The sequence below is a fragment of the Pseudophryne corroboree genome, chromosome 4, assembly GCF_028390025.1.
Source record: "Pseudophryne corroboree isolate aPseCor3 chromosome 4, aPseCor3.hap2, whole genome shotgun sequence".
NCBI classification, from domain to species: Eukaryota; Metazoa; Chordata; class Amphibia; order Anura; family Myobatrachidae; genus Pseudophryne; species Pseudophryne corroboree.
The window spans coordinates 497,315,562-497,459,740 of NC_086447.1; the positions used below are offsets into that span (position 1 = coordinate 497,315,562).

A 144,179-nucleotide genomic window follows, 5' to 3' on the forward strand; every position below is an offset into this window, starting at 1 on the left:
AAGGTCTGTGGTCAAGTCAACTGACTTGCCTTCACATCAATATCCTGGAACTAAGGGCCATATACAACGCCCTAAGTCAAGCGGAGATCCTGCTGCGCGACCAACCGGTTCTGATCCAGTCAGACCGCAGGGGTTCATGTAAACCGCCAAGGCGGCACAAGGAGCAGGGTGGCGAGGGTAGAAGCCACCAGAATTCTTTGCTGGGCGGAGAATCAAGTAAGCGCACTGTCAGCAGTGTTCGTTCCGGGAGTGGACATCTGGGAAGCAGACTTCCTCAGCAGGCACGACCTCCACCCGGGAAAGTGGGGACTTCATCAGGAAGTCTTCACGCAGTTTGCAAATTGATGGGAACTGCCTAAGGTGGACTAGATGGCGTCCCACTTCAATAAAAAGCTAAAAAAGGTTTTACGCCGGGTCAAGGGACCCTCAGGTGATAGCTGTGGTCGCACTAGTAACACCGTGGGTGTTCCAGTCGGTCTCTGTATTCCCTCCTCTTCCTCTCATACCCAAGGGCTGAGAATTGTAATAAAAGGAGGAGTGAAAACAATATTCTTTGCTCCGAATTGGCCAAGAAGGACTCGGTACCCGGAGCTGCAGGAAATGCTCTCAGAGGACTCAGGGCTTCTGCCTCTCAGACAGGACATGTTGCAACAGGGGCCCTGTCTGTTCCAAAATTTACCGCGGCTGCATTTGACGGCATGGCGGTTGAACGCCGGATCCTAGCGGAAAAGGGCATTCCAGATGCAGTTATTCCTACACTGATAAAGGCTAGGAAAGACGTGACAGCAAGACTTTTTAACTGTATATGGCGAAAATAGGTTGCTTGGTGTGAGGCCGGGAAGGCCCTACAGAGGAATTCCAGCGGGGTCGATTCCTGCACTTCCTACAGTCAGGAGTGACTATGGGCCTAAAATTAGGATTCATAAAGGTCAAGATTTCGGCCCTATACATTTTCTCTAAAAATGAACTGGCTTCACTGCCTGAAGTTCAGACGTTGTTCCGGGGGTGCTGCATATTCAGCCTCCTTTTGTGCCACCGGTGGCACCTTGGGATCTTAACGTTGTGTTAGATTTCCTGAAATCCCACTGGTTTGAGCCACTTAAGACCATGGAGCTAAAATATCTCACGTGGAAAGTGATCATGCTATTGGCCTTAGCTTCGGCTAGGCGTGTGTCAGTATTGGCGGTTTTGTCATGTAAAAACCCTTATCTGATCTTCCATATGGACAGGGCAGAATTGAGGACTCGTCCCCAATTTCTTCCTAGGGTGGTATCATCGTTTCATTTGAACCAGCCTATTGTGGTGCCTGCGGCTACTAGGGACTTGGAGGATTCCAAGTTGCTGGACGTAGTCCGGGCTTTGAAAATTTATGTTTCCAGAACGGCGGGAGTCAGAAAGTCTGACTCGCTGTTTATTCTGTATGCAGCCAACAAGGTTGGCGCTCCTGCCTCGAAGCAGACTATTGTTCGCTGGATCTATAGCACGATTCAGCTGGTTCACTCTGCGGCTGGATTGCCGCATCCAAAATGGTGAAAGCCCATTCCACAAAGAAGGTGGGCTCTTTTTGGGCGGCTGCCCGAGGGGTCTCGGCTTTATAGCTTTGCCGAGCTGCTACTTGGTCGGGGTCAAACAAGTTTGCTAAGTTCTACAAGTTTGATACCCTGGCTGAGGAGGACCTTGAGTTTGCTCATGCGGTGCTGCAGAGTCATCCGCACTCTCCCGCCCGTTTGGGAGCTTTGGTATAATCCCCATGGTCCTTACGGAGTTCCCAGCATCCACTAGGACGTCAGAGAAAATAAGAATTTACTCACCGGTAATTCTATTTCTCGTAGTCCGTAGTGGATGCTGGGCGCCCGTCCCAAGTGCGGACTCTCTGCAATACATGTATTTAGTTATTGCTTAACTAAAGGGTTATTGTTATGAGCCATCTGTTACTGAGGCTCAGTTGTTGTTCATACTGTTAACTGGGTATGGTTATCACAAGTTGTACGGTGTGATTGGTGTGGCTGGTATGAGTCTTACCCTGGATTCCAAATCCTTTCTTTGTTGTGTCAGCTCTTCCGGGCACAGTTTCCTTAACTGAGGTATGGAGGAGGGTCATAGAGGGAGGAGCCAGTGCACACCAGATAGTACCTAATCTTTCTTTTAGAGTGCCCAGTCTCCTGCGGAGCCCGTCTATTCCCCATGGTCCTTACGGAGTTCCCAGCATCCACTACGGACTACGAGAAATAGAATTACCGGTGAGTAAATTCTTATTTTTTCTATCACCACTTGATGTTAATTTAATGCTCTAGATTTAAGCGCTAGCACACTTTTTTTTTTTTTTTTTACACTGCATGTAAGCATGGGTCACTTTAGTGATTATTGTGACACTTTACTGATTTACTCCCCCCTTTTGTGTATCTGTTACCAGATATCTATACCGCCTGCTGGGCTGTGAGGCATCACGAAGGAGTAACAGAGGAAAAGAAAGGGGTCTCACAGAGTACTGTATATGTGTATATCTATATGAACCACTCACTTAAAAAAAAAAGCCAAAAAGAAACCAGCGCTCACATTTATCAGGTTTATTTAAGATCACAGAGAATCCATGTTGGTAGTGTACAACAATCCATTAGTGGCAGCAGCCTGCCCCTGGGCATTGAGTGGTGCTGTATGCATTATATGAACCGAGTGCTGTCTCGTTTCCTATGCTAGATAGATAGATATTGGATAACAGTATAAGTGACTGGGGGACATGTACTAAGCAGTGATAAAAGTGGAGAAGTGAGCCAGTAGATGGGTTTCCCATGGCAACCAATCAGCATTGCTATAACATTTATAATTTGTATACTATAAAAGTATAGAGAGCAGCTGATTGGTTGCCAAGGGCAACTTCTCCACTTTTATAGACCTAAGGGGTCTATTTACTAAGGCTTGGATGGAGATAAAGTGGACGGAGATAAATTATTTGCCAATCGGCTCCTAACTGTCTTTTTTCTAACCCAGTCTGTGACATGGCAGTTAGGAGTCGATTGGCTGGTACTTTAACTCCGTCCACTTTATCTCCATCCAAGGTTAGTAAATAGACCCCTAAAACAATAGAAATGTTTCTGTCAGAAATGTTTATGTCTGTCAGTGAGGCAGTGATGTGCTGCTTTTCTGTCAGAAGTATCGCAGTGAGAGACACTATTGTTTACACCTGTGGAGTGATAGTGCTGTTGCATTGTGATGAGGTTTGGTGAGCGGTGACAGTTGTGGAAGTAGTTCAGGTGTGCGGTTATGCTGGGAGGTACAGTATGCAGTCATTGGGATATAATGCAGTGCTGGGAGGTGAGGTGTAGACATGTTTAAACTTAAGAGATACTACAGTACTGGGGATAGAAGAATAGTGTGTTCAATGATGTTAATGGCATTTCTGTAATTATAAGACATACCCACACAACACACACACACACACACACATATATATATATATATATATATACTTATAAATATATATATATAAACACACACACGTGCACACATACACACATGCACGCATGCACTCACCCACAAGACGACTGCTGGCCTTCCTGGCTCAGTGATTTTGTTAGCACAATGCAATCAAATTAATCAGGCAGTGTGACATTCTTCAACAGAAGGTTCTCTGGCTGCGCAGAACCTTCCGCATGGGAATGCTGCGGAAATTGGATTATTAAAACCATCAGCTCACAGGTTCTGTCACTGCGTCGGCAGGGCTCTAGGTAAGATGCCTGTTCTATGATCAGTGTTCTATGATGCGTATTCTGTGATGTCACAATCAGCTTGGCCTGGGTTGTATAGACTGCATTTGCTTGCTGACAGCCATTTGAGGGAGACACACATCATGATGCATTGTATCGGAGGTCGTTCCTGCCTTTCCTGCAAACACACACACTTCCTGCAGCTGGTCTGACACAAAACAAGGCACAAGAATGAAGGCACAAAAAACCAAACTAGGAGATTAAAGTAAGTAGGAAATTTAGTTAGTTTGCTCATAATTCAAATTCAGGACTGAGGATTAGGTAGGCCTCACATTCTGTTGGCCCCCCAGTGTTTGATTTTTATATATATTTCTCTTACGTCCTAGAGGATGCTGGGGTCCATTTTAGTACCATGGGGTATAGACGGTTCCGCAGGAGCCTTCAGCACTTTAAGACTTTTTAAGTGTGAACTGGCTCCTCCCTCTATGCCCCTCCTCCAGACCCCAGTTTAGAAAATGTGCCCGGGAGACTGGATGCACACCAGTGGAGCTCTACAGAGTTCTGCTGGAAAAGACTTTGTTAGGTTTTTTATTTTACAGGGAAGCTGCTGGCAACAGCTTCCCTGCTTCGTGGGACTTAGGGAGGGAAGTAGGAACCATCTTCTCAGTTAGTTTAATGGCTCTGCTTCCGCTGACAGGACACCATTAGCTCCTGAAGGGTACTGAACACAGCCCTTGCCTGGCTGCTGCTCACTCCCACAGCATGCCGCCACACCCTAACAGAGCCAGAAGTCAGAAGGCTGGTGAGTATTTACCGGAGACCTGCAGAGAGGGGCCCTCCGGTCATCATGGCGGCATAAAGGTAGCAGCGCAGCGCGGGACGCTGCGCAAAAACATGTCTCTCAGCACAGGGTGCAGAGCGCGCAGGGGGGGTGTGCTCTGAAGGACATGATAAATGCTTACTCTCACTGGCATTAAAGTACACACAAGGGAGCCGCTGGTGTACATACCCCTGCCAGTATAAATATTATATAACTGTGGCTGGACCGCGCCATTACAGGGTGCGGGGCTTCTCCTCAGAATTGCTTGTAACACTCAATCGGCGCCATTTTCTCCTCACAGAGACGCCGGAGCGCTGATCCTGCGCGCTGCTTCTCCTCACACATCGCTGATTCAAGCACCAGGGTGTTATAGAGGGGAGGGGAGCACATAATTTATTGAAGTCTGCGGGCTTCACATTGGATATAAAGCGCTGTGTTGGTATATATGTATATTCATTGTATGCAATACATATAGGGCGCGTGGTGTGGACTGGCAATTCCTCTGGGTCCCTCTGACAGACATTAGTGTAAGTCTGTCCCCATTAGCTCCCGTGTGTGTGTGAGTGGTGTGACTGTACACGCTTGTACCATGTCTAGAGAAAGCTCTTGCCCAGAGGAACCCATTTTGGAGGCACAAGAGTGTTCTGAGCCTGTGTGGGTGAGAAAGCTGCAGAGTAATATGGCTAAACTAGCAAAAAAAATTATCTGAGTCTGAGGAACAGACAAAGCATTGGAGACAGTCTGTGAAAGATGCTCTATTTGCTGATTGTTCCACATCATCCACTTGGGACTCCTCCAGTTCCCAGAAAAGGTCCCTGGCCCAAATTATGCAAAGGGACACTGACACAGATTCTGACACTGATGTCGACACTGGGGATTTGAGGGGGGTAGACCCCAAACTGGCTAAGAGCATTCAATGTATGATAGTCGCTATAAAAGAGGTGTTGGAATTTCCTGACACAACACCTCCACCTGAGGAAAAAGATTATTTTAAATTAAATAAAAAACAGGTGGTGACTTTTCCTCCGTCTAAGGACTTAAATACATTTTTTGAGGAATCCTGGGCTAACCCGGAAAAGAGATTTGCTATCCCTAAAAAGTTGCGGGTAGCGTACCCTTTCCCTGAAGAGGATAGGCGTAAGTGGGAGTCACCCCCAATGATAGACACCTCAGTCTCTAGGTTGTCAAATAAAATCATTTTACCTGCCCCAGGGTCAGCTTCATTAAAAGAACCTGCCTACTGCAAATTAGAGATGACTTTAAAGTCCATCTATCTTGCTACAGGTATGTTGCTCAGGCCCACAATTGCTTCTGCGTGGGTAGGTAACGCAGTCGAAAAGTGGGTAGATAACTTGATTGTTAATATTGACACGGTCAATAAAGATGACATGCTGCAAATTCTAGATCATATCAAAGATTCTGCAGGTTACTTGGTTGAGGCTATGACGGATGTAGGCTTACTGGGCTCATGTGCCTCTGCTATGGCGATGGATATGCCAATGAAATGCTGACGCAGAATCCAAAATAAATATTGAGGCGCTCCCCTACAATGGTGAGGCCCTCTTTGGAGAGAAACTAGATGCCATGATATCAACTACTACATCTGGCAAATCAGCATTTCTACCGTCGGCAGCTACGCCGGCTAAAAAATTATATCATTCTCATACTATGCAGTCCTTTCAGCCCAACAAGTACAAAAAGGCTAAAAGTACCCCATTTTCACAAGAAAAGGGAGAGGAAAAGGTAGAAAACCTACACCACCCTCAGGCTCCCAGGAGCAGAAGTCAGCAACTACTTCTGCAAAAGCCACAGCATGACGCTGGGGCTCCTCTGCGGGAGTACGATCGGGTGGGGGCACGTCTACTATTTTTCAGCCAGGTCTGGTTTCGCTCAGACCTGGATCCTTGGATTTTACAGATAATATCCCAAGGTTACAAGTTGGAATTTCAAGACCTTCCCCCGTGCCGATTTTTCAAATCAGCCTTGCCAGTTTCTGTTCAAAACAGCACAAATGTCCTGAACGCAATACACAAATTATGTCAAGACAAAGTAATTGCCTTGGTTCCTGCCGAACAAAGGAATCAAGGCTTTTATTCAAGCCTGTTTGTAGTACCGAAGCCGGATGGCTCGGTCAGACCGATTTTAAACTTAAAATCTCTGAATCTTTATTTGAAAAGATTCAAATTCAAGATGGAATCCTTGAGAGCGGTGATTTCCAGTTTGGAAGAAAAGGAATTTCTGGTGTCAGTGGACATCAAGGATGCTTACTTGCATGTCCCCATTTACCTGCCACATCAAGCATACCTGAAGTTTGCAGTTCAGGATTGCCACTACCAATTCCAGACATTACCATTCGGGCTCTCCACGGCTCCGAGAATATTCACCAAGGTCATGGCGGAGATGATGGTTCCCCTTCACAAACAAGGAGTCAACATAATTCCATACTTGGATGATCTCCTCATAAAAGCGAGATCCTGGGACAAGCTAATCCAAAACATAGCATTATCCCAGACGGTACTTCAACAGCACGGTTGGATCATCAACTTTCCAAAATCTCAGTTGGAACCGACGATGAGGTTATCATTTTTGGGAATGATACTGGACACCGAGGTACAGAGAGTTTTTCTACCGGTGGAAAAGGCTCAGTAGATTCAGAGCATGGTCAAACAACTTTTGAGACCAAGAAAAGTATCAATTCATCAGTGCATTCGCCTGTTGGGGAAAATGGTAGCGGCTTACGAGGAGCTACAATATGGCCGATTCCATGCGAGGGTCTTCCAGTGGGACCTACTGGACAAGTGGTTTGAGTCGCATCTCCACATGCATCAAAAGATAATCTTGTCAGCAAAAGCCAGAATTTCACTCCTGTGGTGGCTACAAATGTCTCACCTCCTGGAGGGGCGCAGGTTCGGGATTCAATTCAGGCCCGGATCCTGGTGACCACGGATGCAAGTCTCTGAGGATGAGGAGCAGTCATGCAAGGCAAAAGCTTCCAAGGAAGGTGGTCAAGTCAAGAAACTCGACTTCACATAAACATTCTGGAGTTGAGAGCTGTGTACAAAAGTCTTCATCATGCGGCACACCTTCTTCAAGGTCATCCCATATAGATTCAGTCAGACAATGTAACGGCAGTAGCTTACATAAACCGTCAAGGCAGAAAAAAAAGCAGAGCAGCAATGGCAGAGGTGACAAAGATACTTCTCTGGGCAGAAAGACATTCAAAAGCTCTGTCGGCAATTTTCATTCCGGGAGTGGACAACTGGGAAGCAAACTTCCTCAGCAGACACGATCTCCATCCAGGAGAATGAGGCCTCCATCCAGAAGTCTTTGCGGAGGTGGCAAGTCGTTGGGGCGTTCCTCAAGTGGATATGATGGCATCACGCCTGAACAAGAAGCTTCAGAAATATTGTTTAAGGTCGAGAGACCCACAAGCAATAGCAATAGATGCACTGGTGACCCAGTGGGTGTTTCAGTCGGTGTATCTGTTCCCTCCACTTCCACTTATTCCAAAAGTTCTCAAGATCATCAGAAGAACAAGAGTTCGAGCAATACTCATTGCTCCAGACTGACCAAGGAGGGCTTGGTATCCAGATCTTCAAGAGTTATTACTGGAAGATCCTCAGCCTCTTCCTCTTCGCGAGGACCTGCTTCAGCAGGGGCCGTTAGTTTATCAGGACTTATCGCGGCTGCGTTTGACGGCATGGCTGTTGAGCACCAGATCCTAGCCTGTAAGGGTATTCCCAATGAAGTCATTCCCACACTTATTCTGGCCAGGAAAGGGGTAACGTCCAAGCATTACCATCGTATTTGGAGAAAATATGTATCTTGGTGTGAATCCAAGAAGTCTCCTGTGGTGGAGTTTCAAATAGGACGACTTCTCCTATTTCTACAGGCGGGTGTGGATGCTGGATTGAGATTAGGATCTATCAAGGTTCAGATTTCGGCCTTGTCAGTTTTCTTTCAGAAACAATTGGCTTCTCTTCCTGAGGTCCAGACGTTCGTGAAGGGGGATCTGCGCATCCAACCTCCCTTTGTGCCTCCTGCGGCACCATGGGATCTTAATGTGGTGTTGCAGTTCCTTAAATCAGACTGGTTTGAGCCTCTACAAGAGGTAGAGTTGAAGTTTCTCACTTGGAAAGTGGTCATGCTGTTGGCCTTGGCCTCAGGCAGACGAGTGTCTGAGTTAGGAGCTCTGTCACACAAGAGTCCTTACTTAATATTTAATGAAGATAGGGCTGAACTGAGAACACGTCAGCACTTTCTTCCGAAGGTTGTGTCTTCTTTTCATATCAACCAACTAGTGGTGGTGCCAGTGGCTTCTGACACCTCAGCCGTCTCAAAGTCCTTGGATGTCATCAGAGCGTTGAGGACTTATGTTGCAAGAACGGCTAGGATAAGGAAAACAGAATCTTTGTTTGTCCTCTATGACCCCAACAAGATTGGGGGACCTGCTTCTAAGCAGACTATTGCGTGCTGGATCAGGGGTACCATTCAGCACGCTCATTCCACAGCAGGATTGCCATTACCGACTTTGATAAAAGCCCACTCTACTAGGAAAGTGGGTTCGTCCTGGGCGGCTGCCCGAGGTGTCTCGGCTTTGCAAATCTGCGGAGCTGCTACTTGGTCAGGTGCAAACACGTTTGCTAAGTTTTATAAGTTTGACACCTTGGCCACTGACGACCTAAAATTTGGTCAGTCAGTTCTGCAGGAACATTACCACTTTCCCACCCATACTTGGAGCTTTGGTACATCCCCATGGTACTAAAATGGACCCCAGCATCCTCTAGGACGTAGGAGAAAATAGGATTTTAATAACCTACCGGTAAATCATTTTCTTGTAGTCCGTAGAGGATGCTGGGCGCCCGCCCAGTGCTCATTTTTTCCTGCTGATTACGTTTATCTTTTTGCACACATGTGCTTAGATGTTGACAGCTGTTGCTGTTGCGTTATACATGCTGGTTGGCATGAGTTATGTTAAGGGCCATGTTAGCCGACATGTTTTTTGTGTATGGTGTGAGCTGGTGTGACTCTCGCCACAAGTTTATTAGTAATTCCTCTCTCGAAAATGTACGTCTCCTCGGCACAGTTCCTATACTGAGGTCTGGAGGAGGGGCATAGAGGGAGGAGCCAATTCACACTGTTAAAAAGTCTTAAAGTGCCGAAGGCTCCTGCAGAACCATCTATACCCCATGGTACTAAAATGGACCCCAGCATCCTCTACGGACTACGAGAAAAGGATTTACCGGTAGGTTATTAAAATCCTATTATTCTGATGGCAATGTGCCCCGGTGCCTTGATTCATGTATATCTCTGACCCGTCTTGATAAATACCCCGAAACGTTGAAGCTACTTGTTGTTTTCTGCATGGTCATTTGTCCCTGAGTGCCGGATACTATTTGACAGACTTCACACCAACTCCTTAATTCTAAAATAAACAAAGGACAAGGGTTCCTCTGAGTGCAACAAAGTGTAGGCAACAACTATAGAGCAACTTTATTTGAAGTGAATCCATATCATAAATAAATAAATGTTGGGCTTATCTGATTGCTTGAAAAGATTCCACACGATGCCCAATAACAGAAGTGTCTGTATTTTAATTATGACTCCATAATACATTTTTTAAAATATATAAAAACAAAGACATATAGTGTAATCCTTTTTGCATAGTTTTACCACTATAAACATACATAATAAAATTGATCTAATCTGAAAGCAACCAAGCAGTGAATCTACCCAACGTGTTTTGTCACAATGCAGCTATGTCTCATCGCTCACACTTACACAGTGGTAAACCCCTGAGGACGTTTGAGTATTGAGATATACAGTAGCTCCATCGTGATGAAATGCATTGGGTAGATTTGTTAGTTGGCCACCAGTGCATTATTGTGTAGACTTACTTAGAGTAACAAAATTGTAACTCAATTTGTACACAATATAATACTGTAATCAAGTATCATTTACATAAGACTGAATTTAGTCTGTACAGTATTACTAACAAATCTAAACTCACATTTACAATGTAAAATACAACCAAACATTTAGCTAACATTTTAATAGAACTGTATTGGTGATTAATAATTACAAATGAATGATGTAGAATAATATCTATTTAACACAATTTTATTTTTTCTGTAAGATATAGGGCGGCATGAACTTGGGCTGTATTACATCCCGCCCATAGCTTAAAAACATGGTACAGTGCAAAATCCAACATCTCACTATTTTCTTGTCACTTTTCTTTGAGCATTGAACAATATATATTCTTGCTGGATTGTCGTTCATCTCTGTTGGAGGAACAAATTCAGAGACACACTTCTTATTTGGCCGTAAAGGGTTCTTGCTGGTCCCTGGCTAACCCCATTTTAACATCCAAGTCTCTGCAGGATGGGTATTTTAAATGGACAACTCCAGTAACTTCAGTCTTAATTGTAAATGGTTTTTGACACATTTTGGGTTTGATTCCAAAGTCCTTGGTCCAGTAGGTTATTAAAAAATGTTTATGTAGATTTTCTTACCCCTTTCATGACTTATATGATGTTGATCTATTCTACCCATAGTGATATTATTGTCGACTACATGGTTGACTTGGCTTGTTTGAATTTCCACAACCTCAATGTTATTGACTATGGCCAAAATGCAGATGTCCATATAGAGGGAAATCAATTAGACTCATTCATTTAAAGGTTGTGAAAAAGGGTGGTAGCCTTGGTCTTTAACACTTAGGGCTATTCAGTTAGAACCCCATTTTCTAATTTGTTATATTAACTATGTTTGGGGCATTATCACATAGAATCTGGCATAAATTCCCGGTCCTACATGTAAAAAAGTGTCACAATTTAGCAGGACTTTTTGGGGGTGTCTGCTCAGACCCCCAAAGAAATCCCCATTAACTGCAGGCTGTCTACAGGGCTAATTTTATAGTCCTGGGAGATCAGTTAGCGTGTGGTAAATTACAGGGGCAAATTGAATTCCCCCTTAGTGTTGAACTTTTCCACCTTTCTTCTTTGCTATCCTATGATTTCTTCCCTTTGTGGATTCTTTTTCTTTAGAGCATCTGGGATACCTTTCCTGTTCATCCTAGGAGTTCCAATATAAAATGGTTTGATATGGAAATAATAAAACAATCAGTTGAGGTAACATCTAAAAATTGTTGGAGGTGAAACAGTATCCATTATTAATCAAGGGTTTCATGTTCATCATTACAATTTACAAAGACAGCGGCAATTCTCAGTAGTCTTTGTCTATCTTTCTGTATATTTAATACTGGACCATATAAAGCCAGATATGGATTCTCAATACATAAACTGTAGATATTGAATCCAATCTGAGCACATTTGGAAGGTATGTACTGTCTTTGTATAGTAGCAGATTTTCATCAGTAGAGATATATCATTCTGGGGTCAGAGTATTGGTAAAACTAGAATAAATGAGCCAGATTTTGCAGTTTTTGTATTAGAATGGATGTATTCTTCTGCTATATTACTGGAAAAGTGCAACTATTTTTTTAGCTAAATAAATTGTGGGACATCGCTTAACACCCCTCCCCCACTACCCTGACAAAAAAAGGCATTGCCATAGAATTCCTCTTCATCATGTACCACTTCAGCAGGAGTTATAAGAATTTACCGTTGTAGCACTAACAGAAGAATAATTACAAATATTGTCAGGCACTGTTGAGACCCAATCCTTTTATCTTGAAAATCTCCATGGTCTCCATGTATGCTTTGTCCAGTATTTTGATTGTTTTCCTCCGTAATTAGCTGTATCAGCGGTTATCAGAAATAACTGGAAGTAGCCAAAAATTCCACATTTCCAGTGACGCCACATGTGAAAAGAAAATGCGGTGGTTAAACTATTTTCTTGTAACTATTGCAGTCTTTTAGAAAAAAGATATTCTCAATGTAAATAGGGATTAGAGCACGGCATGTGGCACAGTTTTGCTATACTACAAAAAAAAATAACTTTACAATTGCAGACCACTCAACTAAGATATATGCTGGATGGATAGTCACCAATGACCTTGGCAATGTGGCTCAAGTGAACAAAATAATTTCCCTCCACAACATGCAATAAAACTTTGGTGTGCCTCAGTCATATGCATATACATATACAATAATTTGCCACTGGCTCCCCAACCACTCTGCTTACATGTACAGAAAGAGTGTGGCAGCTGGTGTCATTCCAATTACGTCACATAATCATTGAAAAAGCCAGCTGGCTGTGGTGATGTCAATAGGCCAGGGTAGTGGTTAAATACAGAGACAAATACAAAATAAAAGTACAAAGTAAATTCAGAAAATACAATTACAATAAATACAAACATCCATTGTCTTTCCCTTTAAAATAATATATATAGATATTGTATAGCTGTATATATCTAGCAAAATTAAAGAATTGTGCACAAGTTCATATTTGGATCAAAAATATTTAAGCTTGCAACCCAAGTCATTCATCTACAAAATCTACAAGTCCTAATGTGACATCATGCTGAAAATAATGATGATTGCATTTACAGTCAATTGCACTCAAGATAGCAGTCATTTGAAATAAAAAAGAAAGAAATAAGCCCCTGCTCAGCAAATCCCATTATGCACGGCAGCTGGTACCATATACAATAGGGGATATACTTGGTAAATAAATAATAATGCAAATAAATGGCTGCAACGTCAGATAATATAGCAGCCACACTAAGGATTTACACCCTCCACACATAATCAGCTAGTCTTCATAATGATCAGTGCTTACTGCATTTTGCACCAGGGTTTATGTTCGACCCCTGGTGCTGGTATCGGCAACCTGAAGACCACCCCTGGTGCTAACATATGCCTTTGTACACCAGTCTATTTGTATGCCAGTTCATTTATATACAGTAAACACATCATTACAGTACTCAGATTATGCTTGACTTCCCCTTCCTCCGTTGTTCCAGACCTTTATGTGTAAGGAGTCGTGTCAGTTTTCTGCTCACATACGCAATACAGAAATGCATATTTTATACAATACAAAACAAACCTACAATCCAACTATATATGAACTCTAATGAGTTTATTTTCAGTTTATTTGTAAAATACAATTATTATTCCACATACTGTACATTAGCTTATTAGTAACTTGCTTCTCACACAATGTTCTTCGGCTATTTTTTTTGTTAGTTCTTTTAACATTATTTTCTGTTTCAGCTATTATATATTTATTTTTAACAATGCATACTGACGCTTGAATGACTGCTTTCAGAATCATATTAGGTAACAGATTAATAAACATCAATCAAAGGAGGTTTTTTTATTTTTGTTTGGGGGGGGGGGGGGGGGGGGTTAATGTCAGATCTACATGCTGGTATAATTCATGTTTGAAAGATCCCCTGCAGCTCTATAAAAAGGTTTGGTACTATAGTTACCATGGAAACTTGAATACACTGTTATTTTGTGATTTTAGACATTCTTTAAAATAGCACACAAACTGCTCTCGGACTAATTGAGATGACTGTTACTGTGTGCTTTCAGCTACAACATACAATGAAAGAACAGATTGGTTGGATGCTACATTTGTAATGCAGGTCACATAATCTCCTGTTTTCATTGTAGCCTGTCAGCAGAATGAAATGATTAGGAAAACATTACACTGAAATCTGAAAATGAGTGAGGACTGAGAAGGCTACAGTATAGAACAACAATTTCAGTGCTGTACACTTCCGTTCTCCTTTAGAAATGATATAAAAAAAAATGAAAAAACATTTGTAGATGGTTCTTGCAGTGAAAATTAGTTGTAAAATAAATAGGGACTCAAAAGCACACTAGAGGTGGGTATACACTAGGCGATGTGCTCTGTGAGCGACGTTCAGTAGCGGATCTTGCCACGGGCAAGCAGGACTTTAGCCCGGGGCGCCACCTTCCGGAGGGCGCCGGCGCCTTCCGGAGGGTGCCGCACCATGGCAAGATCCGCTGCTGCTGGCCCCCCGTGCCGCTGCCCGCTGTCCGCTGTGAAGGGAAACTAGACGCTATGCGTCTAGTTTCCCTTCGTCGGATGCCCGTTGTGAAGGGAAACTAGACGCTACGCGTCTAGTTTCCCTTCGTGGAGAGGACCTTTACGGTAATGATGTGCGGTGCGCGTTGACGTAATCGCGCACCGCACAGCAAAGTTCCTCTCCACGAAGGGAACTAGATGCTTAGCGTCTAGTTTTCCTTCGTGGAGAGGACCTTTGCTGTGCGGTGCGCGATGACGTCATCGCGCACCGCACATCCTACTACAGTACAGGGGGGCGTAACTGACCACGCCCCCTGTATGAAGCCACGCCTCCTAATGCCACCCGGGGCGTAAGAAGCCCCGGAACCGGCCCTGGCGACGTTGCCTAGTGTTTCCCCTCCCAGGCCAGAACGGTCGGCGGCTGAGCATACACACTGAGCGATATGACGTTCATACTGCTCAGTGACGTCACGCAGCGGCCGGGCCATGCAAGCAGCTCTTGGACGACAGTCCAAATTGAGCTGCCTTCACGCCCAACAGTGAGAGTCATTAACGACCTGTAGGGCCGCGCATCGCTGGTTGGTGGCGGCATACACATTTGTCGAGAAAGTGAGCGACAATCTGAGGAAGGGTGAAAATTAGCAACGTCGGAAATTAATACTTAAACAAGATACATTTTAGTTTATACAGGATGAAATTGGTACACAAATGTAAATTTTAATGTTTTTGTAAGTTAGTAAAACTAGAGAAAAAAGAATGGTAAAAATATTTAAAGTTCTACCTCAGAGAAAGTTCATAGCAGCTACGGTAAGAGAAATTTGACTTGTAAGATAATATAACTGACACCTGCTGTAACATATTAAATCACCCAGAACAGGAAAAGTTCTTGACAGCTGCTGACAGTACCAAGTAACCTGATGGGCTGACAGTCATGTGCTAATAGTACAGTTGATGGAGCTGCTACATCCTTAGAAGTAGTAGATAATGGAGAGATCGATGTCTGCTGTTTCCGAGGGCACATAAGCTAATACAAAGTTGTAAATACAAAAGGCTTTTAAGAAACTTTCTAGCTAATAATATGGAAACAGAATAGTCAGACTTCTTCATGCTCTACTCTATTATTAAGAATAACTAGACATTTCAGCCATCATTGGTCTGAGATGGGTCAGACTCATCTTCAAATTTATTCTATCAATCTACCCTATATAGTTTTATATATACACTTAAGATCTATTGTTTAATAGAATGTACTTTAGATAAATGAGAACTACAGTAGAAGCTGACCGCTTACTTTTCCACTTGTCATCTTTAGAAGGTTTGATACATCTCCCACTGAGACCTTTATAGACTTTACTATGAGACTTTGTCAGTGATAAGTACTAGTGTACATGCCCAGTGGCATCAATCAACTCCATTTTAAGCATCTTATCCACCTTTCTTAAATTATTTTTAGGATGTCATTCTGGCAGGGGCGGATTGGGATGGAAAACCAGTCCAGGAAATTTATGCAGCCCAGAGGGAATGGAGTCTGTCAAAGGGGGTGGGATCCCTCCTCATAGGGCCTGATTCTGAGTTGGATGCAAATGTCGCCTTCCCTGCAGTTTTTGCTGCAGTTGTGTCTGTGACTTTAGGCTAATCACACTACAATGCACTTACCTGGCATACATTCATGCAGCTGAATACGCAAGGCTGAGATGCCCACTTTCAGTGTCTATAGATGCTGCAATAATGCTTTGTGTGCCTTTTGACACCATCATCAGTCGCACCATTGAGACTCTAAGATGGCCTCCAATGTAAGCATGTGAGGAATTCAGTGTATCTACAGCCAACCCACTGTAACCACCTAATAAAGCCCAACACATTCCTAATACACTTCTTGGTGCGTGCGTCTGAATCTTTAATGCAACTCAGGATGAATGCATGGTGCAACTCAGAAGAAAAACATTGCACAGGAAAAAAGTAAAACACATTGGCCCAAACAAGAAAAAACACACACATTGACAATAAAATACACTAACCCGCCACCCCCCTCCCCACACACACTCCCCCACCCCACACACACAAGGGGGAAAAACAAAACACACTGAACACCACAGGAAAAAAAACATATTGGCCAACACGGGAAACGAACAGACATTGGTCTCTACAGAAAACAATAAAACACTTTGGCCCCCACAGGAAGGAAAACACATTTATCCCCAACAGAAAAAAAAGCACATTAGCTACCACAGGAAACAAAAACACATTGACCCCCACAGTAAAAAAAAACACAAACAAGCACTGTGGGGTAAATTTACTAAGATGGGGTTATATTTAACATGGGATGTTGCATATAGCAACCAATCAGATTCTACTCCTTATTTATCTAGCACCTTCTAGAAGATAATTCCTGGAATCTGATTGGTTGCTATGGGCAACATCCTATCTTAAATAGAGCTCCCATATTAGTAAATATACCCCACAGTGTTTGGATGTGTTTTTTTACTGTAGGAGGTCAAGGTGTTTTTTGTTAAATTTACCCCATTGTCTCCCACAGGGGAAAAAAAACCACAGTGATCTCCCCAAGAAATAAAAAAAAGAGTGGATACTGTATGGCCTCAAAACATTGGCCCTCATTCCGAGTTGATCACTCGCTAGCTACTTTTTGCAGCCGTGCAAACGTATAGTCGCCACCCACGGGGGAGTGTATTTTCACTTTGCAAGTGTGCGATCGCATGTGCATCCGAGCTGGACGAAAAAGTTTTTGCAGTTTCTGAGTAGCTCTGAACTTACTCAGCCCTTGCGATCACTTTAACCTGTCCGGTCCCGAATTGATGTCAGACACCCACCCTGCAAACGCCTGGACACGCCTGCGTTTTCCCTACCACTCCCAGAAAACTGTCAGTTGACACCCATAAACGCCCTCTTTCTGTCAATCTCCTTGCGAACGGCTGTGTGAATGGAATCGTCGCTAGAAGCAGTGCACAGCAACAATGCTGTTTGTACCTGTACGTATGCGCAGTAGTAACCTGATCGCTGCGCTGCGAAAATCGACAGCATGCGATCAACTCGGAATGACCGCCATTGTCTCTGTAGCCAGGGGTGGATTGGGAACAAAAAGCGTCCCTGGAAAAATTTGTACTAATGGCCCCGCATGGGCAGCACCAGTGGTGTAAGGTCTACCCATGGGCCATGGCAGCAGCACCCTCCCCCCAAGACTTTCCAGATAGTGGGCATGTCCAGCATCAAGGGGGAAGTTAAAAATAAATAAAATTAAATGTTATGAGCACATTATATGATACACCTTCAGAATTTAGGAAACTATATCATTCTTCAGAAATATATATTTTCTTGCTTATTACACCAACCGTATCCCAATCACTGTTCACTCAATCTAATATGTCAGCCAAGCAGGCAGACAGAGCATACACTAGATCATCTGCAATCACAGGCAAAGTAATTTTCATATATGCAAATTATTTTGCATCTTATTCATTATGTCTATGAAAAGGACCACATGTCCTCAAACAAAACAGGACCCACGGGTGCGTTGGCCCACCGGGAATCTTCCCTGTAAACCCTATGGCCAATCCGCCTCTGTCTATAGCCAACCCCCTGTAACTGCCTGGGAAAGCCCCACATATTTCTAATACACGTCTTGGTGCATGTGTCTGAATCTGTACTAAAACTTTGTATGAACACCTTCAGGATGCATGTGCGGTACAACTCAGATGCATGCACAAATGATAAATATTGCAAAAGAAAATAATAAGACACATTGGCCCCCATAGGAAAAACATACACGGTGGCCACCACAGACAATAAACACATTAGCCCCTACAAAAAAATAAAAAACATTGCTGGTCATTCCGAGTTGTTTGCTCGTTGGTGGAAATGCACATGCGCATGGTACGCAGCGCGCATGCATTCAGTAATTTAACACAAAACTTTGGAGATTTGCACAAGCTCGAACACAATTTTTTCCTCGATCGAGAGATCGTAGTGTGATTGACAGGAAGTGGGTGTTTCTGGGCGGAAACTGGCTGTTTTCAGGGAGTGTGCTAAAAAAACGCAGACGTGCCAGGTAAAAAGGCAGGAGTGGCTGGAAAAACGGGGGAGTGGTTGGCCGAACACAGGGCGTGTTTGTGACGTCAAACCAGGAACTAAACGGACCGAGGTGATCGCAATCTAGGAGTAGGTCTGGAGCTACTCAGAAACTGCAGGGAAATATTTAGTAGCAGTTCTGCTAATCTTTCGTTTGCTATTCTGCTATGCTAAGATACACTACCAGAGGGCGGCGGCCTAGCGTTTGCAATGCTGCTAAAAGCAGCTAGCGAGCGAACAACTCGGAATGAGGGCCATTGAGCAGTACAGAAAACAACAAAACACATTAGCCCATATTAAAAAAAAATCGATTGGATGTTGAATGTCCCTGGGTTGTGGAGTACTGTGTCTAGGGGACTGGGGGGTATGATGGGTAGTGTATGTCCCTGGCCTGGGGGGTAAAATATGTTCTGGAGGCTGGGGATAGGGTGGGTAATGGTAACATATGTTCCAGAGGTGGGCTTGGTAGTTAGTAAAGCTACTGTACTGTGAGGCCAGTGGGAAGGGCAGGTTAGCCTATAGCCCACACCTGAAGCACAAGTTCCATACACTCCGCCACCAGAGGGGGCATGATGGGATTAGTAGTGGTATGCAGGGGGCCTCATGGGTGTAGTACTGGGAAGTGGGGGACAGGATGAGAATAGCAGTAGTGTGGAGCAGGGGGCAGGGTGGGAGTAGCAGTTTTGATTAGAGGGCAGGCTGGGAATAGTAGTAGTGCAGAGCAGGGGCAGGATAGGAGTAGTAGTATTGCAGATCAGGGGGCAGGCTGGAAGTAATAGTAGTGCTGGGGATAGGCTGGGTTATGGGTACTGTATGTTCCGGAGGTGGGCTTGGTAGTTAGGGAGGGTACTGTATTGTAAGGCCAGTATTGTAAGGCCAGGGGATAGGGCTGCTTAGCCTATTGCCCCCACTGGAGTCTGTGCCTGGAGCACAAGCTCCATACACTCCACCACCACAGGTGACAGTATGGGAGTAGTAGTTTTATGCAGGGGCAGGATGGGAGTAGTAGTGGGGATCAGTAGGCAGGCTGGGAGTAATAGTTGTGGAGAGTAGGGGCAGGATTGGAGTAGTAGTATTGTGGATCAGGGGGCAGGCTGGGAGTAGTAGTAGTTCAGAGCACAGGCTGGATGGGTGTAGTAGTGGAAACCAATGGGGTAGAATTGTAGCAGTTAGAGCTGGGGACAGGATGCAAGTAGTAGTAGTGCATAAAAGTGGTCGGATGGGGATAGTAGTGGAAAGCTGGGGGCAGAATAGGAGTAGTACTGGGAAGCAGGGTCCAGGATGGGAGTAGAAAAGACTCACCAGAATAAGTTGAAGAATCACCTTTGTTCCGGGGTCACCTTCTTTCCATAGGTCACAGGTCCTGACTGCCGTCCCTCTTTCTCTGGACAGTGCTTACAGGATACTCACACAGGATGGAGTGAGTGTAACAGGAAAGTCGATGTCCCACTCCTCCGGCTCCTACTATCAGCCTCACAGCAGCATACACCACTCTCCTCCAGCAGCCCCAAATGGTGGAGTGACCCATCCCTCATCTACACATGTGTGTACAGGAGGCTTTGGCTTAGGAAGGGAACCCCGCACAGAGATTAAATGATCCAGGGGTCCACTGTGGGACACACATCCAGGAGGTGCGCCAGATGGCAGGCAGTATTGGGCGTTCTGGCGGGGGTTTGGGGCGAGGCATGGGATCATCTCAGCAGGAATGTTCACACTTTTGCAGTGGGATGATCTGCCCCTGCATCCTAGTTAAATTGGTGTGACTAGAGAATGTTCTCTCTAGGCTCTTATCACTGTCCTAACTTAGTGGACATATTTCATTTGGGTGGTCTTCAGTATGCCGACTGACGGGATCCCGGCGTACATTATACCGGCGCCGGAATCCCGACAGCCGGCATACCAACACTTATTCTCCCTCGTGGGGGTCCACGACCCCCCTGGAGGGAGAATAAAATAGCGTGGTGCGCGTAGCGCCCCACCGTGCCCATAGCGTGGCGAGCACAGCGAGCCCACAAGGGGCTCATTTGCGCTCGCCACACTGTCGGTAAGCTGACGGTCGGGCTCCCGGCGCCGGTATGCTGGTCGCCGGGAGCCCGACCTCCGGCATACCATAGTGAACTCTTTCATTTAGTATCCCAGAAACTAACAAATATTCAGGATGCTAATGAATATGCTGGTGGTATGTAACATTACTTACCCCTTCGGCGAAGTCCAATGACATCCCCCTCCTCAGCAGCACCCTGCCAGCAACAGTATACTGTGTCATTCGCATGCTATAATGTATTACACTTTCACTTGGCAATGCCTGGAAGGCTTTATGGAGCCAAAAAGGCTGTTGCTGGGTCCCCATTGCCAGTAATGGGCACTGTAACACTATAACAATCTGAAGAGGCCTTAAGCTGTATACAGTAATAACAAATAGTAGTAAGGTAAGCTTACTGTTGTTCCTTAAATATTGAAAGGAGAACATAACCCCTATAATGAGTGCTAAGTGGGTTTTATATTGTTGTTAAATGGGGACCTCGATGTTTATTCATCTTTTCATTCTCTCCTGTGGGCTCTCCAGCTTCTCTGCAATGGGAATTTTGTTGGTGCTGAACTTCTATTCCCAACTAGTTAAGATAGATATTCAGCAAAGCAGGGCCAGCACCAGAAATTTTGGGGCCTGGTATATTTTTTGGGTCTCCTAACTCTCCAAGGTAGGTACAGGCTAGTCGATCATTGGCTTAACCTCCCTGTCTCTCTACAGTGTCACCATCTCTCCAGCCTCACCCTCACCTGTGCTTCTCCAGTATCCTTCCCATCTCCCTGTGTCTCTCAGCCTCCCGATTCCCTGTCTCTCAACCTCCCTCTGTATCTCTCAGCCACCATATTCCCCTGTCTCTCTCAGCCTCCCCTATCTCTTTCAGCTCCCCATCCCCATCTCTTTCAGCCTCCCCATTCCTGTCTCTCCGCTTCCCTATTTCCCAGTGTCTCTCAGCCTCCCCATTCCTCCGTGTCTCTCAGCTTCCCACCTGTGTCTCTCAGCCCCACCATCTCCCTGTGTCTCTCAGTCTCCCCTGTCTCTTGGCCTCCCAATACCCCTGTATCTCTAGCCTCCCCATTCCCCTGTGTTTCTCAGTATCCCCACTCTGTCTCTCAGCCTCCCCCTCCCTTGTGGCCTAGCCTTCCTCTGTGTCTCTCAGCCTCCCCCTCCCCTTGTGACTCAGGCTTTCCCTGTGTCTCTCAGCAACACCCTCATCCCCACTGTGTCTTTCAGTCTCCTCCTTTGCCTGTGGCTCAGCCTTCTGTGTCTTTAAACCTACCTGTGTCTCCACCACACGACCCATGTTTCCCGACAGCCAGCACTTACCTCCTGCTGCATGCCTTGCTGAATCTGCTGCTCCATCTTAGCAGGTGGCTTGGCTCTTCTGCTATCCAGTTGTATGCCGTCATGCACGCTGCATTGTCCTATAAAAAAAGAAAACGTTATTGTGCCAGCTATCAAAAGCCAGCCACCTGGGCTCCTGCTCCTTCTCTTTCTGCATGTGGCCTGATGACTACAGTGCAACACAGGCAAGAGGGACACAGGAACTAGACTCCCGAGATTCCTGAGGGTCCAGGGCCCTTTTAAAATCTTGGGGTCCATCACAAGTGTACCCTTTACACTCCCTGTCACAGGCCCTGCAGTAAACGATGGTTTTGTATAGTCCATTTTTCTCTGCGTGACATTGTTTAGTTTGCAAATGCCTCACTCCAAACTGTTCCTACTATTTTTCATATGACATATTTCTGCTTCAAAACAGAGCTGCATGGCTCAGAAACTCTCTGCATTAGCGCTTTAGTTTACACACAGACTTCAGACTTCATTCAATTTGTACTTATTTTGTATTCTCGGTAAGTTCATATTTCTTATCATTACTCCATTCAACTGATTATGAAAGCTCACCACAGTTATGATCTACATTGTGAAAAATGATTTCAAGTGGTGCATACTTTCAAATCCTTGACTCTCCCAAATATGTACAGCTCCAACAGTTCATATGAGTAGCACAACCCTCAAACTCAACAGAGATAACATGTAAAAAATATCAGTTTCTGTCATGAAAGAAACTCGACATATCACTATGAAAACAGTATAAATATATATATATATATATGGGCATGAGTCAATAGGTCGACAAGACTTAGGTTGACAGCAGTGGCGTAACTACTGCCCCCGCAGTCCTCGCGGTGGCTTGGGGGCGAGTGGCTGCGGGGGCGCCACTGATTTAGAACAGATTGACATGCGGACGAGCGTCCGCATGTCAATCTGCGATCTCCTCTCCCTCCCTGCGGTGCCTGCTCCCCCGGCCCCCCCCCTATGTGTTGGAGGGACACGAGCACATCGCGCGTCTCTCCTGTGTCCCTCCTGTGTCCCTCCTGGCTCTCCCCCGGCCGGTCTAAGGAAGCAAGTGCCGTTCGTGAGCTCTGATTGGCTCACGAACGGCACTTCCTTTATTAGACCAGCCGGGGGAGAGCCAGGAGGGACACAGGAGAGACGCGCGATGCGCTCGTGTCCCTCCAACACATGGGGGGGCTGGGGGAGCAGGCACTGGGGCATATACCCGGCACTGGGGACATATACCTGGCACTGGGGGGGCAGATCTGGCACTGGGGACATATACCTGGCACTGGGGGGGCATATACCCGGCACTGAGGGCATGTACCTGGCACTGGGGGCATATACCTGGCACTGGGGGGGCATATACCCGGCACTGGGGGCATGTACCTGGCACTGGGGGCATATACCCGGCACTGGGGGGGCATATACCTGGCACTGGGGGGGCATATACCCGGCACTGGAGGCATATACCTGGCACTGGGGGGGAAGCAGGCACTGGGGGGGAATATCTGGCACTGGGGGCATGTACCTGGCACTGGGGGCATATACCCGGCACTGGGGGGGCATATACCTGGCACTGGGGGCATATACCTGGCACTGGGGGGGCATATACCTGGCACTGGGGGCATATACCTGGCACTGGGGGGGAAGCAGGCACTGGGGGGGGATATCTGGCACTGGGGGCATATACCTGGCACTGGGGGCATATAACTGGCACTGGGGGGGCATGTACCTGGCACTGGGGGCATATACCTGGCACTGGGGGGGAATATCTGGCACTGTGGGGGAATATCTGGCACTGGGGGGGCATATACCTGGCACTGGGGGCATATACCTGGCACTGGGGGGGCATATACCTGGCACTGGGGGAATATACCTGGCACTGGGGGGGGCATATACCCGGCACTGGGGGCATATACCCGGGACTGGGGGGGCATATACCTGGCACTGGGGAGGGAAGCAGGCACTGTGGGGGAATATCTGGCACTGGGTGCATATACCTGGCACTGTGGGGGAATATCTGGCACTGGGTGCATATACCTGGCACTGTGGGGGAATATCTGGCACTGGGAGCATATGTGGCACTGGGAGCACGGCCCTAGCAACAAGCACTACCCCCTAGCAACGAGCATGACACCCAGTGCATGAAACCCCTGGCAACGAGCATGACATCCTGGCACCGTGCATGGAACCAAGAGCATGAAACCCCTGGCAACGAGCAGGTAATTTAAAAGTAATTGGAAGCCTTACTGTAGAACTTAATGTGTAATGGGCTTTACGGTGTGTGGCATAATGTATCACGGACATTGCAGTGTGTGTCATAATGTATCTGGCATTACGGTGTGTTGTATACTATGTCACGGGCATTGTGGTATGTGGTATAATGTCTCAGGATCATTGTGGTGTGTGTCATACTGTGTCACAGACATTGTATGTGCTATAATGTATCAGGGGCATTGCAGTGTGTAGCATAATGTATAACGGGCATTGCGATTCCTGTCATAATGTGTCACAGGCATTACGGTGTGTGGCATAATGTGTCGGGGGCATTACGGTGTGTGGCATAATGTGTCGGGGGCATTACGGTGTGTGGCATAATGTGTAGGGGGCATTACGGTGTGTGCATATTGTGTCATGTGCATTATTGTCAGTGATCGCAAAAACGCGCTATGGCGCATATTTTACCCAGAAACAGCCGCCCGGGACTCACATTTAGAAGATGAGCGGGTCCCACAGGACGCGCTCATCTGAATATGTGTTTGCATGTGTTAAGCCTGTCAGCGGAATGCAGGAGGTGACTGGCTGTTTCCTCGGCCAATCACCTCCTGTAGTCTCCATCCAATCACAGCCTGCAGCATCTTCCGCTTTGAATCCTGCTCCCCGCCAGCACATGAATCTGTGCTGCAGGGCTGACAGACTGGCCCCGCTCATCCGGCTCCACTGCCACTCTGCCGCCAGCACCCTCCTCTGCGACTGGGAGTACAGCTCCGGATCTGCCCGCCGCCACCCCCCTACCCGGGACCCGCTCAACGCCCCACCGAGACCCGACAACTACCTTCCAGCAGGAGCCGGCCGGGCTGCACAGCTCCCGCTGTAGGTAAGCAGTAGACAGTGCTGCATCGCCCCGCTTCACCTGGAGTAGCTGGTGCAGATGCGGGATGTCCGGGGGCTGCAAGCTCCGTGTGTGCAATGTGAGGCCGCTCAGAGTGTCAGGGCCTCACTGACACCATTTTTCTGACAGCACAGTGCAGTGAGTGCACTGGCACAGGTAGCCAGCCGGCGCCGCAGCATGAAGGAGCTATCTGTGAAATCGAAAGCAGAGGCTGGCAAGAAGGAGCTCCTCCGATCGCTTCCCCTGACGGGCTGGCCACTGCTAAATATACCAGTAATCAGTACAACTGTGCAGTGACACTGACTTTCCCATTGCACCTGGGGCTCCACTACTTTGACACAGTTGGAACTGATTATCGGTATATTTAGCAGTGGCCAGCCCGTCAGGGGAAGCGATTGGACGAGCTCCTTCTTGCCAGAGAACAGCCTCTGCTTGCGATTTCACATAGAGCTCCTCCAGGCTGCGGCTACAACAGGCGCAGGCTGGCTACTTGTGCCAGTGCACTCACTGCACTGTGCTGTCAGAAAAAATGGTGAGTGTCAGTGAGTTGCTGCTGGGGGCGGAGCCACTTGTGTCAAACGGCCCCTTCGTGCAACTGGAGGTGATAAGTGAGTGGTTACTGCAATGTGCCTCAGTGCTCTACCAGGCGCATTGTGTATAATAACGTGCTCTACCAGGCGCATTGTGTATAATAACGTGTTCTACCTGGCGCAATGTGTATAATAATGTGTTCTACCTGGCGCAATGTGTATGATAACGTGCTCTACCTGGCGCAATGTGTATGATAACGTGTTCTACCTGGCGCAATGTGTATGATAACGTGTTCTACCTGGCGCAATGTGTATGATAACGTGTTCTACCTGGTGCAATGTGTATGATAACGTGCTCTACCTGGTGCAATGTGTATAATAACGTGCTCTACCAGGCGCAATGTGTATGATAACGTGCTCTACCTAGTGCAATGTGTATTATAACGTGCTCTACCAGGCGCATTGGGTATAATAACGTGTTCTACCAGGCGCATTGTGTATAATAACGTGCTCTACCAGGTGCATTGTGTATAATAATGTGTTCTACCTGACACAATGTGTATGATAACTTGCTCTACCTAGCGGCAATGTGTATGATAACTTGCTCTACCTAGCGGCAATGTGTATGATAACATGCTCTACCTGATGCAATGTGTATGATAACGTGCTCTACCTGGTGCAAAGTGTATGACGTGCTGTACCTGGTGCAAAGTGTATGACGTGCTGTACCTGGTGCAAAGTGTATGACGTGCTGTACCTGGAGCAAAGTGTATGACGTGATCTACCTGGATCAGTGTGCATAGGAGGTTCTACCTGGTGCAATGTGTATAAGCGCCACTACTGTGTGGTGTAATGTGAATTGACACTATTATGTGGTCACGCCCCTTCCCTATGAAGCCACGCCCCTAAAATTTTGCAACGCGCCTACGGCGCGCACTACCTGTTCTTTGTTGTCTAATTGGTCTAACACCAATTCACTTTCTGCCTAAGGGCACCAAAATGTCTAGTTACAGCTCTGGTGCAGGGTGTCCTGCATGCTACACAGCCCAGCAGCATTGTCACCCCATCCCCCCCATCTTGCAACACTTTTGTAGTGTCCAAACAAGATTAAAATTAATAAGAACCTTCATTCCGATGGGACCCAGAAAAAGACCGGTAGGACCCCAATTTTTAAAAGTGAAGGGTCCCTGGGACCCACTTTTTTTTTGGCTCAGCGCGATCACTGATTGTGTGTGGATAATGTCTAAGGGCCATTGCAGTATGTGGAATAATGTATACTGGGCATTACTATAAGGAGGAAAAATGACAAATAATGTAAGGGGCATGAATCAGGATTATTTTTCTTTCCTGTGGTGGCCAACGTCTGGGCGTGCAGGTTGCAAAACTGGGGTATAAGGTAGTCTTTTCCTGCAATGCCACGCCCTCCACGCAAAGCCATGCCCATTTTGACAAAGCCACACCCCTTTTTGCCAGCGCGCGCCTGCGGCGCGCGCATTTTTCTACCTTTGCTAGTGCCAATTACGGGGTGTATGGGGTGGGGGGCGCCAAAGGATTTTTTGGCTTGGGGGAGAAAAATTTCTAGTTACGCCACTTGTTGACAGTCAATAGGTCGACCACTATTGGTCGACATGCATTAGGTCAACATGGTCACTAGGTCGACATGGTCATTAGGTCGACATTTACTAGGTCGACATGGAAAAAATTTCGACATACGTTTTTTTACTTTTTTGGTGTCGTTTTCTTCGTGAAGTGATGGTGATCCCCAATTAGTGAACCATGTGCCCTCTCATGGCTCGCTTCGCTTGCCATGCTTCGGGCAGGTTACTATTCCCAATCATAGTCCACGTGGATCGTAAAGTATGAAAAAGTTCAAAAAAAATGTAAAAAAAATGTGAATATTAAGTGGACCAATAGTGGTCGACTTAATGACTGTCGACCTAAGTCTTGTCAACCTATATCTATAGTCATATATAATTTTAAATACATTTACTAAGGAAATCATTAGTGATCAATATTACTTTTTTTATACTAAAAAAAAACAATTGCGGATGGAAAATTGTGCTTAACAAAAAAAAAAACCAACCCTAAAAGTTTTTTTCTAAGGTGGAATACCTGAAAGTGATAATTGCATATATATATCCAGGCATGTCTATGATTACAAATGTACAAGTCCTTGCCAAATAGCTAAATTTAGAATGGCACAGAAAGGCATTCATGCTTAAAGGGACTACAGCATCAAACATTTTTTTTTCTTAATTGTGCATAGCATAGCACAGGGGAATATACAGTGCAAATAACCACGTCCTTGACAAAATTTCAAGTCTTATTGATATACAGTCAGAAAGCAAAATAAATCATGTCAGGCCTTGTGACCATCCAAAAGAGAGTGAAAAAGAAATAGTTTTTAGGATAGAGAAATTGTAGTAAAAAATAATAATAATAATAATAATAATAATAATAATAATAATACTACTACATGTGTATTCTTATTGTCTGATAACTTGTTTAGCCTTATTTAAAATATGTTAAAGTGCTTAATGGATTTTCATGCAGAGGAACGTAGTGTAAGGTGGAGTTGTTGTGCAGTAAAGCAGTTATGTGCACCACAATGATGGAAAAGTTCTGCAAGTACCAGCCATGGTAGAAGGCGAAACTCACAAAACATTAAATTACCTGTCTGGGTGCCAGCTCACCCTGTGTAGCCACCACCCACCCCTCTGAGCACATACCTTCATAAAATTGCGCCCATCGGGGTGGGTGGGTTTCTGCCATCTTTGGATCACTATTTCACCACTTCAAGCATCCTCAGGACACTCAGAGAGGCATGCAGAGTGCATGGCCAGAATGTTGAAAGGATACACCTGCCGGCATTGCAGTAATGAAACTGGCTGCAGGGTGCAAAACGTCACCATGCTAGCCAGATGCACAGGCAGAAAGGATGCCACCCCCACTCTACTCTGTCCAATTGTATTAGCTGCACTAGCCACCTTGCATCTTACGGTCCCAGCTTTAACATCAGTGGGAACCTGCCATTGCCCTATGTTATGACTATTTCCAGTAGAGTGCTTTGGCGGGTCACTTCATCCCAGAAAACTAATTGTGTCCTTCCCAAAAGTGCATTTTTCTTGTTTGAAACCTAGATGAAGCTGAGGCAGGCGCTACAAAACAATGTGGATCTGTTTCCTGTATATTTGTAATTTTTTTAATAGAACATAGAGTATCATGTGATCTAAACAGACAACCACAAATTGATCCATCAAATCCATAAACAATCATTGATGAAGTGTTAGGTCACTACATCATTACAAACAGGGGGCTGGCTGATGATTACCCAGGTAGGGGTAAGCACACAGTGTTGTCCCATAGTCTATGAGCAATCTCTTAAGGTGGTTTTAAGTACTATGAATATGAATATGAACTGAAGACAGTTACACTTTAAGTTATTATGTGACCGACTGTATACCATTTAAACCTATGGCATGCCAGCTATTTTGGAACTAGAAGGACCGCTTTGCAATTTGGCAGCACATGCTGTGCTTTGCAGTTCCACAACACTGCAGAGCCAGAAGTATTGATAAAAGTAAAGTGTCATATACTATATCTTGTACTCAGACCTCTCTACTTTACCTGCACAGCTTCTGCAGAGAAGTGTAGGAGAACAGAGACTATGGGGTATATTCAGTGCAGGTTTTTAGTAGAGATGAGCGGGTTCGGTTTCTCTGAATCCGAACCCGCCCGAACTTCATGTTTTTTTACACGGGTCCGAGCGACTCGGATCTTCCCGCCTTGCTCGGTTAACCCGAGCGCGCCCGAACGTCATCATCACGCTGTCGGATTCTCGCGAGGCTCGGATTCTATCGCGAGACTCGGATTCTATATAAGGAGCCGCGCGTCGCGGCCATTTTCACACGTGCATTGAGATTGATAGGGAGAGGACGTGGCTGGCGTCCTCTCCGTTTAGAAATTAAAATAGATAGGAGAGTGAGAGTGAGACACTTCATTTACTTACTGGAGCTTAGGAGGAGTTATACTAGTGACCGATGACCAGTGACCTGACCATCAGTGCAGTTTTATAATTTATTATTATTTAATAATCCGTTCTGTTCTTGTTCTCTGCCTGAAAAAAACGATACACAGTGACTCAGTCACACTCACATACCATATCTGTGCTCAGCCCAGTGTGCTGCATCATCTATGTATAATATCTGACTGTGCTCACACAGCTTAATTGTGGGGGAGACTGGGGAGCAGTTATAGGTTATAGCAGGAGCCAGGAGTACATATTAAACAGTGCACACTTTTGCTGCCAGAGTGCCACTGCCAGTGTGACTGACCACTGACCACTGTGACCAGTGACCTGACCACACTGACCACCAGTATAGTATATTGTGATTGAATGTCTGCCTGAAAAAGTACACTCGTCGTGTGACTTGTGTGGTGTTTTTTTATTCTATAAAAATTAAAAAACTCATTCTGCTGACAGACAGTGTCCAGCAGGTCCGTCATTATATAATATATACCTGTCCGGCTGCAGTAGTGATATATATATATTTTTTATATCATTATTTATCATCCAGTCTATACTAGCAGCAGACACAGTACGGTAGTTCACGGCTGTAGCTACCTCTGTGTCGGCACTCGGCAGTCCATCCATAATTGTATACCACCTACCCGTGGTTTTTTTCTTTCTTTCTTCTTTATACATACTACATCTCATTATCATCCAGTCTATATTAGCAGCAGACGGTAGTCCACGGCTGTAGCTACCTCTGTGTCGGCACTCGGCAGTCCATCCATAATTGTATACCACCTACCCGTGGTTTTTTTTTTCTTTCTTCTTTATACATACTACATCTCATTATCATCCAGTCTATATTAGCAGCAGACACAGTACAGTACGGTAGTCCATGGCTGTAGCTACCTCTGTGTCGGCACTCGGCAGTCCATCCATAATTGTATACCACCTACCCGTGGTTTTTTTTTTCTTTCTTCTTTATACATACTACATCTCATTATCAACCAGTCTATATTAGCAGCAGACACAGTACAGTACGGTAGTCCACGGCTGTAGCTACCTCTGTGTCGGCACTCGGCAGTCCATCCATAATTGTATACCACCTACCCGTGGTTTTTTTTTTCTTTCTTCTTTATACATACTACATCTCATTATCATCCAGTCTATATTAGCAGCAGACACAGTACAGTACGGTAGTCCACGGCTGTAGCTACCTCTGTGTCGGCACTCGGCAGTCCATCCATAATTGTATACCACCTACCCGTGGTTTTTTTTTTTCTTTCTTCTTTATACATACTACATCTCATTATCAACCAGTCTATATTAGCAGCAGACACAGTACAGTACGGTAGTCCACGGCTGTAGCTACCTCTGTGTCGGCACTCGGCAGTCCATCCATAATTGTATACCACCTAGTCCTACCCCTGGTTTTTTTTTTCTTTCTTCTTTATACATACTACATCTCATTATCATCCAGTCTATATTAGCAGCAGACACAGTACAGTACGGTAGTCCACGGCTGTAGCTACCTCTGTGTCGGCACTCGGCAGTCCATCCATAATTGTATACCACCTACCCGTGGTTTTTTTTTTCTTTCTTCTTTATACATACTACATCTCATTATCAACCAGTCTATATTAGCAGCAGACACAGTACAGTACGGTAGTCCACGGCTGTAGCTACCTCTGTGTCGGCACTCGGCAGTCCATCCATAATTGTATACTAGTATCCATCCATCTCCATTGTTTACCTGAGGTGCCTTTTAGTTGAGGTTCCAAAATTAGGGAAAGATCAAGATCCACTTCCACCTCGTGCTGAAGCTGCTGCCACTAGTCATGGCCGAGACGATGAAATGCCAGCAACGTCGTCTGCCAAGGCCGATGCCCAATGTCATAGTACAGAGCATGTCAAATCCAAAACACCAAATATCAGTAAAAAAAGGACTCCAAAACCTAAAATAAAATTGTCGGAGGAGAAGCGTAAACTTGCCAATATGCCATTTACCACACGGAGTGGCAAGGAACGGCTGAGGCCCTGGCCTATGTTCATGGCTAGTGGTTCAGCTTCACATGAGGATGGAAGCACTCAGCCTCTCGCTAGAAAACTGAAAAGACTCAAGCTGGCAAAAGCACCGCAAAGAACTGTGCGTTCTTCGAAATCCCAAATCCACAAGGAGAGTCCAATTGTGTCGGTTGCGATGCCTGACCTTCCCAACACTAGACGTGAAGAGCATGCGCCTTCCACCATTTGCACGCCCCCTGCAAGTGCTGGAAGGAGCACCCGCAGTCCAGTTCCTGATAGTCAGATTGAAGATGTCAGTGTTGAAGTACACCAGGATGAGGAGGATATGGGTGTTGCTGGCGCTGGGGAGGAAATTGACCAGGAGGATTCTGATGGTGAGGTGGTTTGTTTAAGTCAGGCACCCGGGGAGACACCTGTTGTCCGTGGGAGGAATATGGCCACTGACATGCCTGGTGAAAATACCAAAAAAATCAGCTCTTCGGTGTGGAAGTATTTCAACAGAAATGCGGACAACAGGTGTCAAGCCGTGTGTTGCCTTTGTCAAGCTGTAATAAGTAGGGGTAAGGACGTTAACCACCTCGGAACATCCTCCCTTATACGTCACCTGCAGCGCATTCATAATAAGTCAGTGACAAGTTCAAAAACTTTGGGCGACAGCGGAAGCAGTCCACTGACCAGTAAATCCCTTCCTCTTGTAACCAAGCTCACGCAAACCACCCCACCAACTCCCTCAGTGTCAATTTCCTCCTTCCCCAGGAATGCCAATAGTCCTGCAGGCCATGTCACTGGCAATTCTGACGAGTCCTCTCCTGCCTGGGATTCCTCCAATGCATCCTTGCGTGTAACGCCTACTGCTGCTGGCGCTGCTGTTGTTGCTGCTGGGAGTCGATGGTCATCCCAGAGGGGAAGTCGTAAGCCCACTTGTACTACTTCCAGTAAGCAATTGACTGTTCAACAGTCCTTTGCGAGGAAGATGAAATATCACAGCAGTCATCCTGCTGCAAAGCGGATAACTGAGGCCTTGACAACTATGTTGGTGTTAGAAGTGCGTCCGGTATCCGCCGTTAGTTCACAGGGAACTAGACAATTTATTGAGGCAGTGTGCCCCCGTTACCAAATACCATCTAGGTTCCACTTCTCTAGGCAGGCGATACCGAGAATGTACACGGACGTCTGAAAAAGACTCACCAGTGTCCTAAAAAATGCAGTTGTACCCAATGTCCACTTAACCACGGACATGTGGACAAGTGGAGCAGGGCAGGGTCAGGACTATATGACTGTGACAGCCCACTGGGTAGATGTATGGACTCCCGCCGCAAGAACAGCAGCGGCGGCACCAGTAGCAGCATCTCGCAAACGCCAACTCTTTCCTAGGCAGGCTACGCTTTGTATCACCGCTTTCCAGAATACGCACACAGCTGAAAACCTCTTACGGCAACTGAGGAAGATCATCGCGGAATGGCTTACCCCAATTGGACTTTCCTGTGGATTTGTGGCATCGGACAACGCCAGCAATATTGTGTGTGCATTAAATATGGGCAAATTCCAGCACGTCCCATGTTTTGCACATACCTTGAATTTGGTGGTGCAGAATTTTTTAAAAAACGACAGGGGCGTGCAAGAGATGCTGTCGGTGGCCAGAAGAATTGCGGGACACTTTCGGCGTACAGGCACCACGTACAGAAGACTGGAGCACCACCAAAAACTACTGAACCTGCCCTGCCATCATCTGAAGCAAGAAGTGGTAACGAGGTGGAATTCAACCCTCTATATGCTTCAGAGGTTGGAGGAGCAGCAAAAGGCCATTCAGGCCTATACAATTGAGCACGATATAGGAGGTGGAATGCACCTGTCTCAAGCGCAGTGGAGAATGATTTCAACGTTGTGCAAGGTTCTGATGCCCTTTGAACTTGCCACACGTGAAGTCAGTTCAGACACTGCCAGCCTGAGTCAGGTCATTCCCCTCATCAGGCTTTTGCAGAAGAAGCTGGAGACATTGAAGGAGGAGCTAACACGGAGCGATTCCGCTAGGCATGTGGGACTTGTGGATGGAGCCCTTAATTCGCTTAACAAGGATTCACGGGTGGTCAATCTGTTGAAATCAGAGCACTACATTTTGGCCACCGTGCTCGATCCTAGATTTAAAGCCTACCTTGGATCTCTCTTTCCGGCAGACACAAGTCTGCTGGGGTTGAAAGACCTGCTGGTGAGAAAATTGTCAAGTCAAGCGGAACGCGACCTGTCAACATCTCCTCCTTCACATTCTCCCGCAACTGGGGGTGCGAGGAAAAGGCTCAGAATTCCGAGCCCACCCGCTGGCGGTGATGCAGGGCAGTCTGGAGCGACTGCTGATGCTGACATCTGGTCCGGACTGAAGGACCTGACAACGATTACGGACATGTCGTCTACTGTCACTGCATATGATTCTCTCAACATTGAAAGAATGGTGGAGGATTATATGAGTGACCGCATCCAAGTAGGCACGTCACACAGTCCGTACTTATACTGGCAGGAAAAAGAGGCAATTTGGAGGCCCTTGCACAAACTGGCTTTATTCTACCTAAGTTGCCCTCCCACAAGTGTGTACTCCGAAAGAGTGTTTAGTGCCGCCGCTCACCTTGTCAGCAATCGGCGTACGAGGTTACATCCAGAAAATGTGGAGAAGATGATGTTCATTAAAATGAATTATAATCAATTCCTCCGCGGAGACATTGACCAGCAGCAATTGCCTCCACAAAGTACACAGGGAGCTGAGATGGTGGATTCCAGTGTGGACGAATTGATAATCTGTGAGGAGGGGGATGTACACGGTGATATATCGGAGGATGATGATGAGGTGGACATCTTGCCTCTGTAGAGCCAGTTTGTGCAAGGAGAGATTAATTGCTTCTTTTTTGGTGGGGGTCCAAACCAACCCGTCATATCAGTCACAGTCGTGTGGCAGACCCTGTCACTGAAATGATGGGTTGGTTAAAGTGTGCATGTCCTGTTTATACAACATAAGGGTGGGTGGGAGGGCCCAAGGACAATTCCATCTTGCACCTCTTTTTTCTTTAATTTTTCTTTGCGTCATGTGCTGTTTGGGGAGGGTTTTTTGGAAGGGACATCCTGCGTGACACTGCAGTGACACTCCTAGATGGGCCCGGTGTTTGTGTCGGCCACTAGGGTCGCTTATCTTACTCACACAGCTACCTCATTGCGCCTCTTTTTTTCTTTGCGTCATGTGCTGTTTGGGGAGGGTTTTTTGGAAGGGACATCCTGCATGACACTGCAGTGCCACTCCTAGATGGGCCCGGTGTTTGTGTCGGCCACTAGGGTCGCTTATCTTACTCACACAGCTACCTCATTGCGCCTCTTTTTTTCTTTGCGTCATGTGCTGTTTGGGGAGGGTTTTTTGGAAGGGACATCCTGCGTGACACTGCAGTGCCACTCCTAGATGGGCCAGGTGTTTGTGTCGGCCACTAGGGTCGCTTAGCTTAGTCATCCAGCGACCTTGGTGCAAATTTTAGGACTAAAAATAATATTGTGAGGTGTGAGGTATTCAGAATAGACTGAAAATAAGTGGAAATGATGGTTTTTGAGGTTAATAATACTTTGGGATCAAAATGACCCCCAAATTCTATGATTTAAGCTGTTTTTTAGGTTTTTTGGAAAAAAACACCCGAATCCAAAACACACCCGAATCCGACAAAAAAAATTCGGTTAGGTTTTGCCAAAACGCGGTCGAACCCAAAACACGGCCGCGGAACCGAACCCAAAACCAAAACACAAAACCCGAAAAATTTCCGGCGCTCATCTCTAGTTTTTAGTAGAGATGAGCGGGTTCGGTTCAGAGAGAACCGAACACCCCCCCCCCCCCAAAAACTTTGCCTTCCGAGTCCGGATCTGAGCCAGGCTTGGATCTTCCCTCTTGACTCGGAAACCCGAACTCGGCAAAACATCATCATCCCGCTGTCAGATTCTCGTGGGATTTGGGGATTCCATATAAGGAGCCGCGCGTCGCGGCCATTTTCACTCCAGTCTCGGAGAGTGAGAGAATGTGTATTCAGTGTGCTCAGTCTCTGTTTATTGGGGCGGGAAAGTGGGGTGACAAGTGTTGTGCTGCTCAGTCCAGTCCATATATTCAGTGTATCTGTAAAGTGGTGCTGTGTTGTGGAGACCAGTCCAGTATAGTCCCTCAGTGTATTGTGCTGCATCAGTCCAGGCAGTCACAGTGTTGGTGTTCTCTACTGCCATATATCCACTGTAGCTGTAAAGTGGGGCTGTGTTGTGCAGACCAGTCCAGTATAGTCACTCAGTGTATTGTGCTGCATCAGTCCAGGCAGTCACAGTGTTGGTGTTCTCAGCTTCCATATATCCAGTGTAGCTGTAAAGTAGGGATGTGCACTTGAAATTTTTCGGGTTTTGTGCTTTGGTTTTGGGTTTGGTTCCGCGGCCGTGTTTTGGGTTCGACCGCGTTTTGGCAAAACCTCACCGAATTTTTTTTGTCGGATTCGGGTGTGTTTTGGATTCGGGTGTTTTTTTCAAAAAACCCTAAAAAACAGCTTAAATCATAGAATTTGGGGGTCATTTTGATCCCAAAGTATTATTAACCTCAAAAACCATAATTTCCACTCATTTTCAGTCTATTCTGAATACCTCACACCTCACAATATTATTTTTAGTCCTAAAATTTGCACCGAGGTCGCTGGATGACTAAGCTAAGCGACCCTAGTGGCCGACACAAACACCTGGCCCATCTAGGAGTGGCACTGCAGTGTCACGCAGGATGGCCCTTCCAAAAAACACTCCCCAAACAGCACATGACGCAAAGAAAAAAAGAGGCGCAATGAGGTAGCTGTGTGAGTAAGCTAAGCGACCCTAGTGGCCGACACAAACACCTGGCCCATCTAGGAGTGGCACTGCAGTGTCACGCAGGATGGCCCTTCCAAAAAACACTCCCCAAACAGCACATGACGCAAAGAAGAAAAAAAGAGGCGCAATGAGGTAGCTGTGTGAGTAAGCTAAGCGACCCTAGTGGCCGACACAAACACCTGGCCCATCTAGGAGTGGCACTGCAGTGTCACGCAGGATGGCCCTTCCAAAAAACACTCCCCAAACAGCACATGACGCAAAGAAGAAAAAAAGAGGCGCAATGAGGTAGCTGTGTGAGTAAGCTAAGCGACCCTAGTGGCCGACACAAACACCTGGCCCATCTAGGAGTGGCACTGCAGTGTCACGCAGGATGGCCCTTCCAAAAAACACTCCCCAAACAGCACATGACGCAAAGAAGAAAAAAAGAGGCGCAATGAGGTAGCTGTGTGAGTAAGATAAGCGACCCTAGTGGCCGACACAAACACCTGGCCCATCTAGGAGTGGCACTGCAGTGTCACGCAGGATGGCCCTTCCAAAAAACACTCCCCAAACAGCACATGACGCAAAGAAGAAAAAAAGAGGCGCAATGAGGTAGCTGTGTGAGTAAGATAAGCGACCCTAGTGGCCGACACAAACACCTGGCCCATCTAGGAGTGGCACTGCAGTGTCACGCAGGATGGCCCTTCCAAAAAACACTCCCCAAACAGCACATGACGCAAAGAAGAAAAAAAGAGGCGCAATGAGGTAGCTGTGTGAGTAAGCTAAGCGACCCTAGTGGCCGACACAAACACCTGGCCCATCTAGGAGTGGCACTGCAGTGTCACGCAGGATGGCCCTTCCAAAAAACACTCCCCAAACAGCACATGATGCAAAGAAGAAAAAAAGAGGCGCAATGAGGTAGCTGTGTGAGTAAGCTAAGCGACCCTAGTGGCCGACACAAACACCTGGCCCATCTAGGAGTGGCACTGCAGTGTCACGCAGGATGGCCCTTCCAAAAAACACTCCCCAAACAGCACATGACGCAAAGAAGAAAAAAAGAGGCGCAATGAGGTAGCTGTGTGAGTAAGATAAGCGACCCTAGTGGCCGACACAAACACCTGGCCCATCTAGGAGTGGCACTGCAGTGTCACGCAGGATGGCCCTTCCAAAAAACACTCCCCAAACAGCACATGACGCAAAGAAGAAAAAAAGAGGCGCAATGAGGTAGCTGTGTGAGTAAGCTAAGCGACCCTAGTGGCCGACACAAACACCTGGCCCATCTAGGAGTGGCACTGCAGTGTCACGCAGGATGGCCCTTCCAAAAAACACTCCCCAAACAGCACATGACGCAAAGAAGAAAAAAAGAGGCGCAATGAGGTAGCTGTGTGAGTAAGATAAGCGACCCTAGTGGCCGACACAAACACCTGGCCCATCTAGGAGTGGCACTGCAGTGTCACACAGGATGGCCCTTCCAAAAAACACTCCCCAAACAGCACATGACGCAAAGAAGAAAAAAAGAGGCGCAATGAGGTAGCTGTGTGAGTAAGATAAGCGACCCTAGTGGCCGACACAAACACCTGGCCCATCTAGGAGTGGCACTGCAGTGTCACGCAGGATGGCCCTTCCAAAAAACACTCCCCAAACAGCACATGACGCAAAGAAAAATGAAAGAAAAAAAGAGGTGCAAGATGGAATTGTCCTTGGGCCCTCCCACCCACCCTTATGTTGTATAAACAGGACATGCACACTTTAACCAACCCATCATTTCAGTGACAGGGTCTGCCACACGACTGTGACTGAAATGACGGGTTGGTTTGGACCCCCACCGAAAAAGAAGCAATTAATCTCTCCTTGCACAAACTGGCTCTACAGAGGCAAGATGTCCACCTCATCATCATCCTCCGATATATCACCGTGTACATCCCGCTCCTCACAGATTATCAATTCGTCCCCACTGGAATCCACCATCTCAGCTCCCTGTGTACTTTGTGGAGGCAATTGCTGCTGGTCAATGTCTCCACGGAGGAATTGATTATAATTCATTTTAATGAACATCATCTTCTCCACATTTTCTGGAAGTAACCTCGTACGCAGATTGCTGACAAGGTGAGCGGCGGCACTAAACACTCTTTCGGAGTACACACTTGTGGGAGGGCAACTTAGGTAGAATAAAGCCAGTTTGTGCAAGGGCCTCCAAATTGCCTCTTTTTCCTGCCAGTATAAGTACGGACTGTCTGACTTGCCTACTTGGATGCGGTCACTCATATAATCCTCCACCATTCTTTCAATGGTGAGAGAATCATATGCAGTGACAGTAGACGACATGTCCGTAATCGTTGTCAGGTCCTTCAGTCCGGACCAGATGTCAGCATCAGCAGTCGCTCCAGACTGCCCTGCATCACCGCCAGCGGGTGGGCTCGGAATTCTGAGCCTTTTCCTCGCACCCCCAGTTGCGGGAGAATGTGAAGGAGTAGATGTTGACAGGTCGCGTTCCGCTTGACTTGACAATTTTGTCACCAGCAGGTCTTTGAACCCCAGCAGACTTGTGTCTGCCGGAAAGAGAGATCCAAGGTAGGTTTTAAATCTAGGATCGAGCACGCTGGCCAAAATGTAGTGCTCTGATTTCAACAGATTGACCACCCGTGAATCCTTATTAAGCGAATTAAGGGCTCCATCCACAAGTCCCACATGCCTAGCGGAATCGCTCCCTTTTAGCTCCTCCTTCAATGCCTCCAGCTTCTTCTGCAAAAGCCTGATGAGGGGAATGACCTGACTCAGGCTGGCAGTGTCTGAACTGACTTCACGTGTGGCAAGTTCAAAAGGTTGCAGAACCTTGCACAACGTTGAAATCATTCTCCACTGCGCTTGAGACAGGTACATTCCACCTCCTATATCGTGCTCAATTGTATAGGCTTGAATGGCCTTTTGCTGCTCCTCCAACCTCTGAAGCATATAGAGGGTTGAATTCCACCTCGTTACCACTTCTTGCTTCAGATGATGGCAGGGCAGGTTCAGGCGTTTTTGGTGGTGCTCCAGTCTTCTGTACGTGGTGCCTGTACGCCGAAAGTGTCCCGCAATTCTTCTGGCTACCGACAGCATCTCTTGCACGCCCCTGTCGTTTTTAAAAAAATTCTGCACCACCAAATTCAAGGTATGTGCAAAACATGGGACGTGCTGGAATTTGCCCATATTTAATGCACACACAATATTGCTGGCGTTGTCCGATGCCACAAATCCACAGGAGAGTCCAATTGGGGTAAGCCATTCCGCGATGATCTTCCTCAGTTGCCGTAAGAGGTTTTCAGCTGTGTGCGTATTCTGGAAACCGGTGATACAAAGCGTAGCCTGCCTAGGAAAGAGTTGGCGTTTGCGAGATGCTGCTACTGGTGCCGCCGCTGCTGTTCTTGCGGCGGGAGTCCATACATCTACCCAGTGGGCTGTCACAGTCATATAGTCCTGACCCTGCCCTGCTCCACTTGTCCACATATCCGTGGTTAAGTGGACATTGGGTACAACTGCATTTTTTAGGACACTGGTGAGTCTTTTTCTGACGTCCGTGTACATTCTCGGTATCGCCTGCCTAGAGAAGTGGAACCTAGATGGTATTTGGTAACGGGGGCACACTACCTCAAGAAATTGTCTAGTTCCCTGTGAACTAACGGCGGATACCGGACGCACTTCTAACACCAACATAGTTGTCAAGGCCTCAGTTATCCGCTTTGCAACAGGATGACTGCTGTGATATTTCATCTTCCTCGCAAAGGACTGTTGGACAGTCAATTGCTTGGTGGAAGTAGTAAAAGTGGGCTTACGTCTTCCCCTCTGGGATGACCATCGACTCCCAGCAGCAACAACAGCAGCGCCAGCAGCAGTAGGCGTTACACGCAAGGATGCATCGGAGGAATCCCAGGCAGGAGAGGACTCGTCAGAATTGCCAGTGACATGGCCTGCAGGACTATTGGCATTCCTGGGGAAGGAGGAAATTGACACTGAGGGAGTTGGTGGGGTGGTTTGCGTGAGCTTGGTTACAAGAGGAAGGGATTTACTGGTCAGTGGACTGCTTCCGCTGTCGCCCAAAGTTTTTGAACTTGTCACTGACTTATTATGAATGCGCTGCAGGTGACGTATAAGGGAGGATGTTCCGAGGTGGTTAACGTCCTTACCCCTACTTATTACAGCTTGACAAAGGCAACACACGGCTTGACAAATGTTGTCCGCATTTCTGGTGAAATACTTCCACACCGAAGAGCTGATTTTTTTGGTATTTTAACCAGGCATGTCAACGGCCCTATTCCTCCCACGGACAACAGGTGTCTCCCCGGGTGCCTGACTTAAACAAACCACCTCACCATCAGAATCCTCCTGGTCAATTTCCTCCCCAGCGCCAGCAACACCCATATCCTCCTCATCCTGGTGTACTTCAACACTGACATCTTCAATCTGACTATCAGGAACTGGACTGCGGGTGCTCCTTCCAGCACTTGTAGGGGGCGTGCAAATGGTGGAAGGCGCATGCTCTTCATGTCCAGTGTTGGGAAGGTCAGGCATCGCAACCGACACAATTGGACTCTCCTTGTGGATTTGGGATTTCGAAGAACGCACAGTTTTTTGCGGTGCTTTTGCCAGCTTGAGTCTTTTCAGTTTTCTAGCGAGAGGCTGAGTGCTTCCATCCTCATGTGAAGCTGAACCACTAGCCATGAACATAGGCCAGGGCCTCAGCCGTTCCTTGCCACTCCGTGTGGTAAATGGCATATTGGCAAGTTTACGCTTCTCCTCCGACAATTTTATTTTAGATTTTGGAGTCCTTTTTTTACTGATATTTGGTGTTTTGGATTTGACATGCTCTGTACTATGACATTGGGCATCGGCCTTGGCAGACGACGTTGCTGGCATTTCATCGTCTCGGCCATGACTAGTGGCAGCAGCTTCAGCACGAGGTGGAAGTGGATCTTGATTTTTCCCTAATTTTGGAACCTCAACATTTTTGTTCTCCATATTTTAATAGGCACAACTAAAAGACACAGAGGTAGCTACAGCCGTGGACTACTGTACTGTGTCTGCTGCTAATATAGACTGGATGATAATGAGATGAAATCAATATATATTATATCACACTAGTACTGCAGCCGGACAGGTAGATATATTTATTATGTAATGACTGATGACGGACCTGCTTGACACTGTCAGCTCAGCAGCACCGCAGACTGCTACAGTAAGCTACTATAGTAGTATGTATAAAGAAGAAAGAAAAAAAAAAAACACGGGTAGGTGGTATACAATTATGGATGGACGAGCGACTGCCGACACAGAGGTAGCTACAGCCGTGGACTACCGTACTGTGTCTGCTGCTAATATAGACTGGATGATAATGAGATGAAATCAATATATATATATATATATATAATATCACTAGTACTGCAGCCGGACAGGTAGATATATTTATTATGTAATGACTGATGACGGACCTGCTGGACACTGTCAGCTCAGCAGCACCGCAGACTGCTACAGTAAGCTACTATAGTAGTATGTATAAAGAAGAAAGAAAAAAAAAAACACGGGTAGGTGGTATACAATTATGGATGGACGAGCGACTGCCGACACAGAGGTAGCTACAGCCGTGGACTACCGTACTGTGTCTGCTGCTAATATAGACTGGATGATAATGAGATGAAATCAATATATATATATATAATATCACTAGTACTGCAGCCGGACAGGTATATATATTTATTATGTAATGACTGATGACGGACCTGCTGGACACTGTCAGCTCAGCAGCACCGCAGACTGCTACAGTAAGCTACTATAGTAGTATGTATAAAGAAGAAAGAAAAAAAAAAAAAACACGGGTAGGTGGTATACAATATTATATATATATTATATACAATTATATATATATATATATATATATATATATATATATTAAACTCACTGGTGGTGATTATTAAACTGGTGGTCAGGTCACTGGTCACACTATCAGCAACTTGCAAGTAGTACTCCTAAGCAGACAATCACAATATATATTATACTGGTGGTCAGTGTGGTCACAATGGCAGTGTGGCACTCTGGCAGCAAAAGTGTGCACTGTACGTTATATGTACTCCTGAGTCCTGCTCTCAGATTCTAACTGCTCCCCACTGTCAGTGTCTCCCCCACAAGTCAGATAATACAGTCACACTATCTATCACTTCAGCAAGTAACTACTAGTACTCCTCCTAATGCTCCCCAAAATTACTACTGTGTCTCTCTCTACTGTCTCACTCTCTTCTCTATAAACGGAGAGGACGCCAGCCACGTCCTCTCTCTATGAATCTCAATGCACGTGTGAAAATGGCGGCGACGCGCGGCTCCTTATATAGAATCCGAGTCTCGCGATAGAATCCGAGCCTCGCGAGAATCCGACAGCGGGATGATGACGTTCGGGCGCGCTCGGGTTAACCGAGCAAGGCGGGAAGATCCGAGTCGCTCGGCCCCGTGTAAAAAAAACTGAAGTTCGGGCAGGTTCGGATTCCGAGGAACCGAACCCGCTCATCCCTACTGTAAAGTGGGGCTGTGTTGTGCAGACCAGTCCAGGTTAGTCAGCATATTGTGCTGTATCAGTCCAGCCATTCACAGTGTTGGTGTTCTCTGCTGCCATATATCCAGTGTCCTGTGTCATCAGTAATTCCAGTGATGATATACGCTGCTGCTATATATATCCACTGCTGCAGTATAACAAATTACAATTATATTATTATTAACAACCTGTTGGGCTGCATCAGACCACTGGTAGTGTCCTGTGTCATCAGTAATTCCAGTGATGATAAACGCTTCTGCTATATATATATCCACTGCTGCAGTATAACAAATTACAATTATATTATTATTAAATATTAACAACCTGTTGAGCTGCATCAGACCAGTGGTAGTGTCCTGTGTCATCAGTAATTCCAGTGACGATATACGCTGCTGCTATATATCCACTGCTGCAGTCTAACAATTATAACAACCTGTTAGGCTGCTTCAGACCATTGGTAGTGTCCTGTGTCATCAGTAATTCCAGTGACGATATACGCTAATGCAATATATATCCACTGCTGCAGTATAACAATTATAACAACCTGTTAGGCTGCTTCAGACCAGTGGTAGTGTCCTGTGTCATCAGTAATTCCAGTGACGATATATGCTGCTGCTATATATATCCACTGCTGCAGTGTAACAATTATAACAACCTGTTAGGCTGCTTCAGACCATTGGTAGTGTCCTGTGTCATCAGTAATTCCAGTGACGATATATGCTTCTGCTATATATATCCACTGCTGCAGTATAACAATTATAACAACCTGTTAGGCTGCATCAGACCATTGGTAGTGTCCTGTGTCATCAGTAATTCCAGTCATTCCTGTGATGCATATTGTCTCTTATAACTCCCAAAAAATAATGAAGAACCAAAATTTTGAGGAGAAAATAGGGAAAGATCAAGAAGAACCACTTCCTTCTAGTGCTGAAGCTTCTGCCACTAGCCATGACATAGACGATGAAATGCCATCAACGTCGTCTGCCAAGGCCGATGCCCAATGTGATAGTAGAGGGCGTGTATAATCCAAAAAGCCAAAGTTCAGTAAAAAGAACCAAAAAAAGAAATTTTAATCATCTGAGCAGAAACGTAAACTTGCCAATATGCCATTTACGACACGGAGTGGCAAGAAATGGCTGAGGCCCTGGCCTATGTTCATGACTAGTGGTTCAGCTTCACATGACGATGGAAGCCCTCATCCTCCCGCTAGAAAAATTTAAAGAGTTAAGCTGGAAAGAGCACAGAAAATAACTGTGCACTCTGAGATGGTATCACAAATCCCCAAGGAGAGTCCAATTGTGTTGGCGGTTGCGATGCCTGACCTTCCCAACACTGGACGAGAAGAGGTGGCTCCTTCCACCATTTGCACGCCCCCTGCAAGTGCTGGAAGGAGCACCCACAGTCCAGTTCCTGATATTCAAATTGAAGATGTCACTGTTGAAGTACACCAGGATGAGGATATGGGCATTGCTGGCACTGACGAGGAAGTTGACGATGAGGATTCTGATGGTGATGTGGTTTGTTTAAGTCAGGCACCGGGGGAGACACCTGTTGTCCTTGGGACGAAGAAGTCCATTGTGATGCCTGGGCAAACTACCAAAAAAAACAACTCTTCGGTGTGGAATTATTTCTCCTCAAATCCGGACAACAGGTGTCAAGCCATCTGTTGCCTCTGTCTATTTGTAATAATTAGGGGTAAGGATGTTAACCACCTAGGAACATCCTCCCTTATACGTCACCTGCTGCACATTCATCAGAAGTCACTGTCAAGTTCAGAAACTTTGGGTAAGAGTGTAAGCAGCCCACTGACACCTAAATCCCTTCTTCCTCCTGTACCCAAGCTCCTGCAAGCCACACCACCAACTCCCTCAACGTCAACTTCCTCCTCAGTCAGAAACGTCCGTAGTCCTGCAGGCCATGTTGCTGTCAAGACTGAGGAGTCCTCTCCTAACTGGGGTTCCTCCGTAGGACCCTTGAAAAAAAAAATACAAATCTGACGGGGAAGCAGAGTCATTTTAGCACTATAAGGAATGTAACAAAATATGCAAAAAGGAAATAAAAGCGGCTAAAGTAGAAATTGAAAAACTAGTAGCAAAGGAAAGCAAAGTGAATCCCAAAAAAATATTTAAATACATTAATAGCAAGAGATTAAAGAAGGAGAGTATAGGCCCTTTAAAAGACAAGTTGGGAGTCATAAGCAAAAATGATAATGACATAGCGGACACACTTTATGAGATTTTTTCAACAGTATTTACTAGAGAGGACCCAATTCAGGGACTAACTAGAGATGAGCGGGTTCGGTTTCTCTGAATCCGAACCCGCCCGAACTTCATGGTTTTTTTCACGGGTCCGAGCAGACTCGGATCCTCCCGCCTTGCTCGGTTAACCCGAGCGCGCCCGAACGTCATCATGACGCTGTCGGATTCTCGCGAGACTCGGATTCTATATAAGGAGCCGCGCGTCGCCGCCATTTTCACACGTGCATTGAGATTGATAGGGAGAGGACGTGGCTGGCGTCCTCTCCATTTAGATTAGAAGAGAGAGAGAGAGAGAGAGATTGACCTGATTTACTGGAGCTTAGGAGTACTGTAGAAGTGTAGAGAGTGCAGAGTTTACTAGTGACTGACCACAGTGACCACCAGACAGTGCAGTTTTGTTTTATTTAATATATCCGTTCTCTGCCTGAAAAAAACGATACACACAGTGACTCAGTCACATACCATATCTGTGTGCACTGCTCAGCCCAGTGTGCTGCATCATCTATGTATATATATATCTGACTGTGCTCAGCTCACACAGCTTATAATTGTGGGGGAGACTGGGGAGCACTGCAGTGCCAGTTATAGGTTATAGCAGGAGCCAGGAGTACATATTATATTAAAATTAAACAGTGCACACTTTTGCTGCAGGAGTGCCACTGCCAGTGTGACTGACCAGTGACCTGACCACACTGACCACCAGTATAGTTAGTAGTATACTATATTGTGATTGCCTGAAAAAGTTAAAAACTCGTCGTGTGACTTCACTTGTGTGGTGTTTTTTTTTTTATTCTATAAAAAACTCATTCTGCTGACAGACAGTGTCCAGCAGGTCCGTCATTATATAATATATACCTGTCCGGCTGCAGTAGTGATATATATATATTTTTTATATCATTATTTATCATCCAGTCGCAGCAGACACAGTACGGTAGTTCACGGCTGTAGCTACCTCTGTGTCGGCACTCGGCAGTCCATCCATAATTGTATACCACCTACCCGTGGTTTTTTTTCTTTCTTCTTTATACATACATACTACTACATCTATTTATCAACCAGTCTATATTAGCAGCAGACACAGTACAGTACGGTAGTTCACGGCTGTAGCTACCTCTGTGTCGGCACTCGGCAGTCCGTCCATAATTGTATACCACCTACCCGAGGTTTTTTTTCTTTCTTCTTTATACATACTACTACATCTCTTTATCAACCAGTCTATATTAGCAGCAGACACAGTACAGTACGGTAGTCCACGGCTGTAGCTACCTCTGTGTCGGCACTCGGCAGTCCGTCCATAATTGTATACCACCTACCCGTGGTTTTTTTTTCTTTCTTCTTTATACATACATACTACTACATCTCTTTATCAACCAGTCTATATTAGCAGCAGACACAGTACAGTACGGTAGTTCACGGCTGTAGCTACCTCTGTGTCGGCACTCGGCAGTCCGTCCATAATTGTATACCACCTACCCGTGGTTTTTTTTTCTTTCTTCTTTATACATACATACTACTACATCTCTTTATCAACCAGTCTATATTAGCAGCAGACACAGTACAGTACGGTAGTCCACGGATGTAGCTACCTCTGTGTCAGCACTCGGCAGTCCGTCCATAATTGTATACCACCTACCCGTGGTTTTTTTTTCTTTCTTCTTTATACATACATACTACTACATCTCTTTATCAACCAGTCTATATTAGCAGCAGACACAGTACAGTACGGTAGTTCACGGCTGTAGCTACATCTGTGTCGGCACTCGGCAGTCCGTCCATAATTGTATACCACCTACCCGTGGTTTTTTTTTCTTTCTTCTTTATACATACATACTACTACATCTCTTTATCAACCAGTCTATATTAGCAGCAGACACAGTACAGTACGGTAGTCCATGGCTGTAGCTACCTCTGTGTCGGCACTCGGCAGTCCGTCCATAATTGTATACCACCTACCCGTGGTTTTTTTTTCTTTCTTCTTTATACATACATACTACTACATCTCTTTATCAACCAGTCTATATTAGCAGCAGACACAGTACAGTACGGTAGTTCACGGCTGTAGCTACCTCTGTGTCGGCACTCGGCAGTCCGTCCATAATTGTATACCACCTACCCGTGGTTTTTTTTTCTTTCTTCTTTATACATACATACTACTACATCTCTTTATCAACCAGTCTATATTAGCAGCAGACACAGTACAGTACGGTAGTCCACGGCTGTAGCTACCTCTGTGTCGGCACTCGGCAGTCCGTCCATAATTGTATACTAGTATCCATCCATCTACATTGTTTACCTGAGGTGCCTTTTAGTTGTGCCTATTAAAATATGGAGAACAAAAATGTTGAGGTTCCAAAATTAGGGAAAGATCAAGATCCACTTCCACCTCGTGCTGAAGCTGCTGCCACTAGTCATGGCCGAGACGATGAAATGCCAGCAACGTAGTCTGCCAAGGCCGATGCCCAATGTCATAGTACAGAGCATGTCAAATCCAAAACACCAAATATCAGTAAAAAAAGGACTCCAAAACCTAAAATAAAATTGTCGGAGGAGAAGCGTAAACTTGCCAATATGCCATTTACCACACGGAGTGGCAAGGAACGGCTGAGGCCCTGGCCTATGTTCATGGCTAGTGGTTCAGCTTCACATGAGGATGGAGGCACTCAGCCTCTCGCTAGAAAAATGAAAAGACTCAAGCTGGCAAAAGCAGTAGCACCGCAAAGAACTGTGCGTTCTTCGAAATCCCAAATCCACAAGGAGAGTCCAATTGTGTCGGTTGCGATGCCTGACCTTCCCAACACTGGACGTGAAGAGCATGCGCCTTCCACCATTTGCACGCCCCCTGCAAGTGCTGGAAGGAGCACCCGCAGTCCAGTTCCTGATAGTCAGATTGAAGATGTCAGTGTTGAAGTACACCAGGATGAGGAGGATATGGGTGTTGCTGGCGCTGGGGAGGAAATTGACCAGGAGGATTCTGATGGTGAGGTGGTTTGTTTAAGTCAGGCACCCGGGGAGACACCTGTTGTCCGTGGGAGGAATATGGCCGTTGACATGCCTGGTGAAAATACCAAAAAAATCAGCTCTTCGGTGTGGAGGTATTTCAACAGAAATGCGGACAACAGGTGTCAAGCCGTGTGTTCCCTTTGTCAAGCTGTAATAAGTAGGGGTAAGGACGTTAACCACCTCGGAACATCCTCCCTTATACGTCACCTGCAGCGCATTCATAATAAGTCAGTGACAAGTTCAAAAACTTTGGGTGACAGCGGAAGCAGTCCACTGACCAGTAAATCCCTTCCTCTTATAACCAAGCTCACGCAAACCACCCCACCAACTCCCTCAGTGTCAATTTCCTCCTTCCCCAGGAATGCCAATAGTCCTGCAGGCCATGTCACTGGCAATTCTGATGATTCCTCTCCTGCCTGGGATTCCTCCGATGCATCCTTGCGTGTAACGCCTACTGCTGCTGGCGCTGCTGTTGTTGCTGCTGGGAGTCGATGGTCATCCCAGAGGGGAAGTCGTAAGACCACTTTTACTACTTCCACCAAGCAATTGACTGTCCAACAGTCCTTTGCGAGGAAGATGAAATATCACAGCAGTCATCCTACTGCAAAGCGGATAACTGAGGCCTTGGCATCCTGGGTGGTGAGAAACGTGGTTCCGGTATCCATCATTACTGCAGAGCCAACTAGAGACTTGTTGGAGGTACTGTGTCCCCGGTACCAAATACCATCTAGGTTCCATTTCTCTAGGCAGGCGATACCGAAAATGTACACAGACCTCAGAAAAAGAGTCACCAGTGTCCTAAAAAATGCAGCTGTACCCAATGTCCACTTAACCACGGACATGTGGACAAGTGGAGCAGGGCAGGGTCAGGACTATATGACTGTGACAGCCCACTGGGTAGATGTATGGACTCCCGCCGCAAGAACAGCAGCGGCGGCACCAGTAGCAGCATCTCGCAAACGCCAACTCTTTCCTAGGCAGGCTACGCTTTGTATCACCGCTTTCCAGAATACGCACACAGCTGAAAACCTCTTACGGCAACTGAGGAAGATCATCGCGGAATGGCTTACCCCAATTGGACTCTCCTGTGGATTTGTGGCATCGGACAACGCCAGCAATATTGTGTGTGCATTAAATATGGGCAAATTCCAGCACGTCCCATGTTTTGCACATACCTTGAATTTGGTGGTGCAGAATTATTTAAAAAACGACAGGGGCGTGCAAGAGATGCTGTCGGTGGCCAGAAGAATTGCGGGACACTTTCGGCGTACAGGCACCACGTACAGAAGACTGGAGCACCACCAAAAACTACTGAACCTGCCCTGCCATCATCTGAAGCAAGAAGTGGTAACGAGGTGGAATTCAACCCTCTATATGCTTCAGAGGTTGGAGGAGCAGCAAAAGGCCATTCAAGCCTATACAATTGAGCACGATATAGGAGGTGGAATGCACCTGTCTCAAGCGCAGTGGAGAATGATTTCAACGTTGTGCAAGGTTCTGCTGCCCTTTGAACTTGCCACACGTGAAGTCAGTTCAGACACTGCCAGCCTGAGTCAGGTCATTCCCCTCATCAGGCTTTTGCAGAAGAAGCTGGAGACATTGAAGGAGGAGCTAACACGGAGCGATTCCGCTAGGCATGTGGGACTTGTGGATGGAGCCCTTAATTCGCTTAACAAGGATTCACGGGTGGTCAATCTGTTGAAATCAGAGCACTACATTTTGGCCACCATGCTCGATCCTAGATTTAAAGCCTACCTTGGATCTCTCTTTCCGGCAGACACAAGTCTGCTGGGGTTGAAAGACCTGCTGGTGAGAAAATTGTCAAGTCAAGCGGAACGCGACCTGTCAACATCTCCTCCTTCACATTCTCCCGCAACTGGGGGTGCGAGGAAAAGGCTCAGAATTCCGAGCCCACCCGCTGGCGGTGATGCAGGGCAGTCTGGAGCGACTGCTGATGCTGACATCTGGTCCGGACTGAAGGACCTGACAACGATTACGGACATGTCGTCTACTGTCACTGCATATGATTCTCTCCCCATTGAAAGAATGGTGGAGGATTATATGAGTGACCGCATCCAAGTAGGCACGTCACACAGTCCATACTTTTACTGGCAGGAAAAAGAGGCAATTTGGAGGCCCTTGCACAAACTGGCTTTATTCTACCTAAGTTGCCCTCCCACAAGTGTGTACTCCGAAAGAGTGTTTAGTGCCGCCGCTCACCTTGTCAGCAATCGGCGTACGAGGTTACATCCAGAAAATGTGGAGAAGATGATGTTCATTAAAATGAATTATAATCAATTCCTCCGCGGAGACATTGACCAGCAGCAATTGCCTCCACAAAGTACACAGGGAGCTGAGATGGTGGATTCCAGTGGGGACGAATTGATAATCTGTGAGGAGCGGGATGTACACGGTGATATATCGGAGGATGATGATGAGGTGGACATCTTGCCTCTGTAGAGCCAGTTTGCGCAAGGAGAGATTAATTGCTTCTTTTTTGGGGGGGGTCCAAACCAACCCGTCATATCAGTCACAGTCGTGTGGCAGACCCTGTCACTGAAATGATGGGTTGGTTAAAGTGTGCATGTCCTGTTTTGTTTATACAACATAAGGGTGGGTGGGAGGGCCCAAGGACAATTCCATCTTGCACCTCTTTTTTCTTTTATTTTTCTTTGCGTCATGTGCTGTTTGGGGAGGGTTTTTTGGAAGGGACATCCTGCGTGACACTGCAGTGCCACTCCTAAATGGGCCCGGTGTTTGTGTCGGCCACTAGGGTCGCTTATCTTACTCACACAGTCAGCTACCTCATTGCGCCTCTTTTTTTCTTTGCGTCATGTGCTGTTTGGGGAGGGTTTTTTGGAAGGGCCATCCTGCGTGACACTGCAGTGCCACTCCTAGATGGGCCCGGTGTTTGTGTCGGCCACTAGGGTCGCTAATCTTACTCACACAGCTACCTCATTGCGCCTCTTTTTTTCTTTGCGTCATGTGCTGTTTGGGGAGGGTTTTTTGGAAGGGCCATCCTGCGTGACACTGCAGTGCCACTCCTAAATGGGCCCGGTGTTTGTGTCGGCCACTAGGGTCGCTAATCTTACTCACACAGCTACCTCATTGCGCCTCTTTTTTTCTTTGCGTCATGTGCTGTTTGGGGAGGGTATTTTGGAAGGGCCATCCTGCGTGACACTGCAGTGCCACTCCTAGATGGGCCCGGTGTTTGTTGTCGGCCACTAGGGTCGCTAATCTTACTCACACAGCTACCTCATTGCGCCTCTTTTTTTCTTCTTTGCGTCATGTGCTGTTTGGGGGAGGGTTTTTTGGAAGGGACATCCTGCGTGACACTGCAGTGCCACTCCTAAATGGGCCCGGTGTTTGTGTCGGCCACTACGGTCGCTAATCTTACTCACACAGCTACCTCATTGCGCCTCTTTTTTCTTTGCGTCATGTGCTGTTTGGGGAGGGTTTTTTGGAAGGGACATCCTGCGTGACACTGCAGTGCCACTCCTAGATGGGCCCGGTGTTTGTGTCGGGCCACTAGGGTCGCTAATCTTACTCACACAGCTACCCTCATTGCGCCTCTTTTTTTCTTTGCGTCATGTGCTGTTTGGGGAGGGTTTTTTGGAAGGGACATCCTGCGTGACACTGCAGTGCCACTCCTAAATGGGCCCGGTGTTTGTGTCGGCCACTACGGTCGCTAATCTTACTCACACAGCTACCTCATTGCGCCTCTTTTTTTCTTTGCGTCATGTGCTGTTTGGGGAGGGTTTTTTGGAAGGGACATCCTACGTGACACTGCAGTGCCACTCCTAGATGGGCCCGGTGTTTGTGTCGGCCACTAGGGTCGCTAATCTTACTCACACAGCTACCTCATTGCGCCTCTTTTTTCTTTGCGTCATGTGCTGTTTGGGGAGGGTTTTTTGGAAGGGACATCCTGCGTGACACTGCAGTGCCACTCCTAAATGGGCCCGGTGTTTGTGTCGGCCACTAGGGTCGCTTATCTTACTCACACAGTCAGCTACCTCATTGCGCCTCTTTTTTTCTTTGCGTCATGTGCTGTTTGGGGAGGGTTTTTTGGAAGGGACATCCTGCGTGACACTGCAGTGCCACTCCTAGATGGGCCAGGTGTTTGTGTCGGCCACTAGGGTCGCTTAGCTTAGTCATCCAGCGACCTCGGTGCAAATTTTAGGACTAAAAATAATATTGTGAGGTGTGAGGTATTCAGAATAGACTGAAAATGAGTGGAAATTATGGTTTTTGAGGTTAATAATAATATGGGATCAAAATGACCCCCAAATTCTATGATTTAAGCTGTTTTTTAGGGTTTTTTGAAAAAAACACCCGAATCCAAAACACACCCGAATCCGACAAAAAAAATTCGGTGAGGTTTTGCCAAAACGCGGTCGAACCCAAAACACGGCCGCGGAACCGAACCCAAAACCAAAACACAAAACCCGAAAAATTTCAGGCGCTCATCACTAGGACTAACATATAATCTCAATAATGAGAATATCCCACTGATAGGTACTTATTTAAGTGAGGAAGTAGTCTGTGACCGATTAAAACATTTAATGATTAATTAGTCACCAGGTCCCGATGGTATTCACCCAAGGGTTCTAATGGAGCTTCATTCTGAACTTGCAAAGCCGCTATTTTTGATCTTTAAGGATTCAGTAATATCAGGTATGGTTCCCAAAGACTGGCGTATAGCGGAAGTAGTGCCTATATTCAAAAAGGTAAGTAAAGCTGAACCAGGTAATTATAGACCAGTTAGTCTTACATCTATAGTGGGGAAAGTATTGGAAAGTATTCTAAGAGATAGTATTCAGAAGTTCCTTGAAGTCAATAAGGTCATTAAAAGGAATCAACATGGGTTTATGAAGGACAGATCCTGTCAAACCAACTTACTTGGCTTTTATGAAACAGTAAGCGCAAACCTAGATCAGGGTAAAGAGGTGGATGTAATCTTTTTAGATTTTGTCAAAGCGTTCGATACTGTACCACACATGAGACTTATCTACAAGCTACAAGAATCAGGGCTAGGAAGCACAATATGCACTTGGGTCAAAAACTGGTTAGATAATAGGGAGCAGCGCGTTGTGGTTAATGGATCTTTTTCAACTTGGACTAAAGTGCTAAGTGGTGTGCCGCAAGGCTCAGTATTAGGACCGCTATTGTTCAATATTTTCATTAACGACCTAACAGAAGGTCTAGAGAGCATGGTGTCAATTTTTGCAGATGATACCAAATTGTGTAAAGTTATAAATGCGGAGGGGGATGCTGAGTCGCTTCAGAATGACTTAGTTAAATTTGAAGCTTGGGCAGCGAAATGGAGAATGCGCTTCAAAACAGACTAGTGTAAGGTAATGCACTGTGGTAACAAGAACAAAAATAACACCTATCTACTAAATGGGGTAAAATTAGGGGATTCTGTACTGGAAAAGGACTTAGGTGTCCTCATAGATAGCAAACTAAGCAGTAGTACCCAAAGTAGGACTGCAGCAAAGAAGGCTAACAAGATATTAGCATGCATAAAACGGGGAATTGATGCTAGGGACGAGAGTATTATACTCCCGTTATATAAATCACTTGTGAGGCCACACCTTGAATACTGTGTACAATTCTGGGCACCTTACTACAAAAAGGATATCCTGGAGCTAGAAAAGGTTCAAAGGCGGGCGACCAAACTAATTAAGGGTATGGAGACGCTGGAATACGAGGAAAGGCTTGCAAGACTAGGCATGTTTACACTGGAAAAGAGGAGATTAAGAGGGGATATGATCAACATTTACAAATATATAAGGGGACAATATACAGATCTTGCGCAGGACCTGTTTTTGGTTAGATCAACACAGAGAACTCGTGGACACTCGCTCAGGTTAGAGGAGAGGAGATTCCACACAATACGGCGTAAAGGCTTTTTTACGGTAAGGATGAGACGTGTTTGGAATTCCCTGCCTGAGGGAGTTGTAATGGCCAACTCAGTCAACACCTTTAAGAATGGGTTAGATAAATTCCTAATGGATAAGGATATCCAGGGTTACGGGGCATAGTCACGCACTATGGTTATTATAAAAAAGAGGGGTTAATCGGAACGGCAGTCAGCAACTTCAGTCAAAATTTTATACAAAATAATCATGCATAGGAGACCACAAATAGGTTGAACCCGATGGACAATTGTCTTTTTTCAACCTTAGATACTATGTTACTATGAGTGGTACGCCTGCTGTTGCTGCCGCTGCTGTTGTTGCTGCTGCTGGGAGTCGATCGTCATCCCAGAGGGGAAGTCGGTATACCACTTGTACTACTTCCAGTAAGCAATTGGCTGTCCAACAGTCCTTTGTGAGGAATATGCAATGGGGTACCAGCGCTATGAGTTGTGTCGCCAATTATTCAATAAATCAATTACCACTGGATCAGTTAGAAATTTTAATAAACATAATTATCACATATATTAAAACTGTGAAAATGAGGTATTTAGGAGTTAACCATACAGTTAAAATATGAATTGCAATGTGATAAAATCAAAAATAAGAATTGGCTCTGAGGTGATATTGATTCAAATTGCTGGAAAGGACCGAACCATTAATGTAGTGATCCCGGACTTAATAAAGTGCAGATTTCCTCCTCCTTAGAATTATTTGTGCAGTCAGCTGGTAATACCCTTAATAGTACCTCTCACACAGTTCCATATAAAGATGGTGATGGTTGCTCGTCTGTGCAGATATTCAAGGGGTTTCCATAATCTTGCTGGTTGTGCTAAAAAGGAGTGGTTTGCAGGTGAAGTCCTTGGAAATCCAAGTGTGCAATAAAGTCCTTATCTGGATCAAACTGGACAAAGGTTGGGATTCCACAGCAGTGCCTTAACGCGTTTCCCTGAGCCAGGTCGCTCAGCTTCTTCAGACCTGGCTCAGGGAAACGCGTTAAGGCACTGCTGTGGAATCCCAACCTTTGTCCAGTTTGGCACCTGCAAACCACTCTTTTTTAGCACAACCAGCAAGATTATGGAAACCCCTTGAATATCTGCACAGACGAGCAACCATCACCATCTTTATATGGAACTGTGTGAGAGGTACTATTAAGGGTATTACCAGCTGACTGCACAAATAATTCTAAGGAGGAGGAAATCTGCACTTTATTAAGTCTGGGATCACTACATTAATGGTTGGGTCCTTTCCAGCAATTTGAATCAATATCACCTCAGAGCCAATTCTTATTTTTGATTTTATCACATTGCAATTCATATTTTAACTGTATGGTTAACTCCTAAATACATAATTTTCATAGTTTTAATATATGTGATAATTATGTTTATTAAAATTTCTAACTGATCCAGTGGTAATTGATTTATTGAATAATTGGCGACACAACTCATAGCGCTGGTACCCCATTGCATATTGTTTACCTTTTAGCGGGGTCTGACAAACCCCTCCCAGCTGCTGTGGTATTTTTAGTGGGTAATATATTTATTTATTTCTTCTGTTCCTTTGTGAGGAAGATGGAATATGACAGCAGTCATCCTTTTGCAAAGCAGATAACTGAGGCCTTGACAGCTATGTTGGTGTTAGAGGTGCGTCCGGTATCCCCCATTAGTTCAGAGTCACTGAAAGATTTGTTTGAGATACTGTGTCCCCGGTATCAATTCCCATCTAGGTTCTACTTCTCTAGGCAGGCGATACCGAGAATGTACACAGACGTCAGAAAAAGAGTCACCATGGTCCTAAAAAATGTGGTTGTATCCAGTGTCCACTTAACCACGGACATGTGGACAAGTGGACAGGGCAGACTAAGGACTATATGACTGTAACAGCCCACTGGGTAGATGTATGGCCTCCCGCAGTGGCACAAGTAGCAGCATCTTGCAAACGCCAACTCATTCCTAGGCAGGCTATGTTATGTATCACTGCTTTCCTTAAGCGGCACACAGCTGACAACCTCTTACGAAAACTAAGGAACATCATCGCAGAATATTTACCCCAGTTGGACTCTCCTGGGGATTTGTGATATCGGACAACGCCACCAATATTGGCCCTCATTCCGAGTTGTTCACTCGCTAGCTGCTTTTAGCAGCCGTGCAAACGCTAAGCCGCCACCCTTTGGGAGTGTATCTTAGCTTAGCAGAAGTACTAACGAAAGGATCGCAGCGCAGCTACAAAAAAAAAATTGTGCAGTTTCTGAGCAGCTCTAGACCTACTCCTACCTTGCGAACACTTCAGACTATTTAGTTCCTGTTTTGACGTCACGAAAACACCCTGCGTTCCGCCAGCCACGCCTGCGTTTCCCCCGGCACACCTGCATTTGTATCTGACATGCCTGCGTTTTTCCACATACTCCCCGAAAACGGTCAGTTACCTCCCAGAAACGCCCACTTCAAGTCAATCACTCTGCGGCGAGCAGTGCGTCTGAAAAGCGTCGCTAGACCTTGTGAGAAACTACTTTGGCAGTGTGAAAGTACGTCATGCGTGCGCATTGCGCCGCATATGCATGCGCAGAAGTGACTTTTTTTGCCTGATCACTGCGCAGCGTCCGAAAACAGCAAGCGAACATCTCGGAATGACTACCATTGTACGTGCATTACAACTGGGCAAATTCCAGCACGTCCCATGTTTTGCACATAAAATTAATTTGGTGGTGCAGAATTTTTAAAAAAATGAGGTGTGCAGGAGATGCTGTTGGTGGCCCGAAAAATTGTGGGCCACCTTCGGCATTCTGTCACTGCGTGCCGAAGACTGGAGCGCCAACAAACACTCCTGAACCTGCCCTGCCATCAACTGAAGCAAGAGGTGGTAACGAGGTGGAATTCAACACTCTATATGCTTTAGAGGATGGAGGAGCAGCAAAAGGCCATTCAAGCCTATACATCCACCTACGATATAGGCAAAGGAGGGGTAATGAACCTGACTCAAGCACAGTGGAGAATTACTTCCGTCTTGTGCAAGGTTCTCCAACCCTTCGAACTTGCCACACGTGAAGTCAGTTCAGACACTGCCAGCTTGGCAGCCTCATCAGGCTTTTGCAGAAGCAGCTGGATAAATTGAAGGAGGAACTAAGACGGAGCGATTCCGCAAAGTATGTGGAACTTGTGGATGGAGGCCTTCATTCGCTTTGCCAGGATTCAAGAGGGATCAATCTGTTGAAATCAGAGCACTACATTTTGGCCACCGTGCTCGATCCTGGGTTTAAAGCCTACGTTGTATCTCTCTTTTCAGCAGACACAAGTGTGCAGAGGTGCAAAGAACTGCTGGTTAGTAAATTGTCAACTCAAGTGGAACGCGACCCATCAACAGCTCCTCCTTCAATTTCTCCCGCCACTGGGGCTGCAAGGAAAAGGATAACATTTCCTAGACCACCCGCTGGCGGTGTTGCAGGGAAGTCAGGAGTGAAAGCTGACATCTGGTCCGGGTTGAAGGACCTACCAACGATTACTGACATGTCGTCTACTGTCACTGCATATGATTCTGTCACCATTGAAAGAATGGTGGAGGATTATATGAGTGACAGCATCCAGGCATGTCAGACAGTCCGTACGTATACTTGCACAAACTGGCTTTATTTTACCTAAGTTGCCCCCCCTCCAGTGTGTACTCTGAAAGAGTGTTTAGTGCAGCCGGTAACCTTGTCAGGGATCGGCGTAGGAGGTTACTTCCACAAAATGTGGAGAAGATGATGTTCATCAAAATGAATTACAAAGTCTTCCAGGAAGACCTTTACCAGCAATTGCCTCCAGAACGTACACAGGAACCTGTGATGGTGCATTCCAGTGGGGACGAATTAATACTCAGCGAGGAGGATGTACATGGTGAAAGGGGTGAGGAATCGGAGGATGATGATGAAGTGGACATCTTGCCTCTGTAGAGCCGGTTTGTGCAAGGAGAGATTGATTGCTTCTTTTTTGGTGGGGGCCCAAACAAACCAGTCATTTCAGCCACAGTCGTGTGACAGACCCTGTCGCTGAAATGATTGGTTTGTTAAAGTGTGCATGTCCTGTTTATACAACATAAGGGTGGGTGGAAGGGCCCAAGGACAATTCCATCTTGCACCTCTTTTTCTTCTTTGCATCATGTGCTGTTTGGGAACTAGACTAGTTTTTGAATAGTGCTATCCTGTCTGTAACTGCAGTGCCACTCCTGATGGACCAGGTGTTTGTGGCGCACACTTCTGTCGCTTAGCTTATTCATACAGCCACCTCAGTGCAACTTTTAGGCCTAAAAACAATATTGGGAGGTGTGAGGTGTTTAGAATAGACTGGAAATGAGTGGAAACGATTGTTACTGAGGTTAATAATACTGTAGGAGCAAAATTACCCCAAATTCTGTGATTTTTGTTGTTTTTATGGGGTTTTTTTCAAAAAATTATCCAGATCTAAAACCAAAACCAAAACACGAAAGGGTGGTTTTGGCAAAACCAAGCCAAAACCAAAACACGAAAGTGGAATTAAACCAAAACCAAAACACAAAACACGAAAAGTGCCAGCCGCACATCTCTAGTTTTTAGAAGTGGAGCTGTTGCACATACATTAGCAACCAATCAGAATTTAATTAAAATTTATCTAGCACCTTTTAGAAGATAATAGCTAAAAGTGGATTGGTTGCTATGGGCAACATCTCCACTTCTAAAAATCCACACTTTAGTAAATATACCCCTAAGACCATAATGTGAGAACTTATATTACTATACAAAGTAAATATGCTATGTACACTAAAGTCTTGCATTTTAAGGGCTCTCACAATAAACCATACCCCTACCCACCACTATATAGTATTAACTGCAAATAAAGAATGTAGTCAATTAAAAAAAATCCCTTCAAACAGCATTCAGGCAGGAAAATTCGTTTTTTCAACAAAGAAGTATGAAGATACTTCTCATTTAGTGGTCTTTTTCCATACATACTGTAAAAGAGCACTAAATTTGTAAAAAAAAATGTATTTTTGCCAGAAAAGAGTTGATACCAATATAACAAGCCATGTACAATAGGTAGTAATAACTAATACAGGGTATTGCATGCTGTGGCAATAGCTTACCTATTTAAGAACGATTGTATTTACATCTGTACCTCTCATTTGAGGATGGAAGAGAGTAGTAGGGGGAAGGAGGGCAGTAAAGGAAAAATAAATGTTGCTACATTGCAAGCTATAACAAATTACTGTTTGTTTCGTCTATTGCTTTAACAATTTTATTAAATATGACATTAGAAGCCCAAGTGGGAAGCAGTTACCGTCTAAATACCAACAGCCGGCATCCTGATCGTCCTGAGAGTGGGACGCACTTCCATCCTGCCACCAGGGAGGGGGGGGGGGGAGGGGAGGTTAGGTTTAGGCTGCAAAAGGGGGTTTAATGTTAGGCTACCGCGCTGGAAAGATTAGGGTTAGGCACCCAGGAGGGTTAGGGTTAGGCACTTAGAGGGGGAGGTTACGATTAGGCAACAAGCGGGGAGGATTAGGTTTAGGCAGCGGGGACGGGAGGGTTAGGGTTAGGCACCAAGCGAGTAAGGGTTTGGGTTAGGCACCACTCGGGAGGGTTAGGGTTAAGCACCCACAAGGGATGGTTAGGGTAGGGAAAAGATGAGGGTTAGGGGGCTTCCTGGGGGGCTGTCAGGATTCTGATGGACGGGATGCCACTGTCGGTATGCTGACCTCCAGCATCCCGTCCATCGGCATATCATACTGATCCCGCCCAAGTCTGGGCTTTCAGTGCAGTGTGCGTGTGTGGCCTAGCAATGCCAGGTTATGCACTGTATAAGCAGAAGTGACCAGAAATGACTGCCATCCAAGTTATGAATCTCTCCTTACCATTGCCATTCAGTACCACAAACCTTTTTTTAATAATAAATTGTGGCAATAACTTTTTTATCACTCTTATAAGAGGTGACAGATGTCTTCTATTGCCACGTAATGATAGTACCTAAAAAAGAACAGACCCTCCCCCCATAGCTAAACCTTACCACCTCTCACCACCACCCCATCCCCCCCCCCCCCCCTCCCAGCTCCTAAGCAGGAGTCACGCAAGAGCTCTTGTTCCCGGAATTTAAATCCATGCTGGGATTCCGACATCAGCATTCCGACTGCAAGGATGCCAAATGGTGGTATGCTGAATGGATTCCCCTATTACATCCCTACAATGATAGAGTAGCCCTTTCTACGGAGAAGAATGGTTTTCTTTAGCAATAACCATTTAGAATTTCCTCCTTTCATTCTCAGTGAAGTAAATAATAACATAAATAAACATACACAAATGATACAGCTTTGGTTTCTTTCCTTATGTAACTATGTTAATGTAGTACGATATAGGGTCGCCAATTTGATGCTAGGGACTCCCTTTCATAATGCAGTAATGGAGCATCATGTATTAGCCAGGCAAAAGGCCTATTGGAAAGTTTTTTTTTATTAAACTTGTGGCTCAACTAGCCATTCACAATGGAGCTCAATATAATCTATCAGTGTTGAGGTGACTCATGGCCCTTTCAGTCCGCCTGCATGTAACCCGGGTTATTGTACATGAGCGTGCAGCATCCTGAAAGACTCCAGTTGAAATAATCTATGCTGAGCGACTCTGTATTTCAACCCTGGTAGTGACCAGGGATGAATTTGCATTCAACCCGGATCACTGTGCGGTGTGAACTGGTAAGCCAGGTCGATGCGACCAGGTACTCGTTCACTGTAAAGGAACAGGCAACGCTTGGAGATTATCTGATCTCCAATCGCCGCCTCCACGTGCGTCACCGCTGATGTAACCAATCCGGCAATATGTCAGGTTGGGTATACCATATAAGAGGAGTCTCATGCAGGTTGCACCCAGGAAGGAGCCGTGTACAGGTCCCAGGTGCCTCTGTCTCTGCCTTAGTACCTCTGTCAATTTGATTTAACCATCTGTGCTGAGCCATGGATATACTTAAAACCTGGACATCTGATCTATAGTATGTAGAGTTTCAGGTAGTGGAGTAGCAATAAGGCAAATCTCCTTTATGCATACTTGCCTACTCTCCCAGAATCTGCGGGAGACACTCAATTTTTCCGGTAGTCCCCCACATTCTAATGAAGTGGGCAGAATGTGGACATTAATATAGAGACTCTCAATGTCCTCGGGGAGGGGTTCTTGTCTCACTTGATATACGTAATTTTGGCCAAACCTCAATGCAAATTTGCACCAATTGTGGAAATTTTGCCACGAGGTATTATGCATTTATCACACATAAAGGTGTATCTTTTGCAATGGTTACATGTGCCTGTAGCAGTTGCTACATTAAAAGTTTTAATTGCAACAGTAGTACATATTGAGGGTAATTCCAAGTTGATCGCAGCAGGAAATTTTTTAGCAGTTGGGCAAAACCATGTGCACTGCAGGGGGGGCAGATATAACATGTGTAGAGAGAGTTAGATTTGGGTGGGTTATTTTGTTTCTGTGCAGGGTAAATACTGACTGCTTTATGTTTACACTGCAATTTAGATTGCAGATTGAACTCACCACACCCAAATCTAACTCTCTCTGCACATGTTATAGGCAGCAACCCTAATATGTCTGCAATAGACTCTGGAGCCCTCCGAGGTCCAAGGTTACCATCAGATGTGACCACGCCAGCAAGTGCCTTATCTGATCTGGTCGCACAGGATATGACCTAGCTGATAGACAGCGTGTGCAGCTGCAGGGAAGAGAAACTTCCCACAGCTGCAGCTCTCAGAGAGACCGGACCTCTGTAGCTCTCAGAGGGACCAGACCTCCCTGCACCCTCCCTCAGTTTTTGCCAGACTGCTGATCACTGCTGATTGGTCAGCACAACAGGACCCTCCACTCGACAGCTGCAGACAATAGCAGCCGCTGAGGAAGTGTAAATTAATCTTCCTCCCCCCAGTCCCCTCCAGTGTGCACCTAGTGGCAGTCCAGCTTTAAAAATGAGAGTCGCGATGGTCACACAAAAAAAAAAATAGTTGAAATGCATATTATTCAACTAATTCACTCATAAAAAAAAACCCCATAAATTTCGGAGTTTTTTTTTTTTTTTTTTTATTTCTCTTAATTGGTTAATATTAAAGCAGTTTCGGAACTGTTGTTAAAAAGTTAGATTTTAAACTGCATTCCAATGTTTCAAAAACTCCCTGAGTTAGTAAAGGAAATATTTCAAACAAAACATGCCTATAGCCTTGTCTGTTATCATATTCATTCCATGTACTGTTTTTTTATTCTAGTGAAAAAAAATAGTATTTTATCACACAAGAAGAGTGATCCCCAGGGGTTCGATTCCTAAAGAGAAATTAAGAGCAGAAGTCATCAGACATTTGTGCTAAGACTTTAAGAAAGATTGGAATGTTTGCTTAAGGTCCCAGGTCATGCACAGAGAGCCTTGCAATACCCAGGGTTCCAGGCAAAACGGAAATATAAAATCAACACACTCTGTAACTTAATTTGACTGATCCTATGGAAACAACTGTAACCACTTAGAAGAAAAACCTCTGAAATTCTTCTCATAGAAAACACTGATGATGTGAGACATAGCAGATATAATGGTATTATGTTAATCTCAGATCTCAGACTCTCTGCTAAACATTCAAGAAAGGAAACAAAACACTTCATTTTCATGAACATACACTAGACTAGAGATATATTAATGCAATATATATATATATATATATATAATTTATATATCTATATATATACACACACACACACGTGTGTGCGTGCGTGTGTGCGTGCGTGCATTCTGTGCATGTTATGTATTTACACCTCAATAAAGACAAAGACACAACTCAGTTTATGCTTATACAATATATGAACTGTTATCTTTCATCATCTATCTGCTCTCTTCTTACGGGTCTGGGACTCAGGGTCGACAACAAAAAGGTTGACACACCTTAGGTCGATGCCAATTGTCGACACACCTTAGGTCGACATGGACAAAAGGTTGACATGGAGAAAAGGTCGACATGAAAAAGGTCGACATGGAAAAAGGTCGACCTGAGTTTTTTATGTTTTTTTGGTGTCGTTCTCTTCGTAGAGTGACCGGGAACCCCAATTAGTGCACCGCGTCCCCTCGCATGGCTCGCTTCGCTCGCCATGCTTCGGGCATGGTACCTTCGCTTCGCTCGGCATAGATTACCGTTCCAATCGTAGTCCACGTGGATCGTTAAGTATGAAAAGGTTCCAAAAAAGAAATAAATCGTGAAAAACTCATGTCGACCTTTTTCCATGTCGACCTTGTTCCTGTCGACCTTTTGTCCATGTCGTCCTTTTGTCCATGCCGACCTAAGGTGTGTCGACCAATTGACGGCGACCTAAGGTGTGTCGACCTTTTTGTTGTCGGCCTGGAGTCCGGATACCCTTCTTACTGTGAAGCTGATGACTTTGGGCTATGTCAAGTCTATAGGTTTTTTCAGGTTGTGGTTGACAGATCTCTGGGCAACTGGTAGTTTGGGACACAGCTCCAAGCTGTATTGCTTCAGTGCATGTCTGCATGAAAATGTGAATGTACAATATATTAACACAGAGGATTTTCTCTAGGATGTTTTTTATGTATTCATTTTTTTATGTACAGTTCTTATTTATTGAGTTTCCTAAACTTAAATTATGGAGAAAGCTGTTTTCGGAGTGTACTGTAATTTGCAGCCTATTCTAAAGGTTTTATTACTGAATACATGTGTATATACAGTACATGTAGATGTGTACAATGGCCCTCATTCCGAGTTGTTCGCTCGTTCTTTTTCATCGCATCGCAGTGAAAATCCGCTTAGTACGCATGCGCAAAGTTCGCACTGCGACTGCGCCAAGTAACTTTACTATGAAGAAAGTATTTTTACTCACGGCTTTTTCTTCGCTCCGGCGATCGTAATGTGATTGACAGGAAATGGGTGTTACTGGGCGGAAACACGGCGTTTCAGGGGCGTGTGGCTGAAAACGCTACCGTTTCCGGAAAAAACGCAGGAGTGGCCGGAGAAACGGTGGGAGTGCCTGGGCGAACGCTGGGTGTGTTTGTGATGTCAACCAGGAACGACAAGCACTGAACTGATCGCACAGGCAGAGTAAGTCTGGAGCTACTCTGAAACTTCTAAGTAGTTAGTAATCGCAATATTGCGAATACATCGGTCGCAATTTTAAGAAGCTAAGATTCACTCCCAGTAGGCGGCGGCTTAGCGTGTGTAACTCTGCTAAATTCGCCTTGCGACCGATCAACTCGGAATGAGGGCCAATATTTGCAGTTTCACTTATAAAGTTAAAATATAAGTTTTCATTTTATAAATGTAATTGTCAAGTTGATGATATATATATAGAGAATTTATAAAGGAAAATACGGTTGTCTACTCCTCTTTGAGTATCTCAGTTGAGCTGGGCTTGTCGTGCCGTATGTTGTATACACACTGGGTGTATGAGTACATATCTGTACACTCTGGCCTCTGTACACAGAACACTCCAACATCACTCAGACATGATACACACTGATCGCCATAAACAGATCACACCAACATCACACATTTGTTACACACATTGGTCATTTTATACAAGTCTCATCAATAGTACTTTTAATTACTATTCTCTTTTCCTGGTGAACTTTCAAAGAACATCTGTCCTGTCATCATTGCGTCACATAATACCAGGATGTGACAAACACATAAGACCTGAGACAGGTATGGGTGGCTCTAAAGTCAGGTCAGCCACAATTGGGACTGTTGCTGCTCCTACTGCTAAGCCACTGACAGTGAGTCAACCACTGGCCTATTTATAATGGGTGCAGTGCTTGCAGTGCACAAGGACCCCCGGTGTCCAGGGGGCCCACACTGCACACCTGCGCCATTTTCAAAATCACTGGGAAAATCACAGCTGCAACATTTTCCCGGAGACCTGCACATGCTCACTAGACTCTGGGATAGCACTAGGGTCCCCTAGTCACCCTACTGCCCAGAGTCTACAGTGCTGCTGGCTAGAAAGAAGGAGGCCCAGACTGAAGGGTCTATTTACTAAGATTTGGATGGAGTTCAAGTGAGTGGAGATAAAGTACAAGCCAATCAGCTCCCTGTCACAGGCTGGGTTTGAAAAATGGCAGTTAGCAACTGATTGGTTGGTACTTTATCTCCGTCCACTTTACTCCATCCAAGGCTAAGTAAATAGATCTTTGAGTCTGCACATGAGCTGCCTCCTCTCTTAAAGCGCCCCTGAAGTCAACAGTCAGAAAAAAATAAGTGGAGAAGGGAGTCGGGATCAATTGCTTTAGTATTTCCTAGCTATTATATACACTTCATTCTACCACTACTACACATTTTTTTTTTTTCATTCTTTCATTATCCACTCTTCAATACAAGAATATACTGTAAATATGGGTGGTAAGGTAGTAGTGTTTTTTTAGATATACTGTAGCACTTTAAGACACTGCAGAAGAGAGAAAGCACATCCCTGTTTCTCATTACTGTAAAGCATCACTTAACCATTATAAAACATCTACTATACTATTAACAATACCTTAATAATGTGAGGATGCGTTGTGGAGATGTACCTAGCTTATTGTAGAAACAATAAATGGAATCAGTGACAGTTGTGTTCAGTGACCTGGTCACTCTCCATGCTGCAGCTCATCTGTATGTGGTACGTGTACAGTATTTAGATTACCACTGCATAATACATACTGTATGTTAGGCTTAGATATGGCCTTCGACCATCAATGGTTTATGGCTGATGGCAAAGGTTACCACACTATCAGTAGTGGTGCCTCAATGTTGAATAAACCAAAAATTGTCAGTGGCGATGCAATGTCTGGAGGTCTACGCATGCACAACACTCAGCCATCAATTGGTAAACCATTTTCTGGGGATCAGGTTCTAGTCTGTGCACTTGAAATATACATTATACATACTGTATGTTACATGATATTGTACAGGGCTATGGTGTATTTTCTATAGTACATTGCTATTATTAACCTGGTACATTACCATGTTTGCGCTTTTTGTAATTATAATATATAGGGTGATGCTCCAGAAAGTGAACATAATGTCCCGTGCATCACACACTTTACATTTGTTTTCTTTTAAACTGGTCTGTTAAGAAATTGTTGTTATATGAAAACGTAATTGCTTAGTAGCAATGCCTTACCCTATAACCTAAGACTCACTAAAATCTTGGTATTTTGGAGAAGTATGTCATCTGAATTTGTATAGCTGTCCCGTGCATTACAGAGAATCGCCCTATATATTTATGAAAGGGTCCAGACCAGGCACTCTCTAATAGTTATTCAAGATTATGAAGGCTGGTCCCACCCCCAAGCATGGGCCCCTATCGGTGCGTTCCCCCGGTGGGCCCTTCATGCACTAGTCCGATACTGTTGATACTGTAAAAGCAGTATACAAGCTATGGTGTGGCTTATCCAGATATGCTGCAATAGTATGTTGTACCAGCTCGTAACAAGGAAATTTCCAAATGAAATAAGGTTTAGCTATCTACTGCAATGTTGCAAATTGTCCTGTGCAATCCTGCAGCTGTCTCTCTCACACAGGGGCTAATTCAGACCTGATCGCTGCTGTGCGATCGGGTCTGAACTGCGCATACGTATGCATATGCACTGCAATGCACAGGCGCAACAGTCCGCAGCACTGGGGAGCGCCGGGAAGCACTGGGATGGTGCGAAAAATCAGATCGCACCAGTGATCGCAAGAAGATTGACAGGAAGAGGGCATTTGTGGGTGCCAACTGACCATTTTCAGGGAGTGTCCAGAAAAACGCAGGAGGGACACGGCGTTTTGTGGGAGGAATCGTGATGTCAGCTCCAGACCCGATCATTGCACTGGAAGAGTAAGTCCTGGGCTGTGCAGAGACTGCACAAACTTCTGTTTGTGCAGCTCTCCTGCACATGCGATCGCACACCTGCACAGCAAATTCCCCCTACCCCTGTAAGCGGCGACTACCTGATCGCAGGGATGCAAAAAACACACCCTAGCGATCAGGTCTGAATTACCCCCCAATCTCTAACAGATTATGCTTTCTTCTGTTACTAATATTGTCATTTTAAAAGTATTGTCATGCAAATTTAAATCACTCACAATATAAGAATATATTTAGAATTGAGCTACAAAGAGCAATGTTTATCGTTGGGGTTTTAGTTAAGTTTATATTATTATTTGCCAAGCATACTGTACTTACAGTAGTAAAATTCCCTAAAAGTGTCTTGCTTGGAATAGTAAGAAATCAGAATAAGCATTCATAACCAGAAACATGATCCGAAGTTCAGGCAGGGATAAATGCAGGAGAGATTAGAATGTAGAAAATACTACAGCGACTGAGCAAAGAAAAAGAATCGATCAAAAAATGACCAAGTGAAAGAATGCTAAGAACTGGACTAATTAGGTAAGTGTTTTTAATATGTGAAAACACTTACTTCAGGTAACTGAAGGCTACATAGGCTTGATGCTACATATGGCACAATGTATGTACAGTAGGTTATAGATTACATAGGAGGGATAGGTTATGTTGACTTTATGTGGTTAGTCTTTGTTAGAATTTGTGACCTACAGTATCACAGGTCTATTTAGAGGAGGGACTTAGGGCTTAATTGATGTTTGTACACACATGTGTCTACGGAATTGTTAATCATCGCAAGTGAAGCTGCCGGCCAGAAAATAATATAGACGCCCACTGGAGTCATCGCGAAGTACTTAGCAACTGACTACACATATCAACAGCGACGCAATAACAAGGAACATTAGCTAGTCAAGTAGACGCTGCCCCGCTTTGCGCCGTAACCCCACGCCCGCCCACCCACTTAAGCTGAGGAGTACTGAGCTTCATGGTAGACTGGTAACTCGGTAAGGTGACTGACAGAGAGTCACTCACACAGGGCTCATCATTCATCCCTGCTGGCAGAAGTCTGACGTTAGGACTAGTTAGGACAGGAATGCACTGCTGCTGCCAGTGCCTCTCCGCCACCCAGTGAGATAGTCACAGACAGTGCCTGGGCCTTGCCCTGTTACCAGGCTTGCATAATGACCACCACACTCTGCTCCTGCTCTACTGTCAAAGGCAAGACGAGCTGAGTGTCAATACCACTGCCAACCAAACTGTGCCGCATTGCTGCTGTGTGCAATTTGCAAAATAGTGGATGGGAAGTGGATTAATTTGCTGTACCTGAAGTTGTGTGCAAATTGCAAAATAGTGGAGAAGTGGACTAAATTCTTGGACTTGAAGTTGCTGCTGCCTGGACCTGAAGTGAACCTGAGCCCCCTGGGACTGTACTGTTCTGTCCTGTGCATGTGCAGTGCACTGCTGTTGCCATTCTTTTGGAGTGGACTCTGGACTGGAGGAGGCAGGCTGCAGGAGGAGGGGGAGTTAGTGAATGTTTTTTTAGTGTGGGCTGGGCTGACGGGGGGAAGGGGGCAGGGGTGCATGAAGTTATTTTATTCTTGTTGAAGTGGTAGGTGGTGTGTGTGTGTGTGTGTGTGCATGAAAGTTTTATTTTAGAAAAAGTACAGAATAAACAATAATTTCATTGACCAACTCAATCCTGAATATCCCGGGAATACTAGTATTTAGATTTTTTTGATCCCGAATCACAGGTATAAAAAAAATGAGGCTGGATTGGCTTCATTTCACTTTATTTCTTTTCTTTCTAATCTTATTCTCCCTTCTACATTATGTATCCTTTGTTGCTTTTGGATATTTCAGCATGTTCGTCTTCTGCATGGACTGGAAGGCATTCTGGTTTTAAAGGGACAGGTGCCTTACAGAATGTGTACTCTTTCTGTGGTCCTTTTTTCCATGGCATTTTCTTTTAATGGCCCCCCTCAGGCTCCTTTGACTTATTAGCCAGTAATCACTTAAGCAGAGTATTCAATTTAGAGCAGATCAAAACCTACTGCCTTTAGTATTTATACATATACCAATGGGGTAGGAACATTCACCCTCACCCTGTTTCACCCAGACCACTTGCGTAGTACTAGTCTATTCAGATCCAAGTGACTAATGTGGGCTTGGCACAGGCACCTGCCACTGTGTCAAATTCCCAACTGGGAAAAGGAATGGTGGGCTCACCTGCTAGCTTGCAGATGATGGGTTTGAACATTTTAGATGCAGATCCAGCTGCTGGGCCACAGGGAGGCAAAGTCTTGATGGTATTGTGTCAGCATTTGCTCTAGTTTTAGATGCTCTAGTTACTGCCCAGGTTCTTCTGGGAGGCATCACAAGCTTTACTACATGCTGGATCGGCACTTTAATGGTAAGAGTTGTGGTGCAGTGGTTAGGCCATCTAGGGTGCAGCCAGTGACAGATAGCTCTGGTGCAGGGTTGATGCATTGTGCCAGCACTGCCAATACGTAGGTGCATTAGGAGACATATTCAGGAAAAAAGCAAGAGGTCACTATTTTCACTTTTTTGCCATTGCAGAAAGAGTATGAAGGGTAGTGTCAATAAGTATTGGCAAGAGTCATACAATAATTGCTGAGTGGCATGCTAGTGTTGGGGGACAAATTGCTATTTTTGCAACTTATGCACTGGCTATGGGGACATCCATTCCATTAAGGAATACACTAAGACTTCTGGTTCTTGGAAGCTTCCTTCATCCAACTGTGGAAAGTTTAGGTACAGTAAGGATTCTACCCTGATTTGTGAGCTGCCATTGGCTGGGGTGGTACACTAGTCGGGTCAATGTTAAGGTTTTGTGTCAAGAATTTTTGCATGTTTTTACAAACTCAGTTGATGGGCCTTTTCTTACTTGTGGCTTTATGATCCACCAGGGAATTTCTAGACTTGGCTACAAATAAACTTACTGCAAAACTGCATGGTTAGCCTGTTAAGGCTTTCAGAGCTTCTGTATTGCCTGGATGAGAATTGACCCAAGGTTTTTCAGCACTGGTTATAAATCCTTTGACGTGTTGGATTTGATCTTTGGGCAAAGGGCTTTGATAACAATAGTAGATATTGAAACAGCCTTTCACCTGTTGCCCTTGCAGCCTGAATCCTCCGGCTTAAAACCTTTAAGTTTGAAGGTTCTTATTTCTTATACCATTGCTTGCCCATGTAATGTGCAGCTTCCTGTCCATTCTTTAAAAGGTTTAGCGAATTTCTTCAAGGAGGATTTAGACCAATGTCAGAAATGCAAGAGTCACCCATGATTTCTTGGTCAAGAGACTGGTGCATGAAGGAAATTGCAAGAAAGTACATATTCTAGTGAATGCATTGTCCCAGATACTAGGGGTACCTATTGCTCATGACAAGGTGGCACAATGGGGGTTTTTCAGAGTTGTTAGCAAACAAAAAAAAATAGCAATTGGGCAAAACCATGTGCACTGCAGGTGGGGCAAATGTAACATGTGCAGAGAGAGTTAGATTTGGGTGGGTTATATTGTTTCTGTGCAGGGTAAATACTGCTTAATTATTACACTGAAATTTGGATTTCAGTTTGAACACACACCACCCAAATCTAACTCTCTCTGCACATGTTACATTTGCCCCACCTGCAGTGCACATGGTTTTGCCCATTAGTGTGCTTTTTTTGTTTGCTAACAACTCTGAATAACCCCCAGTGTCCGGTTTGTCATACCTAGGCATTGAAATAAATAACTTGCTGGGTTGTTGTTGATTTCCAGCTAACAATGATAAGGAGATGTAATAGTAATGGGAGATTTTAACTATCCAGAGATTAATTGGACAAATGATTCATGTGATACTGCTAGGGGTAATAGGTTTTTAAACACACTAAATGAACACTACTACACTACTTACTTCAACTAATTGGGGAACCAGCTATGTACAATGCAATCTTGGATCTGGTATTAACAAACAATGGGGATTTTATATCAAATATTATAGTAGGGGAGCCCACGGGAAACAGCGACCACAATATGGTCACATTCAATATCAGTTTTCACAAGCAGCCCTATATAGGCTCAACTAAGACTCTAAACTTTAGCAAGCCAACTTTGACACAATGAAGGAAACTCTAAGGGTCATTGACTGGGAAATTTTGTTTTAGACAAGAAAACTGCAGAGAAATGGGATGTATTAAAAACGTTGCTCACTAGTAATACTCGTAAATTCCCATGGTCAGCAAGTGAAGGAGTAATAATTCCAAACCAATATGGCTTAACAAAAAGATTAAGGAACTAATGGCCAAATAGCATAAATTGGACAGGAAGGGGGAGTCATTTCAGTACTATAAGGATCGTAACAAATTATGCAAAAAAGAAATCAGAGTGTCTAAAATAGAAACCGAAAAGCTAATAGCAAAGGAAAGTAAATCAAACCCTCAAAAGTTTTTTAAATACATCAACAGCAAGGAAGGAGAGCATAGGCCCCTTAAAAGGCAAGTTGGGCATCCTAATCAAAGACGAAAATGACATAGCGGAAAACTTAAACGAGTATTTACAAGAGAGGATCAGATGGCAGGATTAATGCATAACCTCAGCAATGATACTATCCCACTGCTAAAAGCTTATTTAAGTGAGGAAGTAGCCTGTGACCGATTAAAAAAAATGAAGATTTATAAATCAACTGGTCCTGATGGAATTCACCCAAGGATTCATGTGTAAAAGCTAGGGGCAACAGGTTCTTAAATACATTAAAGGAGCACTACTTGGCTCAATTAGTTGAGAACCCAACTAGGGGTAAAACTATTCTGGACCTAGTTATTACCAATAATGTGAACATTATATCAAACACTAAAGTTGTGGAGACATTGGGAAACAGTGTTCACTGTATGATCACATTCAACATCAGTTTCAAGAAACACAGCTATAAGGGATCAACCAAAACATTAAACTTTAGAAAAGCTAACTTCAATATGCTGAGACGGGAACTAAACGACATTGACTGGAAACTCTTGTTTCATGGTAAAGACACATCAGAAATGTGGGATGCTTTAAAAGGGTTGCTCGATGGCAATATTCACAAATTCATTCCCATGGGCAGTAAATGCAGGCGTACTAAACTTAAACCAATGTGGCTTAATAAGGAGGTCAAAGAAGAAATTGCTACAAAGAAGCGTGCTTTCAAAGCATTTAAATCTAATGGGGGGAGGAGTCATTCTGGTACTACAAGGAATGCAACAAAAGTTGGAAAAAAGTAATGAGTAGCTAAAATTGTAAACGAAAAGAAAATCGCTACAGAGAGTAAAACCAATCCTAAAAAGTTTTATAAATACATTAACAGAAAAAGGTTAAAAAAGGAGAATGTATGCCCATTAAAAGATTAATTTGGAGCCTTGATAAATGATGACAAAATAAAAGTGGAAATACTGTACTGAACAATTTTTTTTTCATCAGTATTCACCAGGGAGGATCAGACGGTGATAGTAGAGTATAATGACAGTGAAAGTAATGACTCTTGGCTAGATGCTTGTTTAAGCGAGGAAGTAGTCCTGGAGAGATTAAGCAACATAAAGATTAATAAATTACCTGGCCAAGATGGTTTTCACCAAAGGGTTATTATGGAGTTAAGGTCACAGCTAGCAAAACCCCTATACTTGATTTTCTATAGTTCAATTTGATCAGGCAGGGTACTGAAGGATTGGCGTATAGCTGAGGTAGTACCAATATTTAAAAAGGGAACTAAAAATCATCCTGGTAACTATAGACCAGTTAGTTTAACCTCTATAGTTGTTAAAATATTGGAAGGAATTTTGAGGGATAGCATAGAGGAGTATCTGCAGACTACTAATATTATTAACAAGAGTCAGCATGGGTTTGTGAGGGACAGATCATGCCAAATTAACTTAATTAGCTTCTATGAGGAAGTGAGCGATAAACTTCACCAGGAAAAAGCAGTGGATGTGTTCTATTTAGATTTTGCAAAAGCCTTCGATACAGTGCCTCACAGTAGACTGATCATCAAATTAAGGGAGCTTGGCCTAGGAAATACTATTTGTACGTGGATAAGTAATTAGCTGGGCACCAGTAATTAGCGGAAAACCACAAGGGTCTGTACTCGGTCCGTTACTGTTCATTATATTTATTAATGATCTAGGTATGGGCCTGGAAAGCACAGTGTCAATTTTTGCAGATGATACTAAACTGTGTAAGGTAATTAATTCGTAAGTCTCTACAAAATGACTTATTTAAACTTGAAACCTGGGCGTCTAAATGGAGAATGAGTTTCAATATAGAAAAACGCAAAGTTATGCATTTTGGGCTAAAAAACAAACTTGCATCCTACACATTAAATGGGGAACAGATAGGAGTAACAGTAGTGGAAAAAGATTTGGTGGTATTCATAGATAATAGGCTTAATAACAGTACACAATGTAAAAATGCAGCAAAGAAGGCAAGTAAGGTGCTTGCGTGCATAAAATGGGGCATTGAGACAAGGGACGAGAGTGTAATCCTGCCGCTGTATAAATCATTGGTACATCCATACCTGGAATATTGTGTTCAATTTTGGGCACCACATTATAAAAAAGATATTGGGGAACTCGAAAGAGTTCAAAGGCGAGCTACTAAATTGATTAACGCGTTAGAGATACTGGAGTATGAGGAAAGGCTTACCAGGTTAAATATGTATACACTGGAAAAGAGGCATCTAAGAGGAGACATTATTAATATCTTCAAATATGTAAAGGGTCATTACAAGGAGTTAGCAGGGGATTTGTTTATTAAAAGAACTCTGTATAGAACACGTGGGCACTCATTGAGGCTAGAGGAGAGGAAATTCTGTACACAGCATAGGAAAGGGTTCTTCACGGTAAGGGCAATAAAGATTTGGAACTCCCTGCCATAGAAGGTAATAACGGCGGACTCTGTAAATGCAGTTAAAAGCGGATTGGACAAATTTCTAACTGAAAAAGGTATCCAAGGCTATAGCATTTAATATATTGACATTAAATATCTGGGATTGATATAAATTATAGTTGTCAATTGGTACTAAAACCATTACTTCAGCAGGTACATTATAATGTGCACAGCTTAGTATAAAATACAGGTTGAACCCGATGGGCATTTTGCCTCTTTTCAACCTCTTTAACTATATTACTATGTTACTATGTTCTCATGGAGGTACACTCCGAACTAGCAAGACCACTATATTTGATTTTCAGTGACTCACGTACATGGTCCCCAAAAACAGGCGTATAGTGGAAGTAGTGCCGATATTTAAAAAGGGAAGTAAATCTGTACCGGGAAATTATAGACTAGTAAGTCTTACATCTATAGTGGGTAAAGTACTGGAAGGTATTTTAAGGGATAGAATACAGGAGTTCCTTGAAACCAATAAGGTTATTAATAGGAACCAACATGGATTTGTGAAGGATAGATCATGCTGAACTTACTTAATAGGCTTTTATGAAACAGTTAGTGTAAACCTAGATCAGGGTAAAGAGGTGGATGTAATCTTTTTAGACTTCTCTAAAGCTTTCAATACAGTACCTTTTTTAAAATGGACTGAAGTACTAAGTGGTGTGCCACAAGGGTCTGTACTTGGACCATTACTGTTCAACATTTTCATAAATGATCTAGAGGTAGGTCTAGAGAGCATGGTGTCAATTTTTGCAGACAATACCAAACTATGCAAGGTTATAAATTCAGAGGGGGATGCTGAGTCTCTTCAGAATGACTTATTTAAACTGGAAGCATGGGCAGCAGAATGGAGAATGAGGTTCAATATAGACAAATGTAAGGTAATGCACTTTGGTATCAAGAACAGGAATACTACCTACACACTAAATAGTAAAAAAAACTAGGGTATTCTGTATTGGAAAAGGATTTAGGTGTTCTCATAAATAACAAACTTAGCAGTAGTACCCAAAGTAGGAATGTAGCAATTAAGGAAAACAAGGTATTAGCATGCATAAAGCGGGGAATTGATGCAAGGGATGAGAGTGTTATACTCCCATTATATAACTCACTAGTGAGGCCACATCTTGAATACTGCGCACAATTATGGGCACCATACTACAAAAGGATATCCTGGCAAAAGAAAAGGATCACAGAAGGGCAACCAAATTGATTAAGGGGTTGGAGACGCTAGAATATGAGGAAAGGCTTGTTATGCTAGTCATATTTACACTGGAAAAAAGGGGATTAAGAGGGGACATGATTAACATTTACAAATATATACGGGGACAATACACAGAGCTAGCGGTGGATTTGTTTTTGGTAAGATCATCACAGAGGACACGTGGACACCCACTTAGGTTAGAGAGGAGACTTCACACCCAGAAACGGAAAGGTTTCTTCACAGTAAGGTCAATACGTATTTGGAATTCCCTGTCTGAGAGAGTAGTAATGGCATACTCAATCATTACTTTTAAGAATGGGCTAGATAAATTCCTAACAGATAAGGATATGCAGGGTTATGGTGGGTAAATCATGCAAAAAAGAGATGAATATACATAACGACTAAACATTCACCACAGTTAAAATTAGTTTTAAAATATTACAGTGTAGGAGATCACTAACAGGTTGAACTCGATGGACAATTGTCTATTTTCAACCTCAGAAACCATGTTACTATGAGTCAGTGATTAGATAGGTCATTGTGCAGCCAGTAAGGTTTCTTTGTTGAAGGTATAGTTATTGATAGGTTTGTTACATTTTTCACGCAGGTTTGTACTCACAGGAAAGGTCTTCCACAGAAAGCTTAAAGAGTGACTGCTGGTAAAGTATATCAGTGATATATCTCAAACTGCATTTTACCATGGGAGATTAAGGATGATTTCAGTTTATGGTTGTCTTTCTTAAGGAATTTTAATTGTGCCATCTTTGCATCTGTTTTCAGATACCTCAGAGGTCATGAGGTCTCAATTCTAAGTGATGTGCCAAGTTTTGGCCAACATCTTGGTACTCATCTGGGCTGTCTGCAAATATGCTTCTGTGGGACCTTTTTATTAAATAGTGATAGCCATGGAGCTTTGGATGCATTGATTAAATAACCAAAACTTAGTGTTCTGGAGCAACAATTTAGGTGTAGTAGCAGCTACAGTATAAATAACCAGAAAGCATTTTCACTACTCATGTTGCTTGGAAGCTATTGATAGATTTAATGCTTGTCATGTCCCAGAGGCAGACAATGGGGTGTCTGGTCCATTGTGTCACTTCCAGTCAGGAAGATTCAGAGTGCTGGTACTGTGTGCTAATTCCATATATCCTCCTTCCGCATAGCAGTTTTTTCTAGCAGGTATACAGCGTTTGGCAACCATGTTTCTGGCACAGTTAACTAGACTGTATTAACTGGTGGTGTGTAGAGACTGGTGGCAGTTCTTTCGGTCAGAGGTTTGTGAAAGCTTGTGAGCAGAAATCTAGTAACTCATTCAGCACAGTGTCTTAATTGTGATCTCTTCAAATTTCATCACCAAACCAAACTTCATCACCAAATTTCATCACCAGACTTAACTTAAAATAAAAAAAGATAAAAACTACACAATATTGTATTAAATTTAGTAGCTCACACACCCAATGTGAAAACATGAAAATGTAGATCTGGATCCCTAAGTTAACAGAAAAGTTTTTAAGACCTTCAGTCCTTGTGTATGCTTACTATGCACTATTACATAAGGCATGCTTAAGGTCTCACTATTGGCTTTTCATGTTTTATTTACAGTAATTTTATGTGTGCATTTAAATATTGTTTTATACAATGTGCCACTAGTCCTTTTATATTTCTCTCAATACTTGGTGACCCGGATCTTAGGTTATACAACTAAACATGAAAGACCAAAGATAACACTGAAGGACAAATATCAACTATTTTTAGTAAGAGTATATAATTTTGCCATTATTGCATGTGGTTTTCCTCTCTTGGGAGCTTCAGAAAAATGTTTCTGGTCTGAAGAACCTTCCTATTGGCTTTAAGAACCAACATCTAAATTTTCATATTTTCACACTGTGCTGTTGTTTTCTTTTCAGTTTGGTTTGGTGAAGAAATTTGAATATTACAATTAAGACACAGAGCTGTAAGGGTTACTACATTTCTTTGAATTTTTGATTATTATTCGTGTTTTCAAGTTCCTCCTATTTTGTCTCTCATATAGTCAGTGTTTTTAGGTGTCCTGATCAACTGTTATTTTGACTCATTAGATTCTGGCCTTCTAGTGCAGAATGTTGTTATTAAACCACAAGTGCTGTTATGCAATCTAGCAACCAAAATGGACCAGCTTGGTTGTGGGGATTGGATTGCGCTAAAGGCACAATTTAAATCAGAAGTGTGCCCTGTTCAATTGTCAGTTAAGTTAGCCGATTTGCTCCCATTGTACTGTTCCCATTGACCCAAATTCCAGGTTGCTACACTTTTGAAATGTTGTTTTCTGGCACTAGGGTTGGATCCCTCCTATTATTTGACATATTCACTTCAGATAGGCACTACCTCCTGTGCTGCTAGAAGGGTCATTCCATTATAGGCTAGGCTGGTAAGAAATCATGGGCATATACTGTACCTGTACATGTAATAAGTATTATATATATGATGCTCAGGGTTGGATTCACCAACAGGGGTACCCCCGATGGTCCCTACTGCCTGAAGGCCTACCCCCTCCTCTAGAGATCAGGTTCCAGACTGTGCAATTGAATTCCTTCACTATATGTATATTACATTATACTGCACAGGATTACTGGAGTATTTTCTACAGTGTATTGCTGTTATTAATTTGGTACATTATTACACATGGACTAGCAGTTTTTACTGTATATATTAATTAAGGGGTCTAGACAGTGCACTTTCTAATGGTTACCCAAGCAGCTATCGTGGCTGGCCACACCCCTAATCATGTGCCTCTACCACTGCATTCTCCCAGTGGGCACTTTGTGCCCCAGTCTAATATGGATCATGCTGATACTGTAAACATTAGGTGTGCACTGGTAGCAGGGTTGACTCACATATGTACTTATCACCATTGTGAGGGTGTGAAGGGATTTGCCTGGGTTACCTGTTCCTTGTCACACTACCCCTTCTGCACCCTTATCCTGCTGTATTGTTATTTCTGCTGTCTGTCAGTGTCTTATGTTATGTTCTTGTTTGTTGTCGTCTCTGCCCTACAGAGTAGACCTTGTCTTCTTCCAAGAGATTTAGCACCATAGTACTAAGATAAAAAAAGTTTGGTGTCTCTCAGATGCATCAGATACATCAGGTAACCTCAATTTACTGTAGTAGTCTCATCATTGGCTACAGCAGCGCAAGCAATGCTTTTTTTATGTGCATCTTATGTAAACAATACATGCATAACATCAGACTAAAAAGAAAAGAACTTATCAACAATAAGAAGCTCTATCAGAGCTACACTTGGACAAGCTTTAAGCTGAAACAAAAGCAGTCTGTAACATACTATACTACATAACTTGCAAGCTTACCTCTTTGTCTATCGGTTATTATCCGGTCTTATTTTATTACTGTTTTGTTTGCAATTATAAAGAGTAACAGAATATTCCGGCACCATATAAGTAATTAATAAAATTACTTAATAAACAACTTGATCTTTTCCAGGACACACATCTACTCGTTTCATCACAAAAACAGTAAGTACATATCACATTCACTTTTAGCCAATCTGATCATAAACAGTCTTCCACTCAAAAGATACTGTTTAATTCAGAATGTTATACCATAATCCAATCGATTACAATTTAAATATATAGAAATAGACCACCCCTCATCTGAATAGTTGATGAGGTCAGAGCTAAATGCCTTTAGCTGAATACCATTGGTCAAACTAGACTACTAGAGGCACTGCAATTGGCAATTGATTTACCCATGGTTTTGCATATGTATTTATAGAAATCTGGGACTCTTGGTTCACTTTATATGTAAAGTATTTAGTGTTATTTAATATTTAATACCACAGATGCTATATACAAGGGGGTAGCTACAATAGATGCAGGGAGTGTGGCTGCTAAGGGGCCCATGCTGCCTCGGGGGCCCGGCCCTCCTGCTGCACCTATTTATGCTGACATTTGCTTTTTTTTCTAAGCAGTGTGCTACAGGCACATCTGCTGTCCTGGCAGATTGGTCTCTTGGTCTCTCCTCACTGTCACTGATGCTGGAAAGAGGCATGGCTGAGCCTGCAGGAACATCCCTGGACCATGTCCTTACCTCCTACCTATTTCTCTCAGTGAGGAGAGATGGCGCAAGCCCGGTAGAGCAGAGATGTGCCTGCAGTGCACATACTGTGAATAAAAAAGCAGCCAATGGGACTCTAAAGGTGAGCGCCGCCCACTGACTCAGTCTGATCTGTCCGCCGGGAGAAGTGGAGGGAGGGAGGGCAGTTGAGTCGCAAGTGGGCTTCTGTGGGAAGGGAAGAGGGTGGAATGGGGTTCGGGGATTGAGCTTAAAGTAGTATGGGAAGGGGGGTGTTGCGCTGGTGGGGGCCCCTGGAGTTTGTGCTATGGGGCCTGCAACGGTATAGCTGCGCCATTGGCTATATAGTTTATACATTGCCAACCAGGAAGTTGGATATATACACTGTACATATATACTGTATATATATATATATATATATATATATATATATAATCCTTACACTTTAACTTTAATCATTAAATAAATACTATTAAATAACAAAATTAGATCTTTGTTTATACAGTCTGCGTCATCATCAGTGCTCTTTAACAAAAATAGATGTCAATAGTTAAATACTGTACATTCTTCAAGCTGTCATGATTCTATATGGTGGAACAATATAATATCTTCTCAGTTCATTAAATTAAGACATAACTGAAAATTCATAATAACTTTTCAAGCAGAAATCATTTGCTCTGCTGTACAGATTTGAAGACAGAGTGTAAGCAGAAAGTCTTTTAATAAAGCAAACATAAAAGCTTGTGACATACACACAAGAAAAGTTAATGGTAATATAAGAAAGAGAATAACGCTATGTACCGTACACAAATAACATTTGTACCCATTTTACATTTCATTACATGATTCAATAACTGAAAATTTTATGAATTTTAAATGGACATGGAAACATCCCAAAAATATCCTTTTTTGGGTCTAACATCTTTAAAAAAAAAAAAAAAGTAATAGCATATAATAAGACTATAAATCATAAATCAGTTTCTAGACAATAAAAATCACTTATCTCTAATTTAAAATGCTATTATGAATTATGGAGTTATGACAAGACAGTCTACAATATGTATAATCTGTACCAGAGATATACACATACACCATTGGAAGTTTGCAAAACTGCAATATGAGTTTTGTTGTGCATTTAATTTGTTTTGCGGTCAGCTTTTATCTTTGAGAAAAAAACAAACTGACCTAGAATTTAATAAAAAATAGTTTAATTTGTCTATTGATCTATAGTGTCTTCAGTTAATCTCAAAATCTTAGATCTTTTCAGTTTTAAGATATTAAAGGCAGGATGTATCAATCAAAAAATTATGGTCAAACCTCCAAAACGTCCAAATTCTTAAGGTATACTGCAATGTATATGATATAATCTACTGGGTGTGCAAGAAATACAACAGTGACTACTTCGGGATTCATGTGGCGAGTCTGGGAAATGGGCTCTGCACTGAATGCCAGCATTGGGGAAGGAACTTTGTAATGCTTATTGCCATAATATAGATACAGTAAGTATCTGCGGGAGATTTTAACTGTTAAGATTAAACAGAATTATTTTACTACACTATGGCTGTTACCAATCTCTATAAGTCTTTGTATATGATAATTTATGTAACTTTGTCGGAATCCTGCAAGATTTTCAAGCAGATAAATGTGATACGGTACATATTAATTAAATTGACAATGATTGTGGTTGATACCAGGGGCCAGACTGCCCACCTGGCACTTTTGGCAAATGCCAGAAGGACTGTTGCGCTGGTGGGCTAGTCCTGTCATTCAGAGAGCCGAGAAGACCACGTGCAGAGCAGTCTCTGGCTCTCTGTTGTAGATGCTGTCCCGCCCCCTTACCCTTCTCCATGGGAATGGAGGAGTGCCACGAGTCCACACCCCCTTAACTCATGGCACGCTCCCATCGCTAGTGCGCACATGCCCCCTTGCCGAATTTGGACCCCAGTCCGTCCCTGGTTGGTGTCTTTTATTGCTTAATATTTAACATTGTTCAATTATTGTAGGCTTTCCTTTTTGTTATTGGTTCTGCTCTTACTGCATACCTATTAGTATTTATTGATGCAAAATAAATCATGCCCTAATAATCCAAGCAACCTATCAATCACCCAACCAACCAACCAACCAACCAACCACAACAACATTCTGGGGAAGTCAGTCCACATTTCCACTTTTTTTTAAAAATCCGTAAAGTACAGTATGCCACTGTCCGATCTGTAATGTTTAACTTAACTTCCTCTTCCTTCCTTAAGGTGGGTACACACTAGTAGATATATCTGCAGATCAATTGATCTGCAGATATATCTATGGACGGATCGAGCAGTGTGCTGTGCATACACACTAGAGATGAGCGGGTTCGGTTTCTCTGAATCCGAACCCGCCCGAACTTCATGGTTTTTTTCACGGGTCCGAGCAGACTCGGATCCTCCCGCCTTGCTCGGTTAACCCGAGCGCGCCCGAACGTCATCATGACGCTGTCGGATTCTCGCGAGACTCGGATTCTATATAAGGAGCCGCGCGTCGCCGCCATTTTCACACGTGCATTGAGATTGATAGTGAGAGGACGTGGCTGGCGTCCTCTCCATTTAGATTATAAGAGAGAGAGATTTACTGGAGCTTAGGACTAGGAGGAGTACTGTAGAAGTGTAGAGAGTGCAGAGAGTTTACTAGTGAGTGACCACCAGACAGTGCAGTTTATTTAATATATCCGTTCTCTGCCTGAAAAAAGCGATACACACAGTGACTCAGTCACATACCATATCTGTGTGCACTGCTCAGGCTCAGCCCAGTGTGCTGCATCATCTATATATATTATATATCTGTCTGACTGCTCAGCTCACACAGCTTATAATTGTGGGGGAGACTGGGGAGCACTGCAGTGCCAGTTATAGGTTATAGCAGGAGCCAGGAGTACATAATATTATATAGTGAGTGACCACCAGACAGTGCAGTTTATTTAATATATCCGTTCTCTGCCTGAAAAAAGCGATACACACAGTGACTCAGTCACATACCATATCTGTGTGCACTGCTCAGGCTCAGCCCAGTGTGCTGCATCATCTATATATATTATATATCTGTCTGACTGCTCAGCTCACACAGCTTATAATTGTGGGGGAGACTGGGGAGCACTGCAGTGCCAGTTATAGGTTATAGCAGGAGCCAGGAGTACATAATATTATATTAAAATTAAACAGTGCACACTTTTGCTGCAGGAGTGCCACTGCCAGTGTGACTGACCAGTGACCTGACCACACTGACCACCAGTATAGTTAGTAGTATACTTATATTGTGATTGCCTGAAAAAGTTAAACACTCGTCGTGTGACTTCACTTGTGTGTTGTTGTTTTTTTTATTCTATAAAAATAAAACTCATTCTGCTGACAGACAGTGTCCAGCAGGTCCGTCATTATATAATATATAATATATACCTGTCCGGCTGCAGTAGTGATATATATATATTTTTTATATCATTTATCATCCAGTCGCAGCAGACACAGTACGGTAGTTCACGGCTGTGGCTACCTCTGTGTCTGCACTCGGCAGGCAGTCCGTCCATAATTGTATACCACCTAACCGTGGTTTTTTTTTCTTCTTTATACATACATACTACTACGACATCTCTTTATCAACCAGTCTATATTAGCAGCAGACACAGTACAGTACGGTAGTTCACGGCTGTGGCTACCTCTGTGTCTGCACTCGGCAGGCAGTCCGTCCATAATTGTATACCACCTAACCGTGGTTTTTTTTTCTTTCTTCTTTATACATACATAGTTACATAGACATCTCTTTATCAACCAGTCTATATTAGCAGCAGACACAGTACAGTACGGTAGTTCACGGCTGTGGCTACCTCTGTGTCTGCACTCGGCAGGCAGTCCGTCCATAATTGTATACCACCTAACCGTGGTTTTTTTTTCTTTCTTCTTTATACATACATAGTTACATAGACATCTCTTTATCAACCAGTCTATATTAGCAGCAGACACAGTACAGTACGGTAGTTCACGGCTGTGGCTACCTCTGTGTCTGCACTCGGCAGGCAGTCCGTCCATAATTGTATACCACCTAACCGTGGTTTTTTTTTCTTTCTTCTTTATACATACATAGTTACATAGACATCTCTTTATCAACCAGTCTATATTAGCAGCAGACACAGTACAGTACAGTAGTTCACGGCTGTGGCTACCTCTGTGTCTGCACTCGGCAGGCAGTCCATAATTGTATACTAGTATCCATCTCCATTGTTTACCTGAGGTGCCTTTTAGTTGTGCCTATTAAAATATGGAGAACAAAAATGTTGAGGTTCCAAAATTAGGGAAAGATCAAGATCCACTTCCACCTCGTGCTGAAGCTGCTGCCACTAGTCATGGCCGAGACGATGAAATGCCAGCAACGTCGTCTGCCAAGGCCGATGCCCAATGTCATAGTACAGAGCATGTCAAATCCAAAACACCAAATATCAGAAAAAAAAGGACTCCAAAACCTAAAATAAAATTGTCGGAGGAGAAGCGTAAACTTGCCAATATGCCATTTACGACACGGAGTGGCAAGGAACGGCTGAGGCCCTGGCCTATGTTCATGGCTAGTGGTTCAGCTTCACATGAGGATGGAAGCACTCAGCCTCTCGCTAGAAAAATGAAAAGACTCAAGCTGGCAAAAGCAGCACAGCAAAGAACTGTGCATTCTTCGAAATCCCAAATCCACAAGGAGAGTCCAATTGTGTCGGTTGCGATGCCTGACCTTCCCAACACTGGACGTGAAGAGCATGCGCCTTCCACCATTTGCATGCCCCCTGCAAGTGCTGGAAGGAGCACCCGCAGTCCAGTTCCTGATAGTCAGATTGAAGATGTCAGTGTTGAAGTACACCAGGATGAGGAGGATATGAGTGTTGCTGGCGCTGGGGAGGAAATTGACCAGGAGGATTCTGATGGTGAGGTGGTTTGTTTAAGTCAGGCACCCGGGGAGACACCTGTTGTCCGTGGGAGGAATATGGCCGTTGACATGCCAGGTGAAAATACCAAAAAAATCAGCTCTTCGGTGTGGAGGTATTTCACCAGAAATGCGGACAACAGGTGTCAAGCCGTGTGTTCCCTTTGTCAAGCTGTAATAAGTAGGGGTAAGGACGTTAACCACCTCGGAACATCCTCCCTTATACGTCACCTGCAGCGCATTCATAATAAGTCAGTGACAAGTTCAAAAACTTTGGGTGACAGCGGAAGCAGTCCACTGACCAGTAAATCCCTTCCTCTTGTAACCAAGCTCACGCAAACCACCCCACCAACTCCCTCAGTGTCAATTTCCTCCTTCCCCAGGAATGCCAATAGTCCTGCAGGCCATGTCACTGGCAATTCTGACGAGTCCTCTCCTGCCTGGGATTCCTCCGATGCATCCTTGCGTGTAACGCCTACTGCTGCTGGCGCTGCTGTTGTTGCTGCTGGGAGTCGATGGTCATCCCAGAGGGGAAGTCGTAAGCCCACTTGTACTACTTCCAGTAAGCAATTGACTGTTCAACAGTCCTTTGCGAGGAAGATGAAATATGACAGCAGTCATCCTGCTGCAAAGCGGATAACTGAGGCCTTGACAACTATGTTGGTGTTAGACGTGCGTCCGGTATCCGCCGTTAGTTCACAGGGAACTAGACAATTTATTGAGGCAGTGTGCCCCCGTTACCAAATACCATCTAGGTTCCACTTCTCTAGGCAGGCGATACCGAGAATGTACACGGACGTCAGAAAAAGACTCACCAGTGTCCTAAAAAATGCAGTTGTACCCAATGTCCACTTAACCACGGACATGTGGACAAGTGGAGCAGGGCAGGGTCAGGACTATATGACTGTGACAGCCCACTGGGTAGATGTATGGACTCCCGCCGCAAGAACAGCAGCGGCGGCACCAGTAGCAGCATCTCGCAAACGCCAACTCTTTCCTAGGCAGGCTACGCTTTGTATCACCGCTTTCCAGAATACGCACACAGCTGAAAACCTCTTACGGCAACTGAGGAAGATCATCGCGGAATGGCTTACCCCAATTGGACTCTCCTGTGGATTTGTGGCATCGGACAACGCCAGCAATATTGTGTGTGCATTAAATATGGGCAAATTCCAGCACGTCCCATGTTTTGCACATACCTTGAATTTGGTGGTGCAGAATTTTTTAAAAAACGACAGGGGCGTGCAAGAGATGCTGTCGGTGGCCAGAAGAATTGCGGGACACTTTCGGCGTACAGGCACCACGTACAGAAGACTGGAGCACCACCAAAAACTACTGAACCTGCCCTGCCATCATCTGAAGCAAGAAGTGGTAACGAGGTGGAATTCAACCCTCTATATGCTTCAGAGGTTGGAGGAGCAGCAAAAGGCCATTCAAGCCTATACAATTGAGCACGATATAGTAGGTGGAATGCACCTGTCTCAAGCGCAGTGGAGAATGATTTCAACGTTGTGCAAGGTTCTGATGCCCTTTGAACTTGCCACACGTGAAGTCAGTTCAGACACTGCCAGCCTGAGTCAGGTCATTCCCCTCATCAGGCTTTTGCAGAAGAAGCTGGAGACATTGAAGGAGGAGCTAACACGGAGCGATTCCGCTAGGCATGTGGGACTTGTGGATGGAGCCCTTAATTCGCTTAACAAGGATTCACGGGTGGTCAATCTGTTGAAATCAGAGCACTACATTTTGGCCACCGTGCTCGATCCTAGATTTAAAGCCTACCTTGGATCTCTCTTTCCAGCAGACACAAGTCTGCTGGGGTTGAAAGACCTGCTGGTGACAAAATTGTCAAGTCAAGCGGAACGCGACCTGTCAACATCTCCTCCTTCACATTCTCCCGCAACTGGGGGTGCGAGGAAAAGGCTCAGAATTCCGAGCCCACCCGCTGGCGGTGATGCAGGGCAGTCTGGAGCGACTGCTGATGCTGACATCTGGTCCGGACTGAAGGACCTGACAACGATTACGGACATGTCGTCTACTGTCACTGCATATGATTCTCTCAACATTGATAGAATGGTGGAGGATTATATGAGTGACTGCATCCAAGTAGGCACGTCACACAGTCCGTACTTATACTGGCAGGAAAAAGAGGCAATTTGGAGGCCCTTGCACAAACTGGCTTTATTCTACCTAAGTTGCCCTCCCACAAGTGTGTACTCCGAAAGAGTGTTTAGTGCCGCCGCTCACCTTGTCAGCAATCGGCGTACGAGGTTACATCCAGAAAATGTGGAGAAGATGATGTTCATTAAAATGAATTATAATCAATTCCTCCGCGGAGACATTGACCAGCAGCAATTGCCTCCACAAAGTACACAGGGAGCTGAGTTGGTGGATTCCAGTGGGGACGAATTGATAATCTGTGAGGAGGGGGATGTACACAGTGATATATCGGAGGGTGATGATGAGGTGGACATCTTGCCTCTGTAGAGCCAGTTTGTGCAAGGAGAGATTAATTGCTTCTTTTTTGGGGGGGGTCCAAACCAACCCGTCATATCAGTCACAGTCGTGTGGCAGACCCTGTCACTGAAATGATGGGTTGGTTAAAGTGTGCATGTCCTGTTTTGTTTATACAACATAAGGGTGGGTGGGAGGGCCCAAGGACAATTCCATCTTGCACCTCTTTTTTCTTTTCTTTTTCTTTGCATCGTGTGCTGATTGGGGAGGGTTTTTTGGAAGGGACATCCTGCGTGACACTGCAGTGCCACTCCTAAATGGGCCCAGTGTTTGTGTCGGCCACTAGGGTCGCTAATCTTACTCACACAGTCAGCTACCTCATTGCGCCTCTTTTTTTCTTTGCGTCATGTGCTGTTTGGGGAGGGTTTTTTGGAAGGGACATCCTGCGTGACACTGCAGTGCCACTCCTAGATGGGCCCGGTGTTTGTGTCGGCCACTAGGGTCGCTAATCTTACTCACACAGCTACCTCATTGCGCCTCTTTTTTTCTTTGCGTCATGTGCTGTTTGGGGAGGGTTTTTTGGAAGGGACATCCTGCGTGACACTGCAGTGCCACTCCTAGATGGGCCCGGTGTTTGTGTCGGCCACTAGGGTCGCTAATCTTACTCACACAGCTACCTCATTGCGCCTCTTTTTTTCTTTGCGTCATGTGCTGTTTGGGGTAGGGTTTTTTGGAAGGGACATCCTGCGTGACACTGCAGTGCCACTCCTAGATGGGCCCGGTGTTTGTGTCGGCCACTAGGGTCGCTTATCTTACTCACACAGCGACCTCGGTGCAAATTTTAGGACTAAAAATAATATTGTGAGGTGTGAGGTATTCAGAATAGACTGAAAATGAGTGTAAATTATGGTTTTTGAGGTTAATAATACTTTGGGATCAAAATGACCCCCAAATTCTATGATTTAAGCTGTTTTTTAGTGTTTTTTGAAAAAAACACCCGAATCCAAAACACACCCGAATCCGACAAAAAAAATTCGGTGAGGTTTTGCCAAAACGCGTTCGAACCCAAAACACGGCCGCGGAACCGAACACAAAACCAAAACACAAAACCCGAAAAATTTCAGGCGCTCATCTCTAATACACACTGCCCGATCCGTTGGGGACTGACGTCATGAACTGGGCGGGCGTGTACACACGCCCGCCCAGTTCAGCTGTCAATCACCGCCGGCCGCCGCAGCATGTGTACAGGCGGTCGGCCGACCGCCCCGTACACACACAGCGACGCGCCAATATATCGGTAGATATATTGGCCATCGGCTGTACTGCGCGGCCGACGCGATACGTCTGTGAACGACGGAGTTCACAGACGTATCGGCCGTACACACTGGCCGACAGTCCCGCGATATATCGGCCGTTCAAGAGAACAGCCGATATATCGACCAGTGTGTACGGGCCTTTACACTTTCTATACAGCAGACAAGACATACTGGGGGAGATTCAAATGTTTGAAAAGTCAGTTGGGAGTCTGTTTTTTCTTATCTAATAGACAGGAAAAAACAGACTCCCAACCGACTTTTCACACATTTGAATCTCCCCCACTGTATATGCAATAACTAATATGAGCTCTTCCCTCCATCTTCTTCATTGGTGCATGACCTTGCAGCTACATTTAAAATCTGCTTTGAATACAGTTGTCCCTTTAATGAAAGGCACCCACATTGCAATCTTGGCACACTAAACACACTCTGGGCTAGATGCTTCGAGACTGATAAAATGGAGACAGAAAAAGTGCCAGCCAATCATGTCCTAACTGCCATGTCACAGGCTGTGTTTGAAAAATGTCAGTTAGGAGCTGATTGGCTGGTACTTTTTTACTCTCCATTTTGTCACTTTTCAAGCGATGATGCATCTGGCCTTGTACCTGATAATGGGACTGAAAGGATATCAGCCTCTTCTTGTACCCCTCGATTTGATGGCCACTGACGTCAGTGAGAGCAATCCTTAAAATTACAGATTATACACGACACCATGTAATTAAGAATCACTCTCCGTTTATTGTTCATAACAATGGTATATAAGGCATCATTGTCTAGGGAGGGATTGGAATGTCCAGGGAGGGGTAGGCAAAAGTAAATACTTTATTGGTTTAACTTTACTGCATAGGAGGGGTAAAACAGGCTACATGGGGGGAAGTAGGATACAGCCTAGTACTTCATCTAGGGGTGGTGATTTCACACAGTTCCCAACAAACTATGGGTGGAGCTATATTCATTTTATGCAATGCAAGCTAAATCCAAGGCAAAAGAAAAAGAAACAATATTTACACAATGCACAATGACAGAGGAGATTTAACCCTTCAATCCCCTCTTAGAATCATGATTGTTATACGACATGATTCTTCTGTAGAGCCCCCTTTTTGTTTCTCCAATTTTTTAGATATTGAACATAATCATCGGGGCCTTTGCTATCAGAGGAGGTGATGGGGCTAGTGGTAACATCATAATACATCAAGACTGTGTCAATACCTTTAGATGTGAGTTTCTTTCCACAGGGAATCACACAATAAACTATGAGACCTATAAAGATTAAAGTTATTATTATGAATATACTTATTTGCACAAGAGCCTGTTTCCAATTTTCAATCCACCCAAAATATTGGCTCCATGGGTTATCAACACCTGAATTTTTCTTAAGTTCTATGGATAAGGTTTCTAACTTGTTTATGGCTAAAGTAACCTTACCGTTGGGACCAGTGTTGTCAGGAATATATGTACAACAGCCTTCCACCTTACTAATGTAAACACATGTACCGCCTTTTTCTGCTAGAATCATGTCAAGAGCCATTCTATTTTGGAAGGTCATTTGGGAAGTGGCTTCTAGCTGTTCAGCTATACCTTTAAGAGCATCTTTGGTATCATTAACAAATCTTTGTTGGTTATAATATATATAATTAATCCAGGCTACGTTTTTATTTACAGTTACTATAGGGAACAATGATTCAAAACCCGCAGCCACTTCATCTCTAGCTTTGAACTCATTTGGAACACCTCTTGGGACCCCTATAGCATCAATGTATACGTGGGGGTCAAAGCTACCTCCTGGGAGTGCTCTTTTCTTTCGATTAGCAGGAGTATTAGAGGGAGGAGTGGGGTCATCGGTGATCATTAGGAGTGGCATTATGACTTTGGCCAGGGCACACTCACCATACCATGGTGTGTCTAATTTACTTCTAAGTTTCATATCCCCACATATGTAATAAATGTCGCCTAATGATCTAGTTTGGTTGACTAAAACAGTTGTTCTTTTATTTGCACAATACCCTGGTGGGAAGGTTTTTAAATTTCTCCCTGTGGTGGTGTTAGATGTATAACAGGTATAGTTTCCAGGATATATGGTTATGGTGCTTCCTGGGTTGGGATTTTTTGACAATATGGGATATTCCCTTTTCCACATTTCGCACTGACTGTCATTTGTTTTGGTGTCATTAAAAAGGCTGAAAAAACAATTTTCCTGTTCTAGGGGTATATTAAGGGGCACTGTACCTAGGTGGGGCCTAGATTTGCCACAGACATAACAGTTACTTTTATTATGTTTGCTAGCACTATACTTCATCCATTCTAACCAGAAATTGATGTCAGAGAAACCAGTTTCAATAGCTAGGGTGTCTTTAAAGGTGGGATTGTTAACGGCCATCATATCCTTGAAGGTGGTTATATGAGGTTTCAAGAGGTTGGGGCGTGGTTTAGGGGGCTTGAGCTGGGCATACTTTTCATTGTTAAACATATCCTGTAACAAGAATGGTGTAAGGGATGGGTTTAAAAAAAAGGATTCACCTAGGACATAGGTGCCTGCATCAGTAGACTGGGGATGTTTTATGCTTAATATGAATTTACTATCACATCTGTTTTGTCTATGAAGGGTAAGACGGGTAAGCAGGGACTCACCATATTTGTCTTTTCTTGAGAGAGCCTCTTTGGGCTGGTATCCATAACTATGGCCAGAATTCCATCCCACTGATCCCCAATACGCACATTTATTTCCCCAATATTTACTAGTAACACAAATATAGGCTTCAGTGGGGGTATTACGTGTACCATACTGATCACACTGCCAGGCATAATGTTTGTTAAGACAGGGAGCAATGGTACAGAAATCTATTTTATAGGCGGCAACCTCAGTATTGGAGGAGTTATACCAAAATGTGTAGGTGCCGGATTTTTGTGTAATGTCTACTTCAGCTGTAGCTTGGCAAGTGAGGACCATTAGGATTATCAACATAGTCCCCAGGATAGAGGTAGGGGACAGGTTCCTCATCCTCCTCTGTTCTTCTGTCTTCGCTAGGTGGGAGGTCAGGGCTGTCTGCCCCCGTTTGTACCTCGCTGGAATCACTTGCTTCCCTCTCTAGGTCTGGTCTAGGAACCTTTTTCACTCGGGATGCATGGATCCAGGTGGGGCTTTCCTCTGTCAGGACTGCTGTTCTGGTTACTGCTACGACCTCTGTCTCTGGACCGTAGGTAAAGTCTCCTGGGCTCTTGTTCCTGGGGAGCACCTTCACCACGACTCTGTCTCCGACTTTAAAGGGGTGTGTAGGTTCCTGTGGATTCAAAGGGTTTTTACAAACAACCTCATGTTCAATTTCATTCAGTTTTATTATCAGGGACCTGACATACTCTTCTCTGATAAGTTCTAGATCTCCCTCCTGTATTACTAATGGTTTCTTAGCCCAAGGTGTAGGGAAGGGCCTACCCATTAATATTTCAAAGGGGGAGTAACCCAAAGTCTTTTGTGGTGTCATTCTGATTTCTGCCAAGATAATGGGAAGGACTTGCTTCCATTTGTGGAAGGTGCCTCCTGTGGCCTTCCTAAGCTTGTCTTTGAGGGTCCTATTCATGCGTTCTACGACCCCTGAACTCTGCGGGTGATACGGGATGTGGAACTTCCATTCCACCTGCAGGGCCTTTACCAAGGCCTGTGTAATTTTTGCTGTAAAGGCGGAGCCTTTATCACTATTGATTTGCAATGGGCACCCCCATCTGGGGATGATTTCCTGAGTTAGGATCCTAGCAACTGTCTTTGCATCCTCAGATTTAGTGGGGAATACCTCTGGCCATCGAGAGAACATGTCTACAATGACCAGGGCATATTCCTGTTTACCAGTACCTGGGATATGGGTGAAGTCAATTTGCAGGTGTGTAAAGGGTGTGGTGGGGTATTCAAGATGCTGATGTTTTGCCTTGTCAGGGTTGTTGGGGTTGTTTCGCAGGCAAGTGATGCATCTACTGACATACTGATCTACTAATGACTTGGCATCCGTGACATAGAAATCATTACGTAAGAGTAAGGTAGTTGTTGCCTTACTGTGGTGTCCTATGCCATGGTAGTGAGCAATAAACAAGGGTGCACTGGACTGGGGTATACAAGGTTTCCCCTCTTTGCAGATTAATCCTGTTTTAGGATTCTTCTGCAAAACTGGGTAAGTCCAGTCAGCTAGGTCGGCAGTGGAGGCTGAGGCCTGTAACTGGGTGATCAGGTAATGGTTGTCGAGAGCTGGGGGGGTCATGATGGTCATGTGGGCCTGAGTGATGGGCTGTGAGGCTGCATGTTTGGCAGCAGAGTCAGCAAGGGCATTTCCAAGGGAGACTGCATCCTTCCCCCCGGTGTGTGCCCTGCAATGGAGGATTGCAATGTCAGAGGGTAAGGTTATGGCATGCAGAAGGTCAGAGATGAGTTGGGCATGTGATATGCCTTTTCCATCAGCTCCAAGGAAACCACGGCGTTGCCAAATGACCCCATGGTCATGCACGACGCCGTACCCGTATTTGGAGTCAGTGTAGATGGTGACTGGTTTATTCCGGTAAAGGTGACAAGCCCTTGTGAGAGCAATGAGCTCTGCAGCCTGTGCTGACTGGTAAGGAATGGGCTGTGCTTCCAGAATAATGTCAGGGAGAGTGACAATAGCATAACCCGCTTGGTACGTGGTGTCATTGGGTCTGCTACAGGAACCATCTACAAAAATGACATCCGCGTCGGGGACAGGGACAGGGGACATGTCCAGTCTGGGGGATGTTTCTGACTCAATGGAAGCTGAGCAGTCATGGGGTTCAGGAGGGTGGTCTTCAGGACCTTTGAGCCCCAGGAGAGCGTTGAGAATGGGTGCAGGACCTGAAGAGTTGGTGGCATACTTAATGGTGAGTGAGGGGTTGTTTAAAAGGAGAACCTCATATCCACTAAGGCGCTGAGCTGACATGTGTTGTGTGTGTAACCCTTTTAAAATGGTTAGAACATCATGAGTGGTGTGAAGTATTGTTGTGTGGCCTAGGGTGAGTGTGGTGGCCATTTCAGTTACCATTGCACAGGCTGCAAGTGCCCTGAGGCAAGCAGGCATACCTTGCACAGTGACAGGCATTACTTTGGAAAAAAATGCCACTGGGCGCAACTTTCCTCCATGAAACTGTGTGAGCACCCCCGCCATGGTTTTACAATTGTCCCTTGCAAACAAATGAAAAGGTAGTACATAGTTGGGGAGGCCAAGTGCCGGACTTTTCATTAACATACACTTTAAGCTTTCATATGCAGTTAACATTTCTTGTGACCATTGTACAATACTAGGTTTGTCTTTCAGTGTGGCTTGTCTCAAAATGTTATCATAATAGGAACAATCAGACATCCACTGTCTGCAGTAATTTACCATACCCAGAAAAGACAGCAGTTCTCTCTGGGTAGTTGGGGTGACCAGGCCCAATACAGACTGAATGCGCTGTGGACTGACTTTCCTTTCCCCCTGAGTGAGCACAAAACCTAAGTAATCCACATGCTTCTTACACCATTGCATTTTTGTTTTGGACACCTTGTGTCCACATTCACAGAGCCAGTTTAACAGTGATATACCATCCTCCCGGCAGGCCTCCTCAGTTTGACTACAGAGCAGCAGATCATCTGCATACTGTAGCAGGACTGAACCATGGTGAGGTTGCCAGGGCCCCAATGTGGCCTGGAGTACAATGCTATAGACAACGGGTGCGTCAATATAGCCCTGGGGTAAACGACACCAGGTGAGTTGCTTGCCCTCAAAAGAAAATGCAAAAAGTAACTGTGTCTGTGCATCCACTGGAATGCTAAAAAATGCATTTTTTAAATCAATCACAGAAAAAATTGCAGCATCTGCAGGGATAGCTGAAATGAGTGAGTTAATGTCAGGTACAATGGGTGCTATGGGCACAATGAGTTGGTTAATTGCCCTGAGGTCTTGTACAAACCTTACACTACCATCTGACTTAGCAACAGGGTTGACTGGTGTGCAGTAAGGTGAGATTATGTGTCTGAGAATGCCTTGTTGGAGAAACTGTTGTATCATTGGTCTAAGACCTTCAACCTTCTCTTGTGACAAGGGGTATTGCTTTTGATAGACAGGTTGTGTGTCAGGTTTCAGGGTTGCTCTATATGGTGTGCAAGGAATGAGGCCAGTGTCATAGGGACCCTCCGACCATAGAGCAGGGTTCACTTTGTCAAAATCAGGTGTAATGTCTGTTGCCTCCCACACCGGTAGGTGTGGGGACTCGACCTCCAGGCCACTGCTAGTGGGTGAAGGGAGAATGGAGATTTCGAGTTTGCTAAGAAGATCCCTTCCCAGAAGATTAATTGGACATTCAGGTATTACAGTGAAATTGTGTTTACCCATATACGTGCCTCCCGTGGTTCTGACACTAAGGGCATCTGTCAGGTAAGCATCTGTGGGTATCCCATTGATTCCCATTGAAGGAGCAGTCTTTTCCAAATGACCATCGTACAGGTCGACACACAAAACACTAGTAGTTGCCCCGCTATCTACCAGGAAAGGGATTGCTCTCTTTCCTATAATCAAGGTTAGTAGCGGTGGGTCCTTCCAGTGTCTGGTGAGTTGGGCAAAGGCTGGGATACCCTCCTCCGGGCCCCGTCAGTGGGAGGGGTCCTGCCAGTCAACTCGGAATCGGACATGATCCTGAAAGGGGTTGTCGTGTGACTGTCGGGGATGATCCCGGGAGGGAGCCGGAGCTTGGGGCTGTCGGTGGTTTTGTGGGGGACAAGGGCAATCCCTTGCCCAGTGATCGTCCCTTCCACAGTTGAAGCAGGAGGTTTGTTTCCTGCTGGCAGAGTCAGGGGGGTGGGGTGGCCTGGCTTGTGGGTTTTGATATCGGGCTGGATTGCGGGGTGGGCCAGTAAAGTGCTGCTGGCGTCTATCTCCCCGGTTTCTGTGATTTTGGTAATTATGAGTTGGGGCATTCTGCAAGGGTTTTTTAACATCAAAGCATCCTGCAGCTTCCTTTTCATATAAGTGCTTTTCAAATTCCTTAATATTATCAGAGGTCCAGGAAGAAACACCTTGCTTAACAGGGACCATAACAGATGGCAACAAGTTATTTACAAAGGTAGAAATTAGTAAATGGTCTGTATCTACAAGAGTAAGACCTGCATCTTCAGACCAACACTTTTTAAACCTCTTCCAAAACTCAGTGACAGTTTCAGTGGGCTTTTGTTTACATGCTACGGCAATAGGAAGAGAAGCCCGGGTTTTAAAAATCCCTTTCATATGGGTCTCAATTTCCGTCCACATCGCCTTTACACCGTCCTCAGTATTGAGAGGGTAGCGAACGGCATCGTTAAGGGTGGTAGGAGTGTTTATGGTGGGAATCTTTTTCCAATCCCACCCGTTGTAATGGTCTATAACCCCATCTATGATCAGCTTCATATCTTCTTGAGTATAGCTGCGTCCTGTGCAAGCCTTTTTCAAGTAAGCTATGCAGCCGTCAGGTGCAACAGTGGGTTTGGGACAGTTCTTAACAATTCTGTCTAAATCCTCTATTTCAATGGGTTTCTTTAACAACTGATCCCCTACTGTCATAAAGGGCAGGTGCTGGGTGGCGACACTGCTGGCATCAGCACTGTTTTCAAGGAAACCAGTGCCGGATCGCGTTATGGAGGGGGTAAGAGGGTGGTGAATGATAACAGTTGAGTCAGCGTTACGGCGGGAGGTGATTTGTTTGTTAGGAGTAGGGGCACTAGGGGCGGGGGTGGTTACGTCTATGTGGAGGGTACTGTCAGGGGGGGCTATTCCTCCTGAGCCTCCTTCTCCTTCCCCTTCCCCTCCTCCCCCTCCCCTTTGCATCGGCATTCGTGACAAAGCAACTGAGCCTCCTTCTCCTTCCCCTTCCCCTCCTCCCCCTCCCCTTTGCATCGGAATTCGTGACAAAGCAACTGCAGCTAACAGATCTGTGTCTTTTAAGGAGGGGTATAGGGGACTGTAGGGCGGAGGAGAAGAGTTTTTCAGAAACTTGTTGCTTCTAAATTCCTCAGCTTTGTGTAGTCGGGAAGTTACAGATTTTATTCTACGCTGTTTCTGCTTGATATTTTTGTCATACCAATGAGGTGCTATCGTGAGCCATTGCTCTCCTCCAGCGCGCATATATGTCATGTCCCATTGTGGGTCATGATCATACCACGGCCAGGCTTCCTTGTCTCCCAGACAAAGCCCTTTGATCATGTCCATATAAAATGGATAATTAATACCATCACGGGGGAATGGGCTGGGGCTGCCAACTTTCTCTGTCCACCCCGCTAAGTTATCTACCCAAGGGTTAACTAAATAATAATCTGTGGTGGAGTTACGGGCAACATATTCCTTACATGTTTCTCCTGGTAAAGGTGGAGGATAAATGACTGTCTTACTCTGACCCCCTCCCATAGTAAAGAATACAATCTACACCAGCTTTCTACGCAATTTCTACAACAACTTATAACAACTGTCTATGCAATATCACAACAAAAATGCAGTTTAAAAAAAAAACCTTCTATACAATTTCACAACAAAAAGACTTTCTATGCATGCATTAGCTAACACCAGTTAATTAGTCATTGACAATATCACAATATTATCTGTATAATGAGAACATGAAATCTTTTGACGGGTACGCTTACCTTCGTACAAGATGTCAGAAAAAATACAGCGTTTTAAACAGGAAGCAAGAAAAGAGTTTTGAGTAAAGATATCTGGCAGACGAAAACTTACCAGCCGTCTGAACCAAATATAAGAACTTATCACACTACAAACATACAAGAATATATAGGCGATCAAATCGGGGTATTTTCTACGTTACGTATAGACCCCAGGTCTATTTTTTAAGTATCCCAGATACTAACGTCTTTGGAGAATTGCGCTTTTCTCAGACGTATCTTTAAGTCCCAGACATTAAAGATTATATGGTATCCCTGATACCTGTTTTATGGCTTTACATAAAACTACGTAATATTAAGTCCCGGACTTAAATATTACCTTGTCACGTGTTCCCGGAACACGGAGCGAGTTCAAATTCAGTGTTTGAACGCAATCCCTTACGGAAAAGACAGACAATGAATTCTCTATCTTACCGATTCGGGGGCGATCAACTGAATCCCGGACGAGCCCCCACTTGAAAGGATATCAGCCTCTTCTTGTACCCCTCGATTTGATGGCCACTGACGTCAGTGAGAGCAATCCTTAAAATTACAGATTATACACGACACCATGTAATTAAGAATCACTCTCCGTTTATTGTTCATAACAATGGTATATAAGGCATCATTGTCTAGGGAGGGATTGGAATGTCCAGGGAGGGGTAGGCAAAAGTAAATACTTTATTGGTTTAACTTTACTGCATAGGAGGGGTAAAACAGGCTACATGGGGGGAAGTAGGATACAGCCTAGTACTTCATCTAGGGGTGGTGATTTCACACAGTTCCCAACAAACTATGGGTGGAGCTATATTCATTTTATGCAATGCAAGCTAAATCCAAGGCAAAAGAAAAAGAAACAATATTTACACAATGCACAATGACAGAGGAGATTTAACCCTTCAGGGACTCAGAATGTCTATGACAAAAAAAATGTTCAGCAAGCTTTAATACTATAAGCAAGCCTCTACAAGACTTTAAAGATGCAAGTTAATCATGAACAGAGCAGGGGTCAGGTATAACAGCACAAATTTATAAATGAAAAACATACCCCTCTTATAAATGCAAGCAAGCTCCTCTTACTTATCTGTTTCTGTCTGTTAACTTCCAGCATTTCTGTGTTCTCAATTTTAAAGTGTAACAGAAAACATTAGCACTATATAAATAAATATTGGTAACAAGCCAAAGGTCAGGGTGGCAAGCATGCAGGCATGATAAGGTCAGGAAGAAGCCAAGTCAGTAATGGGACAGTCAGAACATCAAAACAAACCAGCATAACAAGCTGTTGCTCAGCTACAGAAATACTAACTTAGGAGACATTTAAGTCCAGTATCTGTAAACACCAGCAGGAATGATACAGAATGCAAGTTTACAGTATTGAAAAGGGGAAGCGGGCAACTGAGTATGCCTAATAGAAGACTGAAGGGGTTATTCAGGTTTTTAGCAAACCAAAAAAGCACACTAATGGACAAAAACGATGTTGTACTGCAGGTGGGGCAGATGTAACATGTGCAGAGAGATTTAAATTTGGGTGGGTTATATTGTTTCTGTGCATGGTAAATACTGGCTGCTTTATATTTACACTAATATTTAGATTTCAGTTTAAACACACCCCACCCAGATCTAACTCTTTCTACATGTGTAACATCTGCCCCACCTGCAGTGCAACATGGTTTTGCCCATTAGAGTGCTTTTTTGATTTGCTAATAAACCTGAATAAGGCCCTGAGACAAGTGTATAGGAGCAGTGAGTGGCCCAACTTACACATTCAACCAGGTCAAAGATAATTTGTGTTACTCACCTGATCTATTCAGTCTTTTCCTACCACTATTTTTGTTTTTAAAACACACTTTTGTACCTATAAGTACAGTATTGTCAACTCATATTTCTATCATTTTTCTTTTATATTTTATAAACCTCCTACTGCTGAGGGGTGTACCTTCCTCAAGACCATGAACCATTCCAGACAACTTATACTATAAAATAACGACACGGAGACATGCATTTTGGCAGAAAGTTGTTAGCTATTTATTATATACTCTAATAAACTAGAGAAACCTGAAATATAATGATATTAATATGCAAATTTAATAAAAAGAGTATGGTGGCCAGAAAAAAGAACGGCTGAAAACCAATTGACAAACAACCCCCATCTAATTAAATCTAAACCAATCAAAATCACAAAACATAGGTATCCACTCAGACCTCCATCTTGACTACCCACCTTGAGGGGTGATGACGCTGCCCCCTGAAGGGTGGTCCAGCAGATATAACAGTCAACGAAGGAGAGTGCACCTAAACAGCACCAAACCTACTGAAAACTGTGACTAGCAACTCAAACACGAGAACCTGCCGCTCTTTTCCGCCAACAAATAGCTAACGAGAACAACAATCCGCCAACAACCTTAAATTAAAACACACCCTAACCGTAATGAAAATAAAGAAGGGGTGGGAGGGTGGGAAGGCAAACTGAAAAGAACAAAAACAACAAAAATCCACCCCAATTCCATCACTAACACCACCCATGACTTTTCCTGATTGGCTACAAAAAGTCATGCTATCCTGATCCACCCCCAGCCCAGGAGTTTTAACTCTCTCCATTCCAAAGATTGTCATTCTGTTCTCTATATCTTAAGAGCAGGGTTTTACTGTGATTTCTAGTTGTGTAAATGTCAATTTTATGTAATTGTTGACAGACTGTGTATTCATATTTACTGTGTACAATGATGCATGCAATTTCTTCTTCTTACTAAAGTATTAAGGATATATTATGTAGTTGAGCATATATACATTGGCATTTCTATAATGGATGTAATGTGTGCGGTGCACACAGGCCCCTGAGTTTAGGGGGAGCCCATTGTACCTATATTTTAATACTTACCTTTCCAGAGTCCATCATCCAGCTCTGCAGTCATGTCAAACATCACAGCCAAAATGGCCACCATGCATGCACAGTAGTCAAATTGGTCTCTGGAACATGGTGGGTGCCATGTATCCGGAGACCTGCGCATGTGCAGTACACTCTGGCACAATGCTGGAGGCCACTGCGCCATTCGGGGCCCACCCGGAGGTGCACACGGGCCCCCTCCTCTTTTAAAACACCCCTGCCTATATACAAAAAAATCTATTTCTTAACAGTGTATTGTGCAAATTTTCATAACAGTGTTAGGAAAAAATTTGAAAATGTCACATTGTCATAGCACTATTTGAAATAACAATTATAAGATTGCTCCTCTATTTAACTTTATTCAATCACAATTGCAGAATTTCCTCCTGAAACAGGCATCAGAAACATTTAAGCAGGGGACAAATAAACAGTTTACCATCTACAGAAATGTAATAAAATTCAATGAACTATTTTATTTTGCTCTCAGTAGGCACTGTAAAAATGCTGTAAAATGAACTTACACAGGATGTAGATATGCTAAGTTATAATAAACTGTGGACTTTAGTCTGGTTTAAAAAACAATTTGATTTTTATCAAGTATGTTTTTATATTTATTTTTATTTTAAGAATAATTAGCAGCAGACTCAAAATAATGGGAAACATCATGACAGCTTTCTCTAGAAATACACAATTTTCACCTAATCTACATTTAATCAGTGGATGCTGTTGGCAGCAACCACACAGTCATTAACAACAGCTATATAATTCAGTTAATAATGAGAAGATGAAAATAAACTATTAAATGGCTACTCTGGGAAGATGACTAAATTAAACCATTAAAATAAAATTGATTGCCAGAATTTAGAGCAGGAGCTGTCTTCCTTCTCCAATTCAAATGTTTTTGAGATTTTTTTAACCACTTTACTAATGTAGAGCAAACAATGGCCCTCATTCCGAGTTGTTCGCTCGGTATTTTTCATCGCATCGCAGTGAAAATCCGCTTAGTACGCATGCGCAATGTTCGCACTGCGACTGCGCCAAGTAACTTTACTATGATGAAAGTAATTTTACTCACGGCTTTTTCTTCGCTCCGGCGATCGTAATGTGATTGACAGGAAATGGGTGTTACTGGGCGGAAACACGGCGTTTCAGGGGCGTGTGGCTGAAAACGCTACCGTTTCCGGAAAAAACGCAGGAGTGGCCGGGGAAACGGTGGGAGTGCCTGGGCGAACGCTGGGTGTGTTTGTGACGTCAACCAGGAACGACAAGCACTGAAATGATCGCACAGGCAGAGTAAGTCTGGAGCTACTCTGAAACTGCTAAGTAGTTAGTAATCGCAATATTGCGAATACATCGGTCGCAATTTTAAGAAGCTAAGATTCACTCCCAGTAGGCGGCGGCTTAGCGTGTGTAACTCTGCTAAATTCGCCTTGCGACCGATCAACTCGGAATGAGGGCCAATGTTTTACCAACAATTACAATACAGGTAAATGAGTTTCACTTTCATTTAATTCAATCCAATCAGTGTTTATACAACAGATATAGGGGTCTATTCATGAAGCAGTGAAAAAAACTGTGGAGAAATGAGCCAGTGAGAAGTTGCCCGTGGCAACCAATCACCTTTGAAGTGACATTTATAATTTGCATACTATACAGTTGTACGGAGCATCTGATTGGTTACCAAAGGCAACTTCTCCACAGGCTCACTTCTCCACTCTTTTCACTGCTTCATGAATAGACCCCATAATTTTTCACATGTGTTCTAATTGTGTCAATCCATAACAGAAAGGATTTATATTACAAGGTAATATCTGGCCTAAAAGTCATGAAATTTCACCTTGTAACACACAAAGACAATAATGAATTAATACTAGCCTTCTGTGATAATAAAGACTGACAGCAGATAAGTGTTTTTCTACACTGGGCTTTAATAAGGGTTTAACCATGGAGCCTTCACTGTGAGCAAGCAGCCTGACAACTGCTCCTAAAATCATTGGGCTTCAGAAATGATTGACCCCTGAGACAACCTCCCACCTACCCATTTGCAACTAAATACAGAAAACATAAAACTGTTATATGCATTGTTTACCCTTTTTGGGTAGTTGAATGTGAGTGCTTTGTACACAAGCATGTATTTTCTCTATTTTTTTATCTACTGCTGCTGTAAACCTTCATTAACCAGACAGACACTGAAAAAGTAGGAACACACATTTATGCACACACACATATATGTTATATATAAAATGTATTGGTCTGTTTGTTTGTTTGGTTGTTTGTTTGTCTGTCTGTCTATGACATCCCTGCACTGACTGGAATGAAATCAATGCGACGTGGTCCAGTTGGATGCTGGCCAAGTTTTAGGCGGGTTAGGGTCCTAGTTGGACCTCCCATTTGTGTACGCTGGGCAGAACTTTGACCCGAGAAGCCTGGAGTTGGACGAAAACATCACAGAGTAGTAATATTGGATCTCAGAAGACATACTAGGGGATTGGGGTCCTAGTTGGGCCTGTTCTAGGCCTTTCACTGGATGGCTTTGGATGAAAACTTCAATGAGCTGTAATAACTGACAGAAAAAAACATAAATTAATGAACTGAAATAACTGACTGAATTAACCATAAATCAATTAACTAAAGTAACTGACAGAAATGGAGGTGGAAAGACAAAAAATATAGTGTTCCTAAAAGCCTTAGAATAGCAACATTGATACCAGAAGGAAAACTTTAAACCCATCTCACAATGTAAAGGTGATTATAAAACTGAACATAAAGGAAAGCTGGGGATCAGGGCTAGCTATAACACCCCCAAAAATGTATAAGTATTTCCTCATCCATGTGGACTGGCCTCCAATGTGTTGTATCCCTTATGCTGTTTCCCTTTCACCGATAGCTTTGACATTGTGTTCCATCAGTTCCAGGCCTGGTATTTATTATTGACATTGAGGATGTTGACATGTGTTATGTGTGTTATGTTGCCGCCATGTTGACCAGTTCAAAACAGAACTGGAATAAGTGCCACATGGGCCTGGAACTGACAAGGACCAAGGAATTTTTGTGTGTATGTTGCCAGATAGGTAATTCACATAAAATATAATTTAGGAATATTGTGATTAAAGAGATATTGTCTGAATGAAAATATTGTTAATGATGAAAGGGGATTTTAAAAATAGTGGATGGATAGATATATATTCAATAGTAAAAAATAGATGTAATAATTTTGAATGTATTAGGTAAATGTGTAGATGATTTAGGAAATAATGTTTTGTATAAGTGTGCCCATAGATGTGTATTTGTGTAAGACATTGTGTATGGAACAGGTTTATACTGCTCAAACCATAAATGTATCTAAGCGAGGTTAGAATATAACAAAGAATGTGTTCACAATCAAATGGACACTGGAATCCACAGGTGTACATTTAGATTTGGAATTATAAACTAGCTGGCCTATTGTCCATGTATACTGCAAGCCAGAGACAATGACAACATAAGATCGCCCTGTAAATCTATGCTGTTTGGAATCCTGGAAATTGCTGGATTTGAGATAATCTACAACTCTTTCTTTTAAGAGTGTTTCCATCAATTTCCCTACTACTGATGTAAGACTTACTGGTCTGTAGTTGTTTGCCTCTTCCTTGCTTCCACATTTGTGCAGTGGGACTGCATTCATTCTTTTCCAGTCCTCTGGAATTACTCCTGTATCTAATGACTCGTTGAATAATTCTGCTAATGGTGCTACTAGCACCTCTTTAAGCTATTTTAGTAGCCTTTGCACATCTGATTAACTTCCTAGTCTCCTTCTGTCTAAGAAGATACAGTTGTGCTCATAAGTTTACATACCCTAGCAGAATTTGTGATTTTCTGGTCATTTGTCAGAGAATATGAATGATAACTCACAGACTTTTCTTTCACTCATGGTTAGTGGTTGGGTGAAGACATTTATTGTCAAACAACTGTGTTAACTCTTTTTAAATCCTAATGACAACAGAAACTACCCAAATGACCCTGATCAAAAGTTTACATACCCCAGTTCTTAATACTGTATATTGCCCCCTTTAGCATCAATGACAGCTTGAAGTCTTTTGTGGTAGTTGTGGATGAGGCTCTTTATTTTCTCAGATGGTAAAGTTGCCCATTCTTCTTGGCAAAAAGCCTCCAATTCCTGTAAATTCTTGGGGTGTCTTGCATGAACTGCACGTTTGAGATCTCCCAAGAGTGGCTCAATGATATTGAGGTCAGGAGACGGAGATGGCCACTCCAGAACCTTCACTTTATTCTGCTGTTGCCAATGACAGGTCGACTTGGCCTTGTGTTTTGGATCATTGTCATGTTGGAATGTCCAAGTACGTCCCATGCGCAGCTTCCGGGCTGATGAGTGCAAATTTTCCTCCAATATTTTCTGATAACATGCTGCATTCATCTTGCCATCAATTTTGACCAAGTTTCCAGTGCCTTTGTAGCTCACACATCCCCAAAACATCAGCAATCCACCTCCGTGGTTTCACAGTAGGAATGGTGTACCTTTCATCATAGGCCTTGTTGACTCCTCTCCAAATGTAACGTTTATGGTTGTGGCCAAAACGTTCAATTTTGGTCTCATCACTCCAAATGACTTTGTTCCAGAAGTTTTGAGGCTTGTCTCTGTGCTGTTTGGAGTATTGTAAGCGGGATGCTTTGTGGCATTTGCGTAGTAATTGCTTTCTTCTGGTGACTCGACCATGCAGCCCATTTTTCTTCAAATGACTCCTTATTGTGCATCTTGAAAAAACCACACCACTTTTTTTCAGAGAGTCCTGTATTTAAGCTGAAGTTATTTGTGGATTTTTCTTTGCATCCCAAACAATTTTGCTGGCAGTTGTGGCTGAAATTTTTGTTGGCCTACCTGACCGTGATTTGGTTTCCACAGAATCCCTCATTTTCCACTTCTTAATTAGAGTTTGAACACTGCTGATTGGCATTCTCAATTGCTTGGATATCTTTTTATATCCCTTTCCTGTTTTATACAGTTCAATTACCTTTTCCCACAGATCCTTTGACAATTATTTTGCTTTCCCCATGACTCAGAATTCAGACACGTCAGTGCAGCACTGGATGAAAGATGCAAGGGTCTTTCAGGAGTCCAGAAACTAACTGACCTTTTAAACACACACACTGATTACAAGCAAACAGATCACAGGTGAGGATGGTTACCTTTAGTAGCCATTCAAACCCGTTTGTGTCAACTTGTGTGCATGTTATCAGGCCAACATCTCCAGGGTATGTAAACTTTTGATCAGGGTCATTTGGGTAGTTTCTGTTGTCATTATGATTTAAAAAGAGTAAACACAGTTGTTTGACAATAAATGGCTCCACCCAACCACTAAGCATGAGTGAAAGAAAAGTTTGTGAGTTATCATTCATATTCTCTGACAAATGGCCAGAAAATCACAAATTCTGCTAGGGTATGTAAACTTATGAGCACAACTGTATATCTCTTTGTCTACATTATTTTGTGTCTGCTTATATTTCCTAAAAGCCATCATTTTTCCTTTCACAATACTTGCTACTTCTTTCACAAACCACACTGGCTTCCTTTTCTTTGTGCTTTCCCTAACACTTATGATACAAAGGTCTATTGACTTTAATATTGCACTTTTTAATGTTTCCCACCTCTCCTGCACTGCTTTGAAGTTCCTTTCCAAGCCCTGACTTCTACATATAGATAACACCTGTTCACCTGGATTTTGAGTCACCTTTCATCTGGATCTTTAGTGGTCCCATAACTAGGGTAACAACTAACATGAATTATTATTTTTTAACTATGTTGAATCTTGATGGTGTCTCCAGCTGGGCCTTTATCATCTCTTTTCGAGTAGAGCGGCTCACGAGGAATCTGTTCAGGTAGACCTCTATGGACTATGGTGGTCATTCCGAGTTGATCGCTCGTTATTTTTTTTTCCGCAATGGAGCGATTAGTCGCTAATGCGCATGCGCAATGTCTGCAGTGCGACTGCGCCAAGTAAATTTGCTATTAAGTTTGGTATTTTACTCACGGCATTACGAGGTTTTTTCTTCGTTCTGGTGATCGTAGTGTGATTGACAGGAAGTGGGTGTTTCTGGGCGGAAACTGGCCGTTTTATGGGTGTGTGCGAAAAAACGCTGCCGTTTCTGGGAAAAACGCGGGAGTGTCTGAAGAATCGGGGGAGTGTCTGGGCGAACGCTGGGTGTGTTTGTGACGTCAAACCAGGAACGAAACTGACTGAACTGATCGCAGTGGCAGAGTGAGTCTCGAGCTACTCAGAAACTGCTAAGATCTGTCTATTCGCAAATCTGCTAATCTTTCGTTCGCAAATCTACTATGCTAAGATACACTCCCAGTAGGCGGCGGCTTAGCGTGTGCAAAGCTGCTAAAAGCAGCTTGCGAGCGAACAACTCGGAATGAGGGCCTATGTGTACAGTAAATGTACCTTGATCCATCCCCTTGCCATTGAAACAGCGTATACAGTAGGTCCACAAAATAGAAATAAATAACCCATTTAGGATTGATGGTCATTTTATTATAACAATGGAAAGTACTCTAAACTTAATTTACTTAATTTACTGAGTACAGTACATTAGCAATCATTCAGGTTGAATTACTATTGTCCAAAAAGCACAAAAAGGTGATTTTCAGACTTCTGCACATGCGCATATGCTGCGTTCACACAGCACATGCGTGAACTAGCAAAGTGAGATCATATCTCGGAGGGATGCAATTGCACCTTGATTGACAGTGGCGGCCATGGAGTGGGTGGCGACGGACCATTGCAACTGCTCCAATGGAACAGATGGTGGCGGTATGGCTGCATATGCAGACATGCTATGTAGGCAGGGGGTATCCGTTATTCCCTGGTCAGCGATGCAATTATATTGTGATCACAATGCTGGGCGGAACTTGGCATGCTGGGAGGCCTTGCTCTGTACTGGGCAGCCCCTAGCATGTGATCACAAGCAGTAGCAGATTCTTCTATTTAGCAGAATCTGCTACTGAACCTGAATAGGGTCAATAGTACATTAAGAATGATTTGGTGACTATAGCCTACCCCAAAACACAATACAATCTACATAAGGCTGAGATGAAATATTAATTAGAACAAAATAAAAATTGAACAATGACACCTTAGAGCAGACATTCAAACATGAGGCCCGCGGGTTGCTTGTGGCCCAAGTGCATATTTTTTTGCGGTTCCACAATACTAATAGAAAACAAGTGGAATGCGGCACAAACCTTTCCTGTGCACACACCTTCTCAACTGGGAAGCAGGAGCATATCATCAGTAACATCGCAATGGCTACCGGGGAGAGACACTGGACACCAGTATTGAGACTGGGGCCTTCCTTTCTGCTTACCACCAAAGCCCGTACCGTGGATGTGGCAGCCTTACCGGGGGAATGATGTGGCAACTAGCCCCAACCATCATGGCTTTTAAACAGTGCAGACTTCTGACAGAGGCAATTATCACCAAACCACGGAGCCTATCTTTTTATTTTATTAAAACTTTTTACAATGTAGGTTTTGCAATGACACTGCAGTAGGTTGGTAGGGCTGCAGGTTCACCTTGGTTCAGTTTTAAAAGTTATCACATCCAATAAGATTTCTCCTGAAATTGGAAAATTGGTGACAGCAAAGAGATATCAAGTATCAGGAAGAAAACATTAAAGTTTTATGTTTTCTTCCTGATACTTGACATCTCTTTGATTAAACTTTATTGTTGGTTTTTCTTGATAATAATCCTTTCAAAATGGCATAGAAGACTTTTTCTTTTTCGTGCTGCTCACACAATCTTAGACCTTGGTTATTTGGCCCGGTTGGGATTTTGAGTTTGAAATGCCTGCCTTAGAGTATTCTTAAAACTCAATGTTCCCCTCTATAGTCAACTCTCTTATTCACTCTGGGGAAGATATATCATAGCTTGGAGAGATAAAGTGGAGAGATAAAGTAGCAACCAACCAGCTTCTGTAATTTTTTCAAACAGCTTGTAAAATGACAGTTAGGAGCTGATTGGTACTTTATCTCTCTCCACTTTATCTCTCTCTCAGGTTTTGATACATCTCCCTTAAATATTATGCAGATGTGTCCTCATATACCAAGCTTCAACAGACCGGGCAGACACTTGGCATGACTGAGCTGCTCATAGAGGTGTAGCGTAGCATCTTTCTCAAAATTTTGGGTTTGATTCAAACCCAGTGATTTACATACTAATCCGATATTTGTGGGTCTGAGCATGCACAGTACACATTCTGTACATGGACAGAATGGGTCCTGCTGAGCGATCGCAACTACCTGTTAGCCACAGCATGATTGTCATGCTGCAGCATTTGGGGAGCGGAGCATGAGTGCAGCAGGGACCATTCTACAAAATGGGTGTGTCATCCCTGTTTTGTAGTCGTGCATCGCAGGTGCAGACATCCTGGACACCTCTGCCTGGGTCTGATGGTCGGTCTGAGTAAGCTTTGTAATGGTGATTCAAAGCAGCATTTTTGGACGCAGCCAGAGCTATTTTTCTGCCGGAACGCCGATCCTGATGGTCTTTTGTAAACTGTTATCAGGAATGGCGTTCCAGAACTGCCAGTTCACAGGCCTAACGGCAGGGTTGAAGAGGAGGACATTGACAGTGCAGGAATGAAAAGGAGGACTCCGGTGGTGCAGGAATATAGAGGAGGACCCCAGCGGTTCAGGGATGATGAGCATGACCCTGGTGATGCCGACATGAAAAAGACGACCCCCAGCGGTGCAGGCATGAAGTGGAAGATCCTGGTGGTGCAGGCATGCTGTCACGCCATCACGCCAGTGAAGGACAGCAGACTAGAGGAGCTGCACAGAGAACAGGAGCAGCACTGCAGGCAGAAGACAAAATAAGTAAGTTTGCCTGGTGCTGCAGTGTCACACGTTGGTGCTGGAGTGACATGGGGTGGGTGGGGGGGCACAGCGATATGGTGGGGGACTGGAGTGACATGAGGGGGAAGTAAAGTGCCATGGTGTTGTTGGAGTGACATACAGGTGGCTGGACTGATATGTGGGGAGCTGGAGTAAAACATGGGGGGTAGCTGGAGTGACACACAGGTAGCTGGAGTCACATATGGGGGGAGCTGAAGCTGCACTGACACCAAACAATCAGAGATTCTGAACTCTAATTACATTAGGCACCCAAAACATATTCACAAATGGAGCCGCTCTTATCTATAGTGGCCCCATCGCAAACGTGCACTTCCAGCGTGACTAGGCGATCTGTCTGCGTCTGCCTAGTCGCACCCGAGCGGGCGTGCCTAGTCACAGACGGAGCCATGACTAGCGTGGCTTCATCTGTATTATGTATCCTGCTTTTCTGTGTGGTTCTCTGGCTTTTTCAATGTATTTTAAATGGATCTGTTTATTTCAATATATTTTATTTGGATCACACTTTTTCAATGTATTTTGTAAGGATCTGTTTATTCCAATGCATTTTATTTGAAATAAGAATCAGGCCCTAAATCTCCTTTTTGGATTACTATGTAGTGCAAGTCAATGTGGGATGTGTCAACATACCTCTGTTTTGAAGAGTCTGAGAGTTGAATTTCCTTGGCATCAACTGCACTGAACAGAAGTCTGATCGTACAGTCTGTATGGGTAGGGAACGAAATGCCAGATGTCAGGATGCCAGCAGTCAGGACACCAGCAGTGGCAACCCGACAGTTGGAATCCCATCAAGGGGGAATAAGTAGCCTAACCCTACTCCTACCCTACCATAAGCCGTAACTCTCCCTTTTAGGTTCCTAACCCTAACCCCCCCTGGGTGGTTCATAAAATGAACCCCGCAGGTGGTGCCTACACCTAACCCCCCTCCTCACACCCTAAACCTAACCGTCTCCTCTCCACAGCCTAACCCTAACCACCCCTGGTGGTGCCTAAACTTAACCCCCCTCCCCGCACCCTAAACCCAACCCTCCCACTCCCCCACCCTAACCCTAAGTCCCCCAGGTGTTTCCTAAACCTAAACCCCCTCATCCCCAGTGTACTACTTATCCATCCCACTATCTGTACGATCGGGATCCTGATGGTTGGGATTGCGTAGTCTGTGTCCGGTCCTGTTTTGGGATTCCGGCGTCTGCATTTCATTGTGTGTCGGGGTTCTGGCACCAGTATCTCATGCGCTGTTATACCGACTGTCAGGATTTTAATTGCATCCCGTCTGTAGAAACACTGGTCACCACTTCACTACTGTCAAGGTATCATGCAGTGATCAATAGCTGTCGCTCTAGTAGTTTTCCTTAGGTTTTATGGATACTACAGTACTGACTGTCCTCATTTCAATGGACATTCATCCAGATTTAGGTTTGTGTGTATATTTGGGAGGAGGAGGGGGGGGGGGGATATGGATTAGTCCCCATGCCAATTCTGATACCCCAAAATATTAAGAAGTACTGTAAGTTCTGGTTCTCACAATCTATTATCCTGTCTGTACTGTTGCCATCTATTAGCCTTGAGGTTTGCCTCATATGCTCTCCATCCAGAGGGCATCTGAGTACTGTTAAACATTCAGTATAAGCGAAAGGCATGGAAGCTGCAGACTGCACTTCTAATAATTTCAGCTCCAAATAGCAGCTGAAAACACAACAGAAATGTATTTTATTTTTGTACATTTTTTTATTTCTATTTTTCTTTAAACTAGTATTTCTGTATAATTCATATAGCGCCAAAATATCCCTTGCACTTTCCAACTGAATATTGGAATTAAGAGAATGTGCTTCCATTGCTGTTTACATTTGTGACTTGGCAGCACTGGTCAAATATGAAGAAGGGACCTGACTAGTTGTTCAGCTTTACATACCGTCAGGGCCGGCGACAGGGGGGGGGGGTCAAAGGGGACACCTGTACTGGGCCCCAAGGATTAGATGGGCCACAAGGATACTTTAGTTAGTGCCCGGCAGGGATGAGAGCCATCCAGTCCAAATAGGGTTAGGGCGCAACCTCAGAGTGACAGGAGCCTCCCACACACAGTAACTGTGCGGTGCAATTATGCACCCACTCTTCCTGGTCCGGCTCTGTTGCAGGCAGTTATGGGATATGGTGGCAGCTCTTCTAGTGGGCTGTGAGGGGGTATTGTATCTGCTGTGCGGTGCAAGGGTCTGGATGCTGGGGAATGCAACAAAGGTGAGTCTCTACCCGGGGTAAGAATGGATTGGTGAGGGGATACAGGGCTGGGATGAGGAAGCTGGGAATGCAGCACGGAGTCATTAGGGAGAGACAGACTGTGGGATGGGTGGGAGGAAGGAGAGATATACTTATTTTTGTGTATAGATAAATAAAGATATATATATTTATCCATTAACAGTTTCTTATATACTGTAGCACATCAAATTCCATTGCACGTTAAATTATATTATATATATATATATATATATATATATATATATAAAAAAAAATGTGAGGGGGCCAAGAGATATCACTGTACTGGGCCCCAAGATTTCTGTTGCCAGCCCAGCATACAGTACCCCCAAATGAACTAACCTATTTTGCACACAGCAGAGAAAGAGATGACTACAACAGACTGGGATAGTCGTGAAAGTCAACAAACACATGGAAACAGGGATGTGCTTTTGAAAACTATTGATAAAGAAAAAAATATAATGTGTCCTGCAACAGGATAGATAGGTATTATTTCAATTATGATTTTTACATGCAAAACCAAGATCACAGCATTATGTACATCTGTTATACACACATCAAATAATGCCAGTTCATATGTAAAATTTTCTTATATTTTCATGTATACACTTAATAGATTTTTTTTTGGTTTAAGGTTTAAAAAACATAAAAAAATGAGGAAACTAATGTTCTAAATTGCCAAAACAAACAATAGTTTTAGGTCAAACTAACTTTTTTCTTCTCTTTCCCTTTTCCTATTGACCAGATGATATATACAACACCAAGTGCTTAAACGTCACTCTACTTTCCTGTATCCATACAGTACAAAGGGTCAGCCAACAACTAAGGAATCCACATTTAGTATGGGTGGGGAACAGTCATATTTCAAAACCTATGTACAGTACATGTGAAACTCAGTCTATAAAAATTATACAAACTTTGGCTGAACCACAACTTGGCTGATGTTATTTGTTGATTGTAGTGGAACATTAAGGTTTACCAAAAGTAATATATTCCTTTTTTGAGAATATTCCTAAGTGCACAAAACCACAGTAAGTATTATTAAGTAATGCAAGACAATATGGCAATATTAGAAATAGGGAAAATACAGATTTTTTTAACATTTGATGGACAGTGCATGCAGGGGAAAGAAAGGTCAACTGGATCCCTACACCAGAAAATTCAACGGTGCACAAAAATCTAAAATGTAAACTGCAGTAAGCAAAAACATTAAATAAATAGAGAGACGAAAAAGATAATATTAAAAAAGCTACAATACTTTGGGGAGTATCCAATTACAGCCGATCCGTTTACAGCGGGTGAAAACGGATGTATATCGCGATTAATGACAGATGGCCTTTTTCGCTGTATCCCATTACAGGCCATTTTCATTGACTAAAAATGTACCCACGATGGGGCAAAAACACGTGCCATCGCAGCTCCAGCAGCCGCTTATCGCAGATTATGCTTCGGGTGCCTGAGGCACCAAAAGCATAATCCGTGATCAGGGCCAGCAGCGGGGGCAGAAGCACGCTGCACCAGGGCTAATAGGATAGCACCCGGCGATACAATTACCCGCGTCATTGACCGTGGGAAATTGGATACCCCTTGTTGGACTTAAGCATTAGACTTCTAGTAATCAATAAATGTAACACTCATGCAAAAGTGAACTAGGCATGTGTGTGCGGAATGGTTAGTTAAAACAGAGACACTTGATCTGTCTAAAGAAAACTACCTAAACTCATTATAAAAAAATTAAAATACTGCCACTGTTAAAATGTACTGTAGTTCAAAAGCCAAAATTGTTAGGCAATTTGCTGTAAAGTTACTTTCTTATCAAAGCCCAATGGAGCAAACGCCTGCATACACAATACATAAAAAAACAACAACATTGAAACAAGAATTATTTAAAGCATTATTCTGTTGGGAAAAAAATCAGTTTTAAACATAAATTAATTGTTACATGCTACTGTTAATGAAAATGTTGCTATGTTCCTTAAGGCTGTGTTTTATGCTTTATGCTTCTGAACTACAGTACCATGGCCCTCATTCCGAGTTGTTCGCTCGCAAGCTGCTTTTAGCAGCTTTGCACACACTAAGCCGCTGCCTACTGGGAGTGAATCTTAGCTTATCAAAATAGCGAACGAAAGATTCGCAATATTGCGAAAAAACTTCTCTGTGCAGTTTCTGAGTAGCTCGAGACTTACTCTGCCAGTGCGATCAGTTCAGTGCTTGTCGTTCCTGGTTTGACGTCACAAACACACCCAGCGTTCGCCCAGACACTCCTCCGTTTCTCCAGCCACTCCCGCGTTTTTCCCAGAAACGACAGCGTTTTTACAAACACTCCCTTAAAACGGCCTATTTCTGCCCAGAAACACCCACTTCCTGTCAATCACATTACGATCACCAGAACGAAGAAAAAAACCTCGTAATGCCGTGAGTAAAATACCTAACTGCATAGCAAATTTACTTGACGCAGTCGCACTGCGGACATTGCGCATGCGCATTAGCGACTAATCGCTCCGTTGCGAGAAAAAAATAACGAGCGAACAACTCGGAATGACCCCCCATGTTTTTCACAGTAATGACAGTATAGTTTCTGATTTTTAAGTGTTTCTGTAATTTTATTAGTATTTTATAAATGAATACGTTGAGCATATTTCATTTCTGTAGAGATCTATGCAGGATTTTTAGCCGATAAACTGATTAAAGCGCTCCTGCAAGTGGTGGGATCAGGAGGTTGAATCTTATCATCTGAACATCTGATCTACCCAATCCCATTCCAGAGATGAATGGAAAATTACACACTGACCAAGAAATTGTGCACTGATCCTATAATTGCTCTGTTGTGTGTACCTATCTTTAGTACTTTGATGCAGAATTGGATACATATGTGACTGCGGGAAACCACATGCATGAAAAATAGGAAGTGGCATGCATGTGCTCAGTCAGTTGCATTGCAACAGACAGCAGAATACAGTGCCAATTATAAAGCAACAGTTAAATGTACAATATAATTAAATACAAAATATAAATAAAAATGTATTTTAATTAATTAAATTGAAATTTGATTTAATACAAGCATCTGTTATTTTCCCTTTTAAAAAGTCATTTTATAGACACACTAATAAACTAAGTACTGACAGCAGGAGAGGTCAGTCTGTAGCTAGTAGTGTCAATCGTGATCATCATCAACAGTGCATTTATTAGCATCAGCCCTTCAGCACTCGTAAGGTTAGCTAACACCACTCCATCTGCTAATCACAGTGATGACTGCATGAGATAATTCTGTGATGTTATATATATTCCAAGATCAGCCACTAGAAATGCTTAACAGTTGTCTTATAGTTTTTGTTATTTTTGTCTACAACTATGTACAGTAGGTTTGCCGGTCCCCAAGATTTCTGTTGCTGGTCCTGAATGGGAGCATTGAATTTTGCAATGGAGAATATGGGGTGCATTCATTATTTTGAAGAGAATGTGCTGCAATTGTTAGGATAAAGCTGCAATAGTTTAATTAGTTAATCAAACAATCAATACATAATCTTGTAATATGTACTGACAATTTCTTAATTGTTTACTTTATTGTAAAGATTTTTAGCTATCATACAGTAGATTGTAAAATTTGACAGAAGCTAATTTTCCTAGAGCCAATTGGACATACAGTTCATCACTCTTCGGATATTTATGGAACCATTCAACATGCAATACTGTATATATCTTCAAATCCCTATTTCAGTCTATGTCAATACAGATGCTTTATAAAGTTGCTATCTACCAAACCATCTGTATTACTGTAGTTTAAATATGTATTTTCCTTTTTGACAACTAGCATGTGTTTTGCTATATAGTATAAATGTCGTAAATGGAAAAAAACTTATAGACCCTTATATCTAAAAAATTACAAATGAATATTGGTATCGTTGTACTTATTTTATTGAGAAATACACTTTTATACTACTTCACAAGAGCATTATATAAAAACACTTTGCCATACAATTTATGTATCTCAGATTCAGTATTTCCAAATCTTGTAAATATTATTTACTGGCAACATCTATAAATTTAGTGATGAGGACAGTTTTTTTCTGTAACATATTTAAATGATAAAGTGTCTCTAAAGGTGATAGCATCCAGCATTATCTACAAGCAGAAAAGAATCAGAGGAGGGTAAGAGAAAGTCTTGTGAACTTCTACTGCTGTGTGTTTGTAGGTATCTACTGCTAGCGTACCATATAGGTGAGGAGCAGCGTTAGACTTATATGGAGAAGGGGTGTGCCATGTGTATATAGGGGGCCCTATGTGGAGGGGTATGGGGGTGAAGTGTGTTTATAGGGGCAGTACGGACAGTATAATGGTTAAATTTACTGCCTCACAGCACTGAGGGCATGGGTTCGATTCCCTCCATGGTCCTAACTGTGTGGAGTTTGTATATTCTCCTCATTCTTGCATGGGTTTTCTTTGGATACTCCCGTTTCCTCCCACAATCCAAAAATATATCAGCTTCAAACAAAAATTAAAGCTAGCATGAATGTGTGTACGTGTACATGGGGTAGTGAAGATAGATTGTAAACTCCACTGGGGCAGATACTGATGTGAATGGCCAAATATTCTCTGTAAAGCGCTGAGGAATATGTGTGCATTATATAAATAACTGGTATTAAGTAATAAATTTATGGTGGGGGCTGCTGAATATTGGAGTGTATGGGCAGTATATAAAGGGTCAGCATATAGTGGGGGGGTACAGTGTACATAGGGGTGTGTGTGAATGTCCCCTGAATGGAACGCCATCTGCCACCCTCCAGTGTCCGCCGGGCTGTTCCTAATCCTAATCCCAGCCAACCCTAATAGCAGGCTAAGGTGGGTATCCAATTAGCAGAGAGGAAACATAGTTTTTCCAGATGTTTCACCCATGTTTTTTTTACAGACTATGCAATTTGGTCGCCTGTAAAAAATACATTCTCTCCCAAAACACTCACAGGGTCATTGAAACCTGTGTTTTCGGTAGATTTTGGGGATTTGGTTTTGCCTGCCTGAGGCAGGTGAAACATAATCCCTGATAAGCCGCAGCTCATGCCAGGTTATCGGGGCTTCTAATTGAATATACCCTATAATACAAATATGTTCACGTTGTAGACATACTGTAGATAATGTCAACATTTTAGTCAATGTCAACATGTTGAATGTTGACATGTTGCATTGAACTTGTCAATATTCTGAATAGAGATGAGCGGGTTCGGTTTCTCTGAATCCGAACCCGCCAGAACTTCATGTTTTTTTTCACGGGTCCGAGCAACTCGGATCTTCCCGCCTTGCTCGGTTAACCCGAGCGCGCCCGAACGTCATCATGACGCTGTCGGATTCTCGCGAGGCTCGGATTCTATCGCGAGACTCGGATTCTATATAAGGAGCCGCGCGTCACCGCCATTTTCACACGTGCATTGAGATTGATAGGGAGAGGACGTGGCTGGCGTCCTCTCCATTTAGATTATAAGAGACTGAGAGAGATTTACTGGAGCTGACTAGGAGGAGTACTGTTACTGTAGAAGTGTAGAGACTGAGTGGAGAGAGTTTACTAGTGAGGACAGTGCAGTTTACTTTATAATCCGTTCTCTGCCTGAAAAAAGCGATACACAGCACACAGTGACTCAGTCACATACCATATCTGTGTGCACTGCTCAGGCTCAGGCCAGTGTGCTGCATCATCTATTATCTATATATAATATTATATATATCTGTCTGACTGCTCAGCTCACACAGCTTATAATTGTGGGGGAGACTGGGGAGCACTACTGCAGTGCCAGTTATAGGTTATAGCAGGAGCCAGGAGTACATAATATATTATATAGTGAGTGACCACCAGACACACAGTGCAGTTTATTTAATATATCCGTTCTCTGCCTGAAAAAAGCGATACACACAGTGACTCAGTCAGTCACATACCATATCTGTGTGCACTGCTCAGGCTCAGGCCAGTGTGCTGCATCATCTATATATATTATATATCTGTCTGACTGCTCAGCTCACACAGCTTATAATTGTGGGGGAGACTGGGGAGCACTACTGCAGTGCCAGTTATAGGTTATAGCAGGAGCCAGGAGTACATAATATTATATTAAAATTAAACAGTGCACACTTTTGCTGCAGGAGTGCCACTGCCAGTGTGACTAGTGACCAGTGACCTGACCACCAGTATATATAATATTAGTAGTATACTATCTCTTTATCAACCAGTCTATATTAGCAGCAGACACAGTACAGTGTGGTAGTTCACGGCTGTGGCTACCTCTGTGTCGGCACTCGGCAGCCCGTCCATAATTGTATATACCAACTAACCGTGGTTTTTTTTTCTTTCTTTATACATACATACTAGTTACGAGTATACTATCTCTTTATCAACCAGTCTATATTAGCAGCAGACACAGTACAGTGCGGTAGTTCACGGCTGTGGCTACCTCTGTGTCGGCACTCGGCAGCCCGTCCATAATTGTATATACCACCTAACCGTGGTTTTTTTTTCTTTCTTTATACATACATACTAGTTACGAGTATACTATCTCTTTATCAACCAGTCTATATATTAGCAGCAGACACAGTACAGTGCGGTAGTTCACGGCTGTGGCTACCTCTGTGTCGGCACTCGGCAGCCCGTCCATAATTGTATATACCACCTAACCGTGGTTTTTTTTTCTTTCTTTATACATACATACTAGTTACGAGTATACTATCTCTTTATCAACCAGTCTATATTAGCAGCAGACACAGTACAGTGCGGTAGTTCACGGCTGTGGCTACCTCTGTGTCGGCACTCGGCAGCCCGTCCATAATTGTATATACCACCTAACCGTGGTTTTTTTTTCTTTCTTTATACATACATACTAGTTACGAGTATACTATCTCTTTATCAACCAGTCTATATATTAGCAGCAGACACAGTACAGTGCGGTAGTTCACGGCTGTGGCTACCTCTGTGTCGGCACTCGGCAGCCCGTCCATAATTGTATATACCACCTAACCGTGGTTTTTTTTTCTTTCTTTATACATACATACTAGTTACGAGTATACTATCTCTTTATCAACCAGTCTATATTAGCAGCAGACACAGTACAGTGCGGTAGTTCACGGCTGTGGCTACCTCTGTGTCGGCACTCGGCAGCCCGTCCATAATTGTATATACCACCTAACCGTGGTTTTTTTTTCTTTCTTTATACATACATACTAGTTACGAGTATACTATCTCTTTATCAACCAGTCTATATATTAGCAGCAGACACAGTACAGTGCGGTAGTTCACGGCTGTGGCTACCTCTGTGTCGGCACTCGGCAGCCCGTCCATAATTGTATATACCACCTAACCGTGTTTTTTTTTTTCTTTCTTTATACATACATACTAGTTACGAGTATACTATCTCTTTATCAACCAGTCTATATATTAGCAGCAGACACAGTACAGTGCGGTAGTTCACGGCTGTGGCTACCTCTGTGTCGGCACTCGGCAGCCCGTCCATAATTGTATATACCACCTAACCGTGTTTTTTTTTTTCTTTCTTTATACATACATACTAGTTACGAGTATACTATCTCTTTATCAACCAGTCTATATATTAGCAGCAGACACAGTACAGTGCGGTAGTTCACGGCTGTGGCTACCTCTGTGTCGGCACTCGGCAGCCCGTCCATAATTGTATATACCACCTAACCGTGGTTTTTTTTTCTTTCTTTATACATACATACTAGTTACGAGTATACTATCTCTTTATCAACCAGTCTATATATTAGCAGCAGACACAGTACAGTGCGGTAGTTCACGGCTGTGGCTACCTCTGTGTCGGCACTCGGCAGCCCGTCCATAATTGTATACTAGTATCCAATCCATCCATCTCCATTGTTTACCTGAGGTGCCTTTTAGTTGTGCCTATTAAAATATGGAGAACAAAAATGTTGAGGTTCCAAAATTAGGGAAAGATCAAGATCCACTTCCACCTCGTGCTGAAGCTGCTGCCACTAGTCATGGCCGAGACGATGAAATGCCAGCAACGTCGTCTGCCAAGGCCGATGCCCAATGTCATAGTACAGAGCATGTCAAATCCAAAACACCAAATATCAGTAAAAAAAGGACTCCAAAACCTAAAATAAAATTGTCGGAGGAGAAGCGTAAACTTGCCAATATGCCATTTACCACACGGAGTGGCAAGGAACGGCTGAGGCCCTGGCCTATGTTCATGGCTAGTGGTTCAGCTTCACATGAGGATGGAAGCACTCAGCCTCTCGCTAGAAAAATGAAAAGACTCAAGCTGGCAAAAGCAGCACAGCAAAGAACTGTGCATTCTTCGAAATCCCAAATCCACAAGGAGAGTCCAATTGTGTCGGTTGCGATGCCTGACCTTCCCAACACTGGACGTGAAGAGCATGCGCCTTCCACCATTTGCACGCCCCCTGCAAGTGCTGGAAGGAGCACCCGCAGTCCAGTTCCTGATAGTCAGATTGAAGATGTCAGTGTTGAAGTACACCAGGATGAGGAGGATATGGGTGTTGCTGGCGCTGGGGAGGAAATTGACCAGGAGGATTCTGATGGTGAGGTGGTTTGTTTAAGTCAGGCACCCGGGGAGACACCTGTTGTCCGTGGGAGGAATATGGCCGTTGACATGCCAGGTGAAAATACCAAAAAAATCAGCTCTTCGGTGTGGAGGTATTTCACCAGAAATGCGGACAACAGGTGTCAAGCCGTGTGTTCCCTTTGTCAAGCTGTAATAAGTAGGGGTAAGGACGTTAACCACCTCGGAACATCCTCCCTTATACGTCACCTGCAGCGCATTCATAATAAGTCAGTGACAAGTTCAAAAACTTTGGGTGACAGCGGAAGCAGTCCACTGACCAGTAAATCCCTTCCTCTTGTAACCAAGCTCACGCAAACCACCCCACCAACTCCCTCAGTGTCAATTTCCTCCTTCCCCAGGAATGCCAATAGTCCTGCAGGCCATGTCACTGGCAATTCTGACGAGTCCTCTCCTGCCTGGGATTCCTCCGATGCATCCTTGCGTGTAACGCCTACTGCTGCTGGCGCTGCTGTTGTTGCCGCTGGGAGTCGATGGTCATCCCAGAGGGGAAGTCGTAAGCCCACTTGTACTACTTCCAGTAAGCAATTGACTGTTCAACAGTCCTTTGCGAGGAAGATGAAATATCACAGCAGTCATCCTACTGCAAAGCGGATAACTGAGGCCTTGACAACTATGTTGGTGTTAGACGTGCGTCCGGTATCCGCCGTTAGTTCACAGGGAACTAGACAATTTATTGAGGCAGTGTGCCCCCGTTACCAAATACCATCTAGGTTCCACTTCTCTAGGCAGGCGATACCGAGAATGTACACGGACGTCAGAAAAAGACTCACCAGTGTCCTAAAAAATGCAGTTGTACCCAATGTCCACTTAACCACGGACATGTGGACAAGTGGAGCAGGGCAGGGTCAGGACTATATGACTGTGACAGCCCACTGGGTAGATGTATGGACTCCCGCCGCAAGAACAGCAGCGGCGGCACCAGTAGCAGCATCTCGCAAACGCCAACTCTTTCCTAGGCAGGCTACGCTTTGTATCACCGCTTTCCAGAATACGCACACAGCTGAAAACCTCTTACGGCAACTGAGGAAGATCATCGCGGAATGGCTTACCCCAATTGGACTCTCCTGTGGATTTGTGGCATCGGACAACGCCAGCAATATTGTGTGTGCATTAAATATGGGCAAATTCCAGCACGTCCCATGTTTTGCACATACCTTGAATTTGGTGGTGCAGAATTTTTTAAAAAACGACAGGGGCGTGCAAGAGATGCTGTCGGTGGCCAGAAAAATTGCGGGACACTTTCGGCGTACAGGCACCACGTACAGAAGACTGGAGCACCACCAAAAACTACTGAACCTGCCCTGCCATCATCTGAAGCAAGAAGTGGTAATGAGGTGGAATTCAACCCTCTATATGCTTCAGAGGTTGGAGGAGCAGCAAAAGGCCATTCAAGCCTATACAATTGAGCACGATATAGGAGGTGGAATGCACCTGTCTCAAGTGCAGTGGAGAATGATTTCAACGTTGTGCAAGGTTCTGATGCCCTTTGAACTTGCCACACGTGAAGTCAGTTCAGACACTGCCAGCCTGAGTCAGGTCATTCCCCTCATCAGGCTTTTGCAGAAGAAGCTGGAGGCATTGAAGAAGGAGCTAAAAGGGAGCGATTCCGCTAGGCATGTGGGACTTGTGGATGCAGCCCTTAATTCGCTTAACAAGGATTCACGGGTGGTCAATCTGTTGAAATCAGAGCACTACATTTTGGCCACCGTGCTCGATCCTAGATTTAAAGCCTACCTTGGATCTCTCTTTCCAGCAGACACAGGTCTGCTGGGGTTGAAAGACCTGCTGGTGACAAAATTGTCAAGTCAAGCGGAACGCGACCTGTCAACATCTCCTCCTTCACATTCTCCCGCAACTGGGGGTGCGAGGAAAAGGCTCAGAATTCCGAGCCCACCCGCTGGCGGTGATGCAGGGCAGTCTGGAGCGACTGCTGATGCTGACATCTGGTCCGGACTGAAGGACCTGACAACGATTACGGACATGTCGTCTACTGTCACTGCATATGATTCTCTCAACATTGATAGAATGGTGGAGGATTATATGAGTGACCGCATCCAAGTAGGCACGTCACACAGTCCGTACTTATACTGGCAGGAAAAAGAGGCAATTTGGAGGCCCTTGCACAAACTGGCTTTATTCTACCTAAGTTGCCCTCCCACAAGTGTGTACTCCGAAAGAGTGTTTAGTGCCGCCGCTCACCTTGTCAGCAATCGGCGTACGAGGTTACATCCAGAAAATGTGGAGAAGATGATGTTCATTAAAATGAATTATAATCAATTCCTCCGCGGAGACATTGACCAGCAGCAATTGCCTCCACAAAGTACACAGGGAGCTGAGATGGTGGATTCCAGTGGGGACGAATTGATAATCTGTGAGGAGGGGGATGTACACGGTGATATATCGGAGGGTGAAGATGAGGTGGACATCTTGCCTCTGTAGAGCCAGTTTGTGCAAGGAGAGATTAATTGCTTCTTTTTTGGGGGGGGTCCAAACCAACCCGTCATATCAGTCACAGTCGTGTGGCAGACCCTGTCACTGAAATGATGGGTTGGTTAAAGTGTGCATGTCCTGTTTTGTTTATACAACATAAGGGTGGGTGGGAGGGCCCAAGGACAATTCCATCTTGCACCTCTTTTTTCTTTTCTTTTTCTTTGCATCATGTGCTGATTGGGGAGGGTTTTTTGGAAGGGACATCCTGCGTGACACTGCAGTGCCACTCCTAGATGGGCCCGGTGTTTGTGTCGGCCACTAGGGTCGCTAATCTTACTCACACAGCTACCTCATTGCGCCTCTTTTTTTCTTTGCGTCATGTGCTGTTTGGGGAGGGTTTTTTGGAAGGGACATCCTGCGTGACACTGCAGTGCCACTCCTAGATGGGCCCGGTGTTTGTGTCGGCCACTAGGGTCGCTAATCTTACTCACACAGCTACCTCATTGCGCCTCTTTTTTTCTTTGCGTCATGTGCTGTTTGGGGAGGGTTTTTTGGAAGGGCCATCCTGCGTGACACTGCAGTGCCACTCCTAGATGGGCCCGGTGTTTGTGTCGGCCACTAGGGTCGCTAATCTTACTCACACAGCTACCTCATTGCGCCTCTTTTTTTCTTTGCGTCATGTGCTGTTTGGGGAGGGTTTTTTGGAAGGGACATCCTGCGTGACACTGCAGTGCCACTCCTAGATGGGCCCGGTGTTTGTGTCGGCCACTAGGGTCGCTTATCTTACTCACACAGCGACCTCGGTGCAAATTTTAGGACTAAAAATAATATTGTGAGGTGTGAGGTATTCAGAATAGACTGAAAATGAGTGTAAATTATGGTTTTTGAGGTTAATAATACTTTGGGATCAAAATGACCCCCAAATTCTATGATTTAAGCTGTTTTTTAGTGTTTTTTGAAAAAAACACCCGAATCCAAAACACACCCGAATCCGACAAAAAAAATTTGGTGAGGTTTTGCCAAAACGCGTTCGAACCCAAAACACGGCCGCGGAACCGAACCCAAAACCAAAACACAAAACCCGAAAAATTTCAGGCGCTCATCTCTAATTCTGAACCGTGCAACACTACAGTGTTGACTTTCTGTATGTCAGCATTTTGATTATTGACAATATTGCTGCATACCATTAAAAAGACACTCATGACCATTTGATTTGAAAATCTGTTCAAACAATACATTTTAACACATCAAAAAATACCTACTGTATGTTGTAGGTTGCAAATGTTACTATTGTGACCCTGTCGATAATCATAATATTAGCATTTAGACCAAGGGGGTGATTCAAACCTGATCACTACTGTGCGTTTTTTGCACAGTGGGCAATCAGGTACTAACTGCGCATTTGTATGCACCGCAATGCGCACGCTCGTCGGACAGCAATAAAGGGCATCGCTGGTCAGTGACGGAATGTTGCAAATAATCCAATTGCACGGGTGCTCGCAGGTGATTGACAGGAGGAAGCCGTTTATAGGTGGTAGCTGAGCATTTATTGGGAGTGTCCAGCAAAACGCAGATGTGCCCCAGCATTTTCTGGGAGGGTTTCTGATGTCAGCTCTGGCCCCGATCAGCCTCTTCTCATCGCACTGTAGGAGTAAGCCTTGGGCTGCGCAGAGACTACACAAAGTGGATTTTTGGAGCTCAACGTACAAATGGGAGCGCACACTTGCACAGCGAATTTACACTCCCGCTGGAGACGGCGACTATCTGAACGCAGGACAGCAAAATTAGCAGCCTAGCGATCAAGTCTGAATCACCCCCCCCCCCCCAAGTTAGCATTCTTGTGTCCACATTCTAAATTTTGACAAAGTAATTGTCAAACTCATACACTGCACCCTTTTTTTAGGTGTCTAAAGACCAAATTCAGTAAGCGGTGGATAACTAATTGATCTGCCAGGGCTATTCAATTATAGCCCATGGCAGCCCACAAGCTGCAGTTAACATAGATTTCTGTTCAAGCCTGATAGAGGGTGCCACAAACCAGTTAACCCATACCTCCAGGTGCTTATCCCAGATTCTATGTGTTAATGCACATTAGCAGGTAATTTATTTGTGTGTGGATCTGAGTGCGCAGTTATTGCAGCAGAAACAGAATCTGGTAAGAGGCTTACCGTGATCATAGGACCTGCAATTGTCTGAAGTACTGTATTACATAAACTTCACTTTGTTTGGGGCACACTACAGCTTGTTACATGCTAATTATCCATCCTTCATGGGCTGGTGACAATAGCTCTAAAATCAAACATTTGGAAACCCCTCTCCAGAAATTCTGCATTTACCTGTGCTGCCACTGTCACAGGCACACCCACCCTCAAAACTCCTTTCGAGTCAGGTGGTAATGACTTTGGTGTTTTGCTAATTATCCTAACAATAAAATACATCAGTCTGCCCAAGGTTTAGGGTCTCCTCCCACAACGCCTTTCGGTTACGCATACAGTATATGCTTTCAAAATCAGTAACATGTGCTTCTCAAAGCTGTAGTTTAAGAACACAGAATATCAGAGTGAGAAATTAAGACTTAATTTCAAGAAAAAGAATAACTTCAGAGCTTACAGTTACAAAAAAGATAGTTAAGCAGTATATATGATTATTTAAAAAAATATACACACAGATTATTATTTCAGTGAGAAACAAAAGGAATAAAGTCAGAAACTCCAAAACTGACTGCAATGATCTTAGGAGCTTCTGTTGTGGGGGCTTCACAGAGATAAGAGATATGAGACACCCTCAGTGCATGGTTGTTCCCAAAGAGTGCACACTCGATATACTTAAGCAGGCATATTTATCTGAGCAGCAAGTACTCATTATACACACTTAAAACCAGAATTAATTGTTTGCACTTACGTACTGTATTTGAAGGGCTTCCTGCTCAAGTGAGCAGGGGTTATTTAATTATCTACTGCAGTCTGTTTGAAGCCTAAGGGTCTGGAATGTTATGGCTTTGGTTAGGAAAGGGATTCAACACTTTCTTAGACTGACCGTCTTTGTACTGTAGGCATGACCCCCTTCCATTTATAGTAAATAGACCTCTTTACAAACAGATCTATGCCTATTGGTTCCGAGTAAACACTGGCCAATTAATTACAGGCTGGCCATCCGTCATATCATATGACACAGAGATTCTTCCTACACAGAATATACCTGAGAGGGTGGTATACAGAAAAATGGCATTCTCATAACTGGTTGTACATTATTCTGCCCCATTCAGGAATTGCATGGAAGCATAAAGTTTTACAAATTACATTTCCCATATAGAATATACCTTGATACAACATGCAATTTGAATAATACTATTTTTTTGGAATCAGATCCATGATGGATCATGACATCCACTGCAGTAAATTCCATGGGGAGAAGGTTTTATCATTGTTACTGTAGCTCTTCAGAGCAGGGCCCTCTTTCCTCTTGTTGTCGATGCCCTCTTCTCGACAAATTTCACTCACAGCTTTCTCCTACTCAGCGACCATCTTTACCCGGTTTTTCTCCTGCTGGTAAAGGCCCATCTCTATCTATGGCCGCCAGCCCCAAGTAGTATGATGATTACTCCCTTGCTACTTACATCCTAGCTGTATTATGTTTTGAGAATTGTGGTGCTCTTTGTTGCCTGTACTCTATTTTTGTTATTTATTTATTGTAATGCTAAGTTTTGTCTCCCTGTACTGTTCTTTGTACTGCGCTGCGAAACACTTGTGGTGCCTTATAAATAAAATTTAATAATGATAATAATAATAATAATATTATGGTCACTGGTCTCTGGATGTCACATGCTCTGTTTTACTGTATGACAAGGCTTACTCTAATTATCTGCATAAGGGCATCTTCATACAAAGGACAGTCCTAAACCTACAGAGTAGAGTACCCCAGCATAGTAACAGTAATACTGTGTTATAGTATAGCAGCTACTGAGTGCTGACTGTACTGTGAGAAAAAGGTAAAAGTAACAGGAGATGTTCAGTATATGCAATTCTGGGCTGCATGCACATGTGTCTCAAGTAATCCGAATCTTTCCTCAGACCTTTCAAATTTCCCTTGTGTGTGCAGTTAGGGGATTCATTTGAGATTGGTGAAGAAGAAAGGCAGTAGCTGGAGATTTACAACTACGCACTGCTGGCATTATGATATTGCTACCAATTGATTTACGCACTCGTTTGATAAACCAGTTCCTCACTTCATCAGTGTGTGATGGTGGTCTGCTTTATATCAAGTGCCTCAAAACTACACTGGGACGTATCTGCTGGGTTTTGATCTATGAAGGATTGTAATTGATCTATTAACAGTTAACCCCTACAGAGCCCCCTTGCTGCTCCTGTCATGATCCTAACTTAATTCTCTAGTACTGAAGCTTGTCTTGTGACTTACCTCTGCCACCTATTCTGCAGGTCAATATATCCTACTTTACCAAGTTCTATGCCTGAGAGGCAGGGCCAGCTATAGGTCTACTAACACCCTGAGTGAGAAAATTTTGAAATGCTCCTGGGAAAGTGGCCATGGCCTTGCAACTTTATATTATCAAACTATAAATAAATGTATTTTTACACCCCCCCTCTACACACACACTTAGCAGCCTTACACATAACACCCACAGTAGTGTTCCTTACACATAATGTCCTCAGTATAGTGTCAGATACACATAACATTCCAGTATAGTGCCAGATACACATAATGACTCCAGTAAAGTGCCAGATACACATATGCCCACAGTAGTGCCAGATACAGATATGCCCCCAGCAGAGCCAGATGCACATATGCCCCCAATAGTGCAGTGCCAGATACACATATGCCCCCAGCATTGCCAGATACACATATGCCCCAAGCAGTGCCAGATACACAAATGCCCCCAGCAGTGCCAGATACACAAATGCCCCCAGCAGTGCCAGATACACATTATATTCCTCCAGTAGTGCAGTGCCAGATACACATTGTATGCCCCCAGCACTGCCAGATATACATGTGCCCCCAGCATTGCCAGATACACATATGCCCCAAGCAGTGCCAGTTACACATATGCCCCCAGCAGAGCCAGATACACATATGCCCCAGCACTGCCAGATACACATTATATGCCCCCAGTAGTGCAGTGCCAGTTACACATTATATGCCCCCAGCAGTGCCAGATACACATAATATGACCCCACAGTGCCGGATACACATGTTCCCCCACATTGCCAGATACACATATGCCCCCAGCAGTGCCAGATAAACATATGCCCCCAGCAGTGCCAGATATACATAATATGTCTCCACTGTGCCAGATACACACATGTCCCCACAGTGCCAGATACACATTATATGCCCCCACAGTGCCAGATACACATACACCCCTATAATGGTGTTCACCGTCGCCGGCCTCTCCTGCTGCACCCATTGCTGGTGCCACTGTGTGAGGGTAGGAGAGCACAGAGTGCACCTCTCCTGCCCCTCAGCTTGGTCTCCGTCGGCTTGCCCTGCATCTGAAATCAGGTGCCGGTTCTTGAGCCAGTCAACGCCTGTGTCAGTCCGCGAGCTCTGATTGGCTGATGGACTTATCTGAAATTCCAGCCAGCTGGCAGCCACACGTAGGAGTCAGCGCCTAGCGTGGCCACTCCTAAGGAATGTGCCAGGAGACGGGCCTGGTGAGAGGTGTGCTCAGCATACAAGTTGCAACACCTTTTGTTTGAACATGAGACTACTGAATCTCCTTGCAGGCTGATTATCCACCTGAATGTTCTTCTGTGTGTGTAATCTGCATATTCCTGATTGCAGCAATGTTATCAGATTAATTAGTAGTACTGAATCAATCTGAACTGCAGAGATCAAGGGCCTCATTCAGATCTGTTCACTCGTTAGCGTTTTTAGCTGCGCAGCGATCAGGTATCTACTGCGCATGCGTATGCACCGCAATGCACAGGCGCGTCATACTTGTACAAAGTGGATCGTTGCTGTGCACTGGTTCTAGCGAAGAATCCATTCGCACAGCCGAACGCAAGGTGATTGACAGAAAGAGGGCGTTTGTGGGTGGCAACTGACCGTTTTCTGGGAGTGTTTGGAAAAATGCAGGCGTGTTGAGGCGTTTTCAGGGTGGGTGTCTGACGTCAATTCTGGGCTCGAATAGGCTGAAGTGATCGCAGCTGCTGAGTAAGGTCAGAGCTACTCAGGAACTGCACAAACTGTTTTTGTACTGCTCTGCTGCACATGCGTTTGCACACTTGCAAAGCTAAAATACACTCCCCTATAGGCGGCGTCTATCTGTTCGCGGCGCTGCAAAAAATAGCTAGCGAGCGAACAGATCTGAATTAGGCCCCATGTGAGAACATTTGCTCTAAGTCCCTTATTGCCTGCTGCTGTCGAAACTGCACCCCCATTTTCTCATACGTCCTAAAGGATGCTGGGGTCCACTTCATGACCACGGGGTATAGACGGTTCCGCAGGAGCCATGGGCACTCTTAAGACTTTTCAATGGGTGTGAACTGGCTCCTCCCTCTATGCCCCTCCTCCAGACCTCAGTTTTAGAAATGTGCCCAGGCAGACTGGATGCACTCTGAGGAGCTCTACTGAGTTTCTTTGAAAAGACTTATGTTAGGTTTTTTATTTTCAGGGAGAACTGCTGGCAACAGTCTCCCTGCTTCGTGGGACTGAAGGGGCAGAAGTAGGAACCAACTTCCTGAAGAGCTTCATGGCTCTGCTTCTGGCTGACAGGACACCATTAGCTTCTGAAGGGAACTGAACGCTAGCCGTGTCTAGATGCTCACTCCCACAGCACGCCATCACTCCCCTCACAGAGCCAGAAGTCAAAAGACAGGTGAGTGTATGAAGACAGATCTTCAATCAAGCAAAGTGACGGCTGAGGTACCGCGCAGCTGCCGGGAGCGCAGCTCGCCATTGCTGCCCACACATACACAGGCACTGCAGGGTGCAGTGCGCTGGGGGGGCGCCCTGGGCAGCAAATAACCTCGTAAACTGGATAAAAAGGGGCATAAGATGCCAAGGCACAGCCCTACCCCCGCCAGTATAAATATTGTGTGGAAAATCCCTGAGGAGAAGACGCGCCATTGCGGGGGCGGAGCTTCCTCCTCAGGCAGCAAGCACACTGTTCAGCGCCATTTTCTCTCATTCACAGACTGCAGAGAAGAAGCTAGTCCTCCTCCACTTCTGAACAAGTATCAGGGTGAACAAAGGGGGGGCCTGGGTGCTAATACATATTGTGCACAATATAATAGCGCTTAAAGGTTTCTGTGTATGGAGTACGCGACACGGGGATTTTGTCTCTCTGTACAAAGTACACGGCACAGGGATTTTTGCATTGGCGCTGGGTTGTGAACTGGCTGCTTCTAAACTGTGTCCCTCTGACAGATTTTACTGTGGGTCTGTCCCCTATAAGTCCCAGTGTGTCTACGAGTGTGTGTTGTACATGTGTGTAAGACATGTCTGAGGCAGGGAGTTCCTCCCCGGAGGAAGGCATTTTAGGGACACAGAGTTGTAATGTGGTGGCGCTGCCGGCACACCAAGAGCCTGCATGGGTGAAAGAAATACGTGATAGTATGCATCCTATCAATAGGAGATTAGATAAGTCTGAATCTCATGCTGAGTGCTGGAGAAAATCTGTGGAGGATGTGAAATTTTAGGGCTCTGTTCTTTCATCCGCAGGAGACCCCTCTGGGTCATATAAGAGACCATTTGCGAATATTGTGAATACTGATACCGACACGGACACTGATTCTTGTGTCGACGATAGTGACTCCAGAGAAATAGATCATAAATTGGCAAAAAGTATACAATATATGATTGTAGCTATAAGGGGAGTTCTGGAAGTCACAGAAGCCACTCCTGTACCTCAAGAGAAGGCTTATTTCTATAAAGAAAAGAAATCCAAGGTCACTTTCCCTCCTTCCCACAAGCTTAATACTCTCTTTGAAGGGATGTGGGTGAATCCCGAAAATAAATTTCGTATTCCCAAGAGAATTCAGATAGCTTATCCTTTCCCGGTAGAGGACAGGAAAAAATGGGAGTCACCCCCTGAGATAGACAGTGCTCTGTCCAGGTTGACAAAGAAGGTAATTCTCCCTGCACCTGGTACGGCTTCACTAAAGGAGTCAGCAGACTGCAAAATGGAGACTACATTAAAATCCATTTATGTTGCCAATGGTACGCTGCTCAGGCCCACTGTCACACTCGCGGCGCTGCGTCTGCCGTGCTTACCGCTCCGGGTGCGCTGGGTCTCTCGGCGGTCGCCGCCCCCGGTGGGCACCGGGTTGTTGCGTCTTGCTGGCGCTGCCTCCGGCGGGTTCCCAGGGTGTGGGCGCCGCTATTGCGCCTGGCGTTCACGGGAGCATTGTGGGTGAGTGACGTCATTGTCCCCTTCCACCAATTGGGAGAGAGCGGGAAGTTCAAAGGAAGACGCCGTGCAGAGCTCCGGCGCCTGAGTATCGTCTCTTCTATGATCACCAGTGCTAGCAGCGTTCAGTGAGTTCTCTAACTGAACGTCTCCTGTGTACCAGTGTTTGCAGAGTATCTCTCAGTGGAACATTCCTTGTGCTTCCAGCGTTTGCAGAGTATCACTCAGTGGAACATTCCTTGTGCTTCCAGCGTTTGCAGAGTATCACTCAGTGGAACATTCCTTGTGCTACCAGCGTTTGCAGAGTATCACTCAGTGGAACAATCACTGTGCTACCAGCGTTACAGTGTATCACCTAGTGGAACATTCACTGTGCTACCAGCGTTACAGTGTATCACTCAGTGGAACATTCACTGTGCTACCAGTGTTACAGTATATCACTCAGTGGGACATTCTCTGAGTTACAGTGTTTCTCTTAGGGGGACACCTCCTGTGTTTCCGGTATTACATGATATCTCCAAGTGGGACGCCTTCCATACTTCCAGAGTTACACTGAATCTTAAATCCTCATTCATTTCTTCAACATCGCTCACAAGCTTCTCATTTTTTCAACATCGCTCACAAGCTTCTCATTCTTCAAACATCGCTCACAAACTCTTCATTCTTCAGTGTGCTTCACCATCGTTCTCAAATCCTCATTCATCTCTTCAGCATCGCTCACAAGTTCTTCATTCTTCTGTGTGCTTCACCATCGTTCTCAAATCCTCATTCATCTCTTCAGCATCGCTCACAAGTTCTTCATTCTTCTGTGTGCTTCACCATCATTCTCAAATCATCATTTGATTCTTTAGCATTATACGCCAGTTACTACGGCTAGTTCTGCATGAGGAAAACCTACATCCGGCCATCCCTGCTCCGGCCCAGCTGTGGATCATCGGAAGAACCACCGAGTTCTCAACACTCCGAACCCAGGTCAGTGACAGTATACTCAGGCCACATGGACCCGGGGGATCGGAACCCAGAATCAAGTGCCATCCAAAACTTAGTTTCCCGAGTTCAGAGTCAGGAGGCGGCACAGGGCCAGGTGATGCAGTATCTCCTGGAATTATCTGGTCGGCTGGATCAAATTCAGGCTTCCCTGGCTTCTGTAGTTCCGGCTCCAGTTCCAGTACCCGCTCCAGTGGTTGCTACCAGTAATGTTCAATCCTTGTCCGGAACCAGGTCATGCCTTCAGCTTCCCACTCCCTCTCGCTATAATGGGAATCCAAAGAATTGCCGTGGTTTTCTCAATCAATGCGAGGTGTATTTTGAACTTCTCTCACACAACTTCCCCACAGATCGGGCCAAAGTGGCATACATTATTTCCTTGCTTGAAGGTTCAGCGTTGGATTGGGTGTCTCCGTTGTGGGAGCAATCAGACCCTTTGGTTTCCAGTCACACCAATTTCATCGCGTCATTCCGAAGGATTTTTGACGAGCCCGGCAGAATGACCGCTGCTTCCTCGGACCTGCTCCGAGTCCGTCAAGGCTCCCGTTCAGTGGGACAGTGTGTGATTCACTTCCAGACCATAGCCTCGGAACTACGCTGGAATAATGATGCTCTCCGGGCCGCTTTCTGGAACGGGCTCTCCGACCTTCTTAAAGATGAGCTGGTCACTAGGGATCTGCCAGATTCCTTAGAACAGTTGATCTCACTCCGCGTTAAGGTGGATCTCCGCATGCAGGAACGAGGTGGCGAACGTAGTCGATCGGATCGATCCAGATTCCGGTCTCTCCCGTCTAAGCAAACAGTTACCCCAAGTTCGGATGAACCCATGCAAATCAATCGATCCCGGCTGTCCCCGGAAGAACGACAGCGCCGTCGTGAGGGTAAACTCTGCCTCTACTGTGGAGCCGCGAATCACTTTATCAAATACTGCAAGTCCCGTCCGGGAAACGGGCAGTCCTAGCTTGTTCCGGAGAAGTTGCGTTAGGGGTTACATCTAAATCTTCTCCGACAGTGGATTGTTTACTCTTCGTGTCTCTGTTTTCTGAGTCTATAGCTAAACCTGTTAAAGCCCTGCTGGACTCTGGGGCTGCAGGGAACTTTGTTTCTCTTTCTTGTGTTCAGAGTCTGGGTTTACAGTTACAGTCTGTCAAACGACCTATTACGTTGACCGCCATCATTGGTACCAAAATATCTAATGGTCTTATTACAAGTCGCACAGAGCCAATCAAGCTGCAGGTCGGAGCTCTGCATCAAGAACATCTGGAGTTCCTAGTAATTCCGGAGATGCCTCACGATCTTGTTCTTGGTCTACCTTGGCTTAGAATTCACAATCCTCACGTCGACTGGAAGTCGTCACAAATAGTGTCCTGGAGTTCGTTTTGTCACTCTAATTGTTTCACTCCTGTTTACCTGCTCCGTGCATCTTCCAAGTCGGATGAGGAGCTTATTCCAGAGGCCTATCGGGAGTTCACAGACGTATTTTCAGAATAGGCGGCCGATCAGTTACCACCGCATAGGCCCTGGGACTGTCCCATTGAGCTTATCCCAGGGAGAATGCCACCTCGGGGACGCACATATCCCTTATCATTACCCGAGACCCAAGCTATGTCGGACTACATCAAGTCTAATCTGCTGAAAGGATTCATTCGCCCCTCTACCTCCCCGGCTGGAGCAGGTTTCTTTTTCGTGAAGAAGAAGGACGGAGGGTTAAGACCATGTATTGATTATCGTGGCTTAAACGATATCACTGTTAAGAACAAATACCCTCTACCGCTAATCACGGAGCTATTTGATAGGGTTCGTGGAGCCCACGTTTTCACTAAGCTCGACTTAAGAGGAGCCTATAATTTGATACGTATCCGACAGGGGGACGAATGGAAGACGGCCTTTAATACCAGGGATGGGCATTACGAGTATCTGGTAATGCCGTTGCCATTTTTCAGGGATTTGTAAATGAAATCTTCCGAGATATATTATGTCAAAGCGTAGTGGTGTACTTGGATGACATTCTGATTATTTTCTAAGAATCTTGCAGAGCACAGAGTACAGGTCAAAGAAGTACTTCTTCGCCTACGAAGGAATCGTCTCTACGGCAAGATTTCCAAATGTGTCTTCGAGGTCCCTTCAATTCCATTCCTCGGATATGTCATCTCAGGTACGGAGCTTCGCACGGATCCGGAGAAACTCACTGCCATTCGGGACTGGACTCAGCCTCTCTCCTTGAAAGCGGTACAAAGATTTATGGGCTTTGCAAATTACTACCGGAAATTTATAAAGGGATTTTCTACCATTGTTGCACCTATTACTGCCCTAACCAAAAAGGGGTCTGACCCAAGTCACTGGTCTTTAGAAGCTGAAGTAGCATTTGCCCGGTTGAAATCAGCCTTCATGTCTGCTCCGGTACTCCAACAACCAAATTTTTCTAAACCATTCTTCTTGGAAGTCGATGCTTCTTCAGTAGGCATTGGTGCCATTCTTTCACAGTACTCCTCTGATGGGAAGTTACATCCATGTGGTTTCCATTCTCGTAAGTTCTCTCCTGCTGAACGAAACTACACCATTGAAGATCAGGAGCTTTTAGCAATAAAATCTGCCCTAGAAGAATAGAGGTACTTATTGGAAGGTGCTAAACATCTAATTATGATCTATACCGACCACAAGAACTTGTTGTATATCAAGACGGCCCAGTGCTTGAATTCCCATCAAGCTAGATGGGCGCTCTTTTTCACTCGATTCTCGTTTGTTATTAAGTACCGGGCCGGGACTCTCAACGCTAAGGCTGATGCTCTGTCTCGTTCTTTAACGGCCTCGGATGAGGAGAATTCCTTTGAAAAAAGTTTGATTCTCAGTCCAGTCTCTATTTCAGCAGCTCCCACTACTCTGGGTCCTCCTCCTGGGAGAATGTCTGTACCAGTTTAATTTCGTCCAAAGTTGCTGCAGTGGGCTTATATCTCCAAGTTTTTCGGTCATCCTGGTGTTCAAAAAATGTGTGAATTTCTACGAAGGTCATATTGGTGGGACACCATGAAGAAGGATATACAAGATTATGTCAACTCATGTCCTCAATGTGCTCAGCACAAAACTCTTCGTCTGCCTCCTGTGGGGTTGCATCGTCCACTGTCCGTTCCTAAGAAACCCTGGACCCATATTTCCATGGACTTTGGCCCTCATTCCGAGTCGTTCGCTCTGTATTTTTCATCGCATCGCAGTGAAATTCCGCTTAGTACGCATGCGCAATATTCGCACTGCGACTGCGCCAAGTAATTTTACAATGGAGATAGTATTTTTACTCACTGCTTTTTCATCGCTCCGGCGATCGTAGTGTGATTGACAGGAAATGGGTGTTAATGGGCGGAAACAGGCCGTTTTATGGGCGTGCGGGAAAAAACGCTACCGTTTCCGGAAAAAACGCAGGAGTGGCCGGGGAAACGGGGGAGTGTCTGGGCGAACGCTGGGTGTGTTTGTGACGTCAAACCAGGAACGACAAGCACTGAACTGATCGCAGATGCCGAGTAAGTGTGGAGCTACTCTGAAACTGCTAAGTAGTTTGTAATCGCAATATTGCGAATACATCGTTCACAATTTTAAGATGCTAAGATACACTCCCAGTAGGCGGCAGCTTAGCGTGAGCAACTCTGCTAAAATCGCCTTGCGAACGATCAACTCGGAATGAGGGCCTTTGTTACTGAATTACCCCTCTCCAAGGGTTACAATACCATCTGGGTGATTATTGACCGCTTTTCTAAAATGGCACATTTTGTTCCGTTGTCCGGGTTACCAACGGCTCCCAAGTTGGCTTTACTATTTATTCGTGAATACTTCCGCCTGCACGGGTTACCTCGGGAGATAGTCTCTGATCGAGGGGTACAGTTCACTGCTAGATTCTGGAGGGCCCTCTGTTCAGCTTTACAAATAAAACTCAAGTTCTCATCTGCTTACCATCCACAAACCAATGGGCAGACTGAACGCGTCAATCAAGATTTAGAGACTTTTCTCCGCGTTTATCTTTCTCCTTCGCAGGACGATTGGGTGGAACTGTTACCCTGGGCCGAGTTTGCCCATAACCATCTGTATCACTCTTCCACTGGTGAGTCTCCATTCTTCATTAATTATGGATTCCATCCACGAGTTCCAGAATTACCCATCTCTCCTTCAGAGGATGTTCCTGCTGCAGCTTCTACTCTCCAGCACTTCAGTAAAATCTGGAGTAAGGTTCATGCTAATCTCAAAAAAATCTCTGGCCGCTACAAATTCTTTGCGGATAGAAAACGGCGAGCAGCTCCTCAATACAAAGTTGGTGACAGGGTATGGCTTTCTACCCGCAATCTTCGTTTAAGAGTGCCCGCTATGGAGTTTGCTCCGAGGTTCATCGGTCCTTACCCTGTTTTGCAAGTCCTGAAACCGGATGTCTGCAAATTGGGGTTGCCTTCCCACTTTCGGGTACCAAATTCGTTCCATGTTTCTCTTCTTTGTCCCCTCATCTTAAATCGGTTCCATTCAGAGTCTCCTAGGCCGACCTCGGTAGAGACTGAAGCTGGAACAGAATTTGAAATCAAAGCTATTCTTGACTCTCGTTATCTTCACAAGAATTTACAGTATCTGGTAGAATGGAAAGGTTATGGTCCTGAGGAGAGGAGCTGGGTTAAAGCTTCTGAAGTCACTGCTCCCCGACTAGTCTGGATCTTTCATTCTAAGCATCCCACGAAACCAGGAAAGTGTCCAGAGGCCACTCCTAGAGGAGGGGGTACTGTCACACTCGCGGCGCTGCGGCTGCCGCGCTTACCGCTCCGGGTGCGCTGGGTCTCTTGGCGGTCGTTGTGTCTTGCTGGCGCTGCCTCCGGCGGGTTCCCAGGGTGTGGGCGCCGCCATTGCGCCTGGCGTTCACGGGAGCTTGGTGGGCGAGTGACGTCATCGGCCCCTTCCGCCAATTGGGAGAGAGCGGGAAGTTCAAAGGAAGACGCCGTGCAGAGCTCCGGCGCCTGAGTATCGTCTCTTCTATGATCACCAGTGCTAGCAGCGTTCAGTGAGTTCTCTAACTGAACGTCTCATGTGTACCAGTGTTTGCAGAGTATCTCTCAGTGGAACATTCCTTGTGCTTCCAGCGTTTGCAGAGTATCACTCAGTGGAACATTCCTTGTGCTTCCAGCGTTTGCAGAGTATCACTCAGTGGAACATTCCTTGTGCTACCAGCGTTTGCAGAGTATAACTCAGTGGAACAATCACTGTGCTACCAGCGTTACAGTGTATCACCTAGTGGAACATTCACTGTGCTACCAGTGTTACAGTGTATCACTCAGTGGAACAATCACTGTGCTACCTGCGTTACAGTGTATCACTCAGTGGAACATTCACTGTGCTACCAGCGTTACAGTGTATCACTCAGTGGAACATTCACTGTGCTACCAGCGTTACAGTGTATCACTCAGTGGGACATTCTCTGAGTTACAGTGTTTCTCTTAAGCGGACACCTCCTGTGTTTCCTGTATTACATGATATCTCCAAGTGGAACGCCTTCCATACTTCCAGAGTTACACTGAATCTTAAATCCTCATTCATTTCTTCAACATCGCTCACAAGCTTCTCATTCTTCAAACATCGCTCACAAACTCTTCATTCTTCAGTGTGCTTCACCATCGTTCTCAAATCCTCATTCATTTCTTCAGCAACGCTCACAAGTTCTTCATTCTTCTGTGTGCTTCACCATCGTTCTCAAATCCTCATTCATCTCTTCAGAATCGCTCACAAGTTCTTCATTCTTCTGTGTGCTTCACCATTGTTCTCAAATCATCATTTGATTCTTTAGCATTATACGCCAGTTACTACGGCTAGTTCTGCATGAGGAAAACCTACATCCGGCCATCCCTGCTCCGGCCCAGCTGTGGTTCCTCCTTCCGATCATTGGAAGAACCCCCGAGTTCTCAACACTCCGAACCCAGGTCAGTGACACCCACAATTGCTTGCACGTGGGTGAGTCGCGCTATTGAAAAATGGTCAGAAAGCGTGTCATCAGAAATTGACACGATTGATAAAGATGAGATACTCCTTAAGTTAGGGAATATCAAAGACGCTGCCGCATACATGCTAGAAGCAATGAAAGATATTGAACTCTTGAGTTTACAAGCCACTACCATGGCAGTATCGGCTTGGCGGGCGTTGTGGATTCGCCAGTGGAACGCGGATGCAGATTCCAAAAGAAATATGGAGGCTTTCCCATATAAAGGTGAGGCCTTATTTGGCGATGGACTGGATGCATTAGTCTCGGTGGCTACCGCAGGTTAGTCAACATTTTTGCCCCCTGCGCCTGCAACGGCAAAAAAGACATATCACCCGCACATGCAGTCCTTTCGGCCCAATAAATACAAAAAAGCGAGAGGTTCCCCCTTCTTTGCAGGTAGGGGAAGGGGAAAGGGAAAGAAGTCCACAGCGGCTTCAGGTTCCCAGGAGCAGAAGTCTACCCATACTTCTGCCAAATCTTCAGCATGACGCTGGGGCTCCTTTGCGGGAGGCCGCTCGGGTGGGGGCACGTCTAAAACTGTTCAGCCAAGGTTGGATTCTGACTGGCCTGGACCCCTGGGTTTTGTAGATAGTATCCCAGGGGTACAAGCTGGAGTTTCAAGACGTTCCCCCATGCCGATTTTTCAAATCGACCTTGCCAGCTTCTCTTCCGGAAAGGGAAGCAGTAACAGCAGCAATCCAAAAATTATGTCAGGATCAGGTCATAGTCCTGGTACTTTTGTCACAACAAGGGGAGGGTTTTTTTTCAAGCCTTTTTGTAGTTCCGAAGCCGAATGGCTCGGTCAGACTGATCCTAAACCTAAAAAATCTGAATCTCTAGTTGAAACAATTCAAGTTCAAAATGGAATCACTGAGGGCAGTAATTTCCAGTCTGGAGGAGGGGGACTACATGGTGTCTGTAGACATAAAGGATGCTTACCTGCATGTTCCCATTTATCCTCCTCACCAGGCTTATTTGATATTCGCGGTTCAGGATTGCCATTACCAATTCCAGATGTTACCTTTCGGTCTCTCCACGGCGCCGAGGGTATTCACCAAGGTGATGGCGGAGAAGTTGGTTCTCCTACGTCAAAAAGGAGTCAATATAATTCCATATCTAGACGATCTCCTGATAAAGGTGAGATCCAGGGAGCAGTTGTTACGAAACATCACACTCTCCCTGTCAATACACCAACAACACGGTTGGATCATAAATTATCCAAAGTCACAGTTGGAACCGACGACAATATTGTCTTTTCTCGGGATGATTCTGGACACAGAAGTTCAGAGAGTATTTCTTCCGGTAGAAAAGGCTCTGGAAATCTAGAAATTGGTAAAACAGATATTGAAACCATCAAGTGTGTCGATCCATCAGTGCATTCGGTTGTTGGGGAAGATGGTGGTGGCCTACGAGGCCATACAGTTTGGCAGGTTCCATGCCAGAGTTTTCCAGTGGGACCTGTTGGACAAGTGGTCGTTATCCCACCTACACATGCACCGGAAGATAATCCTGTCGTCAAAAGCCAGGATTTTGCTCCTGTGGTGGCTACACAGTACTCACCTACTAGAGGGACGCAGGTTCGGGATTCAGGACTGGGTCCTGGTAACCACGGATGCAAGTCTCCGAGGCTGGGGAGCTGTCACTCAGGGGGAAGCTTCCAAGGAAAATGGTCAAGTCAGGAAGCCTGCCTTCACATAAATGTGCTGGAATTGAGAGCCATTTACAACGGCCTTCTACAAGCGGTACATCTTCTTCAAGATCATCCCGTGCAGATTCAGTCGGACAATGTAACAGCAGTCGCGTACATAAACAGACAGGGCGGAACGAAAAGCAGAGCGGCAATGGCAGAGGTGACAAAGATCCTCCCCTGGGCAGAAAGACATGTAAAGGCTCTGTCGGCAATTTTCATTCTGGGAGTAGACATCTGGGAAGCAGACTTCCTCAGCAGACACGATCTCCATCCAGGAGAATGGGGCCTCCATCAAGAAGTCTTCGCAGAGGTGACAAGTCTTTGGGGAGTTCCTCAAGTAGACATGATGGCATCTCGTCTCAACAAGAAGCTTCAGAAATATTGTTCCAGGTCGAGAGACCCTCAAGCAATAGCAGTGGATGCGCTAGTGACCCAGTGGGTATTCCGGTTAGTGTACGTCTTCCCTCCACTTCCGCTGATCCCAAAAGTTCTCAGGATCATAAGAAGAACAAGGGTATGAGCAATCTTCATTGCCCCAGACTGGCCAAGGAAGGCTTGGTACCCAGATCTTCAGGAGTTGCTCATAGAAGATCCTCGGCCTCTTCCTCTTTGCGAGGACCTGCTGCAGCAGGGGCCGTGCGTGTATCAAGACTTACCATGGCTACGTTTGACGGCATGGCTGTTGAGCGCCGGATCCTAGACCGAAAGGGTATTCCCAAGGAAGTCATCCCCATCCTTCTTCAGGCCAGGAAAGGACTAACATAGAAACATTACCACCGTATTTGGAGAAAATATGTGTCTTGGTGTGAATCCAAGAAGGCTCCTACGGAAGAGTTTCAGTTGGGACGTTTTCTCCATTTTCTGCAGGCAATCAAGGTCCAGATTTCAGCCTTGTCAGTGTTCTTCCAAAACCTCTTCCAGAGGTTCAGACCTTCGTGAAAGGGGTTCTGCACATCCAGCCTCCATTTGTGCCTCCAGTGGCACCATGGGACCTTAACGTGGTGTTGCAGTTCCTTCAATCGGGTTGGTTTGAGCCTCTACAAGACATAGAGTTGAAGTTTCTCACTTGGAAAGTGGTGATGCTTTTGGCATTGGCATCCGCATGGCGGGTGTCTGAATTAGGGGCCTTGTCTCACAAGAGCCCTTACCTGATCTTCCATGAAAATAGGGCAGAGTTGAGAACTTGTCAACATTTTCTTCCAAAGGTGGTTTCATCTTTCCACATAAACCAACCTATTGTGGTGCCAGTGGCTACTGACACGTTCACTGAGTCAAAGTCTCTAGATGTGGTTAGAGCTTTGAAGATTTATGTCGCTAGAACAGCTCGGATATGGAAAACAGAGTCTTTGATTGTCCTGTATGCTCCCAACAAGATTGGGTGTCCTGCTTCCAAGCAGACTATTGCGCGTTGGATCAGAGGTATGATTCAGCATGCTCATACTATGGCTGGATTGCCGTTACCGACGTCGGTGAAGGCCCATTCCACTAGGAAGGTGGGCTCATCCTGGGTGGCTGCCTGGGGGGTCTCGGCATTACAACTTTGCCGAGCAGCTACTTGGTCGGGGTCAAACACATTTGCAAAATTCTACAAGTTTGACACCTTGGCCGATGAAGACCTCAAGTTCGGTCAATCGGTGCTGCAGGGCTACTCTCCCGCCTATACTGGAGCTTTGGTATAAACCCCATGGTCATGAAGTGGACCCCAGCATCCTCTAGGACGTATGAGAAAACAGGATTTTGATACCTACCGGTAAATCCTTTTCTCCTAGTCCATAGAGGATGCTGGGCGCCCGTCCCAGTACGTACTTACCTGCAGTTTTGTTATTACAGTTGCACAAGTTGTGTTATATTAGTTTCAGCATGTTGCTGCAATTGGTTCATGCCTGTTGGCGTGTGTTATGTTGAATGCCATGTTGTGCGGTATGGTTGAGGTGTGAGCTGGTATGTATCTCACCACTAGTATTAACGTAAATCCTTTCCTCGAAATACAAATTTGCACCTGGCGCTGTCACTACCCAAAGTGAGAGCGGCTACACTCTGAGGGATGATCCTAACCCCTCCACAATAGAATACAGCAAACAAAAATGAGAAAGCGCTATTCACTTTGGTATTAAAAATATTTTCTTTACTAATATAAAGATCACAATGTTATAAATACAAACATGTACCGGCCGGCAAGACAATTATAAAACAATTAATAACATGGGCCCTCATTCCGAGTTGATCGGTCGCAAGGCGAATTTAGCAGAGTTACACACGCTAAGCCGCCGCCTACTGGGAGTGTATCTTAGCATCTTAAAATTGTGACCGATGTATTCGCAATATTGCGAGCACAAACTACTTAGCAGTTTTAGAGTAGCTCCAGACTTACTCTGCCTGTGCGATCAGTTCAGTGCTTGTCGTTCCTGGTTTGACGTCACAAACACACCCAGCGTTCGGCCAACCACTCCCCCGTTTCTCCGGCCACTCCTGCGTTTTTTCCGGAAACGGTAGCGTTTTCAGCCACACGCCCATAAAACGCCGTGTTTCCGCCCAGTAACACCCATTTCCTGTCAATCACATTACGTTCGCCGGAGCGATGAGAAAGCCGTGAGTAAAAATACTTTCTTCATAGCAAAGATACTTGGCGCAGTCGCAGTGCGAATATTGCGCATGCGCACTAAGCGGAATTTCACTGCGATGCGATGAAAAATACCGAGCGAACGACTCGGAATGAGGGCCATGATTCCTAAATCATCACACAATAATATATTTCTATTAATCACCCTTAATTAATCAGAGCTATCACTGCTTACACTAGATGTATTTACTTATATATTGATATTATCCTTTTACCTTTTATCTTCAGTGCATAGTCTGTCATCCATACACTTGGTAGAAGTGGTTCTAGCGACACCGCAGTGTGATGCAGAGTGAATTGAGGATAAGGTTCTGGAGCCTTGAAACTCCATATATAACTATACTCTCCAGTATCACATCTTTCCAGTAATGCCACCATTTTTACCAAAAGTGATCGATGTGTTATTATGAATTTATGTCTTGTCCATTTTTATTTAGATTCCACTTATAAAAACCTACTTTAAAAATAAATTTGCTTAAACAATATCAAACTATCTTTGGGACCTTGTTTGTTTCTTGTTTTACATATATACTACACTCCTCATTGGATGGACCCTATATGACAAAGCAACTATAAAAAATAAAAAAACATACAGAGAGAGAAGTGTAAAACATTATTTATATGTTTTCTAAGTGCATATTTCTGCATTCCTACTTTCCCCATTGCTTATCCATATTCATGTTCACACATGGGTTTGTGAAGATCTGAACACTGATCCAGTGTCAGACTGGGGCATGAACACCCCACCAGGGGAAGGCAGCGGTAGAGACCCATGCAAAAAAGGAGAGGTCAACCACCATAGAGGCTTGGCCAACCATTATAGAAGACATGGGGGGTCATTCTGAGTTAATCGCCCGTGAGCTATTTTTTGCAGCGTTGCGATCACATAGTCGTCGCCTATGGGGGAGTGTATTTTTGCTTTGCAAGTGTGCGAATGCTTGTGCAGCCGACGGCACAAAAATGTTTTGTGCAGTTTCTGAGTAGGTCTGAACTTACTCAGCCGCTGTGATCACTTCAGCCTGTCCGGTCCCGGAATTGACGTCAGGCACCTGCCCTGCAAACGCTTGGACACCCCTGTGTTTTTCCAACCACTCCTAGAAAACGGTCAGTTGACACCCATAAACGCCTTCTTCCTGTCAATCACCTTGCGATCGGCTGTGCGAAAGGATTCTTCGTTAAATCCGTCGCCTAGCACCGATCTGCTTTGTACCCGTACAACGCGCCTGCGCATTGCGGTGCATACGCATGCGCACTTTTGCCAAGTTTTGTCCTGATCGCAGCACTGCAAAAAATAGCTAGATTGACCCCCATAGCCTGCAGACAATATGGTTACTACAGTGCATGGTCTGCTCATTCATTTCCCTACGCTACCAGGTAACTAACCATGTAATAGAGTAATAGTGTATAATTCAAGTGCACTGCCTAAATCCTGACATTAGAAATGGAGATGGGGCTGTCAGGTTGTGGGGCCCACTGGGGATTTCCCATGTACTCTTGTGAGCCAGTCTGACCCCGGGTACATACATTTTATTTTTATCAATGTCTTTGTGAAGTTACTGAACAAAGAAAATGGCTCACGAGAGAACTGAGACGGAGATGGCAGAATCCATTGCCAACTTTTAAAACACACAAACTGAATTGATCAAAATGCAAAGTAGGCACAACACACAAATGTTGGCAAATATGAGGTGGAGCTACCATTTGTTGAAAGAGGAAGTACACTACTGTGCAGACTCCAGTTTTCCTGTTCTCCAGGGATGCTTCATGTCCTAACCCAAGATGGTCACTGAAATCTCTACTGAGCATGTTGACTTTTGCTTTGTATAGAGTGACAGGGTGTGAAACAAAAGCCTGCCCCTTAGCTCTATGAGAAACCTGCTAATACCTGCCATAAAGCTGTTCCAGCATCCTGGCACCGCTGTGCATTTGCAGTAAACACTCACTAGCTAATGAGCTGTATGAAATCCCCACACTGCTGAAACTCTTCTCCATGAGAACCAATGTGTATTAGTGATTATGGCTGTACCTGTTATCTCTCCTTTGCTCTCATCCAGTACCAGATTTTAATTCCAACCAGCCAGATCCAGCACACCATCTGCCAGATACAGTAATTGTATAGTGTATGCCCAGCTTTACGTGTTTTAGTGTCTGTCTAACCTGCCCACACCCACAAACCTCTGTATTGTGCGATTTGCCAGATGTTACAAAGACTTAAGAATATGTGGGTAGGAGAGTCCCCTGGTGTTAATGTAAAAGAAGAAGTAGCTGCAGCACCCTCCTTCCTGATCAAGGTTATACCTCAATAACCAAAAATAGATGAGAAAAACAGATCAGACAGGTGTGCTGTTGCTATCTAAATATAAAACAATACAATACTTCCCTTAGAAGTTTCTGTTAGTCTCTGCTGTACTTCTTGGGTCTCTCAACATATGTATAAAATATAGGTACATAACATACTGTATGGAGACAAATGCATAAAGAGAATATAAGGGGTTATTCAGAGCTGTTAGCAAACCAATAAAGTTAGCAACTGGGCAAAACCATGTTGTACTGCAGGTGGGGCAGATGTAACATGCAGAGAGATTTAGGTTTGGGTGGGTAATATTTTTTCGGGTGTAGTAGTGTATGCCGGCGGCCGGGCTCCCGGCGACCAGCATCCCGGCGCCGGAATCCCGACCGCCGGCATACCGACAGCTGGGCGAGCGCAAATAAGCCCCTTGCGGGCTTTATTCTCCCTCCAGGGGGGTCGTGGACTACCAAGAGGGAGAATAAATGTTGGTATGCCGGAGGTCAGGATTCCGGCGCCGGGATGCTGGACGTCGAGAGTCCGGCCACCAGCATACAGAAGACCACCCTATTTTTTCTGTGCAGGGTAAATACTAGAGATGAGCGGGTT

At 44.6% G+C, this 144,179-nt stretch overlaps 1 long non-coding RNA gene across 1 annotated transcript; it reads left to right on the plus strand.

Annotated features, from left to right (window-relative positions):
- Positions 1-3,797: 3,797 nt before the first annotated feature.
- LOC134911546 (uncharacterized) lies at positions 3,798-111,501 on the plus strand. The gene is made up of 3 exons (XR_010176659.1): positions 3,798-3,969; positions 110,954-111,082; positions 111,342-111,501. It is a non-coding gene; the product is annotated as an uncharacterized LOC134911546 (long non-coding RNA).
- Positions 111,502-144,179: the final 32,678 nt, after the last annotated feature.